Below are 144,179 nucleotides of genomic sequence, written 5' to 3' on the forward strand. Positions count from 1 at the left end.
TCCTTGCCATTGAAATGTTTACTCCATTACACGCAGTGTTGGCCGAAAATTTCTGCTTTTTCCATACACTTGGCTATCCTATTCAAATATTCAATCAGCTAGATGAAATTATAGCAGCGGATACAATTATGTCATTCAAAATCATTTAGGCAGAGCTATGTATAGGAAGGGTTAAGAAGGAGATGAACCAAATGCAGGCAAATGAAACTAGCCTAAAATGTCATCATGGCTGGAACGAATGTATTGGGCTGAAGGGCCTGTTCCATGTTATGGAACTCAGGGCTGAATATGTACATTCATGTATGTACAGCACACAATTCAGAATGGTACAGTGCAATAAATTAATCTCCCATTGGCTATGATGACATGTTATGAACCAAACTCTAAGGGGATTGATTGAAATGGTTTTCCACTTCTCCACTGCTTCGCAACGTGATGCTGAAAGGAAGTTGATCTGACAATTACTCAAAGACTGAGGTTGAGAAACCTATAGGCTTTTATTCACTAAAGAACATATAGCTCGACTGTCCTCCACTGAGGAGGGGGTTTGGTACAGTCACCTTTATACAGGAACCTGTGGGAGGGGCCACAGGTTCCATCAGTCTATGGGTGTGCCCGACCAGTCAAAGACATGTAACAGTGGTTTACTACCCCAATGTTGTGTAAGTGTTTGGCACGTGATTTCGCAGCTTAGAGTGTTTTGCTAAAGCATCATTTTGACAGTTTTAACCTTCTTCAATAATGTTATTCACTCTGAAAAAAAGATATTTCCAACATATACATTATCTGCACCACTTTCTATTTTGTTTGAGGTTCTGAGATTTGCAATAAATCTGGTCTGTCATTGGCCTACCATTTTGTGCTGCCGACCACACCAGCTGCAAAAAGGCTGGTCCTCAACTTGCAGTTGATTTTGTGTATACTGCCTTCACTCCCAATACTTTGGACCATAGTTCATTTCATTGTAGGGGTCTCACTGTGCAGATGCATTGTTGTGATTCTTTGCCAATTCATCTTCATAGCCAGTGAAATATGTGGAAAATGTTCTCTAAGGATCCGTAGAGAAAATTTCCCACATACTTCATATGCAACAAACTATCAACAGGCTATGTGGGCAACTACATATTAGGCACAGAGAGCTGAAACCAGTCTCACCAAGGCTTCCTCACAGTCTGTCTTTCCAGAACCTACAAAAATCATTGAGGCGACCAAGAGAGTATTAATCATGTAAAAAAAAAGTCATAGCTTTAAAACAGTAGGTTTAAAACTTCCCCCTTAAACTCACATTCCACTTTAAGCAATCCTTATGCTCTTGGTGCTCTGTGGAAAGAAAAAGTTTGAAAACCTCTGTTTTAATCGTACCTCATTTACTCATTATGTGCACAGTTTCATAACTCCAAAGGAAATGGGCCAATGACAATTTTTCTCAAGCAAAATATTTCAGTAACAATTGGGTCTAGAACAGTGATTCTCAACCTTCCCTTCCCACTCACATCCCACCTTAAGCAATCCCTTACCAATCACAGAGCACATGGCATAGGGATTACTTAAAGTGGAATTTGAGTTTAGGGGGGCAGTTTGAAAACCACTGCTTTAAAGTACCAAGCCGATTTTATATCTCCTAAAACATCCTTCTCTAGCCTACATTTGAAACCTGGGATATAATCCTCTTTGGCTTGGCTTCACAGATGAAGATTTATGGAGGGGTAAATGTCCACGTCAGCTGCAGGCTCTTTTGTGGCTGACAAGTCCGACGCGGGACAGGCAGACATGGTTGCACTGCACCTGATAACACAGGCAATCTTTCCAGTACACCTGCTTACAATTTTCACCCATGTTCCCCACCATCACTGCCCCTCTAACCCTCCACACACACACACACACACACACACACACACACACACACACACACACACACACACACACACACACACACACAGACACACACACACACACACACACACACACTAAACACACACATAAACACAGACATTCATACAAACACACACACAAAACAAACACATACACTCACAACAAAAACACATGCACACATAAAATTAAATACATGCACACATACGTGAACACAAATAAACATATATACACACATAAACATACATGCACACACAAAATTAAACACATACTCACGTACACACATACACAAATGAACACATGCATACACAAATAAATACGTACACACTCTTACATATAAACACACGCACACACACACACACGCACACACACTTACACACATATTACCTCTACCATTTCACCTCTAACAATATTCAGCATTGTTTCCTTGATAAAGATTGAAACAATGCATGAATTAGGCCTTGTCTTTCACTTCTAACTATATTCTTTAACTTCATTATCATCAACAGGTTGCAACCAGCTTCTGACTACTTTGCTATTAATAGGCAATTTAAAGAGCTTTAGAGTATCCTTTACATTAATCACCATTCTATTCTCATATTTTCTCTTTGCCAATCTTATTTTCCTCTTTACTTCCCCTATCCACTTGTTTTATTTAACTTGTTTATGGCTTAAAGAAGTTACCTGCTAGGCATCACAAACCTTCTTTTGTTATTTCATTGTCCTACCTCTCCCCCCATCATTCAAAGATCCCTGGCTTTGCTCCTGCTGTTCCTCATGTGGCAATCTATGAAACCTGTCACTAAAGCAGTTCTTATTAATTTCTTGTAGTTTTCTTACATTTTTAAAATTAAATTCAATTCTAAATTTATTTCACTACACAGCAGCAATCAATTCTGGCCATTGAAACCTGACTATTTATGGTCAATTGACTTGCCAACCCTGTACGTCTTTGGAATGCGGAAGCACCATGGAAAAGCTATGTGGTCACACGGAGAATGTGCAGATTCCTTATAGGTTTCTGGCACTGTAACAGCATTGCACCATCCACTATACTAACCATGCCTCACATGTCAATCTTCAAAGTTCAGATTTATTGTCAGAGTGCACACATGAAATCACATATAACCCTGAGATTCTTTTTCCTGCAGGCCAGGCACAATTTCTACTTATTAGTAGTACAAAAAAAAACATAAGAAAAGATACATATATAAAAGAGAGGAATATGTCTTCTGTCACCTAAACCTTTTCCTGATAGTGGTAGTGAGAACAGAGTCCTGGGTGGTGTGGATCCTTGATGATAGCTGCTGCTCTGCAATGGCAGCATTCCATGTGGATTTTCTTGATGGTGGGGAGAGTTTTGCCTGTGATGTACTGGGCTGTGTCCATTATTTTTTGCAGGACTTGAGGCTCAGAGGTATTGGTGCCCCAATACCAGGCTTTGATGCAGCCAGACAGCACACTTTCCACTACACATCTGTAGAGGTGTGCCGATGTTTCTGATGTCATACCAAACCTCGGCAAACTCCTGAGGAAATAGAGGGATGAACAGGCTTTCTTCACGATGCCATTAGTGTATTAGGTACAGGAAAGATTCTCCGAGATAGTGACTCCCAAGAACCTACATTTGCTCACCATCTCCACTTCTGCTCCCCCAAGGATCACTGGATCATATGCCTCTGGTTTTCCCTTCCTAAAGTCTACAACCAGCTCCTTGATTTGGGTGAAAGAGAGGTTGTTTTTAGTATACTATTCAGCCAAGTTTTCAATCTCCCTCCTGTATGATGACTTATCACCCTTTTTTATACAATCTACTATGTGGAATCAACAGCCAATTTGTAGATGACATTATCGTAGCAAGCCACACTGTCATAGGTGTAAGCATAGTAGAGCAGGGGACTAAGTATGGAACCCTGTGATCCTCTGCTATTGTTGGAGATTGTGGAGGAGATGTTCTTACCAATCTGCTCTGAGGAAATCCAGGATTCAACTGCACAGAGGTATTGAGGATTTGCTGATCAGTTTTGACTCGATTTAGATGGAGAACAAAAAAGATTTATTATGATAGCTTTAGCTGTAGCAAAAAAATGTATTATGTCAACCTGGAAATTAGAAGATAGCCTGAGAATACAGCAATGGTACATAGAAATGAATAAATGTATTCCATTGGAAAAAATAACATATAATTTAAGAAATAACATCACAGTATTCGAACAAATTTGGGAACACAACAGAGAAGCCTAAAATGACAGAAGGAGAAGAAGATGAAATGAACTGACCCAGTATGTAAAAGTAGAAGACACAGATTTCTTGTTTATTTTCATTGTGTGATGACATTGTTTAATGGGTTTAATGTATTATATAGGTTGAATGTTGAGTGGGTGGGGAGGGGGGGGGTGAAGGAGGAAGGGAAGGGAGGGGGGAAAAGGGGAGAAAATGACACTGTGTATATTCAAGAGGGAAATGTTTGTGTGTATTTTGGTTAGTATGGTTCATAGTGTGAAAAAAAAAATTGTACAGCATTGAAATGGGCCTTCAGCCCAACTCATCCTTGATGCCTCTCAACACTAATTCCATTTGCCTGTATTAGGAATGCTATGTCTCTGTCTTACTTGGAAGACTTCCTAAATAACTTAGAGATCCAAGATTCAAATAACAGAAGAGATTTTACTTCCTGATGCCTTCCACCATGTCAGGAAACTGTTCACACACACTTATACATATGCCCTACAGTGGTGCTCTACAGTTACTACAGTGAGAAGGGTGTATTCTTTCGTGGTTACAAAATAGTTATCCTGATTATACAACATCCCTCCTTCTCAAGATAAAGAAAAATTTAGTGTTCTTTATCATTTTCTTTCCGGTGCAACTTAAGTAATTGAACTTGTACACTAGTTTATTTACACAATTATTTTTAAATAGTTCTTATCGATATCGCACTGGTGGCAGTGTGTTGCTTCGCCATCTTGTGTATTTGGCTGTGACCGTTGGGCTCTGTGTTGCTGGTACATGTGTAGGTGATGTAATTTGTTGTGCTTCACCTGACAACTGCAGTGTTAATGTTTTGGTATTAGTGGTTGTGGTCTCTTCACTTGATACCTCACTTGATATTGGTGTTGCAGGCTTTGCTGGTATTCAAGCTTTCTGCTTCATCACATCTTGTGTCGGCTGGATGTGAAATCTGTTCCTCCTCAGCTGATTGCCAGAGTCTGTCTCGACAATGTATGATCTTGGTGTCTCAGCTTCTCTCATGACCTTTTCTGGGATCCATGTTTTCAACATTGACTCTTGAATATTGTGACAAATTATACTTTATATTGTATATAGATATGTTTTAAAAGAGAAATTGTGGCAGGTTTTATAGTGTAGGTCACATACAAATACTTCAAAACAGATCTTATTTAAAATACCAGAGCTCTGCTCAAGCCAGACAGTCCAGGCTCTGGGGGCCTTTGAAAAAACTTTGAAGAATGCCTATAAGGACTTCACAAGTAGGTGTTAATTGGACATGTTGTGGAGTAATGGATTATTGTTTTGGAAACCAACAGATGAATGAACTCAGACGATTGGGTCTAGTGCCACAGTCTGAGTGCAATTTGTTGTTCTAAGAGTGTCATGTGGTTTTCTCTGAGTAAGAGAGAGAGAGAGAGAGAGAGAGAGAGAGAGAGAGAGAGAGAGAATTCAGTTCTATAGTTCTACAGTTCAGCAGCAGCATCTGGGACTGGAACAGGACAAGCTGGCAAGCCCTGTGGAAAAAAAACAATTTTGAAGATGGGTTGTGGTCCATACAAGAGGAGATGGCTGGTTGTATAATGTTTCATGTGAAATAAGGGGAAAAAAAGGAACTCTAGGGTGACCTGAAAGAAAGAGGTTATCATCTGGAAAACCCTGATGGGGCAAGTTTCTTTGGCAAAACACTGAAGTGGCTGTTCAGAAGGAATCAGTTGTGGTGTCCAATGAGCAACAAATCTCTCTCTGAAAACTGACAAGAACCTTCCTAAGTGGTAACCATTTACCTTTCAAGCACCAAAGCCTGGTGAAATTCATAAATGTTACATTTTGTGCACAGTTTTAGATACCAGTGAACTTGGAGGAGTGAGAAGTGAGATTGGACTGTGAATTAAATAGCTTTTTTGAACTTATATACACATTACATACACGTGTGCTTAGAATTAGAAGGGGGGTTAAGTTAATAGTAATCAGTTGAAGTTTGATCTTGTTTTCATGTTGAAAGATAATTAAAAGCAACTTTTCTTTAAGCAACCATTTGTATTGGTGAATTTCTATTGCTGCTGGGTTTTTCGGTCCTCTGGGCTCATAACATTATGCATATGCTGCCCTCAGAAGAGTTCTGGCAACGTTTGTTCATGTGTGTTCTACTACTGGCATCCTTCTTGCGTGTCAGCCAGTCTTCTGGTTTCCTCTTGATCTTCTGGAGGGTGTATTTTGCTTGGAAGAATTGTTTTGTGTCTCTTGCCATTTAGATGTTCTGTCGGGAACTTCACGTCACCCCTTAAAGTCCTTACAGTCAGTGCCGGATTTGAACCTGGGTCGCTGGAGCTGTAATAGCGTTGCGCCTTAATTTCACGTTCCTCTTCCATAATTCCTCTGATAGACACATGAATAAGCAGAGAGAAGAGGGATATGCATCATGTGCAAACCTCAGAGTTTCAGTTTAATTTGGGCATTGTGCTTGGCACATACATCGTGGGCTGAAGTTCCTGTTCCTGTGCTATGTTCTATAATAGGAGCTCTTAGAAGATCCTCCCGACAGCTAACTAGACAACAGTGGAGTTGTTCTTAGCTCATTCATCACAACCAAGGCAGATAGAGTGCTTGTGCCTCCAATTCTGGCAGATCAATGGAAAGTAATACATCACTGTTATTCTTGTCATCAGCAATAATGAGGTAGATGCCCTGTGGCATGGTGGGTTGTTCCTGAACCATGCTGCTTCTTCCAGCAGGTCCACATCCAGGACATGTTCTTCCACAGGCGTCCAATATGTTGACACAGCTCAGTGCAGCAGCACAGGGCACCTCCTGGAGTGGACGCACAGCTGCATTGACAGTTGTACCCAAAGGCACAAAGCTCTCACCATTATGGAATGTGACTGCTTGGGCCTGTTGCAAGAAGAAAATTGATGCCGCAAAACACATTAAAATTATTAAACACGTTGTGAAAACACACATTGCCAAAAGGAAAAGAAAACATTTAGATCAATGGCTGAATCAAACCATCTCCTGGCAACTGTTTTTCCCATTGATGAGCCCACACCTAAATTATTTGGCAAAGGTTCAGATTTCTTTTTCCAGATTTCAGATTTATTGTCAAAGTACATACATATACAACCCTGAGATTCCTTTTCCTATGGGTGAGACAAAATTACCTCTTATTGGTAGTGCAAAAAAACTGTACACAATGTACACATGTAAACAAATAAACAAACTGCAATACATAGAGAAAAAAAATTGTAAAAGTAACAGTCCTCAAATGAGTTTTTGATTGAGTTTGTTGTTGAACAGTCTGATGCTGGTGGGGAGGGTAGCAGTTGTTCCTGAATCTGGTGGTGCGAGTCTGTGGCCCCTGTACCTCTTTCCTGAGGGTAGCAACGTGAACAGAGCATGTGCTGGGTGGTGTGGATCCTTAGGTTAGCTGCAGAAGCTGGCACTGTGCTCGTGAATTCTATGAGGAGGCCTGCTCAGATGTCTTGAAGATAGCTCCCAGCTGATTCCTGCAAGGGCAGGACTGGCATATGAGGAGAGATTAGTTTGATTAAGTCTATAGTCACTGGAGTACGTTAGAATGGAAAGGGGTCTCATAGAGACTTTCCAGCTGGAGCAGTCAGGCTGGACACAGGGAGGATGTTCCTAAAGGCTGATGGGTTCACAGATCGGGCTCGTAGGTTGGGGATATGGAGTCAACCATTTAGAATTGATGCCAGAAGAAATCGCTTCCTTCAGAATGTAGTGAACATACAAAATCCTCTGGGACTGAGTAAGTGGAGGCCAAGTCTTCAAGGATATCCACACACCTCACCCATCAGCTCCGTACTGTGACCAAGGGTATGGAGCTGTACTTTGTCAGGAATACCACTTGCATTCTTGCTGTTCGTCAAGTGGGAGCTCTGACAAAGGAGAAGGTAGGTATGGAGTATGGCAATAGACATACATTGGTGAGACCATACTGGGCATAATGCATGCAGTTCAAGTCAACCATCTATTTATAGGAAGGACATCAATAAGTTGGAAAGGAGAACAGAGGATATTGCTTGGACTGGAGGGCTGGATTTATTAGGAGAGGTTGGACAGGCAGGGGTAATATTTTCACTCAAAGTGTAGTCTACATCCAAAATGAGCTGCCAGAGGAAACAATGGAAGCCAGAACAATGACCAAGTTCAAAAGACAAATATATAGGAAGAGGTAGGAAGAGCTTAGAAGGATATGGTACAAATGCAGGCAAATGGGATTGGCCCAGAATGGAAGCCTGTTTGCCAAAGTCAAGTTGGAACAAAGGGCTGGTTCTGTGATGTATGCAGTAGACAATCATTCATGATTGTGTCAAATGCTAGGGATATCCTGAAGGACTGAATGGCCTTGTGCTCCAATTATTCACGTCTGTATTTTACTGACCTATAAACCAGCAGATCTGGATGTATGTCCATGAGAACTTGTTGGGTTATGTGGACGCTTTTTGTTCTTGGCAGCCATCAGAGCTGCTCCAAGCTATTAACAGCAGAAAAGAAAAGCCTCCAAATCCTAAATTATTTTACAATATCATTTCTTTGAAAATTAGAGTTTGCGGAATCCTGTAGTCCCATGATAAATCGATGGCCTTTGGAAGGGTGATGTTTCAGTTCAGAGCAGAAGAATGTGCAGATTTAACTGTGAGTTTTAAATAGCAGGAGGGATTCAGATTTGAATTCCACTTTGAGATTAGTAGGATTTTAAATTCGGTTCACTGAACTGATCTCACAGCTGAAAGGCGTCTTTGGAATCCCAAGATGAAAAATAAATTGACTTGTGTCCTATTTTCTATTCCTTTTAATCCTCCAAATTATAGAAGAGAATGAACCAGAGACCTTGATTCCCAAAGGAGTCTGGCCAAAGTTTTTCATAAGATTTTTCTGACCTATGTAAGATGGTTTGAAAGTAATACATTTTGTAGAGCCTCTGGCACCTGCACATCACACCTCCTCAGATACAGTCGCATGTGCCCAACCAACTGGGATCATATGAGGAAAAATAATGTAAATTCCGGCTCAGCAGTTCCCAACCAGATGGCATTAATATTGACTTCTCCAATTTTTGTTAACTCCCTCCTCTGTTCTTCCTCATCCCTCTGACTCCCTTCCTCCAGTTCCCGATGCCTTCCCATCTATCAAAGAGCATCTCTCTCATCCCTCTGCTCCTCCCCATCACCCCTCAGCTCCTTTCCCCTCCCATCTGCATTCACCTATCACCTATTGCCTTGTGCTCTTCTCCCCTTCCCTTCCAACCACCACCCCCACCCAACACTTTTATTTGGGCGTTTGCCTAGTTTGCAGCCATCCTGAAGAAGTGCTCAGGCCCAAAACATCAACTGCTGTTGCTCTCGACAGATGCTGCATGACCTGTTGACTTTTCTCAGCACTTTTGTGCATCACACATGACCCCAGCATTTGCAGATCCTTTGTTTGCCAGGGAGATGTGGCTGGAATTACTTAGAAATTCCAGCCGTACTCTTGCGGCTAGTGATCCCAGTAGGACTGAGTGGAAAAATGGATCAGCTCACGATTTAATGGCAGGGGAGACTCAATGGGCTGAATAGCCCATTTCTGTACCCAAGTTTTAGTCTTATAAAAGCAGTCTTAATAAAGCAACCTCTATTCTCAAAGACCCCCATCACCCTGGTCATGCGCTTTTCACTCTGCTACCATCGGGAAAAAAAGTAGAGGAGCCTAAAGATGAACACTTAATGGCACAAGGTCAGCTTCTTCCCCACTGCCATGAGATTCCTGAATAATCAATGAACCAAAGATGCTGCCTTACTTTTCATGCACTATTTTCTTATATAGTAATGTTGCAAGATGGTTTATTACATGAATGTTTACACTATGATGGTCCTGCAAAACACTGAATTTCATGACTCGTTCATGGTGCGGGAGGGCGAAGCTTTTTTTACACAGAAAGCGGTAGGTGCCTAGAGGTAGTAGTGGAAGCAGGTACAATAATGGCACATAAGAGGCTTCTGAATAGACACATGAATATGCAGGGAATTGAAGAATATGTACCTTCTGCAAGCAAAAGAGTTTTGATTTAATTTGGGCTTCATGTTTGCCCAGGATATTGAGGGCTGAAGGGCCTGTTCCTGTGACATACTATAACATAATATGTTCTATGACTGGCAAACTGTAATTACCTATTGAAGATTGCACTTTAAGGTAAGTAAGAGGTGAGAATGAAGTGTTGCTCACCTGCTGGAGAGAATAAATTGAAAGGTATAATATAGAGGTGTAGAGATGCATCTAATGCGACTACCTTTGGGAGCTGTCATTAGCCTGAAGGGCCAAATGGCCTCTTCTTGTAAATTAGCATGTAAATTATATTTCAGCAGACTTCCAATTTGTTGATCATTGCAGAATCAGGGTGGGGGGGGTGGGGGGGGTGGGGGGGGTGGCGGTCACTCAGGCACTCAATGGTGAAGAAGCCATTTCATCTCAGGGACAAGGAGTTGCCAGCATAGGTTGCATCACATAAGGCTGGGAGTTTGTTAGCTGTGTTTACATGCCCACTAGGGCTCTAAATGACAAGCCAAACCTTTCATAAAATCTCTCAATGTGCAGCATCTTGCAGTTCACAAAAGGAATTCTGTAAATGCCATGTCTCGGGAAAGGGCATGTGATATATTCAGCTGAGAGACTGCACAGTTGCTGTTGTGCGGAGGAGTAGATGGACAAGCTCATTTAGAGCATTGCGTTCAGTTATGGACACATCATTACATGAAGGATGTCGATGCTTTGCGGAGGGTACACAGATTTACTTGGATGCAGAATATTACAGCAGCCCAGTACAGGCACTTTGGCCCAGATATTGTACCGAACTATAAACCTACTCAACAATCTAAAACTTTTTTAAATTGAAGGTTCTACTCGATCCTTTAGTATTTTTTCTTGGGTTATATTAAGAGATTGAGTTTGGAGTTAAAATTAAATAAATTTAAAATTGCTTTTTTGAGATTGGCCTTAGCTGTGGCTAGAAAATGTTTGGCAAATGCTTGGAGAAAAGAGACTAAAAGAGAGTATTCAGAGATGGCATTTGGAAATGAGAACTTGTATTCCTTTGGAAAAAATAACATACAATTTATGTAATAATTAATCTTTTTTGTTAAAACTTGGAGTCCTTATTTCGATTATATGGTGTTGAATTATTAATCTCCTTTCCACACATTAAAGGTATTGTTCCAAACCATGGCAACTGACTGATGAATTTTATATTATGTCATCTCCTCTTAACTTTTCTTCTTTTTTGGGGGTAGTTTAGAGGGGGGTGGGGATGGATGAGTGGGTTAGGGTAGGGGGGTGGGGGTTGTAGGGGATATTATTTACATAAAAATATCATGTATGTATTCTGTTTTTTCTTAAGCTGTATTTTCTATTGTATGGTTTATCATGAATAATAAATAAAATAAAAAAAACCTACAATCTAAATCTTCCCTATCTTAACCCACTCATAACCTCTATTTTTATTCCAACCATGTGCCTGTTTAAGGTCCTTTGAATATCCTTACTTCTCTTTGGAATGACAAAGGATGAAAGGTGACAATATAGGTATATAAGATTATGAGGGGCCTAGACAGCATGGAGAGCCAGCACCTTTTTACCTCAGGCGACAGAAGCAAATACCAGAGGACATCTGTTTTAGGTGAATGGAGGGAAGTTTTGGGGAAGATATCAGAGATATGTTTACATACACAGAGAGTGGTGGGTGTCTGGAATGCATTCCTGGAGTGGTAGTGAAGTCTGGTACAATAGTGACTTATAGGCACATGGATGTAAAATAAAATAGAGGGTATGGGTGGGGGTGGGGGGGAAAATTAGATAGTTGTGGAGCAGGTTTACAAAGGTTGTCACTGCATTGTGGTCTGAAGGGCCTGTACTGTGCTGCAATACTCTCTGTTCTATGTTTATCTACCTGCTCATGGCAGTAGTGTGCCAATCACAGTAATGCGTACAGATAAAATGAAAGCCATGAGGTCAAGAGAGAAACACAAAAACTGCTTGAGGTAGTATCTTGTGTGAGCAATGAGAAGATGGAAGGCTTCAACAGGTCAGGCAGCACCTATGGAGAGAAATGGTCAGTCAATGTCTCGGGTCAGGTCCTTTCGTCGAGATGAAAGTAGCCGAGAGATTACTTCAAGATAAGATATTATTGCCTGAATCAGTCTTGGGTGCCTCTGCCATACACACCAAGCAACTGAGAAGGCTTTTTCTCCTCAAGCTGCAGAGTAGTGGTTCAGTGGTTAGCACTCTTGACTTGGGAACAGGTGCTTCTGGGTTCACATCCAAACCCAGAGTACTCATATGTTGGTTCGGTTAGTGTTAGCTCTAGATATCATTGCTCCGGCGAGCAATGTTAGAATCTGGTGCTGCCAGGAAGGAGTTTGTACATTCTCCCCATGTCCGGGTGGGTTTCCTCTAGGTCAGTGGTTCCCAAACTTTTATATGGCCTGCACCCCTAAAAATTTTTAATATGTTCTCGCACCCCTTAAAGTAATAATTTATTTAAGAATAAAGGTGAAGGTGACCAAAACAAATTTCTATAATCAATTTTTAATAATATATAAACAAAAGTGAAACATATGGAAAATAAAAAAGTTACAATAAACTTGACCAGGAGATCACTAGTGGAGCACCTTTGTTCTGTCCACACCAGTGAAAGGGAGCTCCCATTAGCCAACTACTTCCATGCACCACTCCCATGCTCATATAGCCTCATTTACAATCCTACCAAGTCCACCTGTAAATTGGAAAAGCAATATTTAAATTTCTATGTGCACTCTCCAACCGGATGTCATTAGCATTAACTTCTCCAGTTTCTGCTAGGCTATTCTCCGATCTCCCTCCCTTCCCTTTCCTTTTGTCTTTTTCTCCAACTCTCCTCCCCTTCCCTCTCCATTGACTGAGCTTTCCCTCCTCCCCCTGCTACTCTCTCCCCACCATTTTGTTTGTGTGCCTGTCTACATTTTTTCATATCTTGATGATGGGCTCAAACCAACTCAGTTGGTTATGATCTTTATTTTTGCCATATAAAGTACACTGTTTGACCAGCTGAGTTTTACCAACATTGTGTTTTTGCTTCAACCACAGTGTCTGCAGACTTTCATTTTTTACTCTTGACAATAAACTTGACGACTTGAGTTGAAAGTTGCTTGGGGCCGGCTGACTGCAAATATTGCTTGCAAGTTGTTGTGAAGGGCACTCCAGCATCCTTGTTACCAGCTGAAGAAATCAAATGCTGATAGTACAGGGGGGAAGGGTGTAGGGCAATATGATCCAGGTGGCTCATAACTCTGTAACATCACCTCATGAATTACTCATCTGTGCTGTCCAGTATTTGTAGATTCCAGAACCTCTGAAACTATTTCACAAAGGCAGAATATTTATTAGCATAATGAGCCTGCAAACATGCAAATTGCAAATAGTGTCAGGCAATTTTCAAATACTTAATTAAGTCGAGAAGAAGGCATTGCATCTGATCTATCATTTTGTTAATATTAACGAATATACCTCAATTGATCTTTAAACCTCCTTTTGGTGCACAAGGGTCCCGTTAATTAGCAATGCAAATAAAGAAAGAACATTATAAATGTTTTAACTGAGCAAATATGTAACCAGTCACTAGCTGCAGTCTCATTAATGAACTGAGATGAATTTAGTGCACGATGACTCTCTGCTTAATTTGAAAATGGTTAATCATTACTGATGTTTACCAAGGCTCATAACATGACACTAATTCAAATATTTGTCCAAGTGTCCAACAAGAAAAGCAGTCATTTGGCGCATCGTAAGCATGCTAGCTGATCTTTCCCTCATCTGAGTCCTTAGTTCAAAACCTTGCGGGTGACAGGAGATGCCAATTTAAGACTTCTCAAATGGGTAGCAATGATGAAGAAATGAGAGTTTGGTTCCAAATCAGGATTATGTGCAAATGCTCTGGATGGATTGTGAGCCGTGCATTTACTGCCCTTGTCTATCTTGACGGTGGAGGTCTAGGTCTGAGGAGAAATTTCTGGAGAAGCCTTGAGAGTAATTACTGTGGATAATCACTGTAATTACTATCTTGCAAAAAGAGAAAATTTGGTACTTGGGTGGGAGAAGAATGGAGGGATAAGGGTGCAGGTCAATTGGACAAGGCAAAATAATATTTTGGCACAGACAAGATGGGCCAAAAGGCACGTTTCTAATCTGTAGTGTTCTATGGTTCTTCAGGCAAGACCCTCCATCAAGAGTGGTGAAGATTTACACTATCCATTCAATGAAACGATGTGATCTGCTGCCTTAGTATATTCAAGAGGGAAATGTTTGTGTGTATTTTGGTTAATATGGTTCATAGTGTGAAAAATAAAAAAAATTAAAAGAAAAGAAGCCAACACCATAAAACCCCCATCACACTGGTCACAACCTCTTATCACTGCTATCTTCAGGTACAAGGGACAGAAGCCTGAATACCAACTCCTCTAGGTTAAAGAACAATTTATTTCCAACAGCTATCAGGCTCTTGAACCTCCCTTGTTACACTAATCATTGATCAGGACTGTTTCACACGACACCACACTCCCTTGAGGTCCAACTGCTCAATTCAACTGCAATTAGCCCTGAACAGAGTTTAAACAGGCTGTTAATAGAGTCAATGGTGGTTTTTATTTAAAAATCCTGCGACTATGAGGACTGCAGCCATAAGGGACTCTGGCAAAACAGAAGACTGGCACAGGGCACTAGAAAATAAGGAGAACACCCTTCTTTGAGAAGAAGAAGGAGCAGAGGAGACAACCCATAGGGTAATGACCATGGCGGCACACCAGTGAGAGGATCTGCGGCTGAAGAACACATAGGCGGCGGCCTGAAGGCAACTCAAGGGAAGGATCCCACACAGACTGTGAACTGCTGGTGACTGCAGTCAAAGGGATCACACCAGGCTGCGGACTGCTGGAGAGTGACTTGAGATTGGTTGTTAAAGAACCAGGTATAGGAACTAGGATGCGAGAGGGTGCCGAGGGGAATGAAGGTTTCCTGATCGTGCCAGAGGTTTGGATCTGAAGCTCAGATTGCTGATAGTTTGGACCAGACTCTGTGAGGCTGTGGCAGCACTTGAGATGAATCCATTTACTCTGGGGCTCTCTTTTGCTTCTCTTTTTCTGACTGTAAAAGATGATTCAGGCAATTTCTGCCGATGGCGAATCTATCTGCCTTTCAGCAGACAAAAGCAAATTTTGTGTAATATAGCACTACTTCTATTACATGACAATAAAGGAATATTGAATCTTCAATCCAACACCATAGATGGTACTTAATGTAGTCATTGATGGTGAGGGGAATGAATGTTGAGGGATTTTGATAGGATCACAATCAAAGGGGCTTCCTTATATTGACCTTCTTGAGTTTTCATGAAGTTACATTCATTTGGATATATGGGGAGCTTTGTTGATTGATGCCTTGCAGAGACTGGAAAGGTTGTTGGGAACTCGCTTCCCATGGGATACTCAGTCTCCAATGTGTACTCATAGCCACAGATAGGTGCACCACTGCTTGGTGAAGGAACCGCCTTGTCCTAGACGACGAAGAAATCCAGAGCTTGGAATGTAACTCAGACCATCCTCCCTTTCATTGACTCCATCTATACTTCCTGCTGCCTTGTAAAAAACAGCCAATTAAAGGAGTCCACAGTCATCATGATTGAAGTAAAAACACAATGTTGGAAAAACTCAGCAGGTCAGTGCATTTTATGTAACAAAGATAAAGATACATAACCAACATTTCAAGCTTAAGCCCTTCATCAAAGGATGAGCAAACTGTAGTAACAACACACAGAAATGCTGGAGGACCTCAGCCGGTTTTGCAGTATCCATAGGAGGTAAATATATATATATATATATATATATAATTGATATTTTGGGCCTGAAACATCATTAATATATCTTATAGATGCTGCAAAACTGGCTGAGTTGTTTCAGCATTTCTGTGTTTTTACTACAGTCACAACATCTGCAGACATTTTTGTTTCACCATGAGCAAAATGTAGGCAGGTGCCCAAACAAAAATATGTTACAGGACTTGTCCCAGCCCAGTCACATTCTCTTCTCCACCCATTCCCCATTGAACAGATAATACATTAGCTTGAAAACACGAACCCCCAGATTCAAGGAAGTTACTTTCCTTCTGTTATCAGATTCTTAAGTAGATCTCTTCTTGGTAAAAATGACGCCCCTGCTCTGTTAAACTGCACTTTTATCCACACCTTATTAACACGATGCCCTGTATTTCTTGATAAAACACTACACCCTGCAATTTTTTATATTCTTGCCCTGCCTGCTGTACCTAACTTTAACTTCACTTGCTCAGATAGCACACAAAACAAAGCCTTTCACTGTATCTTGATAGTTAAATTGATTCAATTCCATACCACTGATCATTGGTGACTTCCTTGGATGCTGATAATGAGGGGACTCATTGCCCCTGAGGGTAGGATGTTAGACTCTGTCCTGTATGGGATGGTCATTGTCTGACATTTCTGCTGCCAAACTGTTATTTGCTACTTATCAGCCCATGCCTGAATGTTGTCCAGGATTCCCACAATGCAGGAAAGGACTGTTTCATCTACTTGTGAATAAAATTCAATCATCACCAGACTTCCCCATTGCTAAGCTCAGAGGAAAGAAAGAATAGCTGAAGGAACTCAGCAGGACAGAGAGCAACCGTGAGTAGAAATCGTCAGTCAATATTTTCCATTGGGTCTGATCATCAAGAATAAGATAGAACCATAGAATATTGCAGCACAGAAAACAGGCCCTTTACCCCTTCTAGTCTGTGCTGAACTATTATTCTGTCTAGCCCCACTGACATGCATCCATTCCATGTCCCTCCATATGCCTCCCATCTATGTACCTGTCCAAATTTTCCTTAAATGTTAAAATGGAGCCCATATTCACTACTTCAGCTGGCAGCTTGATCCATACTCCCACCATTCTCTGTGTGAAGAAGCCCCGCCCCCCCTCATGTTTCCCCAAAATATTTCCCCTTTCACCCTTAACCCATGTCCTCTGGTTTGTATCTCACCTACATCAGTGGAAAAAAACTTATCTCCATTTATTCTGTCTTTACCCATCATAACTGTATACCTCTATAAAATCTCCCCTCGTTCTTCAACTCTTCAGGGAATAAAGTCCAAACCTGTTTACGCTTTCCCTGTAACTCAGTTCCTCGAGACCCAGCAAAATCACAGTATATGTTCTCTGCAATCTTTCAATTTTATTGATTTCTTTCCTGTAGTTAGGTGACCAAAACTGCACAATACTCCAAATTTGGCCTCACCAATGTCTTATACAACTTTACCATAACATTCCATTTCTTATACTCAATACTTTTATTCATGAAGGACAATTTGTTAAAAACTCTTTTTACAACTCTATCTATGATGCAAATTTCAAGGAATTATGCATCTGTATTCCTAGATCCTTCTGTTCTACCACACTCCTGAATGCCTTACTGTTTACTCTGTATGTCCTAAATTTGTCCTTTCAAAATGTTACACTTGTCTATATTAAATTCCATCTGCCACTTTGCAGTCCTTTTTCCAGTTGGACCAGATCCCTCTGCAAGTTTTGAAAGCCTTCCTTGTTATCAACTACAATTTTTGTGTAATCTGCAAACTTGCTGACCAATTTACCACCTTATCATTGAGATCATATAATAGATAACAAACAATAATGGACCCAGCGTAATTCCTTGAGGCACACTACTAGTCACAGGCTTCTAGTCAGAGAGACGATCATTCCCTACCACTCTGACTTCTCCCATAAAGTCAAAGTTGAATCCAATTCATTACCTTAGCATGAATATCAAATGACTGAACTTTCCTGACTAACCTCCCATGTGGGATCTTGTCAAAGGCCTTTCTGAAGTCCATCTAGGTAACATCCACAGCCTTTCCTTCATCAGCCTTCCTGGTAACCTCTTTGAAAAACTCTATAAGATTTGTTAAACATGACCTACCATGCACAAGGCTATTTTGACTATCCCTAATCAGTTCCTGATTATCCAAATTCTTGTAAATTGGATCTCTTGTGTAGGATTACTTACCTACTACTGATGTCAGATTCACTGGCCTATAATTCCCTGGGTTATTTATGGAGCCTTTTTTAAACAATGCAACAATATGTGTTATTCTCCAAAGTTCCAGCACCTCACCTGGCTAAGGACATTTCAAATATATTTGCCAGGGGTCCCTGCAATTTCTGCACTAGCCTCCCTCAAGATCCAAAGGAATATCTTATCAGACCCTGGGGATTTATCCACCTGTATTTGCATTAAGACAGCAGGTGTTGCCTCTTCTTTAATCTGCATCGGATTCATAAACTCACTGCTTGCTTTCCTCAATTTTCTATGCCATTATCCTGGTAAATAGAGCTTTTGACATATAGGCCTTCAGAAATCAAAGCCTAACTACAGAAAAAATATCAACAAGATTGAAAGAGGGCAGATAAGATTTACTTGGGTATTGCCCAGACTTCAGGAGCTGAGTTACAGGGTAAGGTTAAATAAGTTACAATTTTAGTCCCTGGAGTCCAGAAGAATGAGAAGAGATTTGATAGAGGAAAACAAAATCATGAGGAATTTATAGATGGAATAAATACATTTATGCTTTTTCCACTGAGGGTAGGTGAGATACAAACCAGAGGATATGGGTTAAGGGTGAAAGCAGAAAAATTTAGGTGGAACAAAAGGGGGGAACTTCTTCTCACAGGGAGTGTGGAACGAGCTGTCAGCTGAAGTGGTCAATGCAGGCTCAATTTTAAAATGTAAGACAAATTTGGACAAGTACGTAGATCGAAGAGGTATGGAGGACTATGGACTGGGTGCAGGACTGGGTCTAGGCAGAATAATAGTTCAGTGCAGACTAGAAGGGGCAATGGGATTTTTTTTTCTCCAGTGTTCGATGGTTCGATTTACAGACTCAAACACAGACCGTAAAATTAAGAAAAATCAGTGGAATGTGACACTACCCATGAATAGTGCAAAAACCCATAAAGGCAAATAAGTTACAGAACATAGAACAGTGAAGCTCAGGAACCAGATATCTGCTGCCAAACATGATGCCCACATTCCAAGCACCTCTCACTCTCTGGGTAAAACATTTATGTCACAAATCTCCCTTAAACTTATAGAGAACATTGATACATAGGCATTTCTTCAGCTAAAGTAATAAATTTGTGAAATTGTTGCCACATGCGGTTGTGGAGGCCTGGTCATTGGGTGTATTGAAGGCAGAGATTGATAGGTTCTTCATTAGCCAGGGCATCAAATATTATGGGGAGAAGTCCAGGCAGGGGGTGCTGAGTGATTCATTGGAATTGGTCCATTTGGGGTGGCACAGTTAGTATAGTGGTTAGTGCAACATTATTAAGTGCTAATGACCCGGGTTCAAATCTGTCGTTCTTTGTAATGTGTTTCTACGTTCTTCCCATGTGTGTGGGAATCCTCTATGTGCTCCAGTTTTCTCCCACCCTCCATAACCTATGTGGGTCATATGTCAATTGGATGTAATTGGCACAGGTTTGTGGGCCAGAGGACCTGTTACTGTACTGTATGTCTAAATCTGTAAAGACATTTATTAGTTCATGGTACTTTCTGTCAATGCATCAATCCACCTGGATTGTGAATCAACTCTTTTTTTAAATCTGGAGACACTCCTTCACCAGACCAAGTATGGTTTCCTCCCTGCAGGATATCAGGGAAACTGGATTTTACCAATGATGATCTGGTGGCCATTATTACAGTGACTACTTTTTGTTCCAATTTCAAAATATGTTCATTTACTTGAATTGACTTCTCACAGCTGCCCTGACAAGAATCAAACTCATTGCACTGCACCAGTGGCTCAAAGTTTGGTTATTGGTTCAGTAACTTAAACCAATGCTATTGTACTCATGTAAGTATTGGTTCTCTAAGAGCAAATTTGCCAGAGAAATGTGAATTTTCAGGGGTTTCCAAGCATGTTGCCTCTTCTTGTTGGTCAATTGGCTCCTAGAACCTTAGTTTGAAGTCTCGCCATATTCACTGTGATCCAATATATTATTTTGTGAGTTTGCCAGAACGCTAGCATTCTAAATCACGGATTCATGTTTTCACCCTTGAGAGACTATTAATAGACAATTACAACAATTTGATTTGGCAACACAGAACCTCAAGGCTTCATAGTGTAAAAAGATTTTTTTAAATCCTCAGCAGAGCTGTTTTATTTGTTGATCAAACAAAACTAGGCTGCCTTAAGTCTAGATTTTTTTTGTGGGATGCTTAGGCAAGAGTTCAGAGTCATCCATGTTGATGGATTAAAATCATAGAAGTATTAAAAATTTATGTCCATAGAAGGAGGCCATTTGGCCTATTTCATATAGGTTGGAAAGATCTACCAGCTTAAACTTACTTTCCAGTCCTTAGCTCAGAGAAATACAAGTCATACCACTTCAAATACAGACCATAAGATATAGGAGAAGTAGTCCATCAGCCCTTGGAGCCATCTCCACCATTTCATCATGAGCTGATCCATTCTCCCACTCAGCCCCACTCCTCTGCCTTAGATACCCTGACTATTTAGATACATATCAATCTCTGTCTTTAATACACCCAATGACTAGAATTTTATCTGATTATTCTCCACTTTTGAAGTCATGTTTAGGCCCTGAGAAAGAAGAATTGATTTATGGATGGAGATAAAATTCTTCTCTTTTGATGAGAGTAGAACTTTGTGATTTTATAAGGGAACAGTTTCAAGATTTTTTTAGAGATAAATTCATATTCAGTGGATAATAAATTTGTTCTTTGGGATTTTTTGAAGCCACGTTTGAGAGGTCAGATAGTTATATGGTAAAAATTAAGAAAGATTATATGAAAGAGGTTGATCAAATGAAAAAGGAAATAGAAGTTTTAGGAAAAGATTTACAAAGGAAAGCTTCTGATGAGAAAAGGAAACATTTAATAACAAAAAACTTCCTTATAATACAATTCAGACTTATAGAACAGAAAAATTAATTGAGAGAACTAGACAAAGGTTTTATGAATTAGGAGAGAGGGCTCACAACACTTTATCCTGGTAGTTAAAAAAGGAACAAAAATTTGAGAACAATTAATGCTATTAAAAAGAATTCTAAGAAGATTACATAAACCTCAAGAAATTAATGATTAATTCAAAGATTTTTATTCTAAATTATATAGATCTCAATCTATTTGTGAGGAGACAAAATTTGAGAATTTTCTTTCTCAAATAAATTTATCTAGTTTTAATTATTGAGGTCAAATAGATTTAGATGCTTTTTTACAGCAAGAGAAATTAGTGAGGTATTATGTTCATTTCAGAGTGCTAAGTCACCAGGGGAGGATGGCTTTCTGCCTGAATTTTTAAAGAAATTTAAGGATCTTTTAATAGCACCTTTTATGGAGGTATTGAAACAAAAGGTGGAATCCCATTCTTTGACAGAATCCTTTTCAAATGCAATTATTACAGTTATAATTTCAGTTGAGATTTATTAACTGTGGATAAACTGCCCTCTTGGGTCAATAGAGAATTTAGTAAAATAGGAGAAATTAATATACAGGATTTTATTTATAAATGGAATTCAAAATTACTGGTGGGAAATAGAGATACTCCTACTTTAAAACATTTGATTGAATCATGGAATAAAATTGATTATGGTGCAAAAGGTTTAATCTCTCAGAAAATGCCTTTATTTCAAAATAGACATTCCTTTTTCCATTGATAATCAATTTCTGAGGACTTGGATGTGGATAGGTTTAAAGAGAATAGAAGATTGTTTTGAAGATGAAAGATTTATTACTTTTGAATGAATGAAGAATAAATTTAATATGCCTCGTAAAATTTTATTTTGTTATTATCAAGTTAAGGCTTTTTTGATTGATAAGTTAGGTCCTGCTTTGATGTTATCTAATCAGAGTGAATTGAAATTATTGATTTGTAATACCAATATAAATAAATTTATTTCCATAATGTATAATTTATTTCATAGAAAAGCCCCTAAAAAAGGGGTACATAAATCGACATTAAGATGGGAAACAGATTTAAATAGACAAATAAATGAGAAAGATTGGAAGCAATTATGTAGGGATAATATGACAAAAATTATTAATGTTAGCTACAGATTATTTTCTGCATCAGTTATATAACTCCTCAAAAATTAAAAAAAAATGTATCCTATATTATCAGATTTATGTTTTTGATGCAGTTGAGAAGTTTGATATTTTTGGCATTCTATTTGGGAATGTCCTAAAGTTAAACAATTTGGATGGGAAGTGGGAATTTTTTGGAACGAACAATGGGTGTTGAGTTCCTGCAGAATACAATGTTGTTTTGTTAGGCAATATTAAGATTATTAGACCTAAACTAAAATTAAATAGTTATCAAATTGAATTTGTATGAATTGCTTTAGCAGTTTCTAGAAAGCGTATGGCTGTTATTTGGAAATCAGATATAGATTTGGGAATGGAGAGGTGGCATGCCGAGTTATGTAGTTTTATAGCACTAGAGAAGATTACTTATAATTTACAAAATAGATATCAGGTTTTTTTGGAATATACGGTGCCCATATTTACATGATGTAGGTATGAATATTTAGAAAGCTCTCTGTAGACTCCCTTTCTTGGTCATAACCAACACCATAAAATTATTGAAAATGTTATGTTATATAATTTAGTTTCTTGGCATTCTCCACTCTTCTTTGTTTCTTTTTCTTTTACCTTTTGAGTTTTTTTTTGGGGGGGGAAGTAGGAGGGATAAGAGGATTTTTTACACTATGTATCATTTTTGAAAATATGTAATTGAAAGAAATGTATTTACTGTTGTGGTTTAAAAATTGTTAAATAAAATATTTTTTTTAAAATACACTCAATGACTTGACATCCACAGCCACCCATGGTAGCAAATTCTTGAAGTTCATCACTCTCTGAAGAAATTTTTCCACATCTCTATTTTAAATGGGTGCCCTTCAATCCTGAATTTGAGCCATCTTGTCCTGGACTTTCCTTCCATGGGAAAGAACTTTGCCACATCTACTCTGTGCAGGCCTGTGAAATTATAAAGCTTCTATGAGAACCTCCTAATTCTTCTGAACTCCAAAGAGTACAATCCAGTAGCCATCAAACATAATCATATATTGAACCCTTCATTCTAGGAATCATTCTTATGAATCTTCTCTGAACCCTCTACAATGCCTTTCCGACATAAGGAGCCAAAGCTGGTGTTAAGTTCCTGCAGAATCAAATGTGGTTTTCATTATGCAATATTAAGATTATTAGACCTAAACTAAAATTAAATAGTTATCAAATTGAATTTGTATGAATTGCTTTAGCAGTTTCGAGAAAGCGTATGGCTGTTATTTGGAAATCTGATATAGATTTGGGAATGGAAAGGTGGCATGCCGAGTTATGTAATTTTATAGCACTAGAGAAGATTACTTATAATTTACAAAATAGATATCAGGGTTTTTATGTAGGTATGAATATTTACAAAGCTGGTGTCTCATCAGTGACTTGTAAAGCCTCAAGATCACATTCCTGCTCTTATATCCTATTCCTCTAGATATGAATGCGAACATTGCCTTCTTCACCACTGACTCAATCTGGAGGTTAGTTTTTAGAGCAGGGGTAGACAACGATATTTTAAATTCACATTCCACCTATGCCATAGGTGCTCTGTGATTAGTACGGATAGCTTAAGGTGATATGTGGGTGGAAAGAAATGCTTGAAAGCCAGGGATAGGAGAGTCCACCTTCAACTGGAAATGTCCCATATGGCTTGTCCTTTTCACACTGGGTTAACCAGCATGCCAGCATCAGCTAACACTGGGGATTGTGAGTTGGGGTAGAGGGTATCAATATCAACATGATTTTGTGTGATTTTATGCCAGCGTGCTAATTGATTTGCTTTCCCACTGGATCCTTAGCCAGTAAATTGGCCATCAATTCCTGGTACAAGGTGTCGGTGAAAAAGGGGTTAATGAGTGAGAAAAAAAATCAATAAAGTGCAAAAGTAAGAGTCCTTAAATGACTCCCTGATTTATTTTTCTACTGAGAAATCTAATGATGAAGGGGTAGCAGCTGTTCCTGAACCTGGTGGTGTGAGTCTTGTCTTTGCTGATGGTATCAGTGAGAACAAAGCACGTGCTGGGTGGTTTGGGTCTTTGATAATTGCTGCTGCTCTCTGATGGCATCATTCCCCATAGATGTTCTTGACGGTGGGTAGGATTTTGCCTGTGATGTCCTGAGCTGTGCCCAATATATTTTGTAAGGCAATGTTGAAAAATTGCTGAACAGCCTCCCATTTTGTGTCAGAACAATTCTCTGATTCTACAATTGCCCTAAACATTGATTATGTACCTTTATCTTTGCTATACACTGTATACTGTTTGACCAGCTAAAATTCTCCGGTATTATGTTTTACTTCAACCCCGGAGCCTACAGACTTTTGTGTTTTACTTTTTATTCCAAGGAAACCATCAGAATAGTTGCCTATCATATGCTATGATGTGCCAGTGATGTTATCCTTCCTTGACCTTGCACTGTAGTTAACATTCCACCATGGTATAGGTCAGTGGTAAGAGCCCTGGTTTTGTAAACCAGGGGTTACAAGTTCGTTCCTTACTGGGGCTTCATTTCTGTGAGGGGTGTTTCAAAAAAGTGGCTACTCTGTCTTCCTTACGGTAGACAAAGTTAAAGAATTTCATGCATGTTACATCACAAATGTAGCATTATGATCCAATAATGGAACCTTTACCTTTGGTATTGAGTGTGGAGTCATAAGCAGGGCCTGCTGGGTAAGGGTGGCAGATTCCTTCTTGTAGAGTGTGTCGCAAGAACCAAAGACTTGTTGATCCAAACCAAGGCTTTTAATAACTAAAAGACTGGAGCATATCACAAGTAGGTCGACCAGTCCAGAATGACCTGGTCTGGCGAGGAGCAATCCTTTAAGATCTGCCAGTAGATGTGGCTACACTCTCAGCCAATCACAGTCATCCTACACTACAATCTGTTCTATCATATTCACCCCTTCTTTGAGAACTGACCCCGGGGTGGATGGAGGGCTGTAAAAAAAAGGGCCCGGTGGAGGTTAGGGGCTCTACCCGTCAGGGGGCCTGACCATCCGGCGTGACTGCCGTGGTGCCGGGATTGGGGTCGCTGGCGGGCTTGTAGGGTGTAGCCACTGCTTCGCTCAATTCCCCAACGGCGTTGTCGACAGTCTGGCCTGAGCTGGTTGGGTGGTGCTGGTCCCTCTGTTCAAGCACATGACCTGGGAGAGAAAGAATTGGGGGACGTTGGGTTAAAGGCACTGCTGCGCCTGATCCGGTCCATGCTGAAATGCTCAAGAGGGCGGGTGGCTTTGATGATGTGGGTGTTCTCTGGACGGAAAAAGTGGGGCTTGCACTCAATGCACACCGGGCAGGCTTGGGTCATGGAGCGAATCTCCTCGTCCGTGTAGAACAGGTTGCGAGGCTTGACAAAGTGCACAAACCTAGTGACCCCTGGATGACATAGCTCCTCATGGAGTCTCTGCAGCCTGTCCAGTTGTATGTTGGCGCAAGTCCCCCTGGAGAGCGCATCTGGCGGGTCGTTGAGTTTACCAGGCCAATACAGTATGTCATAATTAAAGGTGGAGAGCTTGATTCTCCACCTGATGATTTTGTCATTCTTGATCTTACCTCGTTGGGTATTGCTAAACATGAAGGAGACCGCACGTTGGTCGGTCAGTAGTGTAAAGTGCCTGCCAGTGAGGTAGTGTCTCCCACGACGAACTGCTTCGACTATGGCCTGGACCTCCTTCTCGACAGAGGAGTGTCGGCTCTCAGGACCCTGGAGGGTTCTGGAGAAGAAGGCTACTGGCCGGGCGACCTGGTTCAAAGTGGCTGTCAATGCAAAGTTGGATGCATCGCTTTCAACTTGGAACAGAATGGACTTGTTGATGGCGTGCAGCATTGCAGCAGCGATGTCCGATTTGATGCGGTCGAAGGCCACTCTGGCTTCGGTTGACAGGGGGAAGGAGGTGGTCTTGATGAGTGGCCGTGCCTTGTCGGCATAGTAGGAGACCCATTGGGCATTGGGCATAATAGGAGAAAAAGCCCAGGCAGCATCTGAGTGCCTTCTGGATGTGGGGGGTGGGGGTGGGGGCAAGTCCATGAGGGGACGCATGCAGTCAGGGTCCGGCATGAACACCCCGTTCTCCACCACACAACCCAGAATAGCGAGCTGAGTGGTCCAAAAGACATACTTGTCGAAATTGTAGGTCAAGTGCAGCCGAGTTGCAGTCTGAAAAAATTTCTCAAGGTTGGCATCATGATCCTTCGTGTCATGGCCACAGATGGTGACATTGTCCAGATACAGGAAAGTAGCAGTTAGCCTGTTCTGGTCCACCATCTGGTTCATTTCCTGCTGGAAGACCATGACGCCATTTGTGGCCCTAAAGGATACCCTGAGGAATTGATACAACCCCCATTCGCTTAGAAGGCTGTGAAAGGTTGGTCTTCTCGGCGGATCGGGAGCTGATGATAGGCCGAACGTAAGTCAATGGTGGAAAATACGCAGTATTGGGCGATCTGATTCACCACATCTGTGATCCGTGGAAGGGGATATGCATCCAGAAGCGTGAAGCGGTTGATTGTCTGGTTGTAGTCAACTACTATCCGTGGCTTCTCCCCGTTTTTAACAACCACCACCTGGGCCCTCCAGGGATTCGAGCTAGGTTCGATAATACCCTCGTGCAGCAGTCTGCGCACCTTGCTTGTGATAAATTTCCTGTGTTCATAACTATATTGCAGGCTTTTGGTGGCCACAGGCTTCCAACCAGGTTTGTGAATAGTGCTGGCAGAGCAACTCGGAGGGTGGAGAGGCTATAGGTGAGGCCCCGGGGCACGGGGGTGTGTGGCTCGGGCTGTTGCTGGCAGGAGTGGTTACAGACAGAGAAGGGAGCATGAGGCCCCCCCCAAAGTGCAGGGAAACGGTTTGAAACTGGCACTGAAAATCCAGTCCCAGCAGTGCAGGGGCGCACAATTGGGGAAGGACTAATAGTTTGAAGTCTGTGAACGTGATGCCCTGGACTTTCAGGGTTGCCACGCAGTACCCCTTTACCCCAGTCGAGTGCAATCTGGTCACCAATGAAATCCTCTGGGCAGTGGGGAGAATAGCCAGTCCACAATGGAGGGCCAGGTCTGGGCGGATAAAACTGTCAGTTGACCCCGAGTCAAATAAGCAATTGGTATAGTGTCCATGTATTTTAATCAGTTCTACTGTTTTTGTGAGGGGTTGGGGAAAGTCCTGGTCAAGGGTTATTGATGCAGAGACTTGTAATGGGTACAATGGAGTCCTGCGTGATGACGTCATGCAATATGTGCGTGATGATGTCACGCAAACAGTCGGGCCTGAAGAGACAGCGTCAAGGAGTTGGTGTTGCTGCCTGCAGCCTGCTGGGGGTCGACCAGCCAATGGTAAGTGTTGGGGGTCACTGCTTGCTGTCGGCGGTGGGGGAGTCAGTCGGGCAGTCATCAGTGGTGGTTACCAGGTCGGTAGCATCGGGTCCTCGGTCGACAGCGTCGGTGGATACCACCTCGGTAACGTCGGTCGCGGCAGCGTGTCCCTGTTTGGCAGGGTCGGTGGGTACCGGGTCAGTAGCATCAGTTGCAGCTGCGGGAACTTGGTCTGCTGCCTCGGTGGTTGCGAATCCCCAGTCGGTAGCGGCGGCGAGTGTGGCGTATCCCTGGTCGGCAGAGGCAGCGGGTCCCTGGTCCGCAGCGGCGGTTGGTCCCTGGTCGGCAGCAGCAGTGGCGGTGGCCATTGAGGTTGGGGCTGGTGCCTGGTCGGACGTTGCTTCGCAAGGGAGATTGGATGTCATTCTGGTGAGGGTGGGTTGTACCTTCCGTGATCGACATCTGTCCCATGACATCACGCGCTGCCGTGCGGTGGAGCCCTCGCTCTTATTGGACGAGAGCTCTGAGGAAGAAGTGTTTGAATGGGAGGGTGGCGAATGGACTTCACACGAGGCACTGTGTTTGACGGTGGCCATTTTGGAACAACAGACTATAGCAAAGTGCCTGTTTTTAAGGCTCTTCTAGCACCTGGCTTTTCTTGCTGGGCACAGGGACCTGCTGTGCTTGTTCCTCCTGCAGAAATAACACTTTGGGGTTGCATCGGGCAGCATAACGCAGCCAACAGGCCGTCAGTGTGCTGGGGGTAGTAGGGTAGAGGGAGGGCATCCTACTCACATCAGAGTGTGGGGTCCAGCCCCGAGAGTACACGTCCATACTTAAGACATCAGCCTCCATTGTCTCTGCGATCTCTAGGTTCTCCCCCGTGCTCTAGTAGGCACTACCTCACCTCATTCGATCGAACCCCAGCCATATAGGCATCCCGAATGAGATCGTCTGTGATCTCCGCAGCAGTTCTGTCTGTACAGGCACAGTCTCTGCCCATTGCCCTTAGTGCCTCAATATAAGCTCTACAGGACTCACCAGGCTGTTGCCTCCTTGTTGCAAGTTTGTACCGAGCATAGACACTATTCACCGGACGCACATAGAGCCCTTTCAGCACCTTTCTTGGATGTTCTGGTAGATTCTTGGGGACACCATAGTCATCAATATTAGTAGTCGACAGCTGTCCTCTATCACGGCAGGGTCAGAGAGCTGTAAGTATATTTCGAAGCATCTCACCCAGTGCTTAAAGTCATTCGAGGCTGTAGCTGACTGTAGGTCGATGTCGAGGTGCTCCAGCCATAGCATACGCTCCATCCCTTTAAAATCTTTTTAGTTAATAAAATTGTATAGCACGTTGAAAGAACCAAAGACTTGTTGATCCAAGCCAAGGCTTTTATTAACTAAACGACTGGAGCATATCACAAGTAGGTCAACCAGTCCAGAATGACCTGGTCTGGTGAGGAGCAATCCTTTAAGACCTGCCAGTAGGTGTGGCTACACTCTCAGCCAATCACAGTCATCCTACACTACCATCTGTATATATACACATTGGTGATAGAATCTGTATTATCACACTTCTCTAAAAGGCACAAGTGAGCAAGTGAGCATTGATGATCCTTCTTGTCATTACAGAGACTATACTTTTAATTTCACCTTTATTTAATTACATGAATCTAAATTTCAAAGCTTCCCTGGAGGTATTTCAATGTGTCTCTGGATCAATGGTCCAGTAACTTTACTGTATTATTCTACCTTAATTATATATTATTTTCTATTGCCAGGGCAGTAGACCCCGAGGACATGTTCTTGGGGTTACAGAGAATGCAGTGAAACACAAAAGTCTGCAGATGCGGTGTTGTAGTTAAAGCACACAGAAATGCTGGAGGAACTCAGCAGTCTCACAGCATCCATAGGAGGTAAAGATATATTACCAATGTTTCAGCCCTGAGCCCTTCTTCAAGGTATAAGCAAAGAATGGGAAGGCATCAGAATAAAGACTGAAGACTGGTAAGGAGAGGAGTCCAGACCAATAAAAGGTATTAAATAGATATGATAAGAGGAAAGGTGAGAATTGATTATGGTTCTGTGAAAAGAGACAGAGGGAAAAGAGAAATAGAGAGAGAGAGAGAGAGGCACAGCTGAGGGAAAGGCAACTGGGGAAAAAAGAAGAGGGGTGGTTTATGGAAACTGGAGAAGTAGATGTTAATCCCATCTGGTTGGAGGGCGCCCAGATGGAAGATGTTGCTCCAATTTATGGGTGGTCTCAGTCTGGCAGTGTATGAGACCATGGGCAAACATGTCAGCAAGGGAACGGGACAGAGAATTGAAATGGGTGGCCTCTGGAAAATCGATTCTGTTGCATCAGACAGAGGAAGTCTCCCAGTCTGCCTCCAGTCTCTCTGATGTATAGGAGAACACATAGATAGATAGAACATAGAATAATACACAACAGTACAAACCCTTTGGCCAACAATGTTGCTCCAACCTATATGAACCTACTCCACCACAACTAAATCCTTCCCAACCTCACACCCATAACCCTGTATTTATCTGAAATCCATGCACCTCTTGGAGTCTTTTAAATGACCTTATCATGCCAGCCTCTGTCAGTAACCCCAGCAATGTATTCCAGGTGCCTGCTACACTCTGTGTACAAAAACCCCATATCTCTGGCATCTCCCTTAAACTTTCCTTAACTCCCCTAAACAGATATCCTCTGGTATTTGCTAATGTCATCATGAGAAAACAGTTCGGGCTGACCACCGCGTCTGTGATCCTCATAATCTTATGTAAAGAGAAAAGCCCAAGCTTGGTCAACCTTTCTTCATCTGACATGTGCAAAATGGAGGAACAAAACTTTATTATCCATCTGCGCATCCTCCAACCGAATGGACATTAACATCCACTTCTCCAGTCTCTCTCTCTCTCTCTCTCACCCTCCCACTCTCTCCCCTTTTCCCTCTGTCTCCTTTAGCTCAGCTCGACATTCATAGAACCACCCCCCTCCCCATTTTCCCCATCAATTTTCACCGTTCTTCTCTCCTGGCCTCTTTTCCATATCCAATTATCACCTTATTTGTTGGTCTGTACTCCTCCCCCCTGCTATTTTTAATTCCACCATGGAGAGTATTCTGGCTGGTTGTGTCACTGTTTGGTCTGGAGGTGCCAATAATCAGGACAAGAATAAACTCCAGAGGGTTGTTAACTCGCCCTGTGACATCGGGGGCACCAAACTTCACTCCATTGAAGACATCCACAAGATGCGGTGTCTAAAGAAAGCTGAGTCTATTCTCAAGGACTCTCACCACCCAAACCATGTCCTCTTCAGTCTGCTAACATCAGGAAGGAGGGACAGGAGCCTGAAGACGAGCACTCAGCAGCACAAGGACACTTTCTTTCCCTCTGCCATCAGATTGCTGAATGAATAATGAATCACAGACACTGCCTTACTTTGACCTTTCCTTTTCTTGCACTATTTTTATTTATTTTGTAAGTTGGTTTATATAAATGTTTGCACTGTGAAGCTGCCACAAATCAATGTATTTGGTGACGTGTTCATGACAATAAATTCTGATTCTGATTATTTATTTATTGAGGTACTGCCTGCTTCTTCCCATCGCTTGAAGAAGGGCTCAGGCCTGAAATGTCAATAATATATTTTTACCTCATATGGATGCTGTGAATCCTGCTGAGTTCCTCCAGCGTTTCTGTGTTTTTACTGCTCTCTCATCCAGGCATCCAGGTAACCTCCTGGTAAATCTCCTTGGCATCCTCTGTAAAGCTTCCACATTCTTCCTCTCGTGAGGCAACCAGAACAACATGCAATACTCGTCTAACCAGAGCATTGGGGATCAAAGGAAAAGTGGGTCCAAGAGGCATCTTCAAATTATTGCAAAATTTTGAAAATTATTCCCTTGTGACATAATTTATTAATTTACCTAAACATGCAGTTCTTGCATTCAAACCACAAAAAAAAAGACCCTGATGCGCACAATTGACACAACATGTTTTTGCATGACCAGCCAGCTGTGAATATTTAGTATTTCTTTTCTTTTCCTTTTCTACTTATGATTTATTTCTCTTTGTGGTTTCTTCTGTGCTAATTATACTTAAATTATTGTTAGTGTGTTTTACATCAGTGATTCCCAGCACATTTTAGTGAAAATTTTGTTTTCTTTTCACCTCACATAACATGGACATTTTAACATTTTTTTTGTGTGGTTGATAGGAGAAATGTATGGAACTTAACTGCTTCACAGGGTTGGGGGCCCATAAACTTTGAGCAGAGTTCCAGAGGGGCCATCGCCTAAAAAATAGGTTGAGAATGGCTTATTTACATTCCTGGGAGACTGCAGCAAGAAAGATTTTCATTGCATCTGTTCATTGTACATATCAGTATGACAATAAAGTCTCATTCATTCATTCATTTATTCATTCATTCATTCCTGAATACAATATTTTTGCATGTCGAATGTATAAAAATGATTTCTTACTTGATGCAGTTGAACCAATACTTCCTTAAAAAAACAATTACAAAAACACTACAATATTCTACTTAATTGAATTGAGATGACACAATAAACACAAAAAACAGTTAACTTAGTGCAAAAATGTGCAGACAAGTTTTTGGTGGTGTTGGAACAGTCTTAATCATTGATTAACGTAACAAGGTATGATGTTGGGAAGACTATCCGATTCAGTGGGTTCACAGAGAGACTAGTCTGGACACAAGTATTTAAAACATACTTAACTTTAATTAACATACGGGAGATAAACATAGGAGAACGTTAAACAGTAATTGATTACAATTTCACCTAAGCAACGATATAGACATTCATTTTGGACTTAGGTTGGACTCTAACAATAGTGATCTTGACATGCTCACACACTTGAGTAAACACACTACAAACAGGGATTCTTGCACACACCCAGTTTCCTTAACAATGGGGGTGCAGCTTCTTCAAGTATTGATCTATTGCAATACTATGGCTCAGCTTCAGAGTAGTGCACACCTAATAGCCTGAAACAACATCTAATAGCCTGAATATGCCTGGGATTGTCAGATCTCAGAAGCGAAGAAGGCACAGGACTAGTCATTCTTGGAGGTGAGACTGCCCAGAAACACCAGGTGCAGTAGGTAGACAAAAGAATTTCATGTATGTTACATTCTAAATGTAGTATAACATTACAATAATGGAACCTATACCGTTTTCCTTAACCTCACTTTACGCACGCCACTTCCAGCAATGTCCAGGGCATGGACCATGAGGGTGTGTGTTGGCGTTATATACAGTGCTAATCTGTGCTTCCAGCCAATAGTGACCCTAGGTGATTTAAATTAGCCATTGGCAAGGTGTGCACTAATGGGTGGCTGGAGTTCAACCTTGATTGATGTGACTTCTGCATAAGTTTCAGTCAGGAAGGACATGTGATCACCCGCAATACAGATATTCCAGGCAAGCAGGGATGCCACGTTTCCTCCATACACAACACAAGGTAGGTTCAAGTGTCAGATAGCTGTGGAAATAAACAGTTCCTGAAACTAGAGGTGCTGGTTTTTCAGCTTCTGTACCTTCTGTCCAAAGATAGCAGCGAGAATAGGTTATGACCAGGATGATGAGGATTTGTATGGTGTTGGCTACCATCTTGAAGATAGTGCCTCACATCATTGTATTCATTGGATGGTGCAACTCTTCACCACTCTTAATGGAAGGTCTTGCCTATAGAACACTTTAGCACAGAAACCATGCTTTTCGACCCATCTAGTCTGTGTTGAAATGATTATTCTGCCTCGTCCTAGCGATCTGCACCTGGACCATAGACCTCCATACCCTTCCCATCTATGCACCTATCCATATTTCTTTTTAATGTTGAAATTGAATCTGCATCCACTGCTTCTGTGAGCAGCTTATTCCATATTCTCACCACCCTTTGAGTTAAGAAGTTCCCCCAAAGGTTCCTCTTAAAAATGCCATATTTTACCCTTAAATTATGCCCTCTAGTTCTTGTCTCACCTGACGTCAATGGAAAAAAGCTTGCTTGCATTTACCCTTTCTATACCCCTCAACATTTTGTGCACCTCTGTCAAATCTCCCTTTATTCTTTGATGCTCCAGAGAAGAAAGTCCCAATCTAGTCAACCTTTCCTTGTAACTCATCTCTTCAAGTCTTGGCAACATCCTTGTTCATTTTCTCTTCATTCTTTCAATCTCATTGATATCTCTCCAGGTGACCAAAATTGCACACAATTCTCCAAAGTTGGCCTTATAAAACTTCAACATAACATCCAACTCCTGTATTCAATACAATAATGTATGAAGACCCATGTGCTAGAAGGTCACTTTATGACCTAGAAGGTCACTTTATCAACCTGTGACATGACATCAAGGAATTATCTTTCTGTATTCCAAGATCTCTGTTCTATTGAACACTGCAGTGTCCTACCATTCACTGTTTGACCTGCCAAGGTACATACTTGTCAGCATTTTTCCAGCTGGTCTAGATCCCGCTTTAATCTTTGGAAACCTTCCTCACTGTCCACAACAGCTCCAATCTTAGTGTCACCTGCAAATTGGCAAATCCAGTTTACCACAATATCATCCAGTTCATTGAGGCACATCACTAATCATAGATCTCCAGTTGGATAAGCAATAATTTAGTGTCACTCTCAGGCTAATGTCTAATCCAATATACGACCTTGTCCTGAATACCAAGTCTACTTGACTAACTTCCCTTGCAGGACATTCTAAAATTCCTTGTGGGAGGAGAAATGGAGTTAGATATGATGACCCAGATTTAAGATAAAAAGTTAAATGCATGTTAAATACAATAATGTGGTAAAAATACTTACGGATAAAAGTACATAACCAACGTTTCGGGCTTGAGCCCTTCATTAAGGTATGGGAAAATATCAGTAGGTGTCTGAACAAGAGAGTAGGGGAGGAAAGGGGTGGTGAAAAGGTGAAGAAGGGAGGGAGGGGACAGCCAAGATCAAAGGAAGGAGGAATGGTTAGATGAAGGGAGGGGGAAGGGAGGGAGGAGAACTGGAAAGGGGAAGGGAAGGGGGGAGGGAGAAGAGGAAGCAGGTTAGCAGAAATCGGGAAAAGTCGATGTTAATGCCATCTGGCTGGAGAGTCCCTAGACAGAAAATAAGGTGTTGTTCCTCCATTTTGGGGGTGGTCTTGGTGGGCCTGTGCATAAGGCCAGGGACAGACATCAGTGTGACACAGAACTGAAATGGTTGGCTACTGGGAGGTTTCTGTTACTGTAGCAGCAAAGCGACAGTGCTCAGCAAAGTGATCTCCCAATTTACATCCAGTCTCTCTGAAGTAGAGAAGGCCACAAAAGGAGCATCAGGTGCAGTAAATCAGTCCTGTGGATACAGAAGCTTCACTTGAAAGGCCTGTTTGGGGCCCTTGGCTGAGGTGAGGGAGGAGGTGTGGGTGCAAGTGTTGGACCTCCTGTGGCCACAGGGGGAGGTGCCAAGAGGGTGATTGGTGGGGAGGGATGAGTGCACGAGGGAGTCACAGAGGGAGTGGTCCCTACAGAAGGTAGATAGGGAAGGAAGGAAAGATGTGTCTGGTGGTGGGATCCTGTTGTAAGTCCCGGAAATTCTGGAGGATAATGTCTTTGATGCAGAGGCTGGTGGGCTGGTAGGTGAGGATGGGGGGGGGGGGGGGGGAGGGTTCTATGTTTGTTACATCTGGGGGCAGAGGGGCCTGGGGCAGATGAGGATGAAATGGAAGCAATGCAGTTGAGGGCTGAGTTGATGATGGTGGAGGGGAAGCCACGATTGTCGCTTCAATACGACAATCAATAAGGTGGCTATTGCTAGACACTGAACATTTTAAAAACATGTTAACTTCAAAGTGACATTTTTAATTTATTCTGAGGTTAAATTATTTTGAGTATAGCCTAGAGCCATGGAATTTCTCAACATTTCCTTTTTGTTTACAGTTTTAGTCCTCTTATTTTCACGAGATTAATGCTTTAGAAGGAATTTCCCCAACGATATAGGCAGTGTGACATTTAACATTCTAGTTTCACACATTTAAACAAGAAAGAATCAGAATTTATTGTCATGAACAAGTCTCGAAATTTGTTGCTTAGCGACAGCATCACAGTGCAAACATTCATATAAACCACCTTTCAACAATAAATTTAAAAAATAGTGCCTGAAAAGTAAGGCAGGGATTTTGGTCATTGATTCACTGATGACAGCAGAGAAGAAGCTGCCCTTGTGCTGCTGAGAGCTCGTCCTTAGGCTGCTGTACTTTTGTCTCGATGGTAGGAGAGTGAAGAGGGCATGGCCTAGGTGGTGGGGGTCTTTGAGGCCAGAGGCTGCTTTTTTAAAACACCGCCTCTTGTAGATGTCCTTGATGGCTCAAGGAAGATCTAAGGAGAAGGTATTAAATTATAAGAAAAAAAGAAAGAAAGGAGAGACAAAATAATTAATGCCAACCTCTGAAAAATATAATTTTTTGGGGTGAGTGGTGAACCTTTGGAATTTGACGCTACAGGCAATTGTGGCAGCCAGGTCATTGCTTGTATTTAAGGCAGAAATTTATAGCTATCTGAATAGTCAATGTAGTGATATGTTTTCTCCCTGTACATTATTCCCTACCTGTGTGCTGTTGTATGTATAAGGCTGGCCGCCCACTAGTGACTCATCTCCTATATCTCCTCCCCTTATGACCTGGCCATAAAGGTCGACCTCCCTCCCCCCTTCCGGCATTCCTGTACCTGGATCCGGGCCAGCCAAAGTCTTGTGTTTATTAAAGCCTATCATTCCCCTGCTCTCGACTTCATGGTTATTGATAGAGCCTCTCAATCAGGGTATCAAAGGTTATGGGAGAAAGCAGGGGAGTGGGGTTGAGTGGGGGAATGGATCAACTCATGATGGAATGGTGGAGCAGACTCGGCAGGCTGAATGGCCTACTTCCGCTGCTATACCTTATGGCCTTATGGTCAGCAGCATCAGTAGGAGAAATAGCATGATCAACGATTCGGATCTTGCATCAAGACTGTTCTTTTGCTTCCGATTCCTGCATCTGCAGTTTCTAGTGCGTCAACAGTTAATGCCAAGATGCCTTGATACAGATCATAATGTATTTATTAAAAAAAAATCTTTTGGCGGGGGGGAGGGTCACTGGTAAGTTCACCACTTATCACCCTTCATTAATTGCCCTTGAGAAGATGGTGCTGAACTGCCTCCTTGAACTAGTGGAACTCATCTTGTGAAGCTACTTATCACAATAACACCTTCAAGTGTGTAAATAGATCTACACTTCAGCAATGAATTCACCTCATGCTTTCTCAGTGAGAAGCCATTTCACTTTTGTGACATCATCCAATCACTGCATCTGTCGACTAAAGTCACCTTCAGGACATCACATCTGTTTCCTCTTAAAATGGAAGAAAGCATATGGGTTAACACAGTTCCAAGAAGCACAGTAAAAACCCCTCATATCCAGCAGCTACAGGGATTGGTAGATATTGGATAAATTAATTTTACAGTTGCTTGAGACTCTGTGCTGTGTGATTGGTGAACAAATGGCGAGGCGAACCAATCTTAAATTTATCTATTACTTTTCCGTAAGTTTTTTGCTGGTTGCTTGAGGCTGTAAGTTGCTTGAATTCCAGATTACAGTGGTTTTTCTGAACAATGCTGTAACAAAATTGAATTACTAACAATTTCATGTTTACATTCTGCAAAGAAGACAGCACAAAAACAGACCCATCAACTCAGAATGTCTCCACTGAACATAATGCCCAAATTTAACTAAAACTGCTGCTTGTATATCGTACAAATCCCTCTATTCCCTGTATCATACAGAAAATTTTATTGTATTCTTGATGTCTTCCCACTCCACCATTACTTTTCATACCTGATTATGATCCATTATTGATGTCATTTAGGTTAATGTTCATGTTCTTAAAGTTTGCTTCTTTACATGGGACCTCAAGAAGAGGGAGCCTTGCTTTACTTTCAGTATTTTGCATTCCAAGCACACATATCCTGAGCACCCAGCTACATAATCCCTTACACAACACAGGGATGAAAGATGGGAGATGACACCTTGACCACCTGGCCAATAGATTCCTGCTCATGCATCACTGAGAATGGAATGCCAATGTCATTTGCCATCGATGGAACACAGAGGCGACTGCAGATGCTAAATCTGAAGCCAAACACAAACTGCCAGAGGAACTCAGGAGGTCGAGCAGCACAAGTGGGAGAAAGAGAACAGTCGAGGTTTTGAGCCAAAAATCTTCATCAGGACTGAAGATAGTTTGTACAGAAGCAGTTTAAGGAGGACAAGGTGAGAGGGGTGAGGCAGGGACCCCGCACGCGATTGGCCAACTGGGCAGGGGTGGAATGTGACGTATGGAGCCAGAGGTGGGGTAGATGCCTGTGAAAGGGAGAGAGAGGCAAGAGAAACCAATGGGTACAGTGGAGGAAGAGGAAAAGTTCAGGTTGCTAGTACTGGAATCAGGTAAGCAGAGAAGGTGCCAAAACACAGAAATGCTGGAGGAATTCAGCTGGACTCGTAGCACCAATAGGCAGTAAACATATATTAACAATATTTCGGGCCAGAGCTCTTCCGCAAGGTGTGCAGAGAAGGTGAGAATGATCCATCACACACGAAGAAAAAAGTGCCAATGGCAATTGACCCTCCTCTCATCTCATTCACTGCATTTGGTTCCCCTGATATAGTGCTCCATCATGTATATATATATATATATATATATATATATATATATGTATATTTATAGAGAGAGAGAGAGAGAGAGAGAGAGAGAGAGAGAGAGAGAGAGAGAGAGAGAGACAGACAGACAGACAGACAGACAGAGACAGAGAGACAGAGAGAAGATGGAAATAAAAGTGGGTGGGGGCAGAAACAGAAGAGAGTGTAAAAGTGTCCAATAGAGTGATGGGGATGCAATCAAAGAATCGGGTTGAGAATAACTGTGTAGGGGTGGTTTGGAAAGGGGACAAAAAAGGAGAAAAAGACCAGAAGGTGTACAGAAAACTTATAATCTGAAATTAGAACATTCTATGTTCATACCATTCAGCAGTACACTGCCCAGGTGGAAAATTAGGTGGCGTTGTCCTCTAAGACATAGGGGCAGTGTTAAGCCATTCAGCCCATCATGTCTGCTCTGCCATTCAAATCATGGCTGATGTAAACCATAAAAGTCTGCAGGCACCGTGATTAAAGTAAGAACACAACGCTGGAGAAACTCAGCAGGTCAAACAGTGTATTTATGTATAGCAATGACAAAGGTACATAACCAGCATTTCGGACTTGAGTTTCAGCAAGGTATGACAAAATGTAGACAGGCACCCACCCAGTATTAGGCCCAAAATATTGGTGTTTTTCATTACCTCCCATGGATGCTGTGAGCCCTGCTGAGTTCCTCCACCATTTCTGTGTTCTTACTTCCTTTTTTCTATCTTATGATTTATTACTGAGCCTAAACTGGAAGATGTGAGGAATCATGTGCGTGCTTGTCTGGGTGGTTTCAAACGCTTGGTCAAAATTCCGATTGAAGCTGGGACCTGCGTTTATGAATGTTTCGGATGACAATGTGGCTGGGCTGATTAATAAGTTTGGAGATGAGAGAAAAATTGGTGGAATTGTGGACCGTGAAAAGGTTTGTCGAAAGATACAGTAGGGTATGGATCACTTGGCGATCTGGGCTGAGATACGACAGATTAAGTTTAATGGGACAAGTGTAGGGTGTTGCACTTCAAATATAAGGGGAATATATGCAGTAAGTGGCAGGCTGCTTAGGAGCATTAATGCACAAGAGCCTTCTGGGGGTGCAAGTCGTTGTTCCTTGAAAGTGGCAAAATATAAGTAGGGTGTATGAATACTAAAGTCAGGACGTCACACTGCAGCTGCATCAAACTTCATTTAGGCCACCTTCGGAGTTTTGCTTACCACATCACTATGCGGGCTTTGGGAAGGGTGGTTCACGAAGATGTCCCTTGGGCACCGAATATGTTCACTTACAGACCAGTGGTTCCTCAGCTTCTGCTTTATTTGTGAGTATCCATCTTATTTTTATGTTATGAGTGTGAGCATGAGAATTCTTTCTCACATATATAACCATAACCATATAACCATTTACGGAGCGGAAACAGTCCATGTTGGCCTTTCGAGTCAGCATCGGTCTTGATAACCTTGTCGAACTTGCACTGTCAGCAAAAATAAATATGTTGAAAACCTCTAGTGCTTGATGTCCCACCATGGTACGCAAGATGCAACAACTCCATTACTAGAAATTAGGTTACCACAATATGTGATGAGCCAAATGTTTAATTTAATTACTGGATGGGGGGAGTTGAGGACAGTTATAAGAGGAAAAACTACAAGATTTTGAGGAAAAGAGTGGGAATTCAAATGAACTAATTGATCAGTCAGAAACAAAGCACAGATCATGTTTTCCAATCGTGCTGACACATTTTTAATGATACCATGGGTCATGACAACAGGAAAATACATAAGCTCGTTATGAGTGAAAACGATGATCCTCCCCTCAAATCCAGCCCTCCGCTCCAGCTAAATATCAACTACACTACACTGACAGACTCCACAGAGGTGCACTGTGGGTGGTAGAGAGTGCATCTCTCTTCCCAGCTCTGAAGCTGTAAACCTGCCCATTGATTGCCTGCCAAATTTTTCTGGTTCAAGTCCAGCAAACCCATTGAAATCCAGTGAAGACATAGATATAGAATGAACCTTGAGTAGAAGTTAATTATCTTTTTATTTGCTTTAATTCAGTTCATTTAAATGCACTTAATTGCCTTTAAGCACATGTGCCTGCTTCTTATGTTGCAGTTTTAAATATTTTTATCCATTTATTGATTGAATTGTGGTTGGGTTCTTTTGAACATTTAAGTCCCATAATCATTCAATTTACGTGGCAGTTTTAACAGCGGGTGAGTATGGGTGAGAGGGAGGGTGGAGAGGGAGAGGCCTCATTGGGTGTCAGGATAGCTTGTGGCAGAGCCAGTGATCCACACAGAAAACATGCAGAGCAGAAACAGGCTAAGCAGTCTATCTAGTCCATGCTCAACTATTATTCCACCCAGTCCCATTGGCTTGCATTAGCCCTCCATATCCCTCCCATCTATCTAAACACTATTGCAGCAACAGCATGGGTTTGAATCAACTGCTGTCTATAAGAAGTTTTTATTTTCATCCCGTGTCTGCGTGGGTTTCGTCCAGTTGCTCCTGTTTCATCCCATCCTTCAAAACATATCGGGATTGGTGTATTTTGGCAGCACAGGCTTGTGGGATGTACGTCTAATTTAAATTTAAATTCAAATTTCTCTTAAATGTTGAAATCAAATATGCATTCACCACTTCAGCTGGCAGCTGGTTCATACTCTCACCATCCGCTGACTGAAGATATTCACCCTAATGTTGACTGAAGATATTCACCCTAATGTTTCCTTTAAACATTTCATCTTTCACCCTCGATCCACGTCCTCACACACCCAACCCTTAGTGCAAGAAGCCTGCTTGCATTTACCCTATCTACACTCCTTTATCAAATTTCCTCTCATTCCCCTATACTCCGGAAATAAACCTTTTCAGCCTTTCCCTAGAACTCAGCTCCTCAAGTCCCAGCAACATCCTTGTCAATTTTCTTTGCACTCTTTTGATTTTATTGATATCTTTCCTGTAGGTAAACACTATCAATGACACCGGGGTCTATTGATAAACTGGGGGAAAGTGGGCCATGAACTCAAGCAACTCACTAGTCAATGTAAGGGCCGGGGATGATCTGAGTCCTTGCAGAACATAAACAACTCACTATGTATTATGCATATGATGTAGGAGCGGGAAAATATAGGTGAAAATGCAGGAAGGTTCCTTATTTGTCCATTTGATACCTGTTACATTAGCACAGCATTATGAAGGGTCTTCAACCTGATATATTAACTTTCTTTTTCCACAGATACGTATTAACCTGCTGTGTCTTTCCAGCATTTTCTGTATTTATTTTGGATTTCCATCATTTGCAGTTTTTGTTTGCCTTTCAACCCTGATGAAGACGGTTGAGAACATGCCCTTTGTCACATGACCCTAATACTCAAGTCAGGTTTATTGTCATCTAATTGTACAACAATATGGATAATTATTAGTTCTTCTTTCCCCTTTCACTTCCTCCAAATCTCTGCACACCAGGTCATCAGTGTTGTTAAGTGATGCAGAGATTCCAGAAAACTGGTTGATAAGTAACAATCATATAAAAAAGCTTCCTGAGAAAGAGTATAAGGTCCTTGAGTTCATCTTTGCACACTGAATTATATAGATGATGTCAATTTGAAATCTGAGATTGCTTTTCTTGGAATTTGGACGGAACTGCTGCTACTGAGTCAAGGGCAAACATTGACAAAAGCCTCTCTTTTCTAAATGGGTCTGTACAGGTCATTTACCATTGGCATTGCTTTATCACTGATGTAAAAGACATAGAAAGTAGGGGTCCATTATTATATCCAAAAGGTGACAATATTTGAGGCTTGGTCACTTCACCCCTCAAATTGTGGAATTGATATTAATATTTTTAATTTACCTATCTGGTAATTCTATGTCTCTTTGTAGGAAATATGCTCATGTAAAACCCAATACCATATAAAAGTCGACCCCATACTTTTTGAGCTAAAAATCTCAAATTCTCCCTATATCTCATGTAAAAGCCAACCCTCATCATTCACCTCGGCCCTGGCCCCTCACAGGGCAGAGTTCTCAACTCGTTGGATACAAACTGATGCGTTGGACCTGGCCGCCAGACCATCAGAGCTCCCGATGCCTCCAACTTGGACCCATGCCTCAGCCCTGGCTACCCTCCCATCGGAGCTCCATACGTCTTTGACATGGACTCATCTTGGCCCTGGCAGCCAGCCAATTGGAACTCCCAACATCTCCGATGATGCAGATACATACTGTGGTCCTGACCTCCCCCCGCGGTAGGACGTGTGGTCCTGACCTCCCCCATCGCTAATGGCCATGACGGCTGGCCACCGAGGCAGCCTTCTGTATGTTTGGGACTGACAGTCCAGATGACGCTTTCTAGTGGACACAGGAACACAGGTCAGCATCCTGCCCCCTTTGGGACAGGACACCAGGAACAGGCAGTTGGACCCCATACTGACGGCTGCCAATAACAACACAATTCAGATCTACGGTACCCGCAAGGCTCAATTGGAGTTGGAAGGCAACCTCTTCTTGTGGGTGTTCACGCTGGCCACAGTGGAACAGCTGCTCCTTGGGGCAGATTTCCTGCTCACCTACAGCCTGCTAATGGACCTCAAGGAAAGGTGATTGTTCCATGCCAAGACTTTTCAAACCTTCCCCCTCGAAGACGCCAAGCTCCCAGCACTCCAACTGGACTCCGTACAGAGATCGGACGAGTACGCCAGGGTCCTGGCTGAGTTCCCTGCAGTGCTCACTCCCCAGTTCACCATGGTGATGCCCCGACATGGAGTACAGCACCACATCCTGACCCAGGGCCTGCTGCTCCACGTAAGGGCAACATGCCTTCCTCCAGAAAAGCTCCAGCTGGTGAAGGAGCTCTGCATCATACGGCGGTTGGACAGCTCATGGGTTTCTCCCCTGCACATGGTTCCCAAAGCTGGAGAACATTAGGTGACTACCGCAGGCTCAATGAGGACACAATACCAGATTGGTACCCCATGCTGCATATCCAGGACTTGTGGCTAACCTGCACTAGGCAAGGATTTTCTCTAAGGTGCTCCTCGTGCAGGGATATCATTAGATTCCGGTACACCCTGATGATATTCCCAAGACTACCATCATTACCTCATTCGACCTTTTCGAATTCCTCCAAAAGCCATTTGGGTTAAAGAAAGCCGCACAGATCTTCCACCGACTCATGTACACAGTGGGCCAAGTCCTGGGCGGCACTTTCATGTACCTGGACGACATCCTGGTGGTGAGCAGGAACCAACAGGAGCACATGGTGCACCTCCACAACCTCTACACCAGATTGAGTGAGTTTGGCCTGACGATCAACCCAGCCAATTGCCAGTTTGGATTGGAGCCCATCAACTTCCTGGGCCACAGGATAACCAGGGAAGGAAGCACACTGCTATCTAGTAAAGTGGAGGCCATCTGGAAGTTCCCCAGGCCCAACACAACCAAGGGATTACAGGGGCTTGTGGGGATGATCAGTTTCTATCACAGGTTCATCCCCTCAGCTGTCCAGATCATGTGGCCCTTGTTTGTCCAAATGGCAGGCAAGGTGAAGGACATCACCTGGGTTGAGGAGTCAGTGAAAGCCTTACTGAAGGCCAAGGAAGCCCTGGCGGAAGCCCTGGCGGAAGCTGCTCTCCTGGCACATCCCAGGTCAGACACTCCAACATCCATAATGATGGATGCCTCAGGAATGGTGATTGGCAGAGTTCGGAGCAGCAGATCAAAGGTAGGTGGTGGCCACTGGCTTTCTTCAGCAAACATCTGCAGCCTCCAGAACTGAAGTATTGCACTTTCGACAGAGAGCTACTAGAGCTGTACTTAGCCATCTGCCACTTCAGGTACTTCCTAGACGGCTTTCAAAGACAACAAGCCCCTGACTTTTGTCTTGGCTAAGATTTTGGACCCTGGATGGCCCGCCAGCAACAACACCTGTCTTACATCTTGGAGTACACCACAGATGTAAGGCACGTCTCTGGCAAGGACAACATGGTGGCCGACGCCCAGTCCAGGCAAAGTATCCACGCATTATCGAGGGGAGTGGACTTCGTTGCATTGGTGGAGGTGCAGCATAAAGACAAGGAGGTGCCATATTGGGACTGCAGCTCCAGGACATACCAGTCGACACAGGTAACACTATCATCCTTTGCGATGTGGCCACCTGTCAGGTCAGACCCATGGTCCCAGCGGCTTGGAGGTGATAGGTGTTCGACTCCATCCACAGACTGGTTCACTCATCCATCAGGACCACGGTCTAGCTGGTGGCCAGCAAATACATGTGGCATGGATTGTGGAACCAGGTCAGTGGGTGGGTGAAGGCGTGCACGCAGTGCCAAACAACCAAGGTACAGAAGCACACCAAGACCCCACCTCAGCAATTCGAGCCCACAGAACGAAAGTTCAACCACATCCACGTGGACATAGTATCCCAGGATTTCCGCTATCTGTTCACAATGGTCAACTGCTTCATCAGAATGCTAGAAGCAATCCCGTTGGCAAACACATTCACAACCTCATGCGCCAGGGCCCTCACTTCGTCCTGGGTCGAACGGTTCGGGTTACCATCCCACATCACATCTGACAGAGGGGCCCAGTTCATCTCCAGTCTGTGGTTCAACCTTGCTGGCCTGTGGGGTGCCCAGCTGCATCGCACAACAACTTACCACCCACATTCCAATGAGTTGGTGAAGCGCTTCCACAGGCATCTCAAAACCACACTCATGACCAGACTCCAAGGACCTAAAATGGGTAAATGAGCTACCATGGGTGCTGTTGGGCATCTGCACAGCACTCAAGGAGGACTTCATCACCTCTTCAGCTGAGCTTGTCTACAGAGCTCCACTGGTGGTCCCAGGAGAATCCGTACCATCCCCAAGTAGACATCAGGATGACTCAGCAGGGTTCCTCAACAGGCTAAGGGAAAGATCAGCAACCTGGCCTTGATTCCTCCTTCCAGGACCAACTACCCAAAGACCTGCAGGACTGTGAGTATGTTTTCATTCGCAGGGGTCCATATCGTCCACCGCTTCAGAGGCCATGCGAGGGTCCCTTTCAAGTCATCCACAACAATGGGGCTACGTTCGAGCTGGAGGTCAGAGGCAAGATGGAGGTCTTCACCACGGACAGGCTGAAGTGGCATACCTGGACCTGGTGCGCCCAGTTGAGACACCAGCATCACGCTGAAGAGGCAGGTCACCAATGGCTGCAGAGACTTTGCCTCCGGGTACCAAAGACAATACCACTGGTTCTGGCGGGGTGGGGGGGCATGTGGCGGCCACTGCTGCAGCGATCGAGCCGGCGCTTCGGGTGACGAACACAACCAAAGGCCAGCAGCTCGTGCAGTGGCACTGACCCCAACGAGCAAACTGGCAGGTGAACGGCAAGGGCGGCTTAACGGCCAGTGACCCCAAAATGGCGCTACATGTGTGTGTCTTCTTTCAAGTGGCACGCGGCTACAATGTGTTAAAATGGAGCCTGCGTTCACGATTGCAGCTGGCAGCTCATTCCACATTCTCATCACTTTCTGCATGAAGAACTTCCCCCTAATTTTCCCCTTAAACATGTCACAGAAATACTGGATATATTTCCAACATTTTGGGCCTGAGCCATAGGTGAGAATTGATTGGGGGAGTAAGGGGTTGATTTGTATCTATGAAAGGAAACATGTCTATTGACCTCCAGTTTCAATTAACCCCGCTCCCATCTTTCCCCTTATCTCTCCTTTACCCCAGCTCTGTTTGTCTCTCTCCCTTCCCTTTTTATCTGTCACAAAGCCAAAAACACCCCCCTCACACCAAACAGTTCTCACCTCTCCTCTCTCCTGTTTTCTTATTATATCCAATTAACACTTTTTGTCTGTTGGACCATACTTCTTCCCCTCCCATTCTTCCCTTTCCCTTAGCCTTTGAAAGCAGACGTCTGCTATTTTTTACTCATACGTTGAGGAAGGGCTCAGGCTCGAAATGTCAGCAATATATCTTTACCTCCTATGAACGCTGAGAGACTAGCTGAGTTCCTCCAGCATTTCCATGTTTTTACCACAATCATACCACAAACATTTCACCTTTCATCCTGAGCCTATTGTGGTGACTCAATTCCCTGTAACCCCTCCCCCTGTGATCTTGCAATAAATATCAACCTCCCTGCGCCCTTCCATTCATTCGAGCACATGGAGTTGGGCCAGCCAAAATCTAATGTGTATTAAAGCCTATTGTTCCTCTCTCAGCTTTTGGAGTGTTTAATATTGCACATCACCCATGCCCTAAATTGAGTTCATGCTGGCTCCTTTTAGATAGCACTTGGAGAATAGAGAAGTTGCCTTTCATATTGTCCTCATTGAAAATCAACATAATTTGTGGTGATTTATGCATCCAGTCCCCAAGGCACAAACTTGTTCATCACTGCAGTTGAGACTAGGCCTTAATCATCATTGTTCCTTTTCCCTTTGAGTACCAGGATCATAAACTCACCTTTTCCGAAAGACCATACATAGATTCTCTCCCCGTTCTCCTTGGAAAACCTTGATTGATTCTGTTTTCAGCATCCCCCAAGGCAGAGCAACTCTAAATCAGAATTGCTCTCTGTTAAAGTTATTTCCTTGCCTTAGTGTTACAGCTTTTAGCTAAAAGTTTGAATGTCTCATGCTCTAATTATTCTTGAATTTCAGAAACCAATTTATCTTTTGAAAACAGAGAGTTCTGAAGTTTAAAAAAAAATCTGCTGGAGACAATGAGGTGAGTGGGGGAAGGCAAGGAATTGTTGATGTTTGACTTGGAATGTTGATAATTCCCCACCCCCACCCCACCCCTAAATTCTCCTGGATACTTCAGCAGCTTCTATTTTGTTCCACATTTCAGAGTCTGCAATTCCTAGTATCCTGAGTTCTCAAGTTCTGACTTAAGCTATGAATGGCCAAGATCCGGTTTAAGACAATTACATCAGAACAGGAGAAAGCCGTACATCCATTGATGCTTTTTCTGCCATTCTGGGGGACCATGGATGACCAGTAACCTTTATTGAAATGGCATGTTATGGATGTCCTTATTAGACTTTCTCTATAATCTACGAAGTTCACATCTGCAAATTTACTATTTTTTTAAAATATAATAGTTGCTGGAGTATTGTTTTCTCTTCCTTGTATGTACTCTTTTTGCCAAAATCTAGAACAGAAAATATTACAGCAGAGTACAGGCCCTTCAGCCCACAATGTTGTGCCAACCTATAAAAATCCACTCAACAAACTGAACCTTCCCTACCTCACACCCTAAACCCTCTATTTATCATGCATCCATGTGCCTGTCTCAGAGACTTTAGTGTCCCTATTGTACCAGCCTCCACCACCACCCCTGGCAAGGCATTCCAGACACCCACCACTCTCTGTGTAAAAAACTTACCCCTGATGTCTCCCCCAAACTTTCCTCCCCTCACTTTATGCAGATGTCCTCTGGTGTTTATATTTTAGCTTTTGTATTTCTTGTCAGTTTGCTTCATGGTTTATTTTCTCTTTGATTTTTGTTTTATAAAACTTTATTTTGTTTGGCATGGAATCGGTTTTAATCTTTGCTATCCAACTAATGTTTTCCGCCTTCCTGGTTTTCTGTTTAAAATTAATCTTAACTTTATTTTCAGGTGAATAAAGTTGGTCCCTTCATCCTCATTGGGATATTTATCTGCTGAAGTCATAAATTACTTCCTTCAATCTCTTCCATTGTTTTGGCTGTTACCTGTTCATTTATTTGCCTGGTTCTCCTTTGGTTTCTTTGTGTTCTCCCTCCTTTGTACAGTAGAAGTCCTAAAATCCGGACTGCTGGGTCTGGATTTATGGATTTTCCAGATTCTTGGGCAGTACTTTTAAACTTCAAATTTAAGGAGGAATAAAAAAGAAATGAGTTTATTAACAAAACTTTTTTTTATATAAAACACAAAGTACAAAAAACATAAATATTCATTCTTTCATTTCTGCATCTGTGGTGTTATCGCATGCATGCACATACAGCCTGCTAAATTTAAATAGTTTGAGAGTTTTTTGAAAAATCCGGATTTTCAGGTGCTCTGGATTTCTGGCATCTGAATTTTTGGATTTTATTGCAATTCCCTTTATTTAAGTTTAACATCATTGTTTCATACCCACATTACACAATCTTAAACTGAAATTTAATTTCACTCATGTGCTAGGATTACTTGTGACCACTAGAGTGAGTTGGAGATGAATGTTGCACCTTGGGTTAGATACAAAAAATGGTTACAGTATGAGGTTGTGAATTATTAATAAAATATTGCTAGTATAGAAGAACCCGAGTTTCTTTATTACTCAAAAGAAACATCACAACTCATAATACGATTACTCTAAGACAGGGTGGCCAAACAGCAGATCACGAGCCACATGAGGACCTTTTTAAAAAGTATTATATTTATAATTTTAAATCATATAACATTAATTATACCATATTCATACAAATATTATATAATTGAGTAAACCTCCTCCCAATCTCCCTCATCCACCCCACTAACACCATCCCTCCTCCCCCTTCCACCTACAAAGAAAGAAGGAAGGAGATCATCACTTAAAAACAACAATAATCAACTTTTTAGCTGCGGAGACCGAGACACCCACCAAAGTGACCGAGAGATTAAATCTTCAAACCAAGAGTTTTTAAATATGGGCTCCATACTCTAACCAAAAAATGATATTTATCCCTCAAATTATACGTTACTTTTTTCTAGAAAAATACAGGATTTCATTTCAATATGCCATCTTTGCATTCCTAAAACTAAATTAGATTTCCAAGTAATAGCCAAACATTTTTTAGAAATGCCCAAAGCTAAACATAAAAATTCAGTCTCAATCCTAAAGCAATCAACAATATCCCCTAATAAAAACAACAATGGATCAAGTGGTAAACTCACTTTTAATACTAGCTCCAAACACAATTTAACTTGTATCCAAAAATTCATAACTTTAGAACAAGTCCAGGTCAAATGAAAGAAAGTACCTAACTCTTGTCCACATCAAAAACACAAATCTGAAGAAATTAATTCAAATTTCTTTAATTTCTGAGGGGTTAAATAGATTTGATGTAAAAAAATTATACTGTACTAATCTATATCTTATATTTATAACCTTAGCCATATTATCCTTACATAAATTTCTCCAAACATTTTCATCTATCTTTCTATTAAATCAAGTTCCCATTTCATTCTTGATTTATGAACATTCAACTTATGCATTTTATTTTGTAATAACTTGTACGCCTCAGAAATAAACTTGTTTGTTTCTTCCTTGGTAAAAAAGAATTCCAAAGCAGATTGTCTAGGTTACTTTAAACTATGACCTAGTTTTCCCAATTAAAAAAGTTTTAACTTGATAGTAACAAAAAAAAGGTATTACTAGGAATTTGAAATTTCTCCTTCATTTGATTAAAAGATAAAAAACTTCCTTGGTTCAAAAGAATCTCCAACTTTTCAAATCCCCAATTGATTTCATATCTTTAAAAACTGATTATTTACAATATTAGTTTGATATAAAGGCATTTCCCTTTTCCACCTATCTCATAATCATTTTTATTCCATGTTTCAATTAAATGTTTCAGAATTGGTGGATCTTTACCAATTAACAATTTTTAATTCAATTCATAAATAAATTCTAACATAGACCTCATCAATTTTATCGAATCTATATTTGCCCTAATAGAAGGTTTATTTAATCAAACATTTCATTAATGAATTTTAATTGATCAGCTTTATAATAATTCTGAAAATATGGAAGTTGTAAACCACCTAATTCAAATTTCCAAGTTAATTTCTCCAAAGAATCCCTTCCATAAAAATGTCCTTAAAATGAAGTTAAGATATTTAAAATTTTTTGGGGGGTACTAAACAAGGAATAGATTTGAAAAATATTGGATCTTGGGAAAACATTCATTTTAATACAATTCACTCTGCCTATTAATGTAATAGGTAAGTCATTCCATCTGATTAGGTCATCTTTAATTTTATTAAATAATGGAACATAATTGAACTTATAAAAATTACCTAAATTTTTATCAATTCTAATACCTAAATATTTAATTGGATTATATGTCCACTTAAATTGAACCACACGTTTACAATGATCATAATCTCCTTCTACTAATGGCATAACTTCACTTTTATCCCATTTAATTTTACAACCAGATACTTCCCCATAATTTGCATGAGGATCTTTGACACATAATGTGCGGCTTGTGATAATATGTTGGATGAGGCAGGAATCGTACGAGCCAGTGCTCACAATGGTAGTTTTAGAGGGCATGGCTTACGATCGCAGCTCTCAAGTATGTGAAGTTTATATTATGAGGATCTTTCGTTAAGCAAGTTTGGCCACCCCTGCAATAAGACATAGGAGCAGAAATGGCTATTCAGCGTATTGAATCTGGCCTGTCATTTAATCATGAGCTGATTTATTTTCCACTCAGCCCCACTGCCGGCCAACAGTCATCTTACTCTACGATTCTTTATTTAACACAATAGCAAATGGACTTTTTTTTACGGCTGACTCCATAACATATTACCCCTGGAACCTATTTTGACTGCACCATATACATTCATTTTCATGACAACTATTTTCATTTTGATCAACCCAATCTATATGTAGATTAAGTTCACCCATGATTAATGCACTTGTCCTTTTGCACAACCCCATTATTTCCTGATTTATAGCTTCTTGGGTGGTACATTGGTGCAGCTGGTGGAGTTACTGCCTCACAGCACCGACAACCCAACTGCAGTCATGTCACCTCATGCTGTGTGTTTGCATTTATTCCCGGTGACATTCTTGGTTTCCTCCCGCCATAGTTATCTCTCCCACAACTCAAAAAAGTGCAGGGAGATTAGTTTAATAGTCTGGTGCAAATTATTCCAGGTCGAGTGGTAGAATTTGAGAGGAGTATGCAGATCTTTAAAGATAATAAAATGAGATTTGTGAAGAAAGTTAATCAGCGCCTTTATTTTCTCAGGAGTTTGCAGAGGTTTGATATGACATGAAAAACCTTGGCAAACTTCCACAGGTATGTAGTGGAAAGTATACTGACTAGTGGGATCATGGCCTGGTATGGGGGAATCAATGCCTCTGAGCATAAAACCCTGCAAAAGGTAATGGATATACTGCCCAGCACATTACAGACAAAATTGTCCCGACCATCGATAAAATTTGCATGGAACTCTGCTGTTGGAAAGCAATAGCAATCATCATGGATTGTTACCACCTATCACACACAATTTATTTCTCACTACTATCATCAGGAAAGAGGTATAGGTGCCACAATACCTGTACCACAAGGTCCAGGAACAGCTACTCCATCATCAGACTCCTCAACAACAAACACAGTCAGAAACTCATTCAAGGACCCTTACTTTGCACATTATTTATTACTGAATATTTATTTTATCTATTGCAGTTTGTTTGCATTTACTTCTTGCTTACATTTCTCTATTTTGCATATACATCTTTTCTTGAGTACAATTTTTTTTGCATCACCGATAAGTAGAAATTCTGCATGGCCCACAGGAAAACGAACCTCAGGGGTGTATGTGATGTCATGTATGTTCTCTGACAATAAATCTGACTTTAAAATTTGATTAGTGTAAAAGGCTGACCCCGAATTACTCAATGACTTTTTCCTATCGTGGAGTCCTTTGCACTATTCCTACTGACATCTTCTTTTCCTGCCTCAAAGTTGTGGTATATCTTCAGAATCCAGATTGTCTCCCACAAGTGAACATCTGTTATTACCAGAGCTACACTAACATATATTCCCTCCCTTAAGCCAGTCAATGTTGGTGGTTGACGTAATAGGTCTGCGACATAAATCATAAGATGTTTGAAGTTAACAGTTTTGGACAAACTGTGGCCTTCGTAGGTGAGTCAATAAATCAAGATCATAGAAAGAACAAGAGGGGAAATGAGAAGAAATTATTTTACACAAAGGGTTGTTATGACCTGGAGTGCACTTGCTCAGAATGATGGAATCAGTTTCCATAGAAACTTCTAAAAAGCAATTGGACAAAGGAACTGATGTGTGGAGCTGAGAGAGAGGAAAAAAAAGCTGAGGAGTGGAATTAAATTGCATAGCAGTTTGAAAGAGACAGCCGCAGTCCAATGAACATCTCTGCAATCTTTGAATCTCCGCTGTGCCATTGCAATGCCATAAGCTCAGGAAAAGTGAAGATGAAGATATGTTCATACACTAACTTGGTTCATAAACAATATCTCTGGACATTTTCACAGTTAGTAAAGGTGGCACAGTCAGATTAGCGGTTAGTGCAACATTACTACAATGCCAGCGACCTGGGTTAGAATCCAGCGCTGTCCGAAAGGAGTTTGTACATTCTCCCTCTGATTGCATGGGTTTCCTACAGTTGCTCTGGTTTCCAACAACATTCCAAAGACATATGGAATTAGTAGGTTAATTGGTCATGGATGTATTTGGGCTGCACAGGTTCATGGGCGGAAAGGTCCTGTTACCCTACTCTATCTCCAAATTTAAAACAAAATACAGTGATTCAAGGCCTGCAGTGCACAGAGAATCCATGACACCTGTATGACAACAGCAACACGAGGTGCACATGGGAGGGTATTCAAACCATAACCCTCTGGGTCAGTGATAATAATGCATCCCTTCCTAACAGGTTGAATACCTTCTATGCATAGTCTGATGAAGAAAACAAGGTGACATTAAAAAAAGCCTCATCTCCTCTGAAGAACAGGCACCTGCATTCCTACGACTGAGGAGAGGAGGATCCTATCCAGGTTGAACTGACGCAAAGCAGTAGGCCCAGATAACATAGCTGGTTGGGTACTGTATGACTGTATGGCCCATCTTCTACATCTCATTGCAGCAGTCCACTGTAACTCATAGGTTTTCAAGGAAACTACCATTATCAAGAAAATGATAGCAGCTGGACAAAATGACTACCACTCAGTAGCACTAATCTCTATGATCATGAAGTGCTTTGAATGGCTAGTGATCGAACACATCAAATTGCACTTTCCAGTGACAAACTAGCAACCATTCCAGGTTGCCTATCTTCCAAGCAAGTCCACGGATTATGTAATAGCCTTGAGCCTCCATTCTGGTAACCCATCAAGGAACAATGCCTCGTACATTGTTCATTGACTTAAGATCGGTGTTTAACATGATACTACATCTGAGGCTGCTGGATAAACTGTCCTCCTTGTGACTCAATCATACCAGTTCCTAAGAAGAGCAGAGTGAGCTGCCTCAATGACTATCACCCAGTAGCACTCACATCAACTGATGAAATGCTTTGAGAAGTTTATGGCCAGAATTAATTCGTACCTAAGGTCTGGATCGACCACAATTCACCTGCTGCCACAATCACTTCACAGCAGATGCAATCTCACCAGCTCACCACACAGCAACACATATATCAGACTGAACTTCATCGACTACAGTACAGCTCAGCTTTCAACACCATTGTTCTCTTAGTACGGGTCAACAAATCTGCAAACCGTGGGCCTCTGCACCCCCACCTCTGGAACTGGATCCTTGACTTCCTCATCGGAAAACCATATTCAGTACGAATCTGAAACAATGTCTTCCCACTGCAGTCAACAGAGGCAGATCCTCTGTCTTAGCCCACTGCTCTACTTGATCTCACCCATGACTGTGTGGCTAAGCACACTTCAAATGCCATCTACAAATTTACCAATGAAACCATGGTTATTGGTAGAATCACAGACGGCAATGGATAAGCATAACTGAGTGAGATAGATCAGCTGGTTGAGTGGGATCAGAACAACAACCTTGGACCCAACGATAGAAAAACAGAGGAATTCATTCTGGAATTCAGGAGGGGGAAATCAGAACACAAACCAGTCCTCATCAAGGGGCAGGGTCGGCATCAGAACAAGTCTAATTCGGGAGAATTAGGGTAACTGCAGTTAGGGGGGTGGAGTGGGGGAAGACATACTGATGTTTTAAAACTCACTCGGGGTGAGGGGTTGCCATACATGCAATGAACCTCCTCCGTTTGCTGCCGTCACATGTCCCCCTCCCTCCAACATAACAAATGTGCGTGCTTATATTGCATGGATGCCAGTGTAACTCTACGTATGCTAGTGGTGTTAGCAGTGTTAGTGCTGTGGGTGGTGGGGGCACAATAACATTTAAGGGGAAATGCCCATGAATGCCCCCCTTTGGTGCCAGCTATGCCAAGAGGTCAGAAGCGGAAAGGGTAAAGAAGAGTCAGGGACATCTCTGATCGAGTTCACAGATTTCTGGTGAGGAGGGTGAGCAGCCAGATGTCATAGTCCACGTGGGGACCACTGACATAGATAGGAGTAGTGATGAGATTCAGAAGAGGAAATATCGGGAGTTAGGAAGCAAGTTAAAAGTAGGACCTCAAGGCTGGTAATCTCGGGATTGCTGCCTGTGCCACACACCCGAGAGGGTAAGAACAAGAAGCAGTGGCAGATTAATGCATGGATAAAGAGTTGGTGTAGGGGTCGGGGTTCAGATTTTTCTTTATTTTCTTTTAAATTTAGACATACAGCACAGTGACAGGCTACTTTGGCTCAGGAGTCCATGCTGCCCAAATTACACCCAATTAACCTACACTCCCGATACGATTCGAATGGTGGGAGGAATCTGGAGCCACGAAGCAAAACCCACACAGACACGTGGAGAATGTACAAACTCCTAAAAGATAGTATGGGAAAATTCGGATCATTGGGATCTCTTCTATGGAAGGGCTACAACTGAACTGGAAAGGAACCAATGAAACCATTGCCAGAGTTTTTGGGGAGGGTTTAAACTAGTTTGGCAGGGAGGTGCGAACCAGAATGTGAGTGCAGAGAATAGGGCAAAAGGTAAAAAGCATGATGCTATGTGTTCTGAGCCAGTATTTTTTTGAAAACAAAATTCAGCCTTACCTGATTTAAATCATGTCAGATGTAATTCATTCTTTTTTTATTTAAATCAAATTTTGGTATTTCAGATATCTGGGACTTTTTGTATCCTAATAATAGAGAAAATTATTTTTTTCCCAAATATGCATTGTCCTTATTCTATAATTGGAATTGATTTCAATGACAAAATCTTGTGAATATCAAGGATTGATATTCACAATTTAAAGTCCTATAATTTTGACTTTAAATTTCACTGACATTCCGTTTGCAAAAAAAAATTGGCATTTTAATTCTACTTTACTCTCAGTTAAGGATTTTTTAAATTTTATGGAAAAACAAATTCAGTTTTTCTTCTCTTCTAATTCCTCCCAAGATGTGTCTAACTTGATTGTATGGGATACAATGGAACCTTATCTGGGAAGGCAAATGATTTCTTATGCAGCTAATATTAAGAATAAGATTAATAAAGAAAGATTGGAATTAATTAATCAGATCAATCAAATCTATTTACAATATGCTTTAGATAAAAATCTGGATTTATATAAGAGAAGAGTCAAACTTAAAACTAAATTTGATCTCCTTTCTACCTACCCAATTGAACAGCAGTTTTGAGGAGTAAGGGTCATTTTTACATTCATGGGGAATAATCCAGTAGGCTGCTAACTTGTTATCTGAAAGGAATGTCAGCTAAGAAACAGATTAAAAAGATTCAAATGTGAGATGGAATGATGACTAATGACCACTTTAAAATAAATGACACTTTTAGAGAATTATATTACAACCTATATACTTCTGAATCTAATAAAGATTTTGTTTTAATGTTGGATTTCCTAGATCATCTAAATTCATCTACACTTTTTCAGAATAGACGTACAAGTTTGGAAGTTCATATTTCTCTGGAGGAAATATTACTAGCAATTTCCTTCTTACAATCTGGTAAATCTCCAGGAACAGATGGATATCCTGCCGAATTTTATAAAATTTTCTCCAAATCGCTTGATTATTCATTTAAATATGGGAAGCTTCCTTTATCTTTTAGCAAGGTTTGTATGTCTCTTATTTTGTAAAAATGGAAGGACCCTACTGAATGATTTTGTGCACAGAATGATTTTATTTACTTAGTGTGGACATGAAGATTTTGTCTAAAATCTTGGCCCACAGAATAGAGAATATTTTCCCATTGGTCACCTCTGAGGATGAAACTGGTTTTGTCAAAAATTGTTATTCATTTTTTTAACATACATAAATTATTAAATATCTTATATTTACCTTCTACTGCCACTGAATGTGTTCTTTCGTTAGATGCTAAAAAGGCATTTGATTGGGTGGAATGGGGCTCTCTATTTGTCATTTTAGAAAAAAAAAATTGACCAGATTATATTAAATGGATTAAATTATATTCATGTCCTAATGCCTCAATTTGGACTAATTTACAGCAATCAATATTTTTAGGCTTTATCGGGATACTCATCAAAGGTATCCTTTAAGAACTTTACTTTATGACCTGATATTAGAACCCCTTGCAAATGCTCTTTGGGAGAGTAGAAATTTAACAGGGATATATAGGAATGGAATCAAACATGAAATGTCATTATATGCAGCTGATCTTTTGCATTTTACATCCAATCCTGAGGTTTCTATACCTAACATTAACTTTATTTACTAATATCAGTCAATTTTATGTCTTTAAATTAAATCTGCATAAAATCAAATTATTATGCTTAAAGAGCTCTTTATCAAGCCATTCTAACTTTGCTTTTAAGATTGTGGAAAATCAATTCAGTTATCTTGGACTTACAGTTACAAGGAGTTATAAACATTTAATCAAGGAAATTCTTTTGGCATTATTTACTCAGATCAAATTATTATTATTGGGATGGTCACCTTTATCTATTACTATGATTGGACATATCAATTCAACTAAAATGAATATTTTACCTAAAGTTTTATTCCTAAATCCTTTTTTTTTAATCTACTGGATTCATTGATTTCTTCTTGCATTTGGCAAGGGAAACATCATTGATTAAATAAAGCTCATCTTCAAAAGTCTAAAAGGAATGGTGGATTGGCACATCCAAATTTTAAATTAAATCATTGAGCGATCAATGTACATAATTTTCTCCTTTTGTTACATTTTGATGGTGATTTTAGGATTTTTTTTCTACCCTTTTCTTTTTGCAAATTGACTGTAATTCGATAATGAGATAAAAGCCAAAATTATGGCACAATTTAGAACATTTTTGGACTTCATTTTTCCCTTGCCAGTCCTATTATATCTAACCATCTTTTTCAAACTTCTTTATTAGTTATAGGTTTTATGGATTGGCATAGACTAGGTATTAAAAGTTTTAAAGATGTTTTATTCGAGATAATTTTGCTTCCTGTGAAAGAACCATTTTTTTTTAGATACTTACAAGTTGGACACACTTTGTTTATTCCAAGCTCTGTGATTTTCCAGAATGCTTGAGGTAAGCATTTTTTATCTTCTTTTTGATTTGCATCTCTCTCATAAAGGCTCTATTACAATTATATATAACAATTTGTTGGATTTAAAACTAACCTTGTTAGTTAAGATCAAGAATGATTGGGAACTCGACATATTTATCACTTTCAGATGAAAATTGGGATACTGTTTTTAATTAAAACTTCAACTACTCCCCTTTCTCCCACTGATGCTGCTCAACTCACTGAGTTCCTCCAGCAATTTGTATTCTTGCCTGTCTGATTTATGATGGACCTTTGCTACATTTAAATTTTATTTATTTTTATATTTAGATGTACAGCACGGTAATAGGCCCTTCTAGCCCATAAGTTCATTCTGCTCAAATATCACAATTAACCTACAAATCTGGCATGTTTTTGAAAGGTGGGAGGAAACTCGAGCACCAGACAATACCCATGCAGACACACGGAGAACATACAAACTCCTTACAGAAAGCACCAGATTTGAACCCCACTGACATAGCATTGCACTAAACGCTATGCTAACCATGCTGTCCCCTTGACCTTTGAAGAATCTATATGTTTAGATCAAGAAAAGATTTCCATTCTCTCTCCAAGGGAAGGTCATTGAAGTTCACAGAACTAAATTAATCATGGTCAATCCCATTTTATGGCAAGGCACATCTTCCTCCTTCAGCACATAGGGATTCACATTGTTGGACATTGGCAATACCTGGCATCGTTTGGCAGAATGGATCCTGGGTGTCAAGTTTTCCCTGCCTCCTTGAACCAGGTAATTCTCCAATCACAGCAGCTGAGCTCAGATACAACAAACATCCCACAGATTCCAGGAATCTTCTGGAAAATGCCGAAATATGGTCAGGAGAGCTGGAACCTCTTGTCAAGAGGTGCAGGAGAGAGTGTAGCAAGATCAAAAGGGCCAGCAGGAAGAAGAGGGCAGCAAGGGGGAATCACCCCACTCAGCAACCATAGCAGAGCCAAGGAGGCAGCAATGGACATGATCTTGATGATTTTATTGACCTTATGAAGGGCAGTACATTGGCGTAGCGGTTAGCACACCTATACAGCACCAGTGATCGGGACTGGGGTTCATATCCCATGCTGTCTGTAAGGAATTTGTAAGTTCTCCAAGTGTCTGAATGGGTTTTCCCCAGTGCTCCGGTTTCCTCCAACTGTTTGAAACGTACTGAAGGTGTAGGTTAATTGGGTCTAAATTGGGCGGCATACACTTGGAGGCCGAAATGGCTTTTTACTGTGCTGTATGTCTCCATTTAAATGTATTAATTTTTAAGAGTTCCTTTTTATGATAGTATGGATGTCCTCACAGTGAGTTGTTAATAAATAAAAAATTTTAATTTTTTAAACATTTTTATTTATAGCACGGTAGAAGCCAATTCCATCCGTTTAAACCCGTGCCGCCCAATTACACCCAACTTAACCTAAAACCCCATACTTTTTTGGAGGGTGGGAGGAAAGCAGAGCTCCCAGAGGAAACCCATGCAGACATGGGGAGGACATGCAAACTCCTTACAGACAACGCTGGATTCAAACCCCAGGGTCGCCGGTGCTGTAATAGTGTCGCACTAACCACTACGCTAACCTTGCCACCCATAGGAGCCTGCAAAACCATATTCGAGAACACCTTCAATAATTACAATCCACTGACCCTGTACTCACTCAACTAAAGCAGAATCTCTGCCATTTCAGAGCAAAACGCTGGACTTGAGAACGGTGAGGAAGATATTTGCGATGATATGCTGAGAACTGATTTTACACACGCACAGCCTTCTTTAATGGTAGCTGCTTCTGAAATTAATGGCAAAAGAGCATCTCAACAAAGATCAATACAAAAATAATTCAGCTTGGCCCATAGTAATGGTATGATCTCTTATTTTTAAATTGGATCTTAGGCCAAAGTTAAAAGATAAATTCCATTGCAGTTGTGTGTATTGATCTAGCTCATGTGATTGCTTAAACAGGAATTGGGCTTTTATAACACATTCTAGAATCCCAGGAAGGCCCAAAATTGTGGCTGTTGGTACATTTTGTTTCAGTATTTGTGTGGAGGGTCCAGTGGGTAAATTACAATCTTTTTCAAAATGTTTCTTTCCTGAAAAGAAATTGGGGACTATGATAGACAACTTAAAGCTGAACACAAAGATAATTTCAGATTTGCTGTATCATATAGGAAGGTGGAGAAACCTTAAATTAACTTTTATTGAATTAAGCATGTTGAATCACATAATGATACTGACACATTGCAACTGACCTCAAAACATTTTGCCGTTGATTTTCATTTGTACTCAGCCTCTCGTGTCAGTGTCCAACAAGAGTTGGCCAGCATTGATGGGTTCCAGTTGCCCTGATACCACTTTTCCATGTTTGCAATGTCCTGGTGAAACCTTTCACCATGTTCGTCACTGACTGCACCAAGATCAGCAGGGAAGATGCAAATGCAGAAAATGAATTTTCAATGACATGTTGCGCTTCATTGCTTTGTCTGCTTGACATAGACTTAAAATATGACAGGAAACCACAAATATAGATTTTATCTAAAAGAGGTATGTGATAGGAAACCTTAAGGTGATTTTTTATGATCAGAACAGCCAAACATTAATGGAATACACACAAAAGTGTTCAGAAGCAAAACCTTCATTGTTCAGTGGTACTGATCTAAAATTCATAGGCTTAATTGAAATTGAATTGGATTATTCACTGCCTTGTGCACTGAAATGCAGTGAAAAGCTTTCTTTTCATGCTATCCAGGCAAGTCAATGCATACTTGAGTACAAAAGGGCATGCAAAAATACTTTATGAGACTGAAATTAAAACATAAGGTCAACCTTAAAAATTTATTCTGCTTCTTCTCCCACAGATGCTGTCTGCCTCTGATGAACGTTTCCAGCATTTTCTATGTTTTGTTTTAGATTTCCAGCATTTGCAGCTTTTATCATTCAACTTTCACTTCCTGTGACTACCTGGGTTTAACCTGGCAGCTGGTAGGTTAATTGTCCTCCTAAATATGTCTTTAGTCCCCAGTATTGTTCAGGTGTTCCCCTACATACAATGGTCTGACTTGGAATTTTTCCAAGTTACAATGGTTTGAATCCATACTTTCAATTTCCAAATTAAATTCATTCTCACGCTTGCAATATGCAGTATGCTACTCTCTCGTGACTCTGGGTGATGGCAGCATCATGCAAGAGTATCATACAGTAGACTTTCTTGTGATGCTGGCTCAACCACTGTGTAAAACGTACGATTTTTTCGACTTAAAATAGGTTTGTTGGAACACAATCCCATCTTAAGTTGAGAAGCACCTGTAGAGGAATCTGGGCCAACTGATAGGAATTGGCATAGAATAGATTAGAGGCGAACTTAATTGGGGAATGGAATAACTGAATGAAATGGCCTCCTGTTACATGGCAAATAGGGGGCTGAAGGGGCAAAAGAACCCTCCCTGGCTTCATCTCCAGACAGCCTCTGTCAGCCCAGAGAATACATCATCCATGGATGACAAAAGCCTTTGACAGGAGTCAACAAGAATCAAGGCATCTTACTTTTGGTGATCATTTTCATCGCTGATTGATGTCATTGTAGAGAAAGAACAACCGAGAAATGATTACATATTCTAGTATTTGACGTCCAAGTGGAGAGAGACATTTCACAGCGATTCTGAAAGTGCTGAAGTAATGGTAAAAATTGACATGTATCAGACTGTGACATGGTCTCAATTATACTTTGTTAAAGAAACTAATTATCATGATCCTTCCACAAAAGATTTGCCTGTCTAGGGCATCATTCACATCCCTTCTAGGAAGTATAAAAATGCTTTAGACACACTGAAGCACCTTCTGACATTAGGAGGTAATTTCACAGAGCAATCCTATTCTCCCACACATTTTTGCTCAAACTTATTCTATCCTGTAGCAATGAAAGAAATTGAGCAGCCACTTTCTGCACAATTCCTGTGAGTTCAAGTCAAGTCAAATCGCACAAGTACAACCCAATGAAACAGTGTTCTATGGTCCTCAGTGCAAAACCCGCTGACACCCAACCAGATGTAACAGACGAATGGACATACAATACAAAATGCGCACTAGTATTCGTATATACAAATAAATAAATAATTATGGTTTAGTAAATATGAACATCTAGGATGGTCAGTTAGAGCAGTTCTTTGGTCGTTCATCATTCTTGCTGCCCACGGGAATCCCTGGATAAGTGGAGAAGGGATACTTTACCTACATACTCACCCAATCTTTCAACTAATTTCCACACCATCTGTGGAAGAATCTGCATCCCCCGTTAGTCTCAGAATCCACAAAACCAGAGTGGATGCAAGTCACTTTCCATTCCCATGGACTCCCTGAGAAGAATGCAGATTTATTGTCAGAGTACATACCTGACATTCACATACAACTCTGAGGTTTCTTTTTCCTGTAGGTGCAGCAGAATTATCTCTTATTGGTAGTGCAAAAAAATAGACCATACACAATGTAAAACCTGTAAATAAGGAACTGTAAACAGATAATAAATGTAAACAAACTGACTGTACATTACAAAGAAATTCAATAAAGAGCACAAATAAAAGGGTCCTTAAATAAGTCCCTGATTGAGTTTGTTGTTGAGGAGTCTGATAGTGGAGGGGTAGCAGCTGTTTCTGAACCTGGTGGTCCAAATCTTGTGGCACCTATACCTCTGTCCTGATGGCACCAGCAAGAATAGAGCATGTGCTTCTCGGTGAGTGTCTTTGATAACTGCTGCAGCCCTCCGACGGCAGTGTTCCCTGTAGATGTACTCAATAGCAGGGAGCGTTTTGCCTGTGATATACTGGGCTGCATGCATTATCTTTTGCAGGGCTTTCTGCTCAGGTGTATTGATGTTCCCATACCAGACCATGATGCAGCCAGTCAGCACACTTTCCACCACACCTCTGTAGAAATTTTCCAGGGTTTCTGGTGTCATACTAAGCCCCTGCAAACTTCTAAGGAAGTTGAGGCACTGATGTGCTTTTTTCATGATGCCATTGGTATGTGGGTCCAGGAAAGATCCTCTGAGATGGTGACTCCCAATAACTTAAATTTGTTCACCCTTTCCACCTGTTCCCTCAGTGATCACTGGATTGTCTACCTCTGGCTTTCCTTTCTTGAAGTCAACAATTAGCTCCTTAGTTTTGATGACATTGAGTATAAGGTAGTTGTTGGTGCACTATTTAGCCAAGTTTTCAATCTCCATCCTGTGTGCTGACTCAACCCCTTCCTTTATACAAACCTCTACATCAACAAATTTTCAGATGGTGTTATTGTTGTACCAAGCCATATAGTTGTAAGTGCAAATTAAGAAGAGCAGGGGGCTAAGAACACAGCCCTATGGTGCTCCAGTACTGATGGAGATTGTGGAGGAGAAGTTCTTACCAACCTTCACTGAATGTGGTCTGGAGGTGAGAAGCAAATTCAAGCTCTTGGAGTTTGCTGATCAGTTCTGAGGGGATGATGGTGTTAAATGCCAAATTGCAGTTGATAAAGAGCATCCTGATGTATACATCTTTGCAGTCTAGGTTTTCATTGTTGACTTCAGGAAAGGAAAGCCAGAGGTATACAATCCAGTGATCATTGGGGGATCAGAGGTAGAGAGAGTGAACAAATTTAAGTTATTGGGAGTCACCATCTCAGAGGATCTTTCCAGAGCTTTATATAGAGCCAGTGAAATGGCATCTCCCGTAGACCTGTTACAACAAAGGGTGAACTGAAATGTATCCACATCACTGCTCAGACTGGAGTTGATCTGCTTCAGCACTAGCCTTTCAAAACCCTTAACCTCTGTTGATGTAAGTGCTACTGGTCGATCGTCATTAAGGCAGGTTACTGCACTCTTCTTGGGCATTGGTATGATTGATGCCTGTTTGAAACAGGTGGACACCACACCCTGCAGGAGTGAGATATTAATTAGACAAAAGCTTTCCATAAATGTAGTGGGCTGTTTTATTACAAGCTCAAAGTAGGAAAAGGAAAAGGGCTGCACAGTTGGTGTAGCAGTTAGCGCAATGCCTTGACAGTCAGCGATTGAGACAGAGGTTCAAATCCCGAACTGTCTATAAGGAATTTGTACTCCTCATGTCTGCGTGGGTTTTCCTTGGGGACTCTGGATTTCTCCCTCCATTTTAAATGCACCTGGGGGGCAGGTTAATTGGGTGTAAATTGGTCGGCACGGACTTGAGGGCTGAAATGGTCTGTTACCATGCTGTATGTCTAAATCTATTAAAAAAAATTAAATACTTGCTACTTGCCCTCTTTCAGTGAAGAATTAATCTCTTATACATGTCATTATCTCTGTTCAGAAATTTACTTCTTCAAAATCCATTCCAAAATCATGACTATTTAAATTCCAGCTGCATATTTACTTCTCTATCTTGAACCTTCAAATAAAGATGAATGGTCATTGGCATCTACTGAAGACTTTATCCAGCAAGTGGTTAGAGTCTGGAATGCACTGTTAGAGATAGTGATAGAGGCATATTCTGTTATATAATTGAAAATGGAACGATACATTTGAATACCTTTGGTGAAGGACAGAATGTGCAGGAGTCTGAGGAATGTTGGGGTCAGGAACTACCATAAATATTCGAGTATCTTTCTTTTGGCTTGGCTTCGCGGACGAAGATTTATGGAGGGGTAATGTCCAAGTCAGCTGCAGGCTCGTTTGTGGCTGACAAGTCCGATGCGGGACAGGCAGACATGGTTGCAGCGGTTGCAAGGGAAAATTGGTTGGTTGGGGTTGGGTTTTTCCTCCTTTATCTTTTGTCAGTGAGGTGGGCTCTGCAGTCTTCTTCAAAGGAGGTTGCTGCCCGTCGAACTGTGAGGTACCGAAATTCGAGCACAAAGTAGGGTCACATTATACACGGGAGTAAAACATTAAAAATTTCTTTCTGCCCTTTTTAACAATAATTAAGATTATCAGTAGCCGCCTACATTGACAGCAGGCTGACAGGGTTGGCGGGGGGAAAGATGGGAATGTGACTTGGGCGCGCGGAGAGACGGCAGCGCGACTTGGGTGGGCGGGCGGAGAATTGGCAGCGTGACTCAGGTGGGCAGAGAGATAGCAGCATGACTCGGGCGGGCAGGCGGAGAGACAGCAGCGCAACTCAGACGGGCGGGCGGGCAGAGAGATGGCAGCACGACTCGGGCGGGAGGGCAGGCGGAGAGACGGCAGAGTGACTCGGGTGGGCAGGCGGAGAGACGGCAGAGTGACTCAGGTGGGCAGGCGAAGAGACGGCAGCACAACTCAGGTGGGGAGAGAGACACCAATGCAAATCGGGCGGGTGAGGGGGGAGAGATGACAACGCAACTCGAATGGGTGAAGGGGGAGTCATATACATGGGGGTAAAAATTTTCCCCCATTTTCCCTTCAAAAATGTGGGGGTTGCATTATACACAAAATGCATTATACACGAATGTTTACAATAATTAGTTTGCTCTGGTATAGAACTTGGTACAGAATTGATGGGCTGAATGGTGTATTTCCATGCTGCAGTCATTCTGCCAAGGGTATGATTTGCTTGCACTCCAGTGTAGCCCTGAGGGAGTTCTAGCTTTGGGTGGTGATCTCTTCAGGTGAAATGTTAAACCATAGCTCTATTTTGAGTTGTTTTATTCCCATTGTTGTGACAAATTTTTAATCCATCATCCTGTGTACAAAGAAATTGGTTACTCTACTTTTAATTTTGGAATAGAGCTGGATGTAAATTGGCTTCTGTGGATCCTAAATTGCAATTGTGACCAACTTCAACATTATGTAATCAACATAATAGCTTTTGGGACGTCTTGGGGCGCGACATAAATGTGTGAGGTTTTTTAAAGTTATGTTTGGATAAATTGTTAACTGGTGATTTGAACATTTACTCATGTTACCCTCCCAAATTTTCTGATGTGATGGGCGATTCTGGTTCAATAAATTCAACTGTCTGTTTCAGTAAACTACTTTTGGAGTTGAAACTACTTGCAATGAACAGGCAGTGCATTAATAAAGCAGTTAAAAATCCAATTACCTCTTTGATATATTCACAAGAAATCCATCATCTGCAAAAGCTCAAGGATATTAAAAGCAAAACAGCTAAATGGGTAATTAAAATAACGTCCATCAGTCCAGTCTGTTGTTTCATTTTGAACTTCTGAGATGGGGATAGTGTACTTTGCATTATACTCTGGGTAGTTCACATCAATAGGCATCAGTCGTGACCATACCTTGAGGTTTTTGACTCCCATCTAAACACCAATCCCACTGGTACATGAACTGCTAATTACTCCTTGTGCACAGATGAGTATTAAAATCTAGGGAGACTGATATGAATGTGGGGATTAATGAAGGATTGGTGTATATCAGTGGTGGAGTAGATGGGATGAAGGGCCATTTTCTATGTAGTTTTGTTCAATGATACAATTACTGGATTTTTCCAAACCACTGTTGCTTATCACCTTGAAGTCACTCATTGATGTCAATGTTACTGATGCTGCTAAAGCTTTTAATCACCACACACTCTCCGCTGCCTTATCCTCCACACTTCATTCACATTCCCTACCTTTCTCTCACCCTCACTTCCATCTTCCTTTTTCCAATCTCTCCCTCCCCATTCCTCCTCCTGTGTCAGCACCAGCTCCATGTGTCTGATGACTGACTCCACTCAAGATGAGGGATGTGATTTAGCGGTGGGTCAGCTTGTTCTATTTCCCTCATCCCCTCACCTCCCACCCTCCTCACATTGCAAATGCTTGAATCTGGAGCAAATAACAATCTCCTTGAAGAATTCAACAGGTGGAACAGCATCAGTGGGAGGAAAATAACTTCTGGGACCCAAAATATTGACAAGTGATGCAGCTCCACCTGCTGAGATTTTCCAACAGATTGTTTTTTTTTTCTAAGGAGGAACAAATAAGACAGGAATAGATAATTCAATATGCCTAGTTAGTCAATAAGATTATGTCTACTGTACCAGATACCATTTATTGTCATGTCATAAAACAGAAATTAAATATTACGCAAAATTGCATTTAGTCTTCCATAAGACAGATAAAAATTCACCATTAACATTGTCTGGCGCCTCCCACAGTCAGAGAAAGAGAAGGAAAAGAGATCCCCCTCAAAGCCACTAAGTGTCCATGGATTTGCCCCCAGCTGTCCCGCAGCCTCTGCAGCCGCACAAGACTCCAGCTCAATTCAAACCATCGGCAAACCAAGCTCAGATCCAAACCTCTGACATGATGAGGAAGCCTTCTGCACCCAGGACCCTTCGGGAGCCCTCCTTCCCTTCAGCATTCTCTTAGTCCCCATTCTAATACCTGGTTCTCAATAGCCAATCTCCACCAGCATGTGGCCTGGTTTGAGTAAAACCACAATGCTGGAGAAGCTCCGCATTGTGTCCTGTACATAGCAAAGAAGGGCTTGAGCCCTACATCAAGGTATGAAAAAATGTTTGGCGTTTGAATAAATGGATAAGGGAGGGAGGAGTGGTCACAAAGGCTGGAAGAAGGGAGGGAGGGAGGGCACAACAGCAAGCAAGGGGGGATGGATGGCTGGGTGGAGTTGACGGGGGAAGAGAAGGGGCGGGGGGGAGGGAGGAAAGCAGATTAAGAAAAACAGGAAAAGTAAATGTTAATGCCATCCACTTGGAATGCGCCCAGACAGAAAATCAGGTGTTGTTCCTCCAATTTGCAGGTGGTCTTGGTGGGATAAAAAAATGAGGCCGTGGACAGACATGTGAGCATTGGAGTGTGATGCAGAGCTAAAATAGTTGGCCACTGCGAGGTCTCTGTCACTGGTGCGGACAGAATGAAGGGCCTCAGCAAAGTGATCTCCCAGTCTGCACCAGTCTCTCCGATGTAGAGAAGACCACCAGGGGTATATTGGATGCAGTAAATCAGTCCTGCTGATTCACATATGAAAATTTGCTTCACTTGAAAACGTCTGTTTGTGGCCCCGAACTGTGGTGACGGGGGAGGTGTGAGCCACAGGGGAAGGTGCTGGGGCGACAAGTGGTGGGGTGGGATGAGGGCACAAGGGAGTCATGGAGGGAGCGGTCCCTATGTGAGGCAGAAAGGAGAGGTGAGAGGAAGATGTATCTGGTAGTGAAATCCTGCTGTAAGTGCTGGAAATTTTGGAGGATAACATGTTGGATGCAGAGGGTGGTAGGATGGCAGGTGAGGACAAGAGGAATCCTGTGTTTGAAGAGTCTGGGAGCAGAGGGGGCCAGGGCTGATGAGCAAGAAATGGAGGAGATGCAGGTGAGGGCTGAGTTGATGGTGGTGGAGGATGCAGTGATACTCCTGACCATTAGAGGGAGTCGGAGACCCATTTTTGGCAGCTTGAGTTGGATTCAAGATGGATGCCTCCACACAGTCTTGAGACTATAGCAAATAAAGTATAGTTATTTTTTTTAAAAAAGAACCAAAGTTTCTTTACTACAATAAAAAGAAGCACCACATGATACCTGGAGTGGAAGAAACACCAGGAATGTGCAGAGTGTACATCAGTTGTTATCAGCAGAGATATGGAGAGTGTAATGATTCCTGACACTGTGAATTAGACTGGAAATGTCAATCACAAGTGGAGGTTGTTCAAACAATGATTCATGTTGTACCTGCAGCCATTGGACTCATTAGCAAACCTGATGCATGGAAGATTGCAATGCTACTTACTGTGGCAGGACCTCAAGCGCCAGAGGTTTTTAACACATTTGTTTTTACTGAGGCAGAAGATCAGAGCAAGTTCAACAAGGTTTTCGGGACATTTGATGTTCGAGAGGTATGTGTTTCATTCACACACACAGAGCTGTAGGCCGAGAGGTTTGATACTTTTTTAACGGACTTGAAAATAAAGCAAGATGATGCATTTTTGGAACACTGTAAGATTCAATGATCCGTGATCAAATTGTGTTTGTGATTATTGATAAGAAAGTGAGAGAGAGGTTGCTGCAAGAGCTTACCTTAGCTGGAGCTGTGAAAATATGCCACACCAGTGAATTAGCTCTGCAGCATGCAAAAACGTTTGGTGAGAGTGCAAATGCCAGTGAAAATTAAGGCATATATATATAGCCACAGTGTGTGTCCAGACACATAAACAAAAAACAAGATATACGAAACAACAAAATGATAGAGAGACATTCAAGTGCAAACAATGTGGCTCTCAACATGCAACAAAACAATGCCTCCTATAGAAAAGTCTGTAATAAGTGCAAAAGGTTAGAATCACTTTACAAAGCAATGTATTTCAAAAGGGAAACAAAACAGATGTGGTTTCCCTCCTCCATCATCAACTCAGCTATTTCCCACTCATCTGCCCTGCCCTCCCCTGCTCTCAGATGTACTAACACAGGATTCCCCTTGTCCTCACCTACTGCCCCACTAGCCTCTGCATCCAACATATTATCCTATGGAATTTCTGGCACCTACAACTGGATTCCACTACCAGACACATCTTCCCCTCTCCTCTCCTCTCTGCCTTCCCTTGGGACCACCCCCACCGTGACTCCCTTGTGCACTCATCATTCCCCATCAATAATCCCTCCCCAGCACCCTCCCCTTCCACACATGTGCCAACACCTTCTCTCTCACCACAGTCCAGGGCCCCAAACAAGCCTTTCAAGTGAAGCAATGCTTCACTTGTGTATCCGCAGGATTGATTTACTGCATCTAGTACTCCCTTTGTGGCCTTCTCTACATCGGAGGGACTGGGCTCAGATTGGGTGATCACTTCGCTGAGCACATTCACTCTGTCCACACCAGTGACAGGGAATTCCCAGTGGCCAACCATTTCAATTCTGTGTCACACTCTCATGCACACGTCTGTCCATGGCCACTAAAGCCACCAAATTGGAGGAACAACACCTGATTTTCTGTCTGGCACTCTCCAGCCAAATGGTATTAACATCGACTTTTCCTGTTTCTGTTAACCTGCTCTCCTTTCCTCCTCCCTTCCCTTCCCCTTATCAGCTCTCCATCCCCTTCCCTCTCTAATCACCTAGCCATCTCTCCACCTCTTGCTTGTTGCTGTGCTCTCCCTCCCTTCTCCACTTATTACCTCCTGCCTCTCCCCTTACCCTTTTATTCAGACATCTATCAACACAGTTCCATACCTTGATGAAGGGCTGAAGCCCAAAAGCTCAGTTATGTATTTTTATCTTTGCTATATAAAGGATACTGTTTGACCTGCTGATTTTTACAGCATTGTGTTTTTACTCCAACCACGATGTTTGCAGACTATTGTGTTTTACTGCAGCCTGGTGTGAGTCCTTTGATCACAAGCCATCAGCAGTGGCTCCTTGCCTGCAAATCACCAACAACTCGCTCCAGGGTGTGCCTTTTAGCCGCAGAGCCCGTTGCTGGTCTGCCACTACGGTTGTCCTTGGGGTCATATCCTCAAAGAAATGCATTCCTGCTCAATCTTTGTATCCATTGCTTCTATTAATGTCCAAAATTGTTTCAGACACAGCCTTGAATATAGGCAATGACTAAGCATCCAAATTGTACAAATATTCCTGAGATATACTGCCATCAGACAGAGAAATTTCTCCATATCATTTAAAATTCTTATAAGCCACATTCTAAATGCAAATGCAAAGGACATTGACAAAGAAGTCGCAGTACACAAAAGTGATGGAGATTTTAATTTCTTTTTAAAAATTTATAGATATAGCACGGAAACAGGCCATTTCGGCCCACGAGGCCATGCCATTTAATTACACCCAATTGACCTACAACATATGTTTTGAATCGTGGGAGGAAACCGGAGACCCAGGAGGAAACCCATGCAGACACGGGAAGAATGCACAAACACCTTACAGACACTGCAGGATTTGAATGTTCTTCCTGATCGCTGATGCTGTGACAACATTGCACTAATTGCTACGCCAACTGTGCCACCCAAATCTCAGCAGGTCACACAGAGCAGCCTTGGGAAGTGAAAGGCCGTCAACATTTCGGGCCTGAGCTCTTCAACAGGAGATCCATACATCAGGCAGACGGTGGTATTGGGGAGATGGAAAGGAAGGGGGAAGAGCAGAGGCTAACAGGTAAGAGGCAATATGTGGATAAAGGTGGTAGTATGGAAAAGAAAGAAATTGAGAGGCAAAAACACACGGAAATACTGGAGGAACTCAGCTAGTCTTGCAGCGTCCATTAGTGACAAAGATATATTGCTGAAGTTTCAGGCCCAAATCCTTTTTAAGGCATAAGTAAAAAAAAACAAGAATTCTCAGAATAAAGACAGTGCTGGCTGGGAGAGGAGTCAAGACCAACAAAAGGTGTTAGTTGGATATGGATGAGAGGAAAGGTGAGAATTGATTTTGGCTCTGTGAAAGGAGACGGAGGGAAAAGTGAGAAAGACAAAGCTGGGGAAAGTGAAGGAGGAAGAAAGTGGGAGGGGAGGGGTTAACAAAAGTCAGAGAAGTTGAGGTTAATGCCATCCATTTGGAAGGTGGCCAGATGGAAGATTTGCAGGTCATCTCAGTCTAGCAGCTCCTGAGACAATGTACAGGCATGTCTGCAAGGAAATGGGATGGAGAAGTGAAATAAGTGGCCACTGGGAGATCCATGCTATTAAGGTGGACAGAGCCAGAGTACTCTACAAAGCAATCTCCCAGTAATTTTTTTTTTGCTTATTTCTTGAAGAATATAGGCCTGAAACATCAGAAATATATCTTTATTTCCTATAAATGCTGAAAGACTGGCTGAGTTCCTCCAGCATTTCTATACACTTTTACTATAATCACAGTGTTTGCAGACATTCATGTTTCAATAATCTGAGAAGGTATGGGGGCGAGGGCAGAGGGCTAAGAAAGATAGCTCTGTAATGGAAGGAAGGGGGTGGGGAGCTGGAAGAAGGAAAACAGAAGGCTGAGGAAAGAGAATGACTGGGGATGGGGGTTAATGGGAATTATAGATATTGATGTCAATGCCATCTGGTTAGTGACTGTCAAGATGGAATACAAGGTATTGTTTCCCAAATTTGCAGGTGACCTCAACGTGGCAGTACATGAGGTAACGATGTGTGGAACTGAAGTGGTTGACCACTGGAAAGTCTCTTTCTGTTGCAGCAGACAGAACAAAGAAGTTCAATGAAGTAACCTCCAAGTCTGTGTCTAACTCCCCGATGTGGAGGCGGCCTCCAGGAGAACTGGATGCAGTTAATGACCTTACACAGATTCACAGGTGAAGCATTGCTGCACTTAGAAGGACTGTTTGGGTCCCTGGTGAGAGAGGAGGAGTAAGTGCAAATGTACTGCATAAAATGCTGAGTTTCTCCAGCACTTTTGTGTACTGCACTAGACACCAACATCTGCAGATATTCTTGTTTATCTCCATTTCACACACTGGTTAATACTTTGGGATGTCACTATTTTACACTGGATGCAAAATGGATAGAAGTCAAATGCTCACACAGCAAAGAAAGACTTATGGATATTGTTCATGACTGCAGAACATTTAGAGTCAGGAAGGCAATTTTGAGTTGCAGTCACCACTGTAATACTGAATTACACCAGCCAATTTGTGAATAACAAGTGCCCACAAGCAACAGGATAATAATGAATAGATAATCTGTTCTTAATTGAGGGATATATGTTGGTCAGAATGCCAGGGCAACTTCATTACTCTTCCTCAAATTAGTGCCATGAAGATGTTTTATACCCACTCAGGTGAGAAAATGGGGGCCTCCGTTTATTGCTTCATGCCACAGATGACATCTCTGACAGAGTTATATTTCCTTACCACATTACTTGAGTGTCAGCCAAAGTGAGATTCATCCAGACACAGAACACCGAACAATCTCTGGCCCACCTAGACTGCGTGAAGTAAGGGGGAGAGGGGAGCAAGGGGAGAAATATTCAGCTTTTAAGAACATAAATGCTTTGAAGTCCTTTTGCATAAAACAATTACCGTGTTTAGATTCCTATGTCTCCCATTTTAAGAGAGTAGCTAAGCTTATTATTTTAATCAGTTAATGCCAGGAAAGAGATTTCAGACCAATCAATGTTCAAATACTCATCTCACTGCACTGTCACGAAAAGGGCAGATTCTGAGCTCAAATGTGCATTGCTATAATACACTGATTACAGATTGGAAAGAAAGAAAATGAATATTTACTGCTCAAACTGTGAAAACTTAATGTTGTTCTAGAAATGGTTAATACTCTTCATTTTGTGGGCAGCACAGTTAGTGCAATGCTACTACAGCGCCATTGACCAGGTTCATAGATAGCACTGTCGGTAAGGAATTTATACCTTCTCCTCCCTTTTTCTGTGTGGATTTCTCCAGGGGCTCAGGTTTCTCTCCCCCCTTCAAAATGTACTGGGGTTTTAGGTTAAAGGGATATTTGGGTGGCTTGAGCTGAACGGACCTGTTACTGAGCTGTATGTCTAAATTTAATTTGGAATGATTGAGATCTAATCATTAATATTTAAATTAATCAGCCTTCTATCATTATGCATTAATTCCCTGTTTTATAAATGATTATGTAATAAAGATAAATAGTAAAACTGGCTGTGAAGTCAAATACTTCCGCGCTTCATCCATTAAAGCTTTCAGTGAAAGAAGCTCAATATTACTTTTCACATGGCTTACATTGGGAGAGTTGATTTTATGATTAAACACTGTCCTTCCTGAGTCAAACCTCTCCTTAATCTAGTAATCACTCAGGCCTAAGTATTGATTACCTCAAAAAATTTGTATGAGGATTTTGGAGGCTATTTGTATAATTAAGGTTAGCCAAGTCACTTATCCTGCAGCTTTCTCAATTCTCACCATCACACCAAACTGTATCCATTGTGTAATATCTTTGATTCTCCCCAAACACTGAGTTCCAATTTGTAAAAGTGGGTTGCAAATCTGATGTATCACAAATCCTTCATTTCTTCAATTTCAGTTCTTAATTATATTTATCTCACAGCTTAGCAGGAGAAGAATTTTAAAAACATTTAGACATCCAGCACAAGAACACACCCCTCTGGTCCAGAAGCCCATACCTCCCCCCCCCCCACTCCAAACATACAATTAACCCCATAACCCCCATATGTTTTTGAAGGATGGGAGGAAACCAGGGCTCCCGGAGGAAAGCCATATAGACACAGGGAGAATGCGCAAACTACCAACAGTGCTGGATTTGAACCTGGGTCACTGACACTCTAACAGCATTGCACTAACTGCTATGCTTATACCACGTTTGCCTAAATATGAACTCAATGTAGGAAAATTTATTTTTACACATTCAGTAGTCTGAACTTGTTTCCTTTAGTCAGGCGGGGAGAAAAATGCTGTCCCTGGAAAATATCAAAACTGCTTGGAATGCTTCTTAAAAATAAGTATCTTTAAAATTTATCAGATGAGATGCTATTGTCAAATACAGTAAAACCCTTGTTATCCAAAATTCAAGCAACCGGTATGAAAAATATATTTATGTGCTATTCATTATGTATTCATTAATCTATTACTATGTAACAATTTACTATGTACTTCAACTACACTGTTTATGGGAAATATTAATGTAATTAAGTAACATTAGCCACAGTATGTAGAAAAATTGGCTGATTATAGTATGTGTAGAATTTGCTGACTCCAAAGCCTGCTAACTTTAAAATACAAAGAGGGAAAATATTTTCATCCCCAAGATTGCACAGAACTGCTAACTTTAAAACATAAGTCCAGAGAGAAAACATCAAGGTCATATATGGGAGTAACAGGAGATCAGATAGGAGAAGTTAAGACAGGATGAGGTGGGGGGAACCATAGTGGCAAGTGATTTATTCTGAAACAGGCCGGTTACAAGAAGCTAAATGTAGCGCAAGGAGAAGTGATAAGAGTACCATAACCAAGAAACGAACCCAGGATGAGCTAATTGGTACAAAACATCAATCAAAGTCGAACATTGATAAGTAACTGAAAATCTGTATTAAAAAAGGGCAGTGTCTCATAGCAACGGGCATTTCAGGGTCCAGGCTTTGATTTGTCTCAGTTTTTGTTTGCAAATGAAGGCTTAAACTTTTCTGAAGAATTCTCCATGTCTCCTGACTCATTTTTGGACATCAAAAAACCACAACACCGACAGCCTAAAGCAACCAGCAAAAATGATGGAAAGTGCGTAAATAGGTAAAAAAAAATACAGAAATTTAAAATTGGCACACCACAGTCACACAGATATGTCGGAGACCAACTACAATAATATACATTATCTTATAATAAAAGACAATAAATTTAAAAGGATAGCTAAATAAATATTCATATTTGCAGTTAGTGCAAGAAAATGTGTACTGGTTCTGGAATAGTTTATGGAAAGGCTGGGATAGTATCTGGAGATTCTAGAACCTGAAAGCTGATGGAAAAAATCTGTTCTTGAACCTAAAAATGCGGGATCAAGCTTCCATACCTTCTGCCTAAATGTGGCAGTGAGAAGAGGCTGTCACCAGGGTAATGGAGATACTTTCCATGGCACATCTGCAAAGGTTTGATAGAGTATTCCACAACATACCAAATCTTCTCAAACTTCTTCACAGCTGTCTCAGGGTGCTAGCTCCAGGAGAGGTCCTCCGACGTGTGGACAACCAGGAACCTCTCCACTGCTATCCCATCAATAAAGGATCCTCTTTCTAGAGACCACAATAAGCACCTAGGTCTTGGTGATGTTGAGAGCAAGATTGTTGTTCTGGCACCATCATGAAACCAGGTTCCCAATCATTCTGCATTCTGACTCATCATTTCCTATAATACAGCTAACAATTATGGTGTTGTCCACAATATGAAGATGGAGTTGGAGCTAAGCTTAGTCACACAGTCGTGAGCGCAGAGGGAATGAAATAATGGTCTGAAAAAAAATCACAAAACAAATGCCAAAATTGTTTTGCTCACACATTAACCCTCTGGCTATCTTTGTTCACTTAAATTCTCTACCACAGAAAACAATTGAAACGGGATCATTAAATGTATTGTATATTTTTCTTTGGACAATAGAGATTAAGGGATTTTGCAAGAAAGCTGGAAACATATACTGAAATCCATGATTTTGTTGAATGGCATAGGACAGAAGGGCCAAATGGCCTACATCTGTGTCTATTTACACAAGTAAGTCATAAAGATCCAGTACAGAGACAGGCCCTTTGGCTCTCAAGTTCACATTGACCCTCAACCAACATTCGCACTAATCCCTTATTTTATTCTCCTCTCATTCTCATCATCTCTTCTCAGAGTCTCACCCACACACTAGGAGCAGTCTACAGTGGCCAATTAACCTATCAGAATGCGTCTTTGGAATGTGGGAGGAAATTGGATCATCAAGAGGAATTCATCAAAGAAAGCGTGCAAACTCCATACAGATAGTGCCAGTGGTCAGGATTGAATCTGGGTCTCCGGGATTGTAAGACAAAGGCTCTACTATGTATGCCATTGTGCTATTATCTATATTTCTTCATAGATGTAGGAAACTAGATTCATATTCAGAGATCTGAAAGCCATTTTAGAATCATCAACTCAGAGAGCTATTCAGGATGGAAACAGAGTGGTTGGTCCAACTTATTCATTCAGACTGACTCCTCAAACCATACATCCATAGAACACTACAGCACAGAAACAGGCCCTTTGGCCCATCTAGTCTATGCTGAGCCATCATTCTGCCTAGTCCCATTGACCTGCATCCAGAATATAGCCCTCCATACCCCTCCCATTCACATACTGTACCTATCCAAATTTCTCTTAAATGCCCTCTCTCCACTTCTGTCTTCCCCAGACATTGTCTGCTAGCTCTACCATGATGTTCTTGGTTCCTTCTTCACAGCTAACATTAAGAATAAAAACCCAATGATTAGATTCTCTTTCCACTTCAGGCCTTGTTGGTATCCTAGCACAGGAAATACAGGTTCTCTACATCAACACTTCACTGGAAAAAAATCATCAACATTATAATCTCCTACCCATGAATATTCATTGGGACAAAATTGAACATTGCTCAGCCTCTGCCACCTGTTCAAACACACTGCCATCTACATCTCCATCCTTCCCTAACAGCTGTTGGCTGCTTCAGACTGACCATGGCAGGTAGGCTACACAACTGACACAGATTTTTCTCGTCTCTTTCTACATTAGCTTACAAACACAGATCTCCTTCTCACAATGAATAAACCTTCAAAATAACTAAATTGTGGCCATTAAAACCCCCAACCACCCACCACCTTTTTATTCAGGTGTCCACCTGCTTGTTCATGTGTCAAACGATGGACTCAGGCCTGAATTGTTGATCACCTTTTACTTCCTGCTATGCTTCTCCAGCAATTTTGTGTATTGCATTTTTTGGATTTGATGCTGCTTTGATATTCTCTCTTCAATCTCTGAAAAGAATGCTCTGTTAACAGGTACATTGTTACATGTTATGAGAACATAAGAAAATAGGAGGAGGAACAGGTCACAATCCATCAAGCATGTCTCACCATTGCTGATTTACTCCAGGCATTATCTGGTCTTTTGTGCTCATTCTCAATAGTCCCCAACTTCTTGATCTTTCAACAATTGAACGGTTTCCTCTTTAAACACCTCCATTGAACCATTCTCCAGAGATTTTCAGGGTATAAATTCAAGAGATTCATCATTCTCTGGGAGAAGAAGTACCTGCATAATCTCAATTGAAATTGACCACCCCTAATCTTGGAGAGATGTCTTCTCATTCCCCTTCTTTCCTTCAACTAACTGTTGACCCTTCTTCCTCCATTTGTTTCCTGCACTTTCTTTTCACATCGAGTCCTGCTCAACTTTATTTCCCTCTCTATTTTTTTCTCCTCCATTACTTTTCGTACCATTTTTACAGCATGGATATCATGTTGCAACTGTGAAAGAGACTGATGAGACTGCATGTAGTTTTTTTCGACCTGTGACTGGAAACATGCTATTAAGTTGGAAAGGATGCAAAAGAGGATGTTAACCGATTATCTGTGGCTCCTGGCAGCTCCTGAGATGCCAGTGTCTCCTGTGTTCCTGCAATCTTTGTAGCCGCATCACCCCCTGGCTGTTCCAGCTACGAACCCCAGCCTGCATTTACGGCTTATGCTGACAGATCAACCCATATACCCCTCTACCTCCATGTGAAAAAGTTGCCCTCAAATCCTTCTCCTCTCACTGTAACCTTATAACCTTTTGTATAGTTCTGGAGGGCTTGGGTAAGAGGTGACATAGGCTGGGATTTTCTTCCATAGTGCATAGGAGGCTGAAGGGTGTATATAAAATTATGAATAGATAGTCATAGTCTTTTTCCCAGCATAGGAAACTTTTAAATGAGGTCCAACCATGGTTTTATAGAGCTGCAATGTTATCTCTCAGTTATTGAACTCAATCTCCTGACTAATGAAAGCAAACATAACATATGCCTTCTTAAACCAGCTTATCAACTAGTGAGGCAACTTTGAGGGTCTCAGGAGTTGGACTCCAAGCTCCCTATGTTCTTCCATACTACAAAGGATTCTGCCAATATCCATCTTCTACCTTCAATTTTGATCTTCCAAAGTGTTTCATGGATTGAACTCTATCTGCCACTTCTCTGTCCAAATCTGCATTCTGCCTATATCCTGTTGTAGCCTATATCCTGTTGTAACCTATGATAACCTAATATTCTCCACTATCCATAATACCTCCAACCCTTGGGTCATTTGCAAACTTATTGACCTACCCCTCTACTTCTTTGTCCAAGTCATTTATAAAAATGACCAAGAGCAGGGGAGTCAGAACAGATCCCTTCAGAACACCACCAGACACCGACTTCCAGGTAGAAGGTGCTCCTTCTTCTACCACCCTGTGTCTTCTGTGAGAAGGACAATTCCAAATCCACACAGCCATGTTTCCATGGATCCTATGTCTCATGGTATGAGCCTACAATGGGAAACCTTGTTAAACAGTATCAACTTTCACAGCACCCACTTCAGTGTCCTGACTGTAACATAGCATTACTGCCAATGGCTTATAAATTAACTAGTCAATTAATTCTGGAAGATTATTGAAGATAGAGATGGAATTAAGGTGCAGACAACCAAGATCTCTCAGAATTCCAGGAAATGCTTAGGAAGCTTAATGGTCCATTCCTGCTCACATCTGCCAATGAGATGATAAACCATAATGGGCGTCAATCCATTTTCTCTGCAAGTTGGGCCACATTAATTACTAATGTTGCTAATTTTGATCAATGTCCAACATTGCAAGTGAACACAAATTATAAATTTAAAACAGGTCTTTCAGTAAATTGTAAAAGATAACAATTTACCGAGTAAATGAGCAAGAAATTAAGACTATTTGCCAACTCATTGATCAATTCTTCTTTGAAGTAATGAAGTATGTGCCTTGTTAATACAGCTAAGTAGGCTTCAATGATGGTTGGGGATCTGGGTCGATGGCCCATATTGTTGGAACCAGAAAGTGGATGAGATACTCTTGTAGTTGATGTTTCTGTATAGTACTAAGCAAGTGTAATATTGTTAGAAGCAATGATTTTTTAACCAGATAAGACATTGTACCCAAATCCTGGTAGCCACAAACCCCACAACACCAATTCAAAGGACAACAACCCATCTTTGTACTTGTTACATGGAAAATAGCAGCACGATATCATTCAGCCCTTTTGGCCTATTCTATCACTCAACATGATCATGGATGATCATCCTACTTCAGTGCCCTTTTTCAGCTTTCTCTCCAAACCTCTTCATGGCCTTTGCTAACTGGACCACATACAACACCATTTGAATATGACCTGGCCTCAATAACTTTCTATTTCTCACCCAATAGCTGCTGCCTGACCTGCTGAGTAATTATAGTATGTTCTGTTTTTATTTTATGTTTAATTATAGGATACACTCTGCCAATCTCGGAATGAGCTCTGAATCTTTATTTTACTTCCTTGGTCACAAGTATATCTTTCCGAAGATAGGGAGATCAATATGGGAATGGTTTTGCAGAGCCGTGTTCAACCCACAATGCTCTTGAAATTCTGATGCTGCTGGAAGGAGTACATGGTGAGTGGATCTCCCATCAACATCTATACATCATAAAAACATCAGAAATAGGAGTAGGAGTCGGCCATCTGGCAGACAAGCTCAGTCTGCTATTCAATGAGATCATGGCTAATCTGATGATAGGCTCATCTCCACCTACATAACTTTCCCCATATCCCTTAATTCCCCTGCTATGTAAAAATCCGTCCAACTTTGTCTTAAATATATTTATTGAGGTAGCTTCCACTGCTTCAATGGGCAGTGAATTCCATACATTCACCATCCTCTGGGAAAAGTAGTTCCTCCTCATCTCCTCCCTAAATCTACTATCCTGAATCTTGAGGTTGTCTCCCCAACCAATAGAAACAACTTACCTACCTCTATCTGATCTATGCCTTTCATAATTTTATGCAATTCTATGAGATCCCCTCTCAGTCTTCCAAATTCCAGTAAGTACAATCCTTCATGACTCAAACACTTCTTTCTCCATTCAATATTGAGCTATCTGCTGTGGGTGCTTACTCAATTATCATGTTTTCCTCCTTTATGCACATTGCAATGTGAAGTTCATGGTTTGGGAGGGAATGTGGGCTTTTCTCCTTCATATAAAACATCCTCCCAGAGGTTCACCACTCTCTGGCTAAAGAAATTCCTCCACATCTCTGTTTTAAATGGGTGCTCTTCAATCCTGAAGTTGTGCCCTCTTGTCCTACCATGGGAAACAACATCGCCACATCTACTCTGTCCAGGTCTTTTAACATTTGAAACAATTCAATGGCGACCTCCTCACTCTTCTGAACTCCAAGCTACTAAATGAGGTGTTTTCCCCACACTAGGATCTTCCAAGAACATTTGCTTTGGGGGTTAAAACAAGCTGAGAAATTTTAAATTAGCAATCTGTTTATTTCCAAATGCTAAAGAATGGAAGGCAATTTATTTTAATTTGGTATGGAGATTTTGCCTTTAATTCTGATTGATTTACATGAAGGAGCAATCTGTCCTTCATGATGTCGTAATCTAATGGCCAAGAGTGATGAATGTTTGGCAAAGCCACCAACATTCATTTTTAATTAGTTTTTATTCCTGGTGAAAAAAAATTCTGTAAATTAGAAGAAAGCTATTTATTCAGAGCCTGCAGTATAAGTCGAGATCTTAAGAGAATTATATTTCTTTTTCTCAGACAAATTTTATGTTTGATTTCATATTGCTGTCGGCATTTGTCACAGGTGGTTCAGTGGGTAGATTCTTGACCTGAGTTTAAAATTGTGCATTGTCCAACTTCAGAGATATCAACACCTATTCCAGGTTTTTTTTTAGAGTGGAGACGAATGTTGCATATTCTATGGTGATGGGTTGAATTCCATCCTCAGGAACATGTATTAAACATAACACATAGCAAATTAACCTATCATCACGTGCATCTTTGGGATATGGAATGAAGACCATAAGACTATAAGATGTAGGAGCAGAAGGACACCATTCAGCCCATCACATCTTCTCACCATTCTATCATGAGCTGTTCCCTTCTCCCACATGCCCCACTCCCCTCCCTTCTTCCCCATAGCTTTAGGTACTCTGATGATGCAGATACTTATCAATCTCTTAAATACACCCAACAATTTGTCCTCCACAGCTGCCCATGGTGGCAAATTCCAGAGGTTCGCACCTCTCCCCATTAAGAAATTCCTCTGCATCTGTTTTAAATGAGTGCCCTTCGATCCTGAAGGTGTGCCCTCTTGTCCTTGACTCCACTACTATGGGAAACAACTTTTCCACATCTACTTTGTCCAGGCTTTTCAACATTTGAAATGCTTCTATGAGGAATCCCCTCTTTTGAACTCCAAGAAGTACAATCCAAGAGCTGTCAAATGTTTCTCATATGCTAATCCCTTCATTCCAGGAATCATTCTTGTGAATTTTCTCTGAACCCACTACAATGCAGGGACATACTTTCTTAATTAAGGAGCCCAAAATTGCACCCCGTACTCCAAATGAGGCCTCACTAGTGCCTTATAAAGCCTTAACATCACATCCCTGCTCTTATATTCTATGAAGCCAAAACGTACAGCTTAATTTAACATCACATCCCTGCTCTTATATTCTATGAAGCCAAAACGTACAGCTTAATTTCTTCAAGAAAGGGGACGTAGTCAAAACTTGCATCCAAATTAATGGCACTGAAGTGGAAAGAGTAGAGAGCTTCAGGTAATTCAGAATAGATAGTTCCAGAAAAGTGACCAGGGACAAGCAGATGAATGAAACAGTTAAGGAAGTGTACCAATGTCTCTACTACCTTAGAAGCCCAAGGAAGTTCAGAATGTTCCCCTTGCCAGAGAGTAGTCATGGATATTGCTTCTCAGACTGGAAGCCTGTGACTAGTGGTGTGCTTCAGGGATGAGAGCTGGGACCATTGTTGTTTGACAGCTATATCAATGATCTGGATGATAATGTGGTAAATTGGATCAGCAAGTTTGCAGATGACACTAGAGTAGGTGAGACACAAACCAGATGTCATGAGTTAAGAGTGAAAGGGGGAAAGCTTAGGGGGAACTTCTTCACACAGAGTTGTGGGAGAATGGAACAAGCAGCCAACTGAGGTGGTGAATGCAGGCTCAATTTTAACATTTAAGAAGGATTTGGAAAGGTACATGCATGGGAGAGGTATGGAGAGCTATGGTGGGGTGCAGGTCAGTGGAACAAGAGATATTAATAGTCCAGCTCGGAGTCAAAGGGCTGAAGGGGCTGCTTCTGTGCTGTTATGTTCTACACCACTAAGAAGAAAAACCTGTCCCTTTTTGTCAGAAATAGATACAGGTGCATGCAATTCATTCTGGTTTTTGAGTCAAGGATAAACAGAAAAATCATTAGCTGAACTAAAAGCAGCTATGGTGCAATTCTCACCATTTCAGAAATCTGACCAAGCTCCATGTTAAATTTTTGTTGATTTCTAACTCATTGTTAAAGGAAGGCTCAATTTTAACATTTAAGAATTTGGACAAGTACATGCGTGGGAGAGGTATGGAGTGCTATGGACTGGGTGCAGGTCACTGGAATCAGGCAAAGAAAAATGGTTCGGCACAGACTAGAAGGGCCAAAGGGGCCTTTTTCTGTGCTGTTATGTTCTATGGTTCTATTGTCCCTCAATAAATGTGTTCAGGAAAGTTTCCTCTGCCAATGTGTAGAGGGTCCCACAAGGGAGTGGGCAACACTTGACTTAGGCTTGAGAAATTTGGAAATACAAGTGTTCGTGGATGCAGACCAGAGACCATTATTCAATTAGGTTTTATGATCTTGCAGAGAGACAGGGAAACACCATGAGTTCAAATTCTGACATGGAGTAAGGCCAACTAAGAAGGTAAAAGACAAGAATGAGTTCAAATTAATTGGAAAAAGTTGTTTGTAGAAGAGGAATAGATAGAAAATTAGATATTTTCAAAGGTGAGCTGATGAAAGTTCAAGATGTACACATTCCTGTTAGATTGAAGGGTCAGACATACAAGGACAGGGAAGCTTGGATGACAAGGGAAATTCAAGCTCTGGTCAATATCAAGAGGGAGGCATGGGGCAGGTATAAGTGGCTGGGATCAGATTTTAGATTTATTGCCAGAGTACATACATTGGTCTTCTCCAGCTTGTGGTGTAAAAATATTTACTCTTGCACTTATCTTAATAGTTGATCTTGTATGCCTTGTTAGCTTCTCCACCTTCTATCAATAGGTAGAGAGGGTGCAGAGAAGATTTACTAAAATGTTGCCTGGATTGCAGAATCTCGAATACAAAGAAAGATTGAGTAGACTGGGTCTTCATTCATTGGAGCATAGAAGGTTCAGGGGGGATTTGATAGAGGTATTTAAAATTATGAGGGGGATAGATAGAGTAGATGTGAATAGGCTCTTCTCCTTGAGTGTAGGTGAGATTGGAATGAGGAGTCATAAGTTAAGGGTTAGGGGGCAAAGGTTTAGAAGTAACATGAGAGGGTCTTCTTCACACAGAGAGTGATGACTGAGTGGAATAATCTTTTGGAAGAGGTGATTGCAGCAGGGCCAATGTAGTCATTTAAGAAGGTTGGATAAGTGCATGGATGTGAGGGGATTGGAGGGTCATGGACAGGGAGCAGGTGGGTGGGACAAGAGGAGATCAATTTGATCGGTGCAGACTAGAGGGGATGAGATGGCCTGGTTCCGTACTGTAATTGTTATATGATATGATTATTTTCAGAGTCTCAACCCTGAGATTCATTTTCTGCAGTCAAAGCAGAATTACCACTTATTGGTAGTGCAAAAAAATCTGTACACAGTGTATACATATAAAATAGAGCTGTAAGCAGATAACAAATGTAAACAAACTGAATGTGCAATACATAGATAATTTTTAAAAAAATCAATAAAGTGCTCAAGTAAGAGTCCTTAAACAAGTCCCTGATTGAGTTTGTGTTTGCTATTGAAGTGTCTGATGGTGGAGGCATAGCAGCTGTCCCTGGTGGTACCAGCCTTGTGGCACCTATAACTCTTTCCTGATGGTAGCAGCAAGAACAGAGCATGTGCAAAGTGGTGTGGTTCCTTGATGATTGCTGCTGCTCTCCTACAATTGCATTCCCTGTAGATGTTGTCAGTAGTGGAGAGAGTTTTGCCTGTGATGTGTCCACTATCTTTTGCAGGGCTTTATGCTCAGGAGTTTTCGTGTCCCCATACCATACCATGATGCAGCTGGTCAGCACACTTAACCACACACCTGTAGAAATTTCCCAGGGTTTCTGGTGTTCATAGCAAAGCTCCACAAGTGTCAGGAAGTAGAGGCATGGATGCGCTTTCTTCACAATGTCATTATTGTGTTGAGTCCAGGAAAGATCCTTTGAGATTCTGACTCCCAAGAATTTAAATTTGCTCACAGTCTGTGGTGATTGGAAGTTGGTGAATCTCGTGTTCACTAAAGGGTGTCGGAAATGGAATGCCACACCTTCGGTCAGATGCACAAAATGGATGTATCCCACTTGATAATAATATAATGAATACAAAAGGACCCAAATTTCTTTATCACTGTAGAAGAAACATCACAAGGTACCAGGAGTTGGTTATCAGCAGGAGACATTGAAAGTGTGAAGCTGCCTATCACTGCGAATTTGACTGGGAATGTCTCACTGTATCTTTAAGACATTGGACTCTATAGCAAATTGAATGCATGGAAGATTGCACTGCTAGTTACTGAGGGAGGACCTCAAGAACTAGAGATTTTAAACACATTTGTTTTTGCCAAGGCAGAAGACCAGGCTAAGTTTGACAAGGTTTTTGTCATGTTTGATGAACACTGTTCACCAAAGGAAAATGAAATGTTCGAGAGATATGTGTTTCACTCACGCACACAGCTGTAGGCAGAGAGGTGTGATTTTTTTTTAAAAAGGGGATGAAATTAAAAGCAAGAACATGTGATTTTGGATTGCAGTAAGATTTAATAATCTTATCAAATTATGTTCGTAATTATTGACAAGAAAGTGAGAGAAAGATTTGCATGAGAGATGGAGCTTACCTTAGCTGGAATTGTGAAGATATTCCATGTCAGTGAATTAGGTCTGCAGCACACAAAAAAGTTTGGTAAGAGTGCAAAAGTCAGGGAAAACGATGACATAGCCCAAAAACGTGATATAGGAAACAAAAAAAAGATGGAGAGACATTCAAGTACAAATGATGTGGCACTCAACATGCACCAAAATGATGTCCAGCCTTTGGAAAAGTCTGTAATAATTACAAATAGTAGAATTACTATGCAAAGTCATGTTTTTCTAAAGAGATACAAAACAGAAGTACACACTATAGAAGAAACTTCCCTCAGTAATACACTTTTCTTTGGCATGGTGGTGCAGGAAGATTATAAACCAAGAGCATAAACAGAGTTGAGCAGGACAAGTGGACTGTGTCATTGCATGCAAATGGAACAAATATCCCTTTCAAGCTGGACATAGGGGCAAAAGACAATTTAATTTGTGAGCATGACATCAGAACAATTAAGATAAAGCCATACATTTATACAAATCCTGTACAGCTCAAAGCATATTTTATAGTTCCCCTCCACCCAAGTGATGGAATGTGTTATTTTATTAGAGGCTAGAAAGCATTTGATTGGGTGGAATGGTAGTATTTGTTTGTTATATTAGGAAAATGTAATTTTGGTCCAGATTTTATAAAATGAGTTAAATTATTATGTTCCTGTCCTATGGCTTTAATTTACTCTAATTTATAACAATAACAAATATTTAGACTTAACAGGGGAAAACAGCAAGGTTTTCCACTAATTCCTTTGCTTTTTGATATAGTACTGGAACACTTAGCCGTTGCTTTCCGAGAATTTACCTCTTTATACAGATGATCTTTTGCTTTTCATTTCAAATCCCAAGATTTCCATACCTAACATATTAACTTTATTTGCCCAATTTAGTCAATTCTCAGGTTATAAAATAAATGTGCATAAAAGTGAACTAATTCCTTTTAATGACTTTTCTGTCATTTATTCTAAATTCTCATTTAAAATAGTGGATCAATTTGAATATTTAGGAATTACAATTATGAAAAAAACTTAAAAATTTATTGAAAGAGAATTTTCTGATATGACTAAATTAGATTAAATGTTTACAATTGGGATGGTCACCCTTATCTATTAAAATGATGGGTCATATTAATTAAAATAAAATGAACATTTTACCTAAATTTCTCTTTTTTTCCCAAGCATTACCCATTTTTATTCCCAAATTCTTTTTATAGTTCTTTAGATTTGGTTCTTTCTTCCCACATATGGCACAGAAAACAACCACATAAATAAAGCCCACCTTCAAAAAAACTAAAAGAAATGGGGGATTATCACTTCCAGATTTTAGATTTTATTATTGGGCAACTAATATACATAATCTACTGTTAATATTACACTTTGATAAATCAGTGAATAGTCTATCTTGACTAGAAATGGAATTGGATTTAAAAAAAAAACAAACATCCAGCTTAGCAATTTTAGGTTCCTTTTCACTATTTTCCTTTTCTAATTTGACATCTAACCCATTAATGAGACCTAGAGTAAGAAAATAAGCCTAATTTAGAATTATTTTTTCCTCTGGTAAATCCAAATGTAGATAATTAAAAAAAAACTATCATTGGTAGGTTTTAAGGAATGGTTTAGGCAAGGAATTCAAAATGAGGATCTTTTTATTTGTGATAATTTTGCTTCCTTTGAACAATTAACTGTCAAATTTAATCTTTCCAATAGACATTTTTTTCGATATTTACAAATAAGACATTTTGTTCAATCTAAGCTTTCTGATTTTCCTCAAATTTCTGACACTAATATTCTTGATTTTTTTAAAACTTAAACATTTTAAGGTGGATTAATATCATACATTTACAATTAATTATTGGATTTAAGATCAGGCTCAATGGCTGGGATGAAGAATGATTGGGAAAGAGATTTTAACATAACCTTTTCAGACGAGGACTCTAATACTCCACTTGATTAATGATTTTTCATTTTGAGCAAGGCATTGCCTTTTCAATTTAAGGTGGTTCATAGAATACACACATCTAAACTTAAATTATCTTGTTTTTATGCAGATATTGATTTACTCTGTGTGAAACGCAAACTTTTTGAAGTTTCACTATTCCACATGTTTTGGGAATGTCCAAATTCAGAGTTTTTGTAAAAAAAACTTTTTCCAATCTCTATCCATGATTTTTAAAATCAAAATGGAGCCTTGTCCTTTAATTGCTCTGTTTTCTTGTTGTTGCGTGAGCCAGATCTGGCTCTATCTGCAAATCAGGAAAAAGTTTTAGCTTTTAATATGCTAATGGCCAGATGAGCAATTTTCCTGAAATGAAAGGATAATTCTTCATCAGATATTGTAACAGATCTCCATTAAAAACTAGAATTTCCTTCTTGGGTAAACCAATAAGAACCTTGTTGCTATGCTAACATTGCAGAAATTTCATTTTGTTTTGCTGGGAGTGATATAATGTCTTACTTAAGCCTGGAAAAAAAACAGATACAATATTAAAGATAGAACATTTCAATTTGTAAAGATGGAGAGCCCATTCTTGGAATACTATTATGTCTGAAAGGATTAAGAATTCTGAAGAGTTCAGTATTACACCGTCTGATGCCTGGAGGTCGCTATTTGATTCCAAACTTTCTTTTGTATAACTACCGGTAACCTTCATTAGAGGGAGGGGTAGATAAGTTTTGTAGGTTTTCTTTTTTTTAATTTTTTTTTAACCCAAATAATTTGGTAAATTAGTTTAATTATGTACATTAAGAATATGTTAAATGTTTTGTTTTTCATATGAATAGGCAACAGGCTAACGCTGTTATGTTGTTCTTTCTGATTTTCTTTACATGTGCCATTTAAAAAAATACAAATATAATGTGCTTGTTATACAGTAAAACTTCATTAGAATGCAGTAGTTGGGGTCCAAGATTTAATACTGCGTTACAGCCGAGTCGCGGAACAGATCCATATATGTCAGAATGCCCACAGATAATCAAACCCAAATATTACCAATTTTCGAAGGATCCACTATCTATAACTAACAATTTGAATGAAAGAAGGCTAGCACATTCTTTTAATATTGGTATTCTGAATTTTAATCAACTTATTTGCAAAGTTTAGGGTCCAGACACCCAAGCTATAAGGAATTCCGCAGATTAATGAATCACGTTCTAACAAGGTTCAATGTATGTGTATTTTATAAACCAGGCACCCCCACCACCCCATGCATTATATGCATGTTCATGCAATATGATATTTTTACATGTTGAAAGAATGCACACAATTAACAGCAGGTGTGGGAAAGTTAAGCCAGCAACTTAAACCAGCTGTGGGAATGTAATAGCGGCATTGAAAGATGTAGGAAAGAAGCACCGACAATTTTATAGTGAATGTGGGAATGTTTTAGCAAGAATGAGAATGTAATAGCAGCAATGAAAGAACATGCAAAATTTATAGCAGGCATGGGAAAGACGCAATTTATAGTGAGCATGGGAATGCCAGCTTGAAAATGTAATAGTGGCAATGAAAGAATGGGCACAATTTATAGCAGGCATGGCAAATTCTGATCTGGGAATGTCCCTTTGAACCGAATGGCATGGTATTCTATAAACAGGACATTCTGGCTAGGGTACTGCACTTTATCAATGTTGATTGCCCAGACCTGTCCCTCAGGGAGGAGATTAACATCTCAAGTGTCTCTGATTTGAGACAACATAAAATTTAAAATCAAGTTAAACTCCAAAGCCTATCTTTGATCAATTTAATTGATTCCTCTCCAAAGCTTGTTAATGTGTTGCAGCAGGATATCATCTATATAATGGGTGATTGACACCTCTGGGGAAAGTTGATTGGGTATTAATTGTGGGAGATTAACTGTGGCAGATACTGGTATTTGCTTTGTCTCATGTTCTATTTAAATACAAATTGCTTTAGTCAGTCAGAATTTAGCATACAACAACCATATGGTATATAAGCGTGTGTGCACGCTACACAAAATTGGTTTTATACAATATGATTTTCTGCGCTTTCTATGCATGTGCGCATTATATGCTTGAAAATATGGTATATGATATGACTGGTTATATATCTCATTGAATTTTGAATGCAAGTTTATATATTAAACAATAAAATATTTTAAAAATAAAGAACATGCAATTTTGGATTGCTGCAAGATTCAATGATCTGTTATTAAATTGTGTTTGGACAATGACAAACAGGTGAGAGACAATAGACAATAGGTGAAAGAGTAGGTCAATTGGCCCTTCGAGTCACAGGAACACCATTTATTGGATCATGGCTGATCTTACCCTTTCAATAACCAATCCCAGCCTTATCCCCATAATCTTTAACTCTCCTGCACACAAGAGCCTTATCTATTAAATCTATTCAATGAATCTGCCCCCACTACCCCCAGTGGCAATGTATTCCACAGACTCACAACTCTCTAGGTAAAAAAAAAACTCCTCATTTCTGTGTTAAATGGTCTTTCCTGTATTCTTAAGCTATGCCCTCCAGTCCTTGTCTCACCCATCATTGGGAACATGTGCTCTGATTTCACCCTGTCAAGCCCTTTGATGATCCTAAATACCACAATCATGTCTCCCCTCATCCTTCTAAACTCCATTGTATATAATCCAAGTCTTTCTAACCTATCCACATATGACAATCCTGCCATCCCAGGAACTAACTTTGTAAACCTGCGCTGCACTCCTTCTATAGCAAGTATGTCCTTTCTTAAATATGGAGACCAGAACTGGACGCAATGCTCCAGGTGAGGTCTCACCAGTGCCCTGTACAACTACAGGAGGGCTTCTCTACTCCTCAATCTCCTCTTTATGAAAGCCCACATACTATTCACCTTCTTCACAGCTTGCTGAACCTGCATGGTAGTTTTCAATGACTGGTGAACAAGTATACCCAGATCCCTTTGCATTACCCCACTCCCTAGCTTAACACCATTTAAATAATATTCTGCTCTCTTGTTTCTGCCTCCAAAATGGACAGCCTCGCATTTACTCACATTAAACTTCATCTGCCATCTTTCCGCCCACTCCCCTAAACTATCCAAGTCCTCTTGCAGTTTCCTGACATCCTCCTCACTCTCTTTACACTACCACCCTGTTTAGTGTCACCTGCGAATTTGCATAAGTAATTATTTATCCCCTCATCCAAATAATTTACATAAATGATAAACAACTGAGTGCCCAACACCAACCCCTGCAGGACCCCACTCATCCAGAAAATGACCCGTTTATCCTAACCCTTTGTTTCCTATTTCTCAACCAATTATCTATCCATGCTTCTTGATTTTGCAAACTAGCCTCCTGTGTGGGACTTTATCGAAGGCTTTCTGAAAGCCCAAGTACACCACATCCACTGGCTCTCCCAAGAGAGAGGTTGCTACAAGAGACAGAGCTTACCCTAGCAGGAGCTGCGATGATGAGTCATGCCAGTGAATTAGCTCTGAGGCATGTAAAAAAGTTCAGCGAGAGTGCAAGGGCTCACGAAAATGAAGGCGCAGTCAAAATGTCTGGATGCACTCAAACAGAGAACAAGACAGAGGGAGAAACATTCAATCGTAAAGGATGTGGCACTCAGCATGCACCAAAACAAGCCCAGGCTATGGAAAAGTCTGTAACAAGTGCAAGGACAGAATCACTATGCAACGTAATGTTTTTCTAAAGGGAAGCAAAACAGAAGTGAAAGTGCACGCACTATTGAAGAAACTGCCCTTAGTGATAGATTCTTTGTGGGCATGGTAGCGCAGCAAGGGTTCAAACCAACAGAACCTGAACAGCCAAGCATGAACAGAGTTGAGTAAGACAAGTGAACAGTGCCGTCGCATGCAAATTGAACAGATATTCCTTTCAAGTTAGCCAATTTGATCTGTGAGTATGACATCAGGTCAATGAAGATAAAGGTACACTTCCATCCAAATTCTCTTCAGCTCAAGGCCTACAATGGACAGCACACTGACACGAAAGCCACATGTGGACTCAAGGGGAAAGTTAAAGGTAAAGCGCACCATCTCATGTTCGTAGTAGTCCCAGATGGACATGCCTCATGCTTGATGACAAAGGATGTTAAAACTTGAGCCTAGTCAAGAGGGTGTACTGGATTAACAGTGCCAATGCACAGAACAGCATAGAGGAAATACAGGATCAATTTTCACTCATCTTCAAGGGGTTTATATTTGGTGTTCTACAATTCACCTACAAGATACAGTTAAAAGAGGATGAAGAGCCAGTGCATGCCCCAAGGTGGGTTACAGCATCACTAAAAGACAAGCTCAAGCAGGAACTCGAGTGAATCACGACACCAGGGTTCATATAGAAAGTAGTGGAGCTCACAAAATGGGTGTCAAAAAGAACAGTGACCCAAAAGACTTGAATGTAAATACAAAGAGGGAACATTATTAGATTCCAACCAGGGATGAGATTACAAGTGAGATGGCCGGTATAATGTTTTTCATTAATTTAGATGCACCCCAGGGCTTCTGAAAATTAAAACTACATGATGATAGCACAAAATACTGTTTAGTCGATACTCCTGTTTAAGGATGCCTTTTGGAATTTCCTCAGCTCTGGAAGTGTTCCACAGGTCAATGGAGTACATCATATAAGGCATAAATGGGGTACACATGTACATGGATGATATGATCTTATGGAGAGCCACACAGGACCAACATAACAAGAGGCTCAAAGTGCTGCAACGCATCCAGAAGTATGGATTAAAGCTAAACAAAACAAAATGTCAGTTTGGTGTGAAGGAAAATCACCTTTCTGGGAGATGAGCTGTCAGAGGCAGGTGTGGAGCAGAACAAGAACAAGGCAAAAGCAATTCTAGAGATGCCCAGACCCATAGACACAAAAGGGTACATTGAGAGTGCTGGGAATGATTAATTTCACTAGTAAATTCATTCCAAACCGGTCTTTCAAAACAATATATCAGAGGGAGTTGTTACATGACAAATGTGAAATCAAGCTGATGGCTGATCATGAGGAAGAATGTGAATGATTGGAGATTATTTTAACTACAGAACCAGTGCATTTGATGATTTTTGACCCATCCAGAAAGAACAAAAAATATCTACGGATGCATCAAAAGATAGAATAGGCACCGTACTACTTCAGGATGTGGGAGAAGTTTGCAGGCCCATTGCATCAAGGACGATAACCACATCTGAATTTCAATATGTACAGATAGAGAAAGTGTTTCAGTCTGGTCTATGGACTCAAGAAATTCCAAATCTATGTGCATGGTCTACCAACATTCATGGCAGAGGCAGACCAGAAGCCATGATTAGCAATAATCAAGAAAATCCTCAGTGAGATGTCACCACAAATCCAAAGACTGATGATGAAGCTACAAGGTTATGACTTTGAATTGGTGTACACACCAGGGAAACTTATTGTGCTGGCTGATCCTCCGTCCAGGGAAGTGATACAGAGTGAAGCACACAATAAGAGTTCCACAGAGACAGATGTGAATCTCCACATGAATCTGATCATTGAATCTCTTCCTGTATCTGACATGAAAACCAAACAGAAATAAAACAGAAAAGGACACAGTTCTACAGAAGGTCATCAAGAGCCTGAGTGAAGGTTGGCCTGGAGGTGAATATCAGCACAACTACATCAGAGCATTGAATTCATGAACATCAGATATTGTAATAGATCTCCATTAAAAACTGGAATTTCCTCCTTGGGTAAACCAATAAGAACCTTGTTGCTATGCTAACATAGCAGAAATTTCATTTTGTTTTGCTGGGAGTGATCATATATTGTCTTGTCTGCCATGGCTTGTGATTGGTTGTCTTGTGGTGAATGGAGCATAAGGAACTTGAACTGGTGCCATAGGGTAGGAGCTTTATTTGTAACTGATGGCATTAATGGGGATCCTTGGTTTGTAAGTGATGGCATTGATGGAGATCCTTGACTTGTCATTGGTTCTTCAGCAACACAAAGAGACATCAGTTGTTGAGTATGATCAACTCACATGGTGTTGAAACCTGGTTGAAATGCTCTTCTTTTGGGAAGATTCACAAATTGTGTGTTGGAAAAGATTGAATGTCACTCGCCCTTTCCACAGGATCATTGACATTCGAGCACTAGTAGCGCCACCCGTGGCTCCTTGCTCGAGTAGACTAGTTTATTGTGGCTGTAGTATCCATTGACCTGATGGAATGTCAGGTGCTAGCCCTTTGGGCATTTCCCTTTGAGTGATAGATCTTGCAGAAGCCTAAGATAATTCTTTTACATTGACCATCTTCATAGCATATTGTTCCTTCAAATCTATTTTTTTTTCCCTTTTCGCTCTTCAATAATCTTTTTTATTCTTCTTGCTGATTCTTCATTACAACTTCTTTATCTTCTACAGCATGTCTTTTCTCCAAGCACTCATGCTGTGTCTCAATAGTAGTCAAGTCTGCTTGCCCCCTAGCATGTATAGCTGATATACTTGAAGCACACGAAGCTGTACCTGCTCTAGATTGGTCATAACTCTGGAAATACTATCATTAGGATTCACATCTGAACTTTCAGATACTGCTGATCAGTCTCTATCTTTAGTATTTCACTCGATACAGCCCCAGGGGGGATTTGCAATGTACATTCATCTGTTTCAGTTCCACTAACCTTTAAACCAGCTAATGAGGTCTGGAATGCCTTATCAGAGTCTTCTTGTAGTTGAAGCCATTTCTTCACTGGTGGCTGGTTCCAATCTCATGCCAAGCACGCCATGCTGGCTCAACTCATGATCAAACATTTCGTTGAGAGGAACTGTTTCCTCAAGGTCCTTAGGCCAATGAGATGACTTTTTTATCCAGATAATTTCCAATTATTCAGACAGAGCAGAATTATAATTTCTCAGTTACTGTGACAGGATATATTGAAAAGGTTGCATGAGGAGCACCTTAAAAAGGAAGAATGCAAGGCCAATAACTGCTGTTTATTGGCCAGGGATAAATGTTGACATCAACAGAATGGTCTCAAGCTGTGAGACCCATCTGAAACATCATGCAAGAAAGCCAAAGGAACGCATGACAATAACAGATTTACTGGAGGAGCCATGCCAGAAAGTTGGGACTGATGTGTTCCACCTGGATGGAAAGAATTACCTGCTGGTTATTGACTATCTATCAAGAACATCTATCCTGAGATGGCATTGCTTGCCAACATGCATAATGCATGGTCGATCTTTGCAAGATGTAGCAACTTCTATCTATAAAAGGCCACTTGGAGGCTAGGTAGGGGTCTTGCTTGTGACGCAGTCCAATTTAATTCACTAGATTAGATTCAACTTTATTGTCATTGTGCCAAGTAAAATACAAAGCCAATGAAATACAATTAGCATCCAATACGAAGTTCAAAAATAGGGCTATATACAAATAAATAGGTGCGGTAAAAACAAGAGCATTCAGCAAGCAACAATTATATATGTACTGACAGTACGATGTGAATGTAGAACCACTGTGATTCAAGGTTCAGCAGTGTCACAGTCTCAGGAATAAAGCTATTCCTGTGCCTGCTGGTTCGAAAGCGAAGGCTCCTGTAGCACCTACCAGATGGAAGGATAAAATGTACATAGTTTGGGTGTGATGCATCCTTGATGATGCTCTTCGCTTTGCCCAGCCGCATTCCTGATAGATATTCTCAATGGTAGGCAATTGAAAGCTGATAATCCGCTGAGCAGTTTTCACCACCAACTGAAGTGCTTTACAGTCCGATAGGTGACACTGACCTTTCCACCATGAGATGCCATAGGTAAGTTGCTCTCAATGGTATAGCAGTCAAAATCCATCAATATCCCTGGACAGAGGTATAATTTCTTCATGCTCTGCAGGAAATAAAGCACTGATGCATCATTTTAATCAGAATGCAATAATTCTGGGAATGGACCATCCAAGTCCAGATGAGGTTTTTTAACAGTTTATTGATAAACAAAAGATTATAGCAATCTATTATGATGTAATGTTTCAATAATAATGACAATAATTACATTAACAACTGTAGCCATAGTAACATCCAACAAAAAAGAAAAATCCAAGCCCTACTCACTCTCCTCGTCTTTAAACCAGTCAACATGATGACAAACTGAGAAACTGCGCCTACTTTCTGCATACATGAACCCTGCAACACATGTGCCAAATACCTGAAGAGAATAGCGCAAGCAGGGATGCAACGTGGCACTGGAAAGGGGTGGAAGTGGTGGGAATGGCCGCCAACAGGACAGCAGCAATGAATCACAGCAGCTCTCGGACCCCAGGACGCTGCCAACACCTGTAACCAACCAAACAAAGGCAAGCAACATGCTTATGACCCCTAATTATTTTAAGGAGACACAAGATCTCAAATAATAACTACACCATCATTCAATTACAAATAATTTTTTAATACATTTTTTATTGGTTTGGAAGAGAGAAATATTACATGTCATATACTGAACAAACAATCATCTAAAATTTTAATGAAATAAAATTCAGAACATGAATCATAAAAAAAAAATAAAAAATATATATAAATAAAACTGGTCCAATAACTAAATAGAGAAATCTCTTCTAAATGTAAAGAAAAAAGGGTATAAAAATAGAAATCAAGATAATAAAGAAAGAAAAAACAAAAATAAATGATCTCCCTCCCCTCCCCTTCCCCCCCCCATATTAATCCTTCCCCTCTCATTAAACATGGTGGTGAGCAAAATGTAAGCAGAAAATTGAGTTTCAGCCTCTGCACAACAAGCAAGTAACCTCCAGAGCACTCAAGCCTCTGCCATCAAGTTATGATAATCGTCCATGAATGGGCCCCATATTTTGTCAAATTCAAGCAGTTCCTTTAATATTTTATCTAATTTTCTCCAAACTCTAAAATATTTTTATTGAGTTCAGTAATAATAATCTTATATACACATTGCTTTGACATAACAGAAGGAAATATTAAAATGTATAAATTATCATATATATATGTAAACTTGTAAAAACTCTACTTACAGATTCTCATTTTCTTTGTTAATTAATATTAAATTTAAAAATCTGCTCACAACTTGATAAAATATAAATGAATATTATGGTCTAGCACCATCATATATAAACTCCAATTAATCAACTTATATTATATAAAAAAAAGTCTTTATCAATTATTTTTAAGACTAAAATGGATCCATTCCCTTCAGTTTCCTTGTTTGGCTTTATTGGTGATCTGACTACATCTTTGTTGGCATCTCAAGAGAAGGTTTTGGTTTTTAAATACGCTGAGACCCAGACAATGTGTTTTAATGAAGTAGAAAGTTGAACTTCTGCCGACTCATGGTGTAATGCCATATTTAAGTTTGGAAAAAAAATAGATATAATATCAAAGACAAAAAGTTCCAATTTGATTTGGGTCCATTCATAGATATTATCATGCTTGACAGTTTCAGGCTGTTGGGCTGCGAACCGATCCAGTTTCATTGTTCTCTTCTTTCTCTTTGTTTTAATTTTATATATAAGTAACCTTCATGAGAGGGAGGGGTTTGATTAGCATTATGGTAGTTTTTAATTTTCTCCAAACTCAAGCAAGACATAATATCCTGTATCCAACACACGTGAGCTGGTGATAAACTCTTTCCATTTAATCAAAATTGGTCATCTGCTATCAATGAAGTAAAACCTACAACTCTTTTTTAAATTAGATTCAAGGAAATATTTTCCTGTTGAGAATAACCAAACAAAGCAATAAAAGGGAAAGGTTCCACTTTGATCCGAGATAGAGTTTGGAAAAATTGTTCACAAAAATCTTTCCGTTTTGGACAATCCCAAAACACATGAATCAGGGATGCCTTTTAAATTCTACATCCATCTCATATTGGATCCAAGTCAGAATAAAACAGGATAGTTTAACTTTAGATCAATGTATTCTATGTACCACTTTTAATTGCAATAATCAATGTCGTGCACAAAATGAGGTATCCCAATCTTCACCTGAAACTGATATGTTTAAATCTCTTTCCCATTCACCTCCTGATTGCATTTCCTGAACCCATTTTTAAATCCATCAGGTCATCATAAATGGTTGCTATCAATCCGCAAGACAAAACTTTATATCAAAAAGTAAATCAAGAATATTGGTTTTGGGAACACAGGGAAAATTAGAACATTGGGACTGAGCAAAATGCTAGATTTGTAAATGTCTAAAAAAAATGCTTATTAGGAATAATAAATTTAACTGGTAATATTCAACCTTAGCATAATCATTGGTAGAATGACTCAAAGGGGCCAGGCAATGTGCGTCTCCAACAACAGGCAGTCTATAATTAAACCGTTGTAGAAAACTTTAAAATATAAACACAGCAGTTGAAAATGGAATAACTATGCAATGTTATGACATCTGATGTATGGCAGTAGTCAACTGGTCACAGATGACACATGGAATTAAATCAGAATGAGGGAGTGCAGCATTTCTTACATTGGAACAAATGATCTAGCATGTCAGAGGTCAATAGTTTTCCGGCTGTCCAACTAGACAATTGTTTACCGTTGCTATGCATTTGCCATCACAGTTTTCATAGCCACAAGCCCTTACCTTATGAAAGCTTTGTGACTCAATAGCATTCAATTATGGTTGCCTCTCATTAGCTCACTCTTGGAAACATCCAATGTTCATGTATACTGTCACATGCACCAATGTGCAGTGAAAACTCTCTCACCACCTTTCAGGGTCCCAAGCAGTCCTTCCAAGTGAAGCAGATTCACTTGTGAATCTGTAGGATTAATTAACTGCATCCAATGCTCCTGCTGTGGATTCCTCTGCATTGGAGAAACCGGATGCAGACCAGGAAATTGTTTCATTGATCACTGTTGGCTCTGTTTGCTGAACCAACATGACCTCCCAGTGATCAACCCTTTTAATTTGCACACATCATTGTAACGCTAACATATCTGTCCATGGCCAAACTGAAAATTTGATGTACACAAATTGGAGGAACAACATTTTTTATTCTTTCTGGGCACTCTTCCCCAAATTCTGTTAATCCCTTTATCCAGCCTCTCCTTACAAGTCAAACCTTCAGCATCCTGTCTAGCTTCATGACAATGTTCCTAAAATTGACGTCCAGACCTGAGCACAATACTCTCATCAAGGTCTCATACATTTATTTGTAACATCTCAGCTGTGTACACTGTGCCCTTACCTATTAATGCAAGAAAGGCACATGCTCACTTCACCCCTCTGTCTACCTGTGTCATAGAATTATGCACCTGTAACCAGAGGGTTCTCTGTTCCACAACACTCTCTAGGGCCCAATTATTCACTGGGTAAGTTGGAACTCACATCTCCAGTATTTTCCACTTTGGTCCAGTTGTGGATCCATTTACTACATTTCCAAGTTATTTTCAATTTATGTGAATGGTTAAAATTCAGGAATGTTCTCTTTGAATTATGTGATCCCATCTTAAAGTGGAACTATATGCAGTAAAAGACCAAAAATGTGCATGCCAGAAATCTGGGTGACCAGAGAATCCAGACCTTGAAACTACTTGCCTGAAATCTTGACCACCTGAGAATCCAAACTTCTTCAAAACTTTCGGCTTTTGCACGTGTGAAATTGCCACAGATGTACTGCTTCAGAATCCGGAAAATCCAAAAATGCAGACCAACCCGTTCCCCGAGCAGTCTGGATTTAGGACTTTTACTGTATACTGAGAAGCTGTGTTCATGCAAAAGTTTGAAGTTTGGAAGCAAGTCACATGGCAGCATTGATCAGAGGTTAATCAGCCCCTTCTCAGTCTAATTAGGATAAGTGAGCAAATCCTCCTGCTAAATATTTGCATCTATCAGTACTGGAGGACCACGGGGCTGTGTTCTTAGTCCCCTGCTCTACTCACTCTACACCTATGACTGTGTGGCTCAGTATGATAATAACACCAACTATAAATTTGCAGATGATACCATTGTAGTGGATTGTATAAATAGGAAAGGTGATGAATCAGCAGACAGGAGAGAGATTGAAAAGTTGGCTGAATAGTGCACCATCAACAACCTTGCACTTAATGTCATCACAACTAAGGAGTTGATTGTTTACTTCAGGAAGGGAAAGCAAGAGGTACACAATGCAGTGATTGTTGGGGGAAAATCAGAGGTGGAGAGGGTGAGCAAATTTAATTTCTTGGGAGTCATTATTTTGGTGGATCTTTCCTGGACTCAACACACTAATGGGATCGTGAAGAAAGCATGTCAGCTCCTCTACTGCCTCAGGAGTTTTGGAATGACATCAGAAACCTTGGAAAGTTTCTACAGCTGTGTGGTGGAACATGTGATGACTGGCTGCATCACTGCCTGGTATGGGGTCACATCCCAGGACATCACAGGCAAAACCTTCACTATTGAGAACATATACATGGAACACTGCCATCGGAGAGCAGCAGCAATTATTAGGGATCCACATCACCTAGCACATGCTCTGTTCTCACTGTTAACCTCAGGAAAGAGGTATAGGAGCCACAAGACTCACTCTGCCAGGCTCAGGAAAAGCTGCTACCCCTCCACCATCAGACTTCTCAACAACAAACTCAATCAGAAACTCATTTAAGGATTCTGAGATGTGCACTTAATGGTTATTTTTATTCTCTCTGCATTGCAGTTTGTTTACATTATCTGTTTACAGTTCTTTATTTGTTTAAATGAATACACTGTATTTATTTGCGCTACCAGTAAGTAATAATTCTGCCTCATAAGAAAAAAAAGAATCCCAGGATTGTATGTACTCTGACAATAAATCTGAAATTTTGTAACTTTCAATAGGGATTTGTCAACCCAACATCCTGCAGTCAAATATGCTTATGGTCTTTAACATTTTTCTGAGAAAGAATTGAATTAAGTGAAAAGATGTTCCAAAGATAGATGTGACAGTAATCTTCTTTAAGGATGATTAGTTTGGCAGACTTTCACCCATTTTATTTGGTAATGATAATGACCATGAAATTATAGTCATACACATTGTACAATCTGCAAATGCACTGGAATTCTTTCTTGCTGCTTTGTAAAATAATAATATACATTAAATCAACATTGAAAAGTGTTAATAACTACCAAAGAAACAGTTAATAAATATTCAGTTACCATGATTAGTGTAACAAGAATCTGATAGCATTGGAACTAAAGGATCCCAACCTGAAACTGACCATTTTCACCCATAGATGCTGCCTGACCTGCTGAGCTCTCCAGCAATTTTTTTTGTTTGCTAAAAATTAGGTACACAAGGCAATGAAAAATAAATGCTATTTCCAAGATTACAACGGTACCTAGGATATAAAGTCTCTTCACTAATGTCAAAGCATTATGTAGATTCATCTGTCTTCTACTTCAAAAGAGGGAGAAAAAATGAACAAGCTCAAAAAACGTTAGCATTAATTGCTTTCATTTTTTAATGTCACATATCCACTGCGGACATTCCCATGCAGACTTTAATACTTAACGCAGCTGCTTAATGCCAGCTCTTCAAATTAATTAGAAGCTAGAATTAAGGTTTGAGCAAATATATTCACTAACTGGGCTCATAATTATTTTTATGTCAGTCAGCTAATTAACAGGGAATTTCAGTCAATTAGCATGAATTTGCTGATAATGGTTTATGTTCATTTGCATAATGATTGCATCAAGATTAATTGATTGCCCTTTAATGTCCAGGAAGAAATACTTTGGTTAAGAAAGAACTGACCTATCAGAATTCAAAACAGTCACTGGCATTCTGATGTTAATTTATTTTTAAAAATATATATTGGTGAAAAACTTAACACATGGGCAAAGTCACTCTGCTATCCGGGCATGTTTTTTTGAACAACCACCAAATGTCTGCACTGTGAATGATGGTATACTCTAGATTTTGGCCAATGAATGTTGAAGACTGGAATTATAGATCATGCTAGAAGCCACATTGGGTACATTGTAACTGGCTTGTTTCAGGAACTCATAGCTGAACCTATCTGGAGCCGAGCGTCCAGGCCATCAGAGGGATCATGCGGCATCAGTGGAAGAGAAAGGTTGGTCACCCTTTCAGGTTGGAACCCTACATTAAGTCTGAAGGTGCAGAGGAGAGTTAGCTGGTGCCAGTGTCCAATTGCCACTGGTAGAAATTATGAAGGATGGTGTGCTGAATGTTGAGGTTTGCTAGGGTGAAAGGTGAGAAGAACCATATCCTTCTTCTGTTTGGAGATATGCTATGGTTTCATCAGATTTCATCAGTTGTTTCCAGGGATTGTTTACATCTTTTGGAAAGCATGTTTACATCTTTTGGAAAGCATGCAAAGTGACTGAGAAACTGCAGGCCATAATCCAGACTAAAGTTTTAAACCTCTGCAGCTACACTGGCCAACAAATTATTTTCAAAAGATTTGTTTCCTGAAAAAAAAAATTGGAGATTATGTTAGACAACTTCAAGATGAACATAAAGATAATTTCAGCTTTGCTGTAACAAATAGGAAGTTGGAGAAACAGTAAATCAGCTTTCATTTAATTTAGCATTTTTAATTGCATAATGACATTGACACATTACATTACTTCAACTGACCTAAAAATGCTTTGCCCCTGATTTTTGTTTACAATCAGCATCCCTCATCCCTTCTGAGCTACGGGAATCAGCTTCTGCACCAGAGACGTTACGACTTCAACTTGACCCTTGTTTCTTCTTTGGTTTGACTTCGCGGACGAAGATTTATGGAGGGGTAATGTCCACGTCAGCTGCAGGCTCGTTTGTGACTGACAAGTCCGATGCGGGATAGGCAGACACGGTTGCAAGGGAAAATTGGTGGGTTGGGTGTTGGGTTTTTCCTCCTTTGTCTTTTGTAAGTGAGGTGGGCTCTGTGGTCTTCTTCAAAGGAGGTTGCTGCCCGCCGAACTGTGAGGTGCCAAGATGCACGGTTTGAGGTGATATCAGCCCACTGGCGGTGGTCAATGTGGCAGGCACTAACTGTATCCAAAACGGTATCCCTGTTGTTGATGGAACAGTCACAGGGGTACTCTGCACTGACTACATCTTTCCCTTCCCTTTCCTGACAGTCACTCAGGTACCTGCCTAAATTATAGGGGTGACCACCTCCCTGACACTCCTATCTGCCACTACCTCAGCCTCCCACATGAGCGCCAGGTCACCCAACCCCCGCGCCAGGTCACCCAACCCCCGCGCCAGGTCACCCAACCCCCGCGCCAGGTCACCCAACCCCCGCGCCAGGTCACCCAACCCCCGCGCCAGGTCACCCAACCCCCGCGCCAGGTCACCCAACCCCCGCGCCAGGTCACCCAACCCCCGCGCCAGGACATCACACAACTGGAGCAACCCACTTCCCTAACTGGCTCCATGATCTAACTTCAATTAAAGGATTTAGAGGATTTAAACTACCATCACCTGTTCTTACCTCTGTGGTAGCAAGTAAGCTAGCGCTTTTTCAGCCTCAGCTCACCAAAGCCTCTCAAATCCTGTACTGGGCCACTCCTGCCACCCCTCTTTTTATTGGTCCCTGCCAATTAACTCAATTACCCAATTACTAACCCTCCCAATCAACCCTAAATTGGCTTAACTCCTTGCCCTCTGCACCCTTTTTAAACAATCCCCAAAAATCTATGTTTACTCCCCAGACATTCTCCCACCTCTGACTCCCACACCAACTTACTAGTAAATGAAACAAGAAAGGCTCGAGTTCCTCTACACACCCTTTTAAAATAAAAATCCCTGTTTACCCACCTGTTACTACAATATGTTTTGTAACTTTTCATTCCTACCTTGAATCAAAAAACAAAGGTAAGACTATATCTCACCTGGAAGAGTGACACATCAAAAACATTTACAGCAAATGAAAATAAGACATAAAAGATCACCAGGTATCTTTGAATTTTCGATTCCACTCTCAACATCAGGTGCAGTGCCATCTGCATCGAAGAAGTCACCTGGGACTTCTGGGAAGGAATGGGGACATTGGGCTCTACAATTCTACAGTTCAATCAAATCCCCACCCTAGTGTTTATTGACACCCTTTTGGCCCTCTGGAATCTTTTACCCCCTTGGATAATCCCATCGACACTCAGGGGTCGATATCAACCACTTTAGAGACTCCTAGTGTAGCACCAGTGAGATGGCATCTTGTTACTACAATAGGTGAATTGGAATATATCTATGTCACTGCTCAGACATAGCTTTAACAATTCATCACTGTTGATGTAAGTGCGACTGCTCAAAAGTCATTAAGGGAAGGTTAGTACACAGTTCTTGGGCACTGGTATGATTGATGCCAGTTTGAAACAGGTGAATACCGTGCTTTGCTGGAATGAGATAGTGAAGATATCTGTGAATACCTTGGTAAATTGGTCACGCAGATTTTTAATACTCGGCCAGGTAAAACATCTGGGCCAAAGTTCCCTATGTCTGTTAACTTCATCTTTAATCCTGACAGGAACATACAAACTCTGTACTCTCACAATTTCACTTTTGAAGGACTTCCACTTACCTCGCACATCCTTGCCTGAAAACAATCCAATCCATGCATTCTAGATCCTTTCTCATTGCCTCAAGATTTATGCTTTGCTTCAGAGAAAATTAACATTAATAATTTTTGAACTTTTATTTAAATTTATATTTATTTACTATTTATTTATTAATTTCCCTAAATTATTTTTGCCATCTGCTTGAGGTTGCAGGTTGCTTGAATTCCAGATAACAGACGTTTTATTGGGCAACATTGAGTTGCACTGAAATTCTTACTTGCTGCAGCCAAACAGGTACTTGGTTTAAATAAAAACACAAGTAGTTTACATTAAATTACCCTCTCAAAGAAATAAAATATAAAAAGAAAGATAATAAATATTCACAACTGCAGTAGCATAAAAATGGATTTCATTAGTGCAGTCAGCACCGGCAACATTAGTGGGGGAGTGGGAGGGATAGGGACCACACCGGGTGACACCGTCAGAGGGTGTGACACCAAAATGAGTCTATAAAATTTTTGTGCAATGTTTCAGCAGGAATGTATTATTTTTATACATTTCTTCCTCTTGTTAGTTATAACAAAAACAATTTTTGTAAGCCCACCCACAAGGCTAAATCTCTATGCTAATTTACTTTTTTAACCTTCTAATGGAGTATAATGAAAATTCACTGAACTGGGTCCAGGATGGCGAGTGTGTAGAATGAAGACTGGAAAGTATTGTGGACTAGACTGGCACGTTATCCTCTAGAGTAGACATTTTCAATCTTTTTTTTGGATGTAGCACCCCTAGGATTCTGCTCAAAGTTTATGCACTTCCTTCCCTACGAAGAAGTCACGTTTAATTGATTTCTTTCATACTTCTTTCCTACCGACTGCACAGTTAGGGAAGCAGTTAGCATAACTCTATTTCATCACAAGTTCAAATCCCGCCCTGTCTGTAAACAGTTTGTACATTCTCCCCGTCTCTGCAAGGGTTTCCTCTGGGTGCTCCATGAAAAATCATGGTGGGGTGTAGGTCAATTAGGTGGAATTGGGTAGCATGGGGTCATGGACTGAAATGGCCTGTTACCCTGCTGAATGCCTAAATTTTAAAAAATAAATGAAAGCATAAAAAATATTTTATGATTTTAGTCCAAGGCCACCCCTTAAACATGCTGTGGTCCCCAAATAGGAGCTGTATGGCCCTTATGGTGTAGAGCACACATAAAATTGGTGTCACATTTTGGCCACTCTAAAGTTTACGACAAGAAAAGAAAATCTCATTGAAACTTAAAGCATTCTTAAATGATTTAGTAGATGCAGGGAGGATGCTCTCCCTGAGACCAGGATGGGATTTGGGATGAGATTGACAGATTTCATCACCCTGATGAAGGTGAACTTTTGGAATTCTCTACTTTGGAAGTTCCACATTGCGCATTAAAAAACAACCATGATATGGAGACAGCAGTAGAAAATGAGGCTGATGTAGATAATCAGACATGCTCCTGATTAATGATGGAGTAAAGACGAAGGGTCAAGAGGCCTGCTGCAGCTTCTATTTCTTAGTGATTAACTGGAGTTGGTTAATCAAATACTTTCCCAATTCTGAGCCCAGACGTTCTCTCCAGTGAAGTACTGAGAGAGGGCTGCTCTGTTGAAAGTACAATGATTCAGATGGGAGATTGAAATGAGAGGCCCTCGAGCAAAAGATCCTGAAGAGTAGGGTAATTATTCAGTATCCTTACAAGTAATTATCCCACATCCAGCGGTTTGAAAACACATCTGGCTATAACCATATGGTATTTCAGAGGTCACTGGGTGCAAATTAATTGCATCATTTCCTACATTACAACAGGTGAAGCAAATGAAAACTGGCTGTTAAAAAAAAACATGGAGTTGAAAAAGGTGCTATATGAATGTAAATTTTAGAACATAAGGAACCAATGCACTTTAGTAAAATCACACCTAAATGCTGGAGGAACTCAGCCAGTCTTTCAGTGTCCTTAGGAGACAAAGATATATTGCTGATGTTTTGGGCCTGAGGCTTTCTTTAAGTAATGAGCAGAATATGGAAATGAGAGAAGTCGATTTTATTGCCATCCTGTTGGAGGGTGCCCTGACTAAATAAGAGGTGTTGTTGAATTAAGTAGCAGGACTGGTGATCAAATTTGGACCTGCAACAGGATTTAAGGACCATAACATTGTTAGGCAGGGTCAATTGTATTAAAATGAAAATAATCCCGAGACTTCAATATCTTTTCCAATCATTATATTTCCAATCTATATCTCATTACCTACTAATATATATTTTTTTAAATTAAAAGGACATGTTCATTTATTTTTATGGTCAGGCAAAATATCTAGAATTTCCATTGAAAATTTGACTTGGGATTATAAATTGGGAATGTAAAAACTACCTGATTATAAGAAATATTATTTAGCTGCACAGACTGGATTTGTTGTTTCCTTTTTTAATCAGATGGTCTTTCCTTCCTGGGTTACCATTGGTTTACACATGGTAGGAAAAGAGATAGAAGAAGAATTTATATATAAATGGGACTCTAAATTAATCAGGAAAGAAATAAATATTGACTGGGACAAGATCAAACAATTTATGACACTAAAAGAGGGATTATCCTCAAAGACACCTTTAAACATAACAATTACAGCACAGAAACAGGTGATTTTGGTCCTTCTAGTCCACACTGAACTAAGTATTCTCCTCTAGTCCCACCTACTTGCACCCTGCCCATAACCCTCCATTCCCTTCCCATCCATATACCTATCCAATTTTTCCATAAATTACAAAATTGACCCTGTCACCACTTCTTCTCCTGGAAGCTCATTCCACACAGCCACCACTCTCTGAGTAAAGAAGTTTCCCCTCATGTTACTTCTAAACTTTTGGCCCTTAATTCATGACCTCTTGTTTCAATCTCTCCTACTCTCAATGGAAAAAAAGCCTATTTACATCAACTCTTATCTATCCCTCTCATAATCTTAAATACCTCTATCAAATCCCCTCTCAACCTTCGACACTCCAAAGAATCAAGTCCTAATTTTCTTAATCTTTTTTTTAAATCTAGATTCTGAAACCCAGGTAACATTTTCGTAAACCTTCTCTGCAGTCTCTCTACCTTGTTGATATCCTTCTTATAATTACTTCAAAGTAGTATAATGTTCATGACTTTGGGGGATAAAATTTTAAATACTTGGTACCAAAATTGTATCAGGTATATTGAGGATTGTTATAATCAACAGAGACAATTCATGTCTTTTGAGAAACACAAAATAAATATAATTTAACTAATAGAACCTTCTTCTGTTATCTGCAACTTTTTTTAAGTTGGGACCATTATTGGCTCTACCAATGTGCACAGACATGATGGTTCTAATTCCAAAAGGGAATACAACTAATTTATTTCTACTATGTATTTCCTGCTACAAGACCGAAGCCCAAAAATTGAGTTACATACATCTCGGGAGAGATGGCAATCAGATTTGGGCATTATAATTGATCAATAATGCTTATCTAATTTATGCTTAGATAGTATGACAGCTCTTATTAATTCAAGATATGGAATGATACATTTCAGTTTTTTTTTACATCAACTCAAAAGTTACATATTAGTAAATTGGATATCGCAAATATTTATTTTAGGTGTGGCATTGGTACTTTTATACATTCTACCTGGTTAAGCATTAAATTAAGACCTTTTTGGATAAATTTGGGAGAAATATTAACAAAAATTATGGGGGTGGACATCCCTCTTGATCAGCAATTTTTCATTTGAGGAATTTGGCTCTCATGAATGTGAACCTCACCAAAAGTAAAATGCCAGGAAATGTATAGCAATAACATGGAAATCCAATCTCCTTTTATATCTTGATCATTGGAATATGGAAATGCAAAGTTGAATACCCCTGGAGAAAATTACTTATCATCTTAGAAATGAATATAACATGTTCATAGATACTTGGCAGCCTTATTTGAAATATTTAAATGCTCAGATAGTTTAGTCTATTTATTAAATTTTTTATATTTAATTTTCATCCCTTATTACTAATTTAATATTTGTATTTTTTGATTGTATTAAATGTTGATGACAGCTCTTTCCCCTTTTACTTTTTTCCTTCTTCTCCCCCTCTGTCCACTCTTTCTTTTCCTTTCTCTTTAGGTACAAGGGGGTTATTTCCAGGCTCAATGTGCATTTTAAGGATATTAATTTTTTTGTATATTTGTATATATTCGTATATACATTTATTGAGCTCTTCTTTATTCAGATAGGGGAAAAAATATGGCAGAGAACTGAGGGAAAAGTTTTTAATACAGAAGGTATGAATTATAAGGAAAAAACTGCCAAAGGAAATATAGAGGCATTTATGGCATTTAAAAGGCCCATGTGCACATGGTACAATGTACAGAACAGTAGACTTAATGACACTACCAATCTATTGCTTGGTTATTGATATGATACAAGAGTTTATTGTCATATACTGAAGTGCAACTTGCAGATGCACTGGAATTCTTGCTTGCTGCAACCATACAAGTACATAAGATTAACTATAATATGCCAAGGAAAAAGCAGAGAAAATAAATATCAATAAAAAAATGCAACAGCTGACACAAGAGGAGTCACTGTTAGCGTAGAAGTTTGTGCAATGTTATTACAGTGCTAGCAACTGAGGATCGAATCCAGCAATGTCTGTAAGGATTTTATATGTTCTCCCCATATCTGTGTGGGTTTCACCCGGGGGCTTCAGATTCCTCTCACTATTCAAAATGTACCTGTAGTTATAGGTTATGTTATGTCTCCGGACTTACTTAGGAGGCTTCTTAAATAACTGGTATTACTGTTTTCTTCACACCAGACTTGCATATCTTCGCCTAGTGGTTTGCTTTACATTTGTTTCAGTCATTGAAGGGGAGTTGTCTGCCGCACTTCCTGCAGCTCTTGGGGGGTGGGGGAGGGTTTCACTTTTCTGATTGTGTTATTTATAGCATCAACCCTTCCTTCTCTTTGTAGTGGGTGGGTCTGCATAGATAGGGATTTAATTTGAAGCTGATCTCCCTATTTAAAATGACTGGTACAAACCTCTTATCATTTCATGTTTTGCCTCCCAGAGCAATAATTGAACCTCTAAATTTATTTTTTGGATATTTGTTTTAATTTTCTTCTGTTAAATTACAAAAGTTAGAATATCACACAATAATAGTACAGCACAATACATCCCTTCAGCCAATGAGGTGCTATTGTCGCATTTGTACTAGCCCTGGCAATTCATTCCAGGTTCTCACTAGTCTCTGTGTTAAAAACCTACCTCTGACATCTCCCCAAAACTTTCCTTCACTCACCTTGAACAGATGTCCTCTGGTATTTGCTATTGTTGCCCCAGGAAACTGGTGCTCCTATCCAAGCACGTCATAATCACGTACTCCTCTATTGTCACATCTCACCATCTCTCTAAAACGAAAAGCCCTAGCTCATTTGACCTTTCTTCATAAGACATGTACTACAATCTAGATGGCATCCTGGTAAATCTCCTCTGCATCCTGTCTAAAGCTTCCATATCCTTCCGATAATGAGGTGAACGACCCATTGAGGGAGCTGACAGGGTTTTTATTTGAAATCCTAAGACCGTGGTTCTTTGCTCAAGATGACGGTACCTATTAATCGGCAGCAGCACAGCTTCTGGAGACTGCGGTCAGGAGACTCATGCCTGGCCATGGACTGCTGGAGACTGGCTTGAACTGGCTGGAGGGGTACTAGGTTTCAGAACTGGGATGCAAAGAGGTACCCAGGGCGCTGAAGGGTTCCTGACCATGTCAGAGGTTCACATCTGGAGCTCAGGTTGCCAATGGTTTGGACCGGACTCTATGTGGCTGCAGGGGCTGCGGAAGTGCTGGAGGTGAATCTATTGACTCTCAGTGACTCTGGGGACACTCTCTTTTGCTTCTCTCTGACTGACTGACTGAGTGTCTGACTGTAAGAGGTGCTTAGGCAATTCTTGCTGGTGGCGAATCTGTCCGCCTTGCAGCAAACAAAAGGTAATTTCATGTAATAGGACACTTTTATTACTATGACAATAAATTGAATCTTGAACAGAACTGAACACAATATTCTATGTGGTCTAACGAGAGTTTTATAGAGCTACTACATTACCTTATATCTCTTGAACTCGATCCCCTGACTACTTAAAGCCCACACATCATATGCCTTCTTAACCATCTTATCAACGTGTGGCAAACTGGAAGGATCTTTGGACCTGGAGCCCCAGATTCCTCTGTTACTCCACACTGCTAAGAATCCTGCCATTGTCTACATTCTCTGCCTACTTGTTCAACCCCCAAAGAGCATCATTTCACATATATCTGGATTAAACTTTATCTGCCATTTCTCCACCCAACCTCGCTTCCTGACATTGTGACCTTCGACAACCTTCTACACTATCCACAACACTTTCAATCTTCATGTCATCTGCAGACTTACCAAGCCACTCTGCACTTCTTCATCCAGGCTAGGGTCCCAGAACAGAACAGATCCCTGTCTTTAAAAGACATTTGGACAGGTACATGATACATGAATAGGAATGTTTTGGAGGGATATGTGGCAAATGCAGGTAAATGGGGTTAGCTCAGATAAGCAACTTGGCCATCATGGACAAATTGGGCTAAAGGGCCCATTTCTGTGCTGTATAACTCCATCACTATGACCTTAGAGTAATAGTCTCCAGGCTAATAGTTATCTCTCAGTTGATATCAGTTAACCAACACATTAATTTTGCAGGAGTTCGATGTGCAGAGAAAGATGGCTGGATGTACATGGAAGGCATTCCTGAAGTAGGACCCTTATTTAGGGAACAGTTGAGGCAGTGAATCCCTCTTCCTTTCAGAGCTTGCAGATCAGTACCAGAAAATGTTCAGTGATCTGGTGAAAGCAGACAAGATAACTGAATGGGCAGATCCATGCACTTCAGAGGTGGTGTGGTTCTGAGGATGCAATTTCCTACATTTTTTCATTCATTTATTCTCCAGCCAATAAGATCTGCAAAGCTAGCAGATTGATTGATAACCTGACTGGATTTTGTGCTGTGATATCAGTGAGGAAATGAGTCCATAGATAAAAGTTGGAGAGAAAGAGACGTGGAGTAAAATCTCCCCCAGAAGTGTTCTTTTACACGTCTTCTCACTAAAAATTTGACACTTTGAAGACTGCATTTAGCGCATTGTCTCTTAAAATTCTAAGGTAACTGTGTGGGTGAAGAAGTCTTATTCCTGCTTATATCTGTTTCTATCCATGTTACAAAGCTTTTCCATGTTATGTTAAATTTGCAAATTCTGAACCAGTCACAAGCCGATTTATGTAAACCAGTTAATTTATTTAAATATTTGCTGTCTATTAATCGCTTTATTGTTAACCTTAATACATGCTTTTGTATCATCCAATATATAATAATTTTGCTATTGATGACCATCTTAATATCGTTAATAAAGAAAATATAGTTTAAAAACTCAGCACAAAATCCTGAGGAATTTCAATTACCAGCCTGACCACGATAACTAAATAATCAGGATGAACTATTCAGTGGTTATTCTCATGAAACTTCAACGCCCCAGAGTGGATTCCCAAGTCCCAAACATGCCACAATTTCAGGAAGAATATTCAGATGATTTCCTGAAATGGTTCACAGTATTCAATGAAACTACTGTATCTCAAAGCCATTAATCCAAAGAAAGCAGACAGATTCACCTCTAGGATAGAGATTGAAATATCAGATAAGGTCAATTGGAATTATCTCAATGACTGGTCAAACCACATTCTCAGTACACTAATCAGAATTTATTGTCATGAACAAGTCATGAAATTTGTTGTTTTGCAGCAGTTAATAAATCCTCTGTGTGAACAAATGAGGTGTTGCTTCACATGAAAGGCCTGTTTGGAGCCTTGGACCATGGTGAGGGAGGAGGTGTGCGCACAAGTGTTGTACCTCCTGTGGGCACAGTAGAGGGGCCTGGGGTGCAATGGGTGGGGAGGGATGAGCGCATGAGGGATTAGTGGAAGGAGTGGTCTCTGAGGAAGGCCGAGAGGAGAGATGGAAAAATGTTTCTGGTGGTGGTATCATGTAGTAAGTGCCGAAAATTCCAACGGATAATGTGCCGGGTGCAGAGGGTGGTGAGGATGAGAGGAATTCAATGTTTGTTGCATCTGGGCACAAAATGGGGCCAGGGCAGATGAGTGGGAGATAAGGGCAAGGGCTGAGTTGGTGGTGGAGGGGAAGCCATAATTGTGGAAGAAGGCAGAAGTTCCAGAAGATCGGCACTTGAAGACCTCATCTTGGGAACAGATGAGGCAGAGATGGAGCAATTGAGAGAAGGGGAGGGAATCCTTGCAGGGAACAGGGTGTGAGGAGGTGTAGTCCAGGTAGTTGTGGGATTTGCAGGGTTTGTATTATATGTTGGTGGAAAGCTTGTCTCCCTAGATAGAGACAGAGAGATCCAGGAAGGGGAGAGTGTTTTCAGAGATTGACCAGGTGAGTTTGAGATCAAGATGGAAGTTGTAAGAGGAGTGGATGAAGTTGACAAGCCCATTGTGAGTGCATGAGGCAGCCCCAATGTAGTCATCAATACTCCGGAGGAAGAGTTGAGGAGTCTTGCCTGTGTTGGCTTGTAGCATGGATTGCTCCACAAAACCCACAAACAGACAGGCTTAGCTGGAACCAATGTGGGTACCTATATGGGTACTCTTTTGATTTGAAGGAAATGGAATGAGTTATAGGAGAAGTTGTTTAGAGTGAGGACAGGATCTGCCAGGTAGGGGAGGGTGGTGATAGAGGGTAACTGGTGGGGTCTTTAGTCCAGGAAGAAGTAAAGTACTTTTAGACCTTCTGTGTTTGGGATGGATGTAGAAAGGGATTGGACATCCATTATGATGAGGCGGTCCGGTTTGGGGAATCTGAAGTCATTGAGGAGATGGAGGGAATTTGAGGTGTCGTGGATATAGGTTGGGAGGTATTGGACCAGGGAAGAAAAGACAGAGTCAAGATAGGATGAAACTAGTTTGCTGGGGCAGGAGCAAGCAGAAACAATGGGTCTACCTGGATGCTTGGGTTTGTGTATCTTATCCACCTATAATCTCCTGCCTTTGCCATCCCCACCTTCCCCCACTCTTTTGTTTGGATGCCGGTAGGCATTTTCTCATACTTTGACAAAAGGCTCAAGCCCGAAACGTTGGTTCTGTATCTTTACCCTTGCCACATAAAGGACACTGTTTGACCTGCTGGGCTTCTCCAGCATCATTTAAAAAAAAATTGATCCAAAGATGCTGTATGACCGACTAAATGCCCCCAATATTTTCTGTTTTCATTTAGATTTCCTGAGTCTGTATTTTTATAAAATGTTCACTTGTGGGTGGAAATGAATGAGCTATTCTGAAGATCATCAATAACAAACAGAACAATTAAACACTTTTACTTACCTGATACTTTTATTGCCTCAGAATGCTGCAAGACAATTCATCTATTCGATTCAATTGATACTAACTCAAAGGATGTATTAAAGGAGGAAAAGGGATCGAAGAGATAGATTGATCTAAGAAGGGAATACTGGAAGTACAGGAATGGATCTCTGAAAGCCCAGCAATCAGGATTGGAGATATTAAAGGGTGTCTGAGCAAGAGGCGAGAATTGAGTCATCGAACTTCAAATGACAGAGTTATACAGGAGCAAGACCATGGAGGCATTAAAAGCAAAAGCTAAGATTTTATAAGAAAGTTCAGAAATAATTAGTAGCCAATATAGACGAGTGATCACCAAATGATTGGTGGATAAGACATGGTACCCTGCAATTCATTTGGAGCAACATAATGTTGATTTTAATCATTTTAAAATGGAAAGCGGATACTGGTTTTATTTTTTCTGAGGATGATTGGTTAGATATCTGTTATGATAGTGTAACTAGATTGATAAATGCACATTTTACAATGATTAACTATAATTTTCTACATCAATTATACTTAACACCTGAAAAATTTTAAAAGTATGGTTTTCATGAATCAGATTTGTGTTTTAGATGTGGTAATACAGTTGGAACTTTTTTTCATGCTGTTTCTTTTTGGAAGAAAATTCAATTGTTTTTAGAATACCTGTATAAGATTAAAATATTTTTAGATCCGACAGTATTTTTATTGGGTAGTTTGCAACCTCTGAAAGGCTTGGGATTAGATAGGTTTCAGCTTGCTTTTGTATATTTAGCTTTATCTGTAGTGAAAAAATGTATTGCTAGTATGTGGAAAGATACAAATATGATTGATATTAATAGATGGCATAATGAGATGAGATATTGTTTAATAATGGAAAAAATTATGTATGTTTCGCGTGATAATTATAATTTTTTTATTAATAAGTGGTTGTTATATTCAGAATATTTACATTTCAATTTACATTGATTAGATCTTAATATGCATATTTAATTTTTCTTTAATATTTTTTTCTTTTTTCTTTCTTTATGGCTCTCCTTAGGAAAGTTGGCTGAAGGGGGGTGGGGTTCTTTTCTTTTCTTCTTTTTTTTCTATATATAAAAAATAACATTCATGTTTATGGTTAATTGTTGTATATGTCATATATTTTTTTTGAATGAATAAATAAAGTTAAAAAAAAATGATGAGTAACTTCTAATATTCAATCATCGAACAGGCCCTGAAACCAGTCTTCGGACATTAGCTTCTTGAAGGGACAATAAAACCCATTTCATCTGATTGATTATTGATTAATTTTCTGGTCATTAATGTCCCAATTTATCTTACATTTCTCGGACAAAGGCAAATTTATTTATCATTGTTTAGTTTATTTGCTAGATTGGTTACAACAAAGGACACAATTATTATGACATATTTGATCCTTCCAGTAATCGACCTTGGAAGGATTCACCATCTCGCCTCAAAGGAAATCAGCTCTCTGGAGCTATGAGGCAACAGTTCAACCAGGTGAACTTCTTTACTATTTGTGACATAAGATTCGTCAGGTTTAGCGGGTTCATAGAGAAGTGAGTCTAGACACAAGCTGACAGACAAGGAGTAATATTTATTGTACAAATGGGGAAAACACAAAACATGATACCTAAAAACTACATAGGCATTCACATGTATGCAGTAATATACAGTTATTAACACAGTGTGGCTCAATGCTAAGTATTCCCACACAATACTACAGTCTCATTCTAAATGTATGAGAATCAACACTTCATATTCTTCCTGGACAGCCTTAAATCTAATGGCAGCAACATTGATTTTTCCAATGTTAGTTGATTCACCACCATCTGGTTCCACTATTTCTATATCTTCTTCCTTATTCCTGTACTTGCAGTTCTTTTATCCCCCTTTCTCATAATCTCTCCCTCTACTTGTATCTCCACTTTCCACATTTTCTGCCCTACACCCTATCACCTTTGTGGCCCTCCCCTTGTTCTTCTTCCCTCGCCCAATGGGTGCATTTAAGGCAGAGATTGATAGGCTCTTGATGAACCAGGACATCAAAAGTTTTGGGGAGAAGGCCAGATGGTGGGGTAGAGTGGGGAAAATTATTCAGCTCATGAATAAATGGAGGGGCAGACTTTATGGGCAGAATGGCCTATTTCTGCTCTTGTATATGTACTTTTATTTTTTTTCTTTTATTCTTTTTCTTGATAAAGGGTTCCTCTACCCATGGATGCTGCCTAACCTGTTGAGTTCCTAAAGCAGTTCATCGTTTACGAGACTGGTCCTTACTTTTCTAATGAAGAAAATGTAGACACATTGGCTTGGACTTCATAGAAACCTATAACGTGTAGAGCACCCATTCTCAATTGCGACCATATGGCCCCCTGGGAGCACCTTTAAGGGGGGAGGGGGTGGGCACGGACTGAAATCGTAAAATATTTTTTCTGTTCTTTACGTAGTCGGGAGGAGGTAAGTATGGAAGAAATCAAAACTTGACTGCTTCACAGGGAAGGGACACATAAACATTGAGCAGAGACCTAAGAGAGCCATAGCCAAAAAAGGTTGAAAACAGCTTATCTAAACGTACCTTGACAGGATGGATGTAGAGAAGTTTACTCCTTTAGGGGCTCGATACAAAAATAAAAGATGATTACCATGAGCAGTAGAGCACATTGACAGGGTAAGTGCCTTGTAAGAGAAGACAAAGAACCCTATATTGAGAACCAAGGAATATTATCTGAAGATACAATTGCTTGTGGCAAACAATAAAACAATCTGTAAAGTGAAGCACCAAGAAGGAAATAGCAGACTTCAGCAAATAAACTCATCAGAGACAAACAAGGCTGCCTACTGAAAATAATGAAAGAAACAGAACTGTACGAGGCAGAGTCATTCATAGAATTGCTGAACAGTGAGTTAATTATAGATAAAGCAAGCATCTGGGAGGCTAAGATCTTGATCTAAGTGTTGGCTCCTAAACAATGGGAGAGATCTTCCAAACCCTCAATTCCTCAAGGAATGGGAAAGCTTCAGGCAAGATAACAAATGCAGAATTGTTCAAGCGAAATCCTGAGTTGGGAGAAACACGAAAGTCTGCAGATGCTGTGATTGTTGTAAAAGCTCATCGAAATGCTGGAGGAACTCAGCCGGTCTTGTAGCATCCATAAAAAGGAAACTTATATTTCTAACATTTCAGGCCTAAATGAGCTAGAAAGCTGAGTTCAGACAATGCTGGATAGGGGAGGAATCCAGAACAACAAAATTGAATATGATAAGGGGAGATGCGAGAAACCAGGGAAGACATGTAGCTGTGGAAGAAAATCTGGGTGAGAACATAGTCATAGAGATTGAGAGCTGCAGGGCCCCTCTATTCACATCATTCTTGGAAAGGATAAGGTATGAGATGAGAAGGGGTTGACAGAATATTTTTCAGAAAAGAGAATTTAATCATTATGACTGGCCATGCATTCCAATTTGTCAAAGTTTAAGATATGATGGGATACAAGTGAGCAAGATCAGCGACTGATATTCCTTCTTATGCTTTCACCTACTTTATCTGTTCACCTGCTTGCTAAAGGGTGGTTGACCTGCAGTGTGGGTGCACCTGCGTTTCTCAGGGTAGCATTACTAGGGAAACACGAAAACTGCAGTTGCTAAACAGAGTTTACAGCAGGAGATGGGTCATGCAATCTATGAGTGAACAAAAGGAAGCTGTGAAGGGACTTAGCAGGTTAGGTAGAGTCCATAGAGAGAAATGGTCGGTCAGGACTCTTTATTGAGAGGTATTGGGACTCACATGCCTGACCTTCACTGTCCATTTCCTGGCTACTACTGGACTTCTTATGGGAACCTGTGGAAGAGAAGGATCCTGTTGTGATTCTGCATCTTTACATCCGTTACTCCTAGTGTAGGAAACACAAGCCCACCAAATTCAATGACAATCTGCTCAATCACTAATTAACTATGTCATGTTCCTAAACTTATGAAGCAAAGTTGACAGAGCTGGCCTTTTCTCTTTGGAAAGAAGAAGGATGACAAGTGACTTAAATGGTACATTGAATTATAAGAGGCTTAGATAAGTTGGACTGCTAGCACCAATTGTGTTCTTAGCCCCTTGCTCTACTCACTTTACACCTATGACTGTAGCTCAGAACGACAATAACACCACTTACAAATTTGCCAACAATACCATGGTGGTGGGTTGTGTAAAGGATGGGGATGAGTCAGTATATAAAATGGAGATTGAAAACTTGGCTGAATGGTGCACCAACAACAACATTGCACTCATTGCCACCAAAATTAAGGAGCTGATTGTGACTTTGTGAAAGGAATGCCAGAAGTATATAATCCAGTGATCACTGGGGATCAGAGGTGGAGAGAGTGAGCAAATTCAGGCTATTGGGAGTCACTATATCAAAGGAACTTTCCTGGACCCAACACACCAATGGCATTGCGAAGAAAGCACATCAGCACCTCTACTTTCTAATAAAAAAAGAATCTTAGAGCTATATAAGATGTCATGAATGCACTCTGCCAATAAAGTTGAACTTTCAACTTTGAACTATACAAGTTCAATGCAATATGCACTAAATGTTGACTTGTTGCTGTGATGCAGGTACTTGGTAAGATAAGAACAACTTGACTTTCATTTGAATTCTGTTTTTGTAATGTTTTAATTCTTTATTTTGGATTCAACATGTTTAGAAAGATTTAATGGCCTTTGTAGCAGTGCTATGGTGGCACTACAACTCTCAGGAGGCATCAAACCAGCCATGTAACGTCAGTGTGCGATGATGTCATGTTGAGCACGTGATTCTGGCTTTTAAAAGGTTGCACAGGTGAAGAAGAGTGAATCAGTTTGATTCACTCTAGAAATGCCTTGTGTGGTTATTTCATTGTTTCCACTGTGATTCCAGTGGCCACAATTGGTGACCCGACAAGTCCAAAAATGTGAAGCTCTCATCTTTCTGGACCGTTGAGCCTGAACTATGGTTCCAACAGGCTGAAGCACAATTTCACCTTCACAAAGTTGAATTGGGCTCTACTCATTATTGCTAGTACACAATCCTTTATCCGGAACCCTTGGGGGAATTTCGGATTTTTCTGGATTTCAGAACAAAAGCCAGCTACCCCAGATTTAAGTCCACCTGAATTGTGCTGCCATATCCACCCCTTTACAGTTGCTCTGGCGTCTCTCTTTCCCCCCCCCCCACCCACCTGAGTTGCGCTGCCGTCTCTCTCCCCCCACCCGCCCAAGTTGCACTGCCGTCTCTCTTCCCATCGCTCGTCAGAATCACGCTGCTGTCTCTCTCCCCGCGCCCACCCGAGTCACACTGTCATCTCTCTACCCACCGCTCGCCATGATCACGCTGCTGTCTCTCTTCCCCCCATCCACTCGAGTCGCACTGCCATCTCTCTACCCACCGCTCGCCAGGATCACGCTGCTGTCTCTCTCCCCCCACCCATTCGAGTCACGCTGCCATCTCTTCCTCCCCCACCTCGCCCAACCTAGTCATGCTGCTGTCTCTCTCTCCCTCCGCTGTACCAGTACCAGGATAAAAATGCCGGTTTTTTGAGCTTTCCAGATTTTAGATGTCCGGATAAAGGATTGTGTATCCGTACCATCTTGTCAGTGCCCTGGACCAGGCCGTCACGAAGAGGGTCAGTGACTTCCCACAGGATCCACCACGTACCAGCAAGTATGACACTTTAAAAGCACTTTAATTACGTGTATATGGTATGTCCTGTAGAGAAAGGGCAGCCAAACTTCTGCATCTCGATGGATTGTGAGACTACGCCCCTTCTGAACTAATGGATGAAATGCTGGTCCTGGCAGCTGGCGAAAGGCCCCAAATGTTATTCGAGCAGCTCTTTTTAGAGCGAATGTTAGATAATATTAGGCTCTTTTTATCCAAATTATCATTTGAAGACCCAAGGGCGTTAGCAGCACTGGCAGACATTCTATGGCTGGCTAAAAAGCACAGCAAGGAAAGACAAGCCTGCACAACCAACCCCTCCGATATCGACTGTATCTCATTCTAGTGCTCTTAGCACATCACTCCCTACAAGCAGGCAACTCCCCAAGACAAGCAAGTAGCCTGCGGATACTTTGTCTTGGTGTTATTACCTCAGGCACTGGGGAGTAAATGCCTGTAAGTGCCTTCCACCCTGCCCATTTGTGGGAAACGCCCAGGCCAATCGCCAGTAAGGGCTGCTGCAGATGGCAAGAAACCTGCAAGCCGACTGTATGTATAGGACCAGTTTCTGCTGGATGTGGGTTCAGAAGTTAGTGTATTTCCACCCAATGGTTTTGACACACACCATCCTACCCTGGACCTGCAACTGTGAGCAGTTAACAGTTCCAATATTCCGACCTTTGCTTGGAGCAGGTTTTCTTCAGGTTCATTTATTCCTTGTCGACTTAATAGATGGAACTACTTTTCAGACCATTCCTCCGACAGACACCTCTACCCCTGCATTTCACCTTCAAACATTAAGTAAACCAGTAGATGAATTCTCCAAGCTGTTGGAAGATTTCCCTGAGATTACTACTCTACAATTTTCTGCCTCCACTGCAAAACACGGTGTTACTCATCGCATTTGTACTAAGGGCCCTCCTATCCATGCTAAAGAGTGCCACTTACCTCCCAGGAAGCTGCATTTAGCTAAGGAAGTTTGCCAAGATAGAGGAACTAGGCATAATTTGTAATCCTGGGTATCTCCAGTACAAACATGGCCTGTTTCCGCTCCGTAAATGGTTATATAGTTATATGGTTATATGGTCCTGAGACACAATGGAGGTTGGTGACCTTATGGAGATTACAGGCGGCTTAATGAGGCCACCATTTGAGATTGTTATCCGATACCTCGGATTCAGGATTTCTTGGTTAATTTGGATGGAGCGAAGATCTTCTCCAAAATAAACTTTGAGCGTTGCTATCACCATGAACCAGTAGAACCAGAAAACATACCAAGAACAGCATTGGGATTAAAGAATGCTGCTTAATCATTTCAAAGGGTGATGGATGCTTTTGGACATGGTATGAGCAATGTCTTCATTTACCTCAATGACATTTTAGTGGTTAATGGGACCAAGGATGAACATTTGGAACATCTTGGTACACATTTTATTTGATTTCAAAAATTTTTACTGATTATCAATCTGGATAAATGTGTTTCTTTGACAAGAAATGATTGATTTCTTGGGGCATAGGATTACTCAGGAAACCGCGACTCTGCTGCCATCCAAAGTTGAGGCCATTGCCAAGTACTCAAGACCTGCTACAGTTAAAAACCTGCAGGAATTTTTGGGAATGGTAGATTTTTACCATCAGTTTTTTTTCTTGGAGCAGATCATATCATAAAGCCTCTTTTCGATTTATTGTCTGGAAACACCAGAGCCATCCATTGGACTGAAGAGGAAAAGATTTGCTGACTCATGCCACTATGCTCAGCTACCCAGTTTTAAATGCAGCCACCACCCTTTCTACAGATGCTTCCATTATGGCTGTATGAGGTGCACTTCAATTTGTCAACGAGCAATGGAAACTGTTAGCGGTCTTCAGCCACCATCTTCGTAAAGCAGAGAAGAAATACTGTGCTTTTGAAAAGGAGCTTTTGGCCATTTACTTGTCTATTCAACACTTCCGTTATTTTTTGGATGGCAGAGAATTTACTTTGTACACTGACCACAAGCCCTTAACATTTCATTTCGCAAGGTTTCCGAGCCCTGGTCAGCTCAACAACAATGACAATTATCACTCATTTCAGAATTTTCCACAAAACTACTACATATTTCCAGAAAAGGCAATGAAGTAGTTGATGCACTTTCCCGCTCTGCTCCACTCAAGGTTTCATCTGTAGATCAAAGTATTGACGACACAGCTTTGGCCACAGCCCAAGAACATGATGAATGCTTATCAGACTACAATCACAAACCTGCAATTGAAAGATGTCCAGTTTGGAGTTAATGGCAAACTACTCCTCTGAGATGTATCAATGGGACATCCACACGCAGTAGTCCCGGCATCATGGAAACATCAAGTTTTCAACTCTGTGCATGGTCTCTCAGATCCATCTATTAGATCAACCATTCATTTTGGTTTAGTGGTGCATGTCTCTTCAGATAGAGGACCCCAATTAATTTCCTCACTGTGGACCGCCTTGTCTCGCTTGCTCGGTACAACAATTCATCATGCAAATGCCTATCATCCCCAAGCCCATGGAATGGTGGAAAGACATCTCAAGTCAGCTTTGATGGCTCAGTTAGAGGGCCCAAACTGGGCTGATGAGCTGGGCATTAGAACAACTCCAAAGGAGGACCTCCAATCTTCATCTGTGGAGCACCGTTGGTGGTTCCAGGGGAGTTCATTCTCTACCATTTCAACTCCAGTGATGATCCTAAAGAACTGTTGAGCAGGTTAAGGGAGACTGTAGGAAAATTGACCCATATACCCACTATCATCACACAAAGAACACTCTTCTTTTGTGCCCGATGACCTCACAAACTGCTAATATGTCTTCATTCATAGGGGAACACTTTGTCAACTTTTACAGACGTCCTGTAAAGGACCTTATAGGATACTCAGACAAACTAGGTTGACCTGCATTTTGGATATTGACGGGAAGCCACAGTCTTCCAGTATTGACAGGCTTAGGCCAGATCATGTGGACAAGTCTTCCTCACTGCAGCAGCCAACAGTCCATCGCAGAGGTCGACAACCTAAAAGACAAACAAACCTTTCTGCCAGTTATGGGAGGGGGTGCCCTGTAGCAGCGCTATGGTGGCACTACCACTCCCAGGAGGCATTGAACCAGCCATGTGACATTAGTGTATGATGACGTCAGCGCGTGATTTTTGGCTTTGAAAAGGCTGTGCAGGTGATGAAGAGTAAATACATTTGATTCACTCTAGAAACGCCTTGTGTGGTTATTTCATCACTGTGATTCTAGTGGCCACACCTTGATATTTTGATTTTACTATTAATAAGGTTTCCAGGAGAAGTTCATGGGCAGAATTTGCTCTCGCCTTCCCACATTACTCCATTTACATTCCTCAGCTCCAGGATTGCCTGACCATATAAGATCTATATTCCAGATTTGATTGAGGTTACATTGAAGGAAAGGCAAGTGAGAAAAGTGTGAGCCCACGGTGGCTCCCGCAGCAATATAATCTGGACCAAAAAAAAACAATATTTCATTGCTGGTAGGTTAGAAATGTGCTGAGTGCAGCACAGCATCTTTTGTTGCCAGGGGTAAAACACAGGATTCCATTGACACCGGTGGTTAAGTGAAAAAACACAAATGCTGGAGAAAGTCAGCAGGTCAAACAGTGCACTTATGTAGCAAAGGTAAAAGTACCTCACCAACCTTTCGGGCTTGAGCCCTTCATCAGGGGTTTGATGTATTTTTACCTTTGCTACATACAGGCACTATTTGACCTGTTGAGTTTCTCCAGCATTTGTGTGTTTTTTTCATCTTTTATTGCCAAGTTCATCAGCGGATTGACAAATTTCAGCAACTATTTTCACCACATTGGCACGATTTAAATAAAATGGGACAGCACCGCTCATGATACCTTGAACTCTTAACTATATTAGCAGACTGATTAGGGAATTATTAATCACAGAAAAATCATTAATAAAGACTAATTTCCAGCACTGCCAGATGTATGCTACAAGCTTCTCAAATGTGGGTCAGTACTTCTGCTGTTACAGAATTCAAAATTCCAAAACTTAATCCCTTGTGCTAAAAGCCCTATGATAACACACAGTATCTAATTTAGTCATGGACGCTTCTCTCCTTGAATAAAAATAAAGTATGATCCATTTTAGATAATGATAGAGAAGACTGAAGTTCCCTGGTGGGTACAAGCATATTTGCAATTTGAAGTCTTACTAGTCAGATTGAGGCAACATTTATAACTTCTACATTTCTTTTTGCCAATACATTTTAAGAGTGAATTTAAACACCATCCCACCCACGACTTCAAACATTGTTGAATATTATTGTGCAAAAATACATCTAATCATTTTATATTGCCCAGTAAAAATTGATATTTTTAAAAAATTTTTTTATTTTTCACACTATAAACCACATTGATCAAGATACATACATTTTCCCTCTTGAACATATACAGTGTCGTTTTCTCCCCCCCCCTCCTCCCTTCCCTCCCTCCCTACCTCCCCTCCCATTCATTTGATGAGACTTTCAATGCCCACTGTTGAGAGCATTGCAGCACAGATGATACGAAAGGAAAATTTATTGTCACACACACATGTGCAATGTACAAGTGTTGAAACTCTTTTGGCTTGCTGCTGCTGCGCAGGCACATTAACAAAAACATATAAATTAAATTATTACAGGGAAGAGAAAAAAGATAGATAAATGTTCTCAGTTGTTGGCTCGTCTGGAAGATTGCTGCTGAGAGAGACATGTAGCTCCTGTTGAATGATTAATAGTCCTACCCTCGATCCTCCAGTATTCTCTTACAATCCTGCTTCATGCCAAGATATTTTCACACCCTCAATTCCACATTGAATCTTTCTATCTGCCATGCTTTGGCTGTTTTCAAACCTTTTCACCTTTTAGCTTCTCTTTCTTTCAGATGCTCCTTGAAATCTAGCTCTTGGGTCTTTGATATCTTCTTTTTCACTCAATGTTAAGTTTTCTTGTTGATAATGATGGGACAACATGAAGGCTGGAGAATTTTGGTGCTTTAAAGCAGATAAGATGAAATGTGATGGAGGCATGTGAAATAATGCGCCGTCTAAATCAATTGCCCACAACCCCTGATTTCCCCTCAGACTACCTGAAGTATTTTACTTTATGCAGACCACCAATAACAAACCTATGGGCCACCGATAGTTTGTAGACCGCAGGTTGAGAAATATTGGTCTAGACAGGGATAAACAAGAAGCTTTCAGGTGCTGGAAGATTAGAGCAACAAAGTGTTGGAAGAACTCAAATAGTCAGGCAGCATGCGTAGAAGTAAAAAAAAAGTTGATGTTTCAGGAATAGCAGGAACAAGGCAAATGCATCTTTCTCACCCCTTTACCCATTCTAATTCCTGTCATTTCTTCCCCTTCCTATTGTTTTCACCTGCCAGCCTGTGCTCCCCCTTCCCGTAACATATTGTAGGACATCTACCAGACTAATCCGATTCAAGAACGGAGCAAACTACTGAGAAAATCAAGCAATTAAATCCTGGAACTTTTCCACTTCAAATGCTTGATGCAAAAAGACACATTCAAGCAGATCACACACCACTGTGTGTGGCACATTCTCTGAGCAATGCAACCAGAGCAAACTGTTGGAGCAGTGTTGTTAAATCACTGTGCTGATACACAGAAGATAAAGATTGCCACCTCAAATTTCACCGTGTAATTCCAACAAGACATTGTTAGAAAATTGTTAAAAAATATCAGCAATGGTCATCAGGAAAATATTGGATCACTGTAAAAAAAACCCATCTCATTTACATTTACCTAACAGGTGCATGTGTCAACTCTGCTGGACCACTACCGTCTAGTGGTGGTGTTCCTTCTGTTGCTGTGTAGGCTCGATCTTTTGCATTTGTCTGTCCTTTCGGCATCATTTAAATTTTCAGCAGGACCTTTTGACTCCTCAGTATTTGTGACCATTCAATGCTCTGACAGAGTAGGATCTTTTCGATTTACTTCCTCCAGACAGTGCCTCTTTGTTCTAGGTGTTGGAATCTCGTGAGTCTCACTGTGTTCTGTTGTGCCAGTGGCCTTAAGCTTCTTGCTGACTTGTCATAGTTTGCTTTTTGTCTATTTTACACACACTTTTGTTTCCATTTGATTTCTTTGTTTTTATTTGGGTCTGCAGAAGTCTACATCTCATCAGGAGCTCAGCGGGTGACATGCCATGTTGAAATGGTGAAGCTTAGTAACGCAACAGATAAAGATCTGAGCCGCAATCTTGTGCTTTCTTGAGCAGCTGTTTAACTATGTGAACTTCTTTCTTTGCTTTACCATTTGACTGTGGATGCAGAGGGCTTGAAGTCACATGTCAAAAATCATACTCTTCTGCAAAGTTCTGTAATTCTCTACAAATGTAGGATGGTCTATTTTCACTGTAGACGATTTGAGAAAGTGCATGTCTGCAAAAATCGACATCATGCGTCTGATCACGCAGGCAGCAAACGTGTTGGGAAGCAACACCATCTCAGAAGAGTTCAATAGATAGTCAATAACCAGCAGGCAATTCTTTCTAACAAGGTGAAACAGACAGTCCCAACTTTCTGCCATGGCTCCTCTGGTAAGTGATTTATAATCATGGGTTACTTTAGATGCTTTGTGTGATGTTTCAGACAGGTCTTGCAGTTTGAGACTATTTTGTGATGTTAGCAATTATTCCCTAGCCAATAAACAGCAGTTCTGGCCCTGCCCCTGCAGTTTTCCATTCCAAGGTGCCCCTCATGAAGCCTTTTCAGCATATTTTGTCATAGTAATTGAGGAATGATAATTCTGCTCTGTCTGAGTAGAAGTCCATTGTCAACACTTAGCTCAGCTCTCATGTTGTAGTATAGTTGACATTCACCTCTAGGCCAACCTTCATTCTGATTATTGATGACTTTCTGTAGAACTATGTCCTTTTCTGTTTCAGCTGTAATCTGCTTGGATTTCATGTCAAATGCGGGAAGAAATTCAGTGATCAAGTTCAGTGGAGATTTACATCTGTCACTGTGCTTCACTCTGCTTGTTGTTCCGGAAAGCATATCAGCCAGCACAATAAGTTTCCTTAGTGTGTACATCAATTCAAAGTCCTAATGTTGTATTTTCATCATCATTCTTTGGATTCGCGGCGACATTTCACTGAGATTTTTCTAGATTATTGCTATTAATGGCTTGTGGTCAGTCTCTACCAAGAATGTTGGTAGACCATACACATAGCTGTGAAATTTCCTGACTCCATAGACCAGACCTAGGCATTCGGATCTGGTCATCGTCCTTGATTTGCATGCGACTGGCATCCAATCTTCACCCACTGACGGAAGTAATGCAACATCTATTCCATCTTTTGAAGCATTTGTAGATAGTTACATCCTTCTAGATGCATTAAAAAATCAGAAGCACCAGTTCTGTAGTTAGAATGGTGTTCAGTTTCCCCAATTCTTTCTCGTGGTTGGCTGTCCACTTGAATTCTTAATTGTCATGTAAAAATTCTCTCAGGTAATTGTTTTGGAAGACAGGTTTGGTGTGAATTTACTAATGAAATTGATAATTCCCAGCACTCTCAATGTGCTATTTTTGTCGGTGTGTCTGGGCATATCTAGAATTGCTTTCACCTTACTCTTGTCTGGCTCCACACCTGCCTCCGACATCTTATCTCCCAGAAAGGTGATTTCCTTCACACTAAAATGACATTTTGCTCTATTTAACTTTAATCCATACTTCTGAATGTGTTGTAGCAATTCAATGAGCCTTTCATTGTGTTCTTTTTATGTGGATCCCCATGGGATCATGTCATCCATGTATACATGTACCCCATTTATTTATTCCTTCTATGATGAGCTCCATTGTCCTGTGGAACACTTCATGAGCTGATGAAATTCCTAAAAGCATCCTTAAACAGGAGTATTGGCCAAACTGTGTATTAAATGTACAGTTTTAATTGTCAGAAGCCCTGGGATGCATAGAATTTGGAGAAAAACTTGGTTCGGGTCATCTCATTTATAATTTCATCCCTGGTTGGAATCTGATAATGTTCCCTCTTTATATTGGCATTCAAGTGTTTTGGGTCCATACACATGCACAGGTTACCGTTCTTCTTTTTGACACACACCATTGAATTTGCCCATTTTGTGAGCTCCTCCAGTTTCTTTATGCCTCTAGTGAGGTCATTCCCTCTGCTTGAACTTTTCTTTTAGTGGTACTGGAACCTGCCTTGGGGCATGTACTACTGGGTGTGTGTCCTCCTTTAACTGTATCTTATAGGTGAATGGTAGAAAACTCAAACACCTTGCACATGTCTGGAAATTGATCCAGTATTTCTTCTACACTGTTCCATGCATTGGTGTTGTTAATGCACTACACACCCTTGACTAGACCTAAGTTTTCACATGCTTTGTCACTAAGCAGTGAGTCATGTCCATTTGGGACTATTGTGAACCTGAAGTGGTGCTCTTTACCTTTCACTTTGAGTCTAAATGTACCTTTCATGTCAATGTGCTGTCCATTGTAGGCCTTGAGGTGAATTTGAGATGGATGTGTGGCTTTATCTTCATTGCCCTGATGTCATGCTCACAGATCAAATTGGCCTTTGCCCCTGTGTCCAACTTGAAAGGAATATCTGCTCCATTTGCAAACAGGAGCACTGTCCATTTGTTCTGCTCAACTCTGTTCATGCTTTGCTGTTCAGTGTTTGTTGGTTTGAAACCTTCCTGCACTATGGTGCCCATGAAGAATGTATCACTGAGGGCAGTTTCTTCTATAGTGTGAACACTTCACTTCTGTTTTGCTTCCCTTTGGAAAAACATTGCTTTGCATAGTGATTCTGTCCTTTGCACTTGTTACAGACTTTTCCATAGCCTGGGCATTGTTTTCGTGCACGCTGAGTGCTAAATGGTTTACAATTGAAAGTCTCTCCCTCTTTTTGTTGCTTCCTATGTCTACAAATGTAGGATGGTCCATTTTCACTGTAGACGATTTGAGAAAGTTCATGTCTGCAAAAATCGACATCATGCGTCTGATCACGCAGGCAGCAAACGTGTTGGGAAGCAACACCATCTCAGAAGAGTTCAATAGATAGTCAATAACCAGCAGGCAATTCTTTCTAACAAGGTGAAACAGACAGTCCCAACTTTCTGCTATGGCTCCTCTGGTAAGTGATTTATAATCATGGGTTACTTTAGATGCTTTGTGTGTGCATCCAGATACTATGGCTACAGCTGTGCCATTGTTTTCTCTGACTCTTGCACTCTCACCAAAATTTTTGTTTGCTGCAAAGATAACTTACTGGCGAAACATATCTTCAGAGGTCCAGCTAAGGTAAGCTCCATCTCTTGTATCAACCTCTCTCTTTCTTTCTTGTCAATAAATCCAAAAACATTTGAATCCTGCAGCGATCCAGAATTGTATGTTCTTGCTTTTAATTTCAAATCCATTAAAAATGTATCAAAGCTCTCTGCTTGCAGCTGCGTGCATGAGCGAAACACACATCTCTCAAATGTTTCATTTTTCTTTGGTGAACAGTATCCATCAAACATCCTGATAACCTTGTCAAAGTTGCCCTGGTCATCTGCCTCAGCAAAAATAAATATGTTGTAAACCTTTAGTGCTTGAGGTCCTGGCACGGTAAGTAGCAATACAATCTTCTGTCCATCCAGCTTGCTATTAAGTTCAATGACTTGCAGATACAGCCTGAATCATTCTTTGAACAATCGCCACTTGTGGCCGACATTCACAATCCAATTCACAGCACCTGGTGGCTTCACACTTTCTATTTATCCTGCTGATACTCACTGATACCCCAGTCCTGGTACCATGTGATGTTTCTTCTACTGGGTTCTTTTGTATTAGTTACATTTTATTATCAACTCACGACCTCATGGGACACATCAAGATGGGACATTCCATCTCTGACATCCTCTAGTGGTCAGAAGGATCACCAACTCCCAATTACCACAATTGGCATGTTCTTGAACAGCGGGAGAAAACCAGAGGGCCTGGAGGAAACCAACGCAGACACAGGAAGAACATACAATCTTTTCTAGACAATGCCGGATTCGAATCCTGGTTGCTGGCACCATAACAGTGCTGCACCATCTGCTATGCTAACTGTGCCAAACCTACTTCTGCATTGGATTTTTGAGGGCCAACTGCAAGACCTAGATGATCTGAGTGACAGATGCCAAAATGGTATTCAAAGGGGAAACCTTGAGGTTCTTGAATTCTCAGGGAATCCTTAGGTTTTGATTGGGTCAAAATTCTATATATTTAATGATGCTCCTGACATAAAGAGTTGGAAGAGTGTTTCAAAGCATTAAAATAAAGCCAATTTGTTAAGTTAACATGGAAAGTTCAAAGTTCAGATATATTGACAGAGAACATACATGATATCACATACAAACCTAAGATTCTTTATCCTGCAGGCAGGCATAATTACCACTGTAATGTTCAATGTGATAAATATTAATCGCACTCATCCACAATACTACCTGGCATAATTGATCACAAATATCTTTGAGGTATCTTCATTTGAGCAGAAATCTTTCCCTGAGTGTGGTTTATGCACACCCTAACAGATGTAACAAAATTTAGAGAAGTTACAGGTTTACTACAATGGTGCAAGGGTGTAGGGGAGGGAGAGTCCATTTGCAAATACAGGAGTGGGTGGGCAGAGAATGGTCTATTTGATAACAGCTCCTCTTTCTCTGTTGTTCCCTACTGGAAGAAGCAATGTCAAGCAAATGATTTATTCCATCTCTTTGGCCAGTGTTTATGAATAGAAACAAAATCTCATTCATAATGAAAAGCTTTTACAAGCTTAAATAGAAACCCAAAAACCTGGCAAAGAAAAAAAATTGTCAGAGAACAACTAAATTCTGTTTCTTAAATTGGATAATATTTCAACGATATTTTTGGGGAGGTATTGAGAGTATGGGCCTCAAGAACAGATTACTTCAACAAGAGGCCAAACAATTCCAGAGGGAACTATTGGCATTCAGCTGCTCCCATGTGAGTAAATTTGAGAGTTAGAGAGACCATCTTCAAGCCCTAGATAAGGCCAAGCTGACCTCCAAGTGGAAGCCAAGAGGTGCTCGAATTCTGAGGGAATCTTTGGGTTTAGATGATGCCATGTCAGAATTCCATTCATTGGTGGCATAGCAGTTAGTGCAATGCTATTACAGTGCCAGTGACATGCATTCAAATCTGCTGCAGTCTCTGAGGAGTTTGTACGCTCTCCCCATGAGCTGTGTGGATTTCCTCCAGGAACTCCAGTTTTCTCCCATGTTCCAAAAACGTATGGATTAGGAGGTTAATTGGTCATGTGCATGAATTTGGCAGTGTGGGCTTGTGGGCTGGAAGGACCTGTTAACCTTCGGTATCTCAAAATTTAATAAAAATAAATAAAATGAAGTCAAGAGGCCCTGTCAGAAATATTTATAATATCCTTAGACACGGTGAGGTGCCAGAGGATTGGAGGGTAGCTCAGGTTGTTCGGTTGCTTAAAAAAAGATCCAAAAATAAACCATGAAATTACAGACCAGTGAGCCTGACATCAATAGAAGGTAAATTATTGGAGGGTGTTCTGCAAGACAGGATATGCAAGAATTTGGACAGCCAAGGGCTGATTAAGGAGAGACACCAGCATAGTTCATGTTTAACAAATCTTATGGAGTTTTTTGAGGAAGCTACCAAAAAAGTAGATGAAGGAAAGACTGTAGATGGTGTCTACATGGACTTACTAAAGGTCTTTGACAAGATCCCATATGGGAGGTGAGTTCAGACGTTTTAGACAGTAGGTATCCATGGGAGGTTGTAAATTGGATTTGAAATTGGCTGAATGGGAGAAGACAGAGGGTGGTAGTGGATGATTGCTTCTCAGACTGGAGGCCTGTGATTGGTAGTGTGCCTCAGGGATTGGAACTGGGACCATTGTTGTTTGTCTGTATCAATGATCTGGATGATAATGTGGGAAATTGGATCAGCAAGTTTGCTGATGACACTAAGATTGGAGGCGTTGTGGATAGCGAGGAAAGGTTTCAAAGCTTGTAGAGAGATCTAGAGCAGCTCCCAAAAAAGAGCTTGAGAACGGCAGATGGAATTTAATGCAACAAGTGTGAGGTTTTGCATTTTTGAAGGACAAACTAAGATAGGATATACACAGTAAATGGTAAGGCACTGAGGAGCGTGGAGGAACAAAGGGATACGGGAATGCAGATACATAATTCCCTCAAAGTGACATCAGAGTTAGACAGGATTACAAAGAAAGCTTTTGGCATGTTGGCCTTCATAAATCAGTATTGAGTAAGGGAGTTGGTATGTTATGATAAAGTTGTGTAGACACTGGTGAGGCCAAATTTGGAATATTGTGTGCAGTTCTGGTCACCTAAATACAGAGTTTAGAGAAGATTTAATAGGATGTTGCTATGTCTTCAGGAATTAAAATGCAGGAAAAGATTAAACACATTAGGACTTATTCCTTGAAGATTTGATAGAGGTTTACAAAATTACGAGTATAGACCGCGAAAATGTGAGTAAGCTCTTTCCACTGATTAGGAGAGATAAATAGAAGAGGATATGGCTTTAGGGTGAAAGGGGAAAGGTTTAGGGGAACATTAGGGGGAACCTCTTCACTCAGAGTGGTGGGAGTGTGGAACAAGCTACCATCTGATGTAGTAAATGGGGGCTCACTCTCAAGTTTTAAGAATAAATTGGATAGATGCATGGGTGAAATGGTGGACTAGTGAAATGATGTTTTGGCACAGACAAGAAGAGCCCTGTTTTCTGTGCTGTAGTGTTCTATGGTTGTATAGTTCTAAGAAATATCTCTGGAAAGAGAAACCGTTAATGTTTCAAGTCTGCAACTCTTCATCAGAACAGTGTTCTGTTTTCTCTGATAGGAACACATGGAGAGAATATCTGTAAAGTAAAAATGCTGGAGTCAGTTAATAGGCATCGATGATTTTCTCTGCAGATGACTTAATAATGTTGGAGACATATGATACTTGACAATGAAATAGGTGTTTGCTCATTGGGTGTTAGTGTTGCCCTCTGAGCCACACAAACTGGATTCAAGGCCAATTCAGATGCTGATGGCTGCACTATAAACATTCCAGTGTTTAAAAAAATCTACATTTTATTTACAGCACGTTCAAAGCTGGTTCCAGCCATTTAAACCCAAGCTGCCTAATTACACCTAAATTAGCCCACAACCCTGTACATTTCGAAGGGTGAGCGGAAATGGGAACACCTGGAGAAAACCCATGTAGGCCTGGGGAGAATGTACAAACACCTTACCGACAGTACCAGATTCAAATCTGAGTTGCTAGCCCTGCTAGCCACTTCGTTACCTGTTCCGGAGTGAAACACTTCAGTAACAATGAAATATTTCATGTGTCTCCTGCTATCGAATGCAACATTGTAACAGCTGTGCAGTATCTTCTGTTTTTGAAGCTCAATTTCTTTGGCTTTAATTGAGCTGCATTTGGAAAAATAGCAGCAAAACACTGGATATCGCACATTTATTATTTGCTAATGAGATTGAGGATGAACTTTACAGTCTATCTTTCTGTTGAAGAATTAAAACAGTATTCTAATTTGCTGTCTAAGGTTTATGGCTCCTGCCTTCTCTCAGACAATGCCACATGAGAAAGAATAACATAGGACATATATGGAATAGCACAGCAACAGATCCTTAATTCCACAATGTCTGTGTTAAACATATTGCCAAATTAAACTAAATCTCTTCTGCCAGTACATGATAAATATCCCTCTATTCCCTGCATATCCGTGTATCTATCTTAAAGCCTCTTAAATGCTACAATTTTATTTTCTTCTACCACTTTTCCCAGCAGCCTATTTCAGGAATCGATCGCTCTCTGTAAAAAGAAAACTTGCCGCACACACATCTCCTTCAGACTTTCTCCCGCTCACCTTAGAGTCATGTCCTCTGGTATTTGACATTTTTAGCTGACAAAAAAAAAAATTGACTTTCTACCCTCTCAGTGCTTCTCATAATTTTATAAATTTCTATCAGGTCTCTCCCCAGCTTCAGAGAAAGCAACCCAAGTTTGTCCAGCCTCTTCTTACAGCTCATAGCCTCCAATCCAGAAAGCATCCTGGTTAATTGCTTCTGTATCCTTTCCTAAGCCTCCAACTCCTTTTTGTAATGGGATGACCAGAATTGCATACAATATACCAAGTGCAGCCTCATCAAGATTTTATACAGCTGCGACTTCACTTGCTGCAATGGCAGCACTGCGTGTCTGTAAAGCCTGCAGTACTGCTGAAGGTGAATCCATGCACACTCAGTGCCCCTGAAGAGACTCGTTTGCTATTCTTTCTTTTATTTAAGGGTATCATGAGTGAGGGAACAGATTTGATAGGTCTTAAAAGCATGGACTCCGAACAGTCTGACAGTAAATTACGTTATTTAAAGAAGACGCGCATGGAAAGATTGCAACAGGGGTAAGGCATGCACGCGTGTGCGCACACACACCCACAACCACCAATCAGCTCGAGTACACAGTGCTGTTACATACAATCAAGGAAAAGAAACAATACAATACCTGCAACCGCTTGGCTCAGAGCGGTCACCGCTCTATGCTACTTCGTTCACGAACTAAGACAATCCCAAGCCTATACTAATGCACACCTTACCAAATGATTTCTCCAGTGCTGTTTCATGCTACTTGACCTGGAGTGAAGCAGGGTTCAATTGGAGATGGCAAAAAGAGAGGGAGACAAGTGCACATGGCACCCTTTATAGTACTTTAAAGTCCAGCCCAGGTAATCTACAGGGCCAATGGCTCAGTGCCAGCGAGGTCTAATTGATTACAAAAGCCAATGGACCAAGGTCAAGTACAAATGTACTTAAAGGGGCTTATGGTCAGCTGTGTACTGATGGGTGGGGCAGAGTCCAACCTTGATTGGCATGTGGTGTGTCTTCCAACCAGATAATGGACAATGATGTCACATGACCCTCCACAATGCAAAGGGGCACCTAGCAATACTAATGGCGACTCAAGGAAATTTTGTATAATATTACATTTTCCATATTATTACATGACAATAAAGAAATCTTACTCTGAACCAGGTGCCTTCTTTATCTGCTGGTCTAGCAAAATACAGAGAACAACGAACATGTGTGGCTGCCACAGGTACTGGTGCACTTATTGGTGATTTAACTGCTGACGGCAGTAGCAAAATAAATTCTGAGGTATATAGAAACACCTGATCTTCTCAAGTTCGAGTAAATGCCTCCAAACTCATTGGACGGTGCTTCATCCTATAGCAAGACAATGATCCCAAGCATATTGCTGAAGCAACAAAGAAGTTTTTCAAACATAAAAATTGGAAAATTCTTGAATGGCCAAATCAGCCACTTGATCCAAGTCCATTTGAGCATGCTTTTTATATGCTGAAGAGAAAACTTAAGGAGACAAGCCCTCAAAACAAGCAGGGGTTGAAGATGGCTGCAGTAGAGGCTTGGCAGAGAATTACTCAGCACTTGGTAATGCCTATGAGTCACAGATTTTAAGCTGTCATTGCATGCAATGGATATGCAACGAAGTATTAAACATGACTAATTTAATATACATACTTTTGCTATGTCCCAAATATTATGGTGCCCTGAAATGAAGGATTATGTACAAAAAGTGCATTATGGAGGGCACTGTAACCTATCTATATCTCTCTACGTCCTCTGCACAATTTGCTTTTTCTCTCAATTTAATGTCCTCAGCAAACTTAGATACACTACACTCAGTCACGTCTTCCAGATCATTAATGTAAATTGTGAACATTTGCGAGTCCAGTACCGACCCCACAGCACACTACTGACCACTGATTGCCAATGAGAAAAAAAAGTATTCCAAATCTCTGCTTTTTATTGGTTAACCAATTCCCTATCCATGCTAATACATGTTGTGTGTGGAGGAAATATGGCAACCCTTCCTATTTGGAATGTGTGTATGGTGGGTGGTCACTTGTCCTCCCTGTTTGAAACTTATTCGGAAGTCAGTTTACTCAAATGTGTGAGCGTTTTGAGTACGTTCACTATTGTTGGAGTCCAACTTAGATCCGAGGTGAATGTCTATATCATTGCTTAAGTGAAGTAGTAATTAAGAACCATTTAATGTTCTCCCTTGTTTGTCTCCTGTGTGTTAATTAAAGTTAGATTTTGCCTGCAATGGAGAGCAGCGTGATTCCCCTGTAGTTTGAGCAGTCTGATTTCTCGCCTTTGTTTTTGTACAGGGTGATGATGGTGGCATCAAGAAGGTCCTGAGGCAGTTTTCCTTGGTCCCAACAAAGCTTGAAAAACTCATGCAGTTTGACATGCAGAGTTTTGCCGCCAGCCTTCCAGACCTTCGCTAGGATTCTCCTAAATTGAATAATACCCAGTGTCGCCGAGAATATTCTCCCAGAATCACAGTGCGGCTTTCGCGCAAACAGAGGAACTACTGACATGGTCTTTGCCCTCAGACAGCTCCAAGAAAAGTGCAGAGAACAAAACAAAGGACTCTACATCACCTTTGTTGACCTCACCAAAGCCTTCGACACCGTGAGCAGGAAAGGGCTTTGGCAAATACTAGAGCGCATCGGATGCCCCCCAAAGTTCCTCAACATGATTATCCAACTGCACGAAAACCAACAAGGTCGGGTCAGATACAGCAATGAGCTCTCTGAACCCTTCTCCATTAACAATGGCATGAAGCAAGGCTGTGTTCTCGCACCAACCCTCTTTTCAATCTTCTTCAGCATGATGCTGAACCAAGCCATGAAAGACCTCAACAATGAAGACGCTGTTTACATCCGGTACCGCACGGATGGCAGTCTCTTCAATCTGAGGCGCCTGCAAGCTCACACCAAGACACAAGAGAAACTTGTCCGTGAACTACTCTTTGCAGACGATGCCGCTTTAGTTGCCCACCCAGAGCCAGCTCTTCAGCACTTGACGTCCTGTTTTGTGGAAACTGCCAAAATGTTTGGCCTGGAAGTCAGCCTGAAGAAAACTGAGGTCCTCCATCAGCCAGCTCCCCACCATGACTACCAGCCCCCCCACATCTCCATCGGGCACACAAAACTCAAAACGGTCAACCAGTTTACCTATCTCGGCTGCACCATTTCATCGGATGCAAGGATCGACAACGAGATAGACAACAGACTCGCCAAGGCAAATAGCGCCTTTGGAAGACTACACAAAAGAGTCTGGAAAAACAACCAACTGAAAAACCTCACAAAGATAAGCGTATACAGAGCCGTTGTTATACCCACACTCCTGTTCGGCTCCGAATCATGGGTCCTCTACCGGCATCACCTACGGCTCCTAGAACGCTTCCACCAGCGTTGTCTCCGCTCCATCCTCAACATTCATTGGAGCGCTTTCATCCCTAACGTCGAAGTACTCGAGATGGCAGAGGTCGACAGCATCGAGTCCACGCTGCTGAAGATCCAGCTGTGCTGGGTGGGTAACGTCTCCAGAATGGAGGACCATCGCCTTCCCAAGATCGTGTTATATGGCGAGCTCTCCACTGGCCACTGTGACAGAGGAGCACCAAAGAAGAGGTACAAGGACTGCTTAAAGAAATCTCTTGGTGCCTGCCACATTGACCACCGCCAGTGGGCTGATATCGCCTCAAACCGTGCATCTTGGCGCCTCACAGTTTGGCGGGCAGCAACCTCCTTTGAAGAAGACCGCAGAGCCCACCTCACTGACAAAAAGCAAAGGAGGAAAAACCCAACACCCAACCCCAACCAACCAATTTTCCCCTGCAACCGCTGCAACCGTGACTGCCTGTCCCGCATCGGACTTGTCAGCCACAAACGTGCCTGCAGCTGACGTGGACATTTACCCCCTCCATAAATCTTCGTCCGCGAAGCCAAGCCAAAGAATTAAAGTTATATGTGATTGTAACCTTTGTGTCCAGATGCGCCTCTCTAATAACCCACTGAACCTGATACTCTTATCCAAACTCTATGCATCCACAGTCACTGAGTGTCCATGGATTCACCTCCAGTCCTCCACCATCCTCTGAAGCTGCACAGATCCCTGTTCTATTCATCAGCAATTCAAACTCCAGATCCAAACCTCTGATACGATTAGGAAGCCTTCAGTGCAAGAAGTTCTCCGAGAGCCCTTCTTGCCTTCAGCACCCTCTTGAATCCTGCTTCTGATATCTGGTTCCCATGAGCCAGTCTCCAGCAACCCGCTGCGTCTGTGGATCTTTTGACTCACAGGCCAACAACAGCCCTTCACTCGTCCACTGCCATGATCACCATCCATTAGGGTTGTTTCCTCTGTTTTTCCTTGTCAATGGGGGTGTTTCTTCCCATTTCTGGTACCCTGCATTGGCCTGCTGCTGCCCTGGAGTCTGCAATTCCTCCATCTTTTCAGGAAAAATTAAGGTTGAACACTTACTAATATTACAGTATTTCAATTAAACTTTGATGTTTATAGGCAAAGTAATGACTGAACGCTTCCACCAGCGTTGTCTCCGCTCCATCCTCAACATCCATTGGAGCGCTCACACCCCTAACGTCGAGGTACTCGAGATGGCAGAGGTCGACAGCATCGAGTCCACGCTGCTGAAGATCCAGCTGCGCTGGATGGGTCACGTCTCCAGAATGGAGGACCATCGCCTTCCCAAGATCGTATTATATGGCGAGCTCTCCACTGGCCACCGTGACAGAGGTGCACCAAAGAAAAGGTACAAGGACTGCCTAAAGAAATCTCTTGGTGCCTGCCACATTGACCACCGCCAGTGGGCTGATAACGCCTCAAACCGTGCATCTTGGCGCCTCACAGTTTGGCGGGCAGCAGCCTCCATTGAAGAAGACCGCAGAGCCCACCTCACTGACAAAAGGCAAAGGAGGAAAAACCCAACACCCAACCCCAACCAACCAATTTTCCCTTGCAACCGCTGCAATCGTGTCTGCCTGTCCTGCATCGGACTGGTCAGCCACAAACGAGCCTGCAGCTGACGTGGACTTTTTACCCCCTCCATAAATCTTCGTCCGCGAAGCCAAGCCAAAGAAAGAATGACTGACACAGTAAAGGATATTATTTTATGAGAAAAGCTGGCAATGCTATGAATACTTTTGCTCGCAGAGCATTCTGACAGATTCGTTTACAGCATATCCTGAAGCGTCAGACTGAAAAAAAAAACCTTGAAAGGCCACTGATTGCTTTGTCCTGTTATTTTATTTCATCAATTTAAGAATGACGTGGTCTAAAATGGCAATTCATTGGACAGATGCAGCCTTTGAGGTCTTCTGAAAAGTAAAAGCTTGAGTCATTAATAATGAAAGTAAGAATGCTGGGACTGTACATTCCATCAAGCCTTTTGTCATGATGTGTAATCAAGGACTAAAGAGGAATTGTCAGTGACAAGAAACAACCTTTTGAAAGAGAACCTTGTCTGCTCTTTGACAAAGGAGTAAAAAGCGCTAACTTCCCAGGAAGGGCCCAACTCAAAATATTGACTGAGCATTTCTCTCCATGGATGCTGCCTGATTCACTAAGTTCACTCCAGATTCCAGCATTTGAAGTTCTCTTTCATTTCGATAAAAGGGAAATCCCACTTAGGTCTTGATAAAGGATCCTGACCTGAAACAGTGACTGGCCATTTCTCTCCCTAGACACTGTCGGAGTCCCTCCAATTTCTTAGGGTTTGCTCAGTATTCCAGTATCACTCATTTTACAGCTAAGACCATGTGGTTCAGTACATCAATAACACCATCTACAAATTCACTGATGATACCACAATGGTGGCTTGTATAAAAAAGGCACTGAGTCAGCATACAGGAGGGAGATTGAGAACTTGGCTGAATGGTGCACCAACAACAGCCTTGCATTCAATGTCGCCAAAACCAAGGAGCTGATTGTTGACTTCAGGAAAGGAAAGCCAGAGGTATATGATCGAGTGGTCATTGGGGGATCAGAGGTTAAGTTGACGGGAGTTACCATCTCGGAGGATCTTTCCTGGACCTAACTAACTAATGGCATCGTGGAGAAAGCACGTCAGTGCCTCTACTTCCTCAGGAGCTTGCGTAGGTTTGGTAGGACACTGGAAACCCTGGCAAATTTCTTCAGAGGTGCGGTGGAAAGTGACCTGATCGACTGCATCATGGTCTGATATGGGGACACCAATACCCCTGAAAAGGCCTCCAAAAGGTAGTGGACAGAGCCCAGGACATCACAAACAAAATCCTCCTCATTATCGAGAACACTTACATGGAACGGTGCCCTCGGAGAGCAGCAGCAATCATTTAGGATCCACTCCACCCAGCATATGCTCTGTTCTCTCTGCTACCATCAGGAAAGAGGTGTAGGTGCCACCGGGTTCAGGAACAGCTGCGACTCCTCAACAACAAATTCAATCAGGGACTCATTACTTTTGCATTTTATTGTTTTTTTTCATTCTCTCTGTATTCCACAGTTTATTTACATTTTGTTATCTGTTTACAGTTTTTAATTTCTTTACATGTTTATGTTGTGATCTGTTTTTTTCATTACCATTAAAAGGTAATTCTGCCTCACCTGAAGGAAAAGAATCTCAGGGTTTTATCTGTATTCCACAGTTTATTTACATTTTGTTATCTGTTTACAGTTTTTAATTTCTTTACATGTTTATGTTGTGAACTGTTTTTTTCACTACCATTAAAAGGTAATTCTGCCTCACCTGAAGGAAAAGAATCTCAGGGTTTTATGTACTCTGACAATACATCTGAAATTTTCTGCTTCTTGTGTTTCTCTAAAATCTCAATGTATAAGGGAAATACATTTGATGATGAGCATTTGGATTTTCAGAAACCATTCGACAAAGGGCAACACATGAGAATACTCAACAAGAGCCCATGGTATAACAGGAAACATATTAGCGTGGGTAGAGCATTTGCTGATTGGCAGGAAGCAGAGTTGGAAAACAAGGATCATATTCTGATTGGCTGCCCAGTTGCTTGTGGTGTCCACAGGGGTCAGCATTGGGCCGCTTTAAAAAAATATTATATATTAATTATTTGGATTATTTAACGAATGGCTTTGTGGCCAAGTGTGCAGATGATACGAAGTAGGAGGAGGAGCAACTAATGTAGAGGAAACATAGAGGCTGCAGAAGGACTTGGACAAATGAAATACAGTAAACTCTCATTAGAACACGGTAGTTAGGGTCCAAGATTTCATACCGCGTTACAGCCGAGTCGTGGAACAGATGCATATATGTCATGATTCAGGAAGCAGGAAAACAGAATACTGCGACTCAAATCCTATAATGAGACCTTTAAGACTTTTAAACTCCACATATTAACATACACATCTTGTAAATGAGTCATAAGAGCCCATGTTTGAGTTTGTGGCTGCTAGTCACTGTTAGCCTGGCATCCGGAGATCAATGTTTGGGGTCCACAGACACCTGTGCTATAAACGATTCCGCGGATTAACAAATCACATTCTAACAAGGTTTCACTGCACGTTGGAAAGTGTACGATAATGTATTTTGGAAGAAAAAAAAGGGGCAGATCATTTGCTAAATGGTGAGAAAATTGAAAATACCCAAATGCAAAGGAACCTGGGAGTCCTTGTGCAGGATAACTTGAAGGTAAACTCACAAGGTGAGATGGTGATGATGGAGGCAAATGGAATGCTGTCTTTCATTTTAAGAGGAATAGATTAAAAGATCAAGGATGTGATATCGAGGCTTCATAAGGCACTGGTGCGACTTCACTTAAAGTATTGTGAGTAGTGTTGAGCTCCTCATTTAAGAAAGGATGTGTTGGGGTTGGAGAGGATACAAAGGAGGTTAACTAGGATGATTCTGGGAATGAAAGAGTTATCATATGAGGAGCGTTTGACAGCTCTTGGCCTGTATTCATTGGAATTTAGGAGAAAAAAGGGGAGAACAAATTGAAATATTTTGAATGTTGAAAGGCATGGACAAAGTAGATGTAGAAAGGTTGTTTCCCATGGTGGGAAAGTCTAGGACAAGAAGCACAACTTCAGGATTGAAGGGCATCTGCTTAGAATTTCTTCAGCCAGTGGAATTTGTTGCCACCGGCAGTTGTGCAGGCCAATTTTTTGGGGTGTATTTCAGACAGAGATTGATAAGTTCTTGATTAGCCAGGGCATTAAAGATTATGGGAAGAAAGCCAACCATGGGGTGAGTGAGGAAATGGATCAGCTCATGATTAAATAATGGGGCAGACTCGATGGGCTGAATAGCCAATTGCTGCTCCTATGCCTTGTGGTCTTAAATCTTCTTCTGTTTTATTGTGTTTGTTGAAATCAACATCCTAATATTCCTCAGAAGTTTAACTGGGGTGCAAAATGTGCTACTCCATTCAACAACGCCTCAGTCCGATGGAAGAAGGCAGATTTCTCCTGAACAAAAGCTTGCAGTCAACAGAGGAACATAGCCTTTCAAAGGAAGATGATTATGGGTGAAAAACTAATCTAAGAAAGTGACCAAAGAATAAGTTTAAGGTCACCTTACCTAAAATAGATTTCAATGAATATTGCAAAGGAGAAAAGAAAAGGTGGACGTGGACATGGAAAATATATTTTTTTGTAATTTTAAGGTCAAATTTCTGGCATCCACTTCTGAATAGCACTTGTCAGAGTACCTACGCTACGAAAGCAGCAATAAAGCAGCAAGCTGGCTCACCACTGCGATTAGGAATGAGTGAAAGTATTTGCACACACCTCCCGAGTAAGTAATAAAAAGGCCTCCAGGTTGAAGCAATCACAAAGAAGACTCACCAGTGGCTCTAATTTGTGAGAATTTTGAGGAGATTAGGTATGTCACCAAAACTCTTGCAAATTTCTACAGGTGTACTGTGGAGTGCATTCTGACTGGTTACATCATTGTCTGGTAAAGCACAGGATAAGAAAAAAAAATGTTATGGAACGTTGTGAGCTCAGTCACCGCCATCACAGTCATCAGTCTCTGATCCATCAGGGACTTCTACAAGAGGCAGTGTCTTAAGAAAGTACTCTCTATCCTCAAGGTCTCTAAGCACTCAGGCCATGCCCTCTTGACACTGCTGCCATCAGGAAGGCAGTACAGGAGCCTGAATACAAAGACCCAGCACCACAAGGACAGCTTCTTCCCCTCTGCCATCCGATTTCTGAATAGACAATAAGCCACAGGGAACTACCACACTTTCTCTTATTTTTGTACTAATTTATTTTTAAATGCAATTTGATGGCGATATTCACTCTGTGATGCTGCTGTAAAGCAACAGATTTTGTTTCGTGTTCATGACAATAAACTCTGGTTCTGAATGATTAAATCAGTCTACATTTGACTAAACCATACACAAGATTGCAAGATATAGAAGCAGAAGCAAGCCAATCGGGCCATCAAGTCTGCTCCCCAAAACAAGACTGTCGAAGACTATACTCCCATTTGGATTCTCATTACACTATTTACTTCTTCTACTTTAAGAAAAAAATCTGACAAGGAAAAATGCACAAGTAATTTACATGCAAGTTAACAAAGGCTTTGGTTTAAATTCTCTGGAGTGCATACTCCAACTTATCTGGAACATTGTAAGCTGCAAAGTGAAAAAAAGGTAAGACATTTTCTCTTGAAGACTAGTTTATCTACATGTCTCTGTGTCAAAGTCAAGCTGGAGGCTGTTGGTTATACTGCAGTAGGTGACATATCTACTGATATCCAGTGCTATCCTATCAGCAACAAGAGAAGTCAAAAATGTGACTGGGGAATGAAAGAAACCCAATATGATCCAATACAAGCACCTTGTTCATAGATATCTCATTTCACATGCAAACATTCCATCTATCTAGGCCTGATTCACTGAGTTTGTATCAGGCACAAGAGGGACTTCAGCAACTCTCAAAGTACACTGCTGTATGTCTAAATTTAAAATTAAAAAAATTAAATTTAATATCAAACCTCAAACCAGCAAAAACAGAAGATAGTACTCTTGTGGTGTTGGAGCAGTCCTTGATTAGTGTAACAAGGGGAGGTTCAAGAGTCTCAGCTGTTGAAAAGAAACCGTGCTTTAACCTAGAGGTGCTAGTTTTCAGGTTACTGTACCTTCTTCCCAAAGGTAGCAGTGAGAAGAGGTTATGGCCAGGGTGATGCTGATAGCTGCCTTCTGGTGGCAGTGTCTCATATAGATGTCTGCAATGGAATTGGAGATCGGGGGCTGTAATAGACTTAGCTATGTCTATGACTTTCTGAAGATTTCTGCATTCTGTTGAATTGCCAGACCAGCCTGTGATGCAACCAACCAGTGCACCTATTGAAGTTTGATAGAGTGTCTGATGACATGGCAAATCTCTTCAGCCTTCACGGCTACTTCGATGTGGCTGGCTCCAGGGAAGGTGTTCTGAGATCTGAACTCCTGGGAATATGAAGGTTCTGACTCTTTCCATCACCCTCCCATAAATGTTGGAATGTAGTTTGTCTCTCAGCCTCTCCTTCCTAAAATCAACAATGTGCTCCTTGATCTTGGTGATGTTGAGTGCGAGGATTGTTGTTCTGGCACCACCCCATGAGATTGCCATTCTCTATCCTGTAATCTGACTCACCGTTTCCAGTTGTTCAACCAACAAGAAAATGTTAATCTTGTGAATGATGCAACCATCGTAACGAAAATTCTTTTCATTCATTAATGTATCTGAAACTCAAACAAAAGATTAGCAAGAGTGGCAGAAAGATAAGTTGGGATTTTCAAAAAGAAAAGGTGGTAAAAATATCATGCAAATTCTTGGAAGTTGTCCAAAAATGGATGTTTATAGAATAGTTTGTGTCAACAATTATCACGCTATTTATCCAAATGATGCATTGTGAAGTTTCAGGAGCTGGGAAACCTTGGAACCAAGGAAAGAATTAGACTGCTCAGCTCCCCTGTGAATATTCTGCCATTCATGGATTTTTATAATAACTCCATCCCACCATTTTGCTTCATATAATCTTTGATGATTTTGACTAACAAAAAGTCTCATAATCAGTTATCAACAGCCAAAGCAGGTCAGAAGTGTTCAACATGGTATTTGTTGGAATCGGAAGCGAAAGCGGACTATCTTTGGCTGTTCCGATGTTTCATCTCAATAACAAAGGAAATATGAAGAAGCGTCTCCACGGAAACTAAGAATGGGTATTACTGTTGAGACAGAGAAAATACTGCTGGTAAGGGGGAGGGGGTCAATTTTTACTTGCCTGTTCCAAGAAGATAAATTTGACACAAAAAAACACGTTCACCGTTTTCCCAAAATCAGATTGTGAGAAAAATTCTGTAACAGTTTTGCAAGCAGAGCAGCAACGATGGCTTCACATTCATGTGCTGACCTTGCACAGTGTAAACTTCGCTCTTCTGCATTGTTCTCATTTAACTACAAAATTAAGAAGA

At 40.9% G+C, this 144,179-nt stretch overlaps 2 long non-coding RNA genes across 2 annotated transcripts; one reads left to right on the top strand and one right to left on the bottom strand.

Annotated features, from left to right (window-relative positions):
- Positions 1–24,981: 24,981 nt before the first annotated feature.
- LOC138760103 (uncharacterized) lies at positions 24,982–47,802 on the top strand. The gene is made up of 4 exons (XR_011355408.1): positions 24,982–25,050; positions 29,372–29,506; positions 46,988–47,054; positions 47,178–47,802. It is a non-coding gene; the product is annotated as an uncharacterized lncRNA (long non-coding RNA).
- An 81-nt stretch (positions 47,803–47,883) lies between these two features.
- On the bottom strand, positions 47,884–95,105 carry LOC138760104 (uncharacterized). Its single transcript, XR_011355409.1, has 3 exons — positions 94,954–95,105; positions 72,451–72,524; positions 47,884–48,176 (listed from the first exon to the last, which is right to left on the bottom strand). It is a non-coding gene; the product is annotated as an uncharacterized lncRNA (long non-coding RNA).
- Positions 95,106–144,179: the final 49,074 nt, after the last annotated feature.

Source organism: Narcine bancroftii, chromosome 4, assembly GCF_036971445.1.
Source record: "Narcine bancroftii isolate sNarBan1 chromosome 4, sNarBan1.hap1, whole genome shotgun sequence".
Taxonomy (NCBI): domain Eukaryota; kingdom Metazoa; phylum Chordata; class Chondrichthyes; order Torpediniformes; family Narcinidae; genus Narcine; species Narcine bancroftii.